The 122,783-nt window shown below is 41.7% G+C and overlaps 6 protein-coding genes across 13 annotated transcripts in view; 1 reads left to right on the forward strand and 5 right to left on the reverse strand.

Annotated features, from left to right (window-relative positions):
* Window positions 1-1,213, reverse strand: part of LOC111229642 (rab11 family-interacting protein 1-like) — a 13,820-nt gene extending 12,607 nt beyond the window's left edge. Inside the window, exon 1 of the mRNA XM_022756061.1 lies at window positions 410-1,213. Within this exon, the coding sequence (XP_022611782.1) occupies window positions 410-759 (350 nt within the window). The 5' untranslated portion in view covers window positions 760-1,213. The remainder of the gene's footprint in view (window positions 1-409) is intronic.
* Window positions 1,214-2,949: 1,736 nt separating this feature from the next.
* Window positions 2,950-41,757, reverse strand: adgra2 (adhesion G protein-coupled receptor A2). 2 transcript variants are annotated; one of them, XM_022756487.1, is made up of 19 exons: window positions 40,733-41,757; window positions 23,470-23,541; window positions 12,242-12,313; window positions 10,698-10,769; window positions 10,526-10,597; window positions 9,830-9,993; window positions 9,230-9,443; window positions 8,859-9,023; window positions 8,582-8,780; window positions 8,321-8,470; window positions 8,047-8,208; window positions 7,505-7,705; window positions 7,164-7,353; window positions 6,785-6,993; window positions 6,564-6,691; window positions 6,352-6,475; window positions 6,118-6,266; window positions 5,292-5,381; window positions 2,950-5,136 (listed from the first exon to the last, which is right to left on the reverse strand). In XM_022756487.1, the coding sequence occupies exons 1-19, from the start codon at window positions 41,032-41,034 to the stop codon at window positions 3,717-3,719; spliced, it is 4,155 nt and encodes a 1,384-aa protein (XP_022612208.1). In that variant the 5' UTR covers window positions 41,035-41,757; the 3' UTR covers window positions 2,950-3,716. The 2 variants fall into 2 exon arrangements, with proteins under 2 accessions (XP_022612208.1, XP_022612216.1); XM_022756495.1 differs by lacking the exons at window positions 8,047-8,208; window positions 8,321-8,470.
* Window positions 41,758-46,002: 4,245 nt separating this feature from the next.
* LOC111228592 (PDZ and LIM domain protein 2-like) lies at window positions 46,003-81,475 on the reverse strand. Its single transcript, XM_022754575.1, has 10 exons — window positions 81,141-81,475; window positions 73,505-73,633; window positions 71,463-71,614; window positions 68,206-68,275; window positions 67,561-67,712; window positions 65,808-65,871; window positions 53,308-53,426; window positions 48,597-48,745; window positions 47,684-47,795; window positions 46,003-47,250 (listed from the first exon to the last, which is right to left on the reverse strand). The coding sequence occupies exons 2-10, from the start codon at window positions 73,595-73,597 to the stop codon at window positions 47,058-47,060; spliced, it is 1,104 nt and encodes a 367-aa protein (XP_022610296.1). The 5' UTR covers window positions 73,598-73,633; window positions 81,141-81,475; the 3' UTR covers window positions 46,003-47,057.
* A 1,162-nt stretch (window positions 81,476-82,637) lies between these two features.
* LOC111231492 (sorbin and SH3 domain-containing protein 2-like) lies at window positions 82,638-105,985 on the reverse strand. Of its 7 annotated transcripts, none has more exons than XM_022758619.1 (21): window positions 105,890-105,985; window positions 97,015-97,087; window positions 96,041-96,229; window positions 95,748-95,820; window positions 95,272-95,396; window positions 95,066-95,129; window positions 94,139-94,177; window positions 93,957-94,044; window positions 93,106-93,214; window positions 91,434-91,487; window positions 91,155-91,262; window positions 90,403-90,458; window positions 88,924-88,994; window positions 88,253-88,314; window positions 88,053-88,099; window positions 87,817-87,931; window positions 87,593-87,718; window positions 85,557-86,099; window positions 85,322-85,425; window positions 85,084-85,190; window positions 82,638-84,357 (listed from the first exon to the last, which is right to left on the reverse strand). In XM_022758619.1, exons 2-21 carry the CDS (start codon window positions 97,024-97,026, stop codon window positions 84,296-84,298), a joined length of 2,154 nt encoding a protein of 717 aa, XP_022614340.1. In that variant the 5' UTR covers window positions 97,027-97,087; window positions 105,890-105,985; the 3' UTR covers window positions 82,638-84,295. The 7 variants fall into 7 exon arrangements, with proteins under 7 accessions (XP_022614340.1, XP_022614330.1, XP_022614348.1 ...); XM_022758609.1 differs by lacking the exon at window positions 105,890-105,985 and adding an exon at window positions 105,200-105,284; XM_022758627.1 differs by lacking the exon at window positions 105,890-105,985 and adding an exon at window positions 102,304-102,379 and having other exon boundaries at window positions 88,253-88,311.
* Window positions 105,986-113,853: 7,868 nt separating this feature from the next.
* On the reverse strand, window positions 113,854-116,591 carry neurl3 (neuralized E3 ubiquitin protein ligase 3). The gene is made up of 4 exons (XM_022756698.1): window positions 116,490-116,591; window positions 114,857-115,369; window positions 114,625-114,762; window positions 113,854-114,486 (listed from the first exon to the last, which is right to left on the reverse strand). Exons 1-4 carry the CDS (start codon window positions 116,518-116,520, stop codon window positions 114,326-114,328), a joined length of 843 nt encoding a protein of 280 aa, XP_022612419.1. The 5' UTR covers window positions 116,521-116,591; the 3' UTR covers window positions 113,854-114,325.
* Window positions 116,592-119,589: 2,998 nt separating this feature from the next.
* On the forward strand, window positions 119,590-121,261 carry nkx6-3 (NK6 homeobox 3). Its single transcript, XM_022758937.1, has 3 exons — window positions 119,590-120,004; window positions 120,503-120,672; window positions 121,031-121,261. Exons 1-3 carry the CDS (start codon window positions 119,590-119,592, stop codon window positions 121,259-121,261), a joined length of 816 nt encoding a protein of 271 aa, XP_022614658.1.
* Window positions 121,262-122,783: the final 1,522 nt, after the last annotated feature.

The raw sequence follows: 122,783 nt of genomic DNA on the forward strand, positions 1-122,783 counted from the left end.
GTTTAGCTTCAACCACTCAGGGGAATATGGAAACAAGTTTTTACAGAAAAGGCAGTTCTGTCTATCTTGGCTCAAAATAATTTAGGGAAATAAATCTAATCTTGTTTGACTAGCTATTCATTGAAAGATTACAGTTTACCCAAAACTGTTAAGTTTTGTGATGTAATCCACATTACACTAAGCCTTTGAACTAAGACTGAAGTTATGTGGATGGACTATAGTGTCATTGTGCAAGGGTGCTGAGACTTGGGGTGATGCTGTGTTGTAATTTAGTTGGAATAAAGGTTTAAAGGGAACTAAAAGAGGAAACAGTCACTCTGCCTCAACTAATGGAAACCTTTGTAAGCCTTAACTACAGCAAATAACCCCAAACCAAAGTGACACAGTGGAACAAGCAGTTGTCACTTACTCTGTCTTTTTGCGAGACTTGTTGTCATGAAGATCCAGTAAGTTTACCACAGCTTGACCCAAAAACTTGTCGAGCCCCACTTGGGCACGGTGCATTACTATGACATACAGTGTACAGCGCTCAGTGTTTCCCGGGTGGAAAAGTGGCAGGTCAAACGAAGCCTCTTCTTTCCACACTGGAGCGACACATTTCTCTGCCACAGAGGTAGAAAACTTGTCTTTGGCCACCTGGATGATGGCATAGGCATCGTTGGTGCCATTTTTGCCCTTGACACGCAGGTTCCGAGCCTGATGCACCGTTACCTGTACACTCGTAGGGAACCACTGCTGGCTCTGGTCGGCCAGAGACATGGCGAAACTCGGTTAAGATGTACCAAAACTTAATGCGGTTCGTCTTATAAGAATAGCTTACAACGTCTCACTGTCGGTTAACCTTTTCCTGAGCTTTGTTTTTCACCTTCGGCGTCCTCTGCGGCTGTAGGTTTAGGTTACCTAGCTTGACTTCAGTTCAGGAAGCTCAGGTTGATGTCGTAATACTTCTCCCTCTTCGTAACGCTATATCTAAGCTTCTAATAACACCCTAGTTGAGTTAACAACAACTTACAACAACAACGCTAGCACTAGCTTGTGTAATCCAACCAGTACAGTACTGCTGTGTGACTAATTCCCATAAGAGGCTTCCATAAAAACAGTTCTCTTGCTTTGCCTCCGCTAAGTTGAACATTTCACTTCCCTGATGTTACGAGTTTCCACCCATACCCTACATAGCGCCACCTGATTGGCTAATATTTCTGTCCGTTTTTTAAAGTGCATCAGTGATTGGACAGTGGAGGAGGAGGGCGTTGAGACATCGCGGACCGTTAACAAGCAATACAAGCCACTGATCAGGAATCAGATTAGCCTCACTAAAGTCATAGAAGACTTAAATAGGGTAACAACATTAACACTGAACTGAGTCCAGTGATGCTAATTTAACTCTAAAGGATAGAAGATGTCCAGACAAATTATTTTTCTCACTTTATTTCGGCTTTACAACCTGCAAGTTGAGATTTTTTGAAAATATATCACTGAATTAAAGAGGGAATTCAAAAATATCTTGAAGAGTGTAACTGCAGGAAATTTTTTATTGTAATTGGCTAATGAGGTAGAGATATGCAAATCTAAAAAGCTCCTTTTCTTAATAAGAGACATGTTTTGACTCACCAAAACCGATGATAGTGTTGTTTGTTTGTGGAAGCTCAGGGAACAGTATGTTCACAAAACTAAATGTTGTTAAACTAAGTCATCCAAAGCAAAACAGGGTGAAATTTAATTCTTTTATCTCTCAGTTAGTATCTTGTACTTGATCTGTTCATCAGGCCTTCATCAAGATATTTAAGAGAAAACTGATTTCAGGCAATGTCCCTTTAATGGTTGATCTTTACTGGAGTGTAAAACGGAGAACAAAATGTTTCCTATCACCACATTCTCATGGGTTTGGTAGGCTTGTGTAATATCCAAAGAGTACATGCCACAGACTAAATGTTTCATTTAGGGAAGCTGGAACATTTTGAAGAATTTAACATTCAGTTATAAATAATTGGAAATGCATATGATTGAAAAAAACAACTGGTAGGTGCTCCATTCTTCAGCAAAATAGCAGGCATTTTGTGACACATTAGGAAAAAAACAATTAAATATTAATTATTATGATTTTTCAAAAAGTGTCTTATAATGTTTAAAAATGAATGTTTTTTTCTTGTATACATTGTACAACTTGGAAATTATGATACAGAAGCAAAGTCAAGATTAGACTTATTAGACCTAACTCTGCCATGGCCATAAAAGGCAGTGTGCAGAGATGACAGTATCCATACCAGATGCATTACGCACTTGAGCATGATGACATTACTGAATCACAAGATTCAAGACAGGACTATCATAATATTTATATTTGTTGTACATGAGAAGTTCAATATGAGTCACAGTCATATGGAATAAATGATAACTGTCATGTTTTACATCCTGAATGAATCCTGCTTGGAGCTGATCAAAAAGATCATACTGCATACAATATGCACAACAGACTGAGCATATTAAAACACCAAACCGTAATAACATACAGTATGCCATTCTCTGGATCTCATGAACACTTCCCCTCAAAAAGCAATGACAATGACAGGCATAGTAGAAACATTATTTCCTGTTAATGCAATTTCCTGAATTGCAAGTATATCAAACTGACTTTAAAATGTCTCCTCAAATGTGAATTCAGTGCAGCAGTGATGGTTTTTTGGCCTGGCCCCTGATAGGCCTATGTAACATGAATTTTGTGATACGGTTTACTGTAAAGTCAACATGGGGTGGATAAGTCTTTCATTGCAAAACCTGTGAGATTTGACTGACTCATAAGTGGAACACATTTCAAATCCCTGACAATGACAATCTGAGTTTCATTTCCCTCCAGGAGGGGGCAGTCATTCAAACATTAGACCAGAAAAAGTCTTCTGTTGGAAGTGGAAATCAGAAGTGACTGAGTATGAGAAAAACAATTATTTTTTCCCCTGATTTTTATTCTTTCTGAATTTATTAGATAGGGGGAGATCTGTCAGTGCTGATGGGAGTACAGAGAAATAAAAAAGAAACATTTTCATCATATATTCAAAAGTCTCGCATAGCTTTTTTTTTTAATTCACTCAGAGATTCTGTACAGCCACACTCATAATTATTCACCTACTGTATCTACACAAACACACACACATAGACACACACTGACACACACTCACACACACACAGACTCATAAACACTTGCACGCACACTCACACACACAAACAGAGCATACAAGTGCATACATGAGCACACGCAAACAATTACTTGAAGCAAACATAAGGGTGAAAGGTTGTCCACTGATTAAATGCATGTAGCTGTACTTTGGAAATGGATCATCTTGCATTCCATTTCATGCTATAGTTGATATGCATAGAAAAATCAAAACTAAAACAGTAAAGCTTTCATTAGACATCCAAAATCAACATCATATGCCAATTTCAGGGATATCTTGTACAATTTTTTGTGAAATGGATAAAATAAATGAGTATTTTATGTTTGAAAATGACAATAAAAAACCCAGCCTTATTATTTTTTCACCATTTCACAGCAAATTCTTACAATGCTACAGAGGCAAGAGTACCAGTTTAAGGTCCTGGATGCCTTCGTGATTTTATATCTTAAATTATATAATTATTATAATCAAGAGACCATTAAAACATAACCCAATCATTTTAGAGTCCATTAAGGTCATGCATAGAAGTTCACATATAAGTATGGGTTACACTGTGGTTTCACTTTTCCACAAACCACTCTTCATTCCAGCGGAGCTCTGGGATTGGTCTGTGCCGCTCATATCTTGCTCCAGCTCTAGCACTGAGTTTTTCAAGGTGCCGTTTGGGGCAGCGGCCCCTGGCACAGTGGTAGTGACACTGTTCAAAGGGTAGGAGGAGCGCTTTGTTTCTCGCTCTGCAGCAGCAGCCAGTTTCAAATTGTCTCTGCTGGCACATCGTCTCTGAGCACCGTGCATGGCAGCTCTGCTGGCCATAGAAGGCAGCAGGGGGAAGGGTTTGCGGCTCCCACTGCTGCCTCCATCACTTCCCTCTGAGGGGCTGGTGGCCACCGACTCCCCCACCCGCTTCCCATTTGTCAGTGGGCTGGCCTGGTTCTCTGAGAGGCTGTGGTGGATGCTGCCGTTCTCACTCGTGGCCTGTTTGTAAACCCCATGTGAAGAACTGAGGTTCTCTAAACCTGGTGGCCCTAAAGCTCCAAGGCTGCCCCCACCTCCAGCTGTCCTTAGAGCTTTGAGGCGATAGTGACCTCTGCCCTCACCCCGATGGTGATACTGGCTGCTCCCCTGTTTAGTTCTGCTACTCACTTTCCTTCTCTGGGGATGCACTGGGGCGGCAGAGTTAATGGTGGGCAGAATATTGTTTGTAGGTTTGGTGATGTTGTCAGTGCTGGTGCTAGTGTTGTTGCCTGCAGGGGGCCGTGAAGTGTTGTTTGGATTGTCTTGTGCCACCTGCAACAGGTTGGTGAGCTTGCAGGGCCCGGGGCCCACGCTGCTGATTCCACTTGGTGTGGATGATGACCTGGCTGATGAGGAGTTATGAGAGTCACCGGGTGGATGGCAGTTGATGAAAAGTTGGGATCCCTGCTCAGAGGTCTGCACTCCACTCCCGGTAGTGCAGGTGTGTGTGTAAGTAGACATGGGTTGGGAACGGCGGTAGCCTGGGCAACATGCCAGCCAAGAGGCCTGCACATCCAGACGTCTGAAGCAGTGGTGTACCACCAGAAACACCCCTAAAACTGTGGCAGACATCCCATAGAGACAACTGAACAATAAGCTAGTGTGCCCTGTCAGCCACATTGCCATGGCTCCACAACACCACAGAACCACAAACAGGAAGTGGGTGGCCACCAGCACCAAGTACTGTGTCTTCAGCGAGTACTGGTCCTCTGGAGCCACAACAGGGTTTATAGGTCCCACTGCTGAGTCTGTGGAGAGCAGGCTGGTGCTTCCTGCCAGCGCAGGCTGGCTCTCAGGCACAGTAGAGGACAGGGTGGTTCCTGTGCATTCTTTGGCCACACGGTGCCTCAGGCGAAACACAGTGCACAGGAAATAGATCCAGGTCACCATGACAGCTAGGCCAGCAGGGACAAAGAAAGACCCTAGACTGGGGCGCCACACCAGCCAGCAGCTGCAAGAGGCACATAAGACGTCAGGAGGGTCAGTGCAAAACAAGGACATCTCTGTGTATTAAACATGTCAAAGAGAATTATTCACTTCAGCCCCAAACAAAATAACACAAAGTCAATGGATAAATGGCTCAAGGATAAAGAGAGAAGTACTTACTAAGGACTGTTGTCTCCGTAGTTGTTGACATTGACAGCTGCGGTGATCCCACAAATGATAAGAGGGACTCCACCAGCTATCAAATAGAACCTTGGATGACAGAGAAAAACGTATCAAACAGAAGTTCCCAGCTGCAGTTTTAGAAATAAAGAGCAGTTCTTGTTTGTGCCACAGGATGCTGTATGACCTTTGGCTGCTATGATGTTTTTAAAGTGCTCATGTCGGTGTCATTTTGCTTTCTGTGTTTTTATGTCTCTCTGTCTATAATCCGAACAGAGCTGTGTGATCCTTCACTCCCTTCGTGGGCAGAGTGTCACAAAGGTCAGTATAAGCTGTGATTTATTTTAGCCTGATCCCATGTGGCTGAGTGGGCAACAAAGGGGTGTCTGGAGGGTCAGTGAGGTCAGGGGCACAGTGTATGATCGCAGCTTCAGGGTCACAGGGGCAGGGGGGAGGAATAGAAAGGACTACTTGGAAAGACAGTGAAAAGACCCTGAATCACTCTGCTCAGATTTATGGTGACCCCCCCCCCCCTCTGCTTCTGTTGGTATGTTGGTTTCATACATATCTCCCCTCTCCTGTGTTCATCTAGACTTATGGCTTTTCTGTGTCTTACAGCAATTCTCTCCTATGTCCCTCCAAGGTTTCCTTTAAAACAGAGGGACTTTGGTTGTTGGGCACAATGACCGTCTTTGATGGTGCACAGTTTGGGTGGCCAATGCGTAAGATCTCCCACATCAGTCTACAGCATAAACCGTATTGACAGCAAACAACAATCTCATGGTACAGGAAGTGGGTGAAGGGGAGTTGTGGCTTGCTCCCTGACCTGAGCATAGGTCGCTGAGTGGGCGGAGCCGGAGACTCTCCCTCCAGTTGCCGCGGCAGTCTCCATACAGCCTCTTTGTAGATGACCCTGGCGCTGACTCCGATCCACAGCAGGGTCGAGAGCGATGAGTAGTGCAGGGCAATGCCCACCTGTCACGTATTGCAGTCAGATCAGACATCAAGCTTACATGCCAATAATCAATATGAGGAGACTGTGTGTAAATTCAGGACTTACTGCTTGACAAACAACCGGGTAGCTGGTCAAGCTTATGCCTCCTGCGTAGATGGCTGTTGTCATGGCGATGTGGAAGCAGGTATTCAGTAATGTGTGCCAGCTTTTTCTTGATATGTGAATAGAACTGTAGGGACACAAAGTTAAATAATGAGGAGATGACAGTAATAACAAATAGCAGCGAGAGGTCTGTTAATGCACATACACTACAGTACCTGTGATGTAGTATGTGTGTGATGATGATGGTGAAGAGGCAAAACAGGAGTACTGCAGTGCAGGCATAGACCACAGGGTGGAGTACCCTCACAGAGATGGGTGTGGAGTTGGGGAAATCGGGCACCTCCTATGAAAATAATCACATGCAGTTCAAATGAAAGTTTCATTCAACCTGGCTCCATGAATGATGAATTACTGTAAATACTCAAGACCGTCTCACCTGCAGCACAGCGTAGTTGCTAAGCAGGGAGCAGCGCATTGTGGAGGTGCTGCTGTCACTGTGGACCAGCTGACAGCCCTCCTGGCTCCAGCCTCCCTGCTTCTCCAGTCCCTTCAGGCTCCACTGGGCTGCCACAGCATCAGTGCCAGGGGACAAGTGGCGCAGCGACACCCAGATGGGCTCCGAGTGGTTCCACATGCTGCAACCGTCTGTCACAGAAAGGGATGACATTACCAATACAAAACTGCACTAATGAATAAGTTTAATGTGCACTCAATTTAAAAATTGGTCATGGATACTTTCATATTGTTAGGTAAATCAGTTTTTGATCCATGATGCAACAGTGGATTTCATTAAATAGGCTGAGAAGCTTCCTTACCTAGGCCTACAAAGATGACAGGAGTGTTGACACTACGTCTGCGCGAGTGTTCCCCAGTGTTACTTGAGTTTCCAGACAGAGGAAAAAAGCTGCCAGTTCGGAAAGCTACAAACTGCAGCTTACAGTCTGCAGTAGCATCAGGAGGAAATAGAGTGGGTGGGATAGTCACAGATGCCAGGGCTACTGAATTCTGGAGAAGAAAATACAAGACACATGCAAATCATGTATCTAATGTTGAAATCCACCATTAAACCTTGATAACTGTGAATGCAGGTATAATAGGATACTAATGGCACAGTATATACTAATACAGGCAGAAGAGGCGGGTGCTCAGGCCTCACCTTTAGGAGAAAATTGTTGAGGGATGTATTATGGGAGCCAGTGCTGCAGCGGAAACGAAGCTGTTGTTCATGGGCAGACTCTGCCATTTCCATACCCAGGGTGCCCGCTGAGACCTCACGGCGCTGATACGCAGTGCATGTTATGCCAGTGAAGTGGGCCGGACGAATTAGGTGGGCCTCCATCACAATGTTCCTGGACACCTGTACACATAAAAAGTGAATATAAATGGTTAAGGATTATTTCCATATCTTGTCATTTGTTCATTTCAGACTTCCAGGGCGTCTAAAATTCAAATAAATGTATAGAATTTACATTTGGCTTTTTAAGACAAAACTTACAATATTCACATTTGCACCTTGGTTGCAATTTTATGCACAACTCATGCACATTTCATAAATCACACATACATGTATTTCCTGTTGTCACAATGAACTGTAAATATGTTCAGTGTGAGTCTCTAAGAGTTCGACTTGCACTATTAAAAAAGCATATGGTGAGATGAAAAAAAAACAAACTGATAACTGCAGTTGACAGTCTCTACCATGGAGAAGTCCTGAGCATGACTGTGTAGCTGAGGCCAGGCCAGTGTCTCTAGAGAGTAGACTATGGAGCTGCAGGCTCTCTTCTCTCTCTGTGCAAGAGCAAGGATCTGGTCATCCACCTGCATCAGGTTACTGCCCATCTCGACCAACACCTCTGACAACTAAAACAAACACGCACAGAGAGTTTACAGTAAAAGGATAGCGATGTCAGGAGAAAACATGACACACACATATCTTGACTTAATTCTAAATATGCAATTAAATCTTTTTTACCTCTCGTAGCTGTTTGACATATTCCATAAACTTCTCCATCATTTGCGCCACATACAGCACATCTACTGAGTCAGTGAAGCCCGCAGCCTCCAGGGTGTATGTTCGCACCTGATGTGCCACAGTGACAGCATTGGACGCATTGATGGGCCTCTGTAAAGCACAGAGCAAACACATGGCGAGGACATAAGGTTTGATGTCATGAGACTAAATCCACATTGTGTTTACTGAACATGAACTGTGTACTGTGACAGCAACACTGACCAGAATGAAGGTATGCAGGACACGGGTGATGCCATTGGTGTAGTGACAGTTGGAGTAGTCACCTTCCTGCCACTTTCCAGAACGATCACAGTAACGAGAGGCTTTTTTCTGCTCCATACCCCCCTCCACAGAGAGGGAGGGGTAACGCAGCTGTAGGCAGTATTGATGGGAGGTGATGCCTGCCAGGGTTCTTGGCCACCTGGGGATCAAAACCAGAGAATAATGAGAATCCTGAATCCATAAGTATGTGATAATAAATAATGTAACTGTAACTGACCTGAACTCCCCACGGTTGTTGACAACTTTATCCTCTGGACAGAAGGAGGCACTGTTCTCCAGCACCACTATTTCAACACTGAGAGATGTATTGCCCCGCCCAGTAGAAACCACACACTCCCACTCTCCGCTGGCCTCCACATGCACGTTGAATAGAATAAGCTCACTGGATAAAGATGATACAGACAGCTCATTATAACACACATTACCACCATATCATCACAGGTGTGTTTTAAGTAGTAAAAATTCTTCTTTATTCAATCTATACTTCATACAAAGGTTATTTGAATCCCGACTGAACGACAGCATCATCAGAGGACATTAGGGCGGAATAGACTACTCAGAGTGTCTGAATAGCTCTAGTTACCACACCTGGTGATGAAGGTGCAGTCATGCAGCACACTGTTCTCCAGCTGGACACCCATCTCTGGGTCAGAGGTCACCAGCTGACCGTTGTGACGCCAGTGCAAGGTGGTGATCTTGTCCACCAGGGCAGCAGTGCAGTGGAAGGGCAGCCGATCACCTTTAAAGACCACCTGACGTTGGGACGGCAGCAACGACAGGGTGTGCGGCTCCAGAGGACCATCTGAGCACCATGGCAGGAAAAGACACAGATGTGGCCGTTACACATCACTCTGAATTATTCCTGCTGCTCTCTCCTTACTCAACCTCAGCTAAATGTTTCCACTGAAGCTATTACGAGTCTGCCGCTCTACAGCAGATTGGATGCAGACAGCAGCAATTCATAAATGAAACACACAGGATTAGTTGTCAACACAGCTCACTGATACTTTTAGAAATATGTCCCTGCTGAGCTGGTGGATTAGATCTCTTTCAACCCTTTTGGTCGACTAATTCTTGAAATTACTGAGATGATCTTGAGTGCTGTTTTGAGCGAACTGTCATTGTCATTCACAAGCTAGTGCTCTCCGAAATAAAGCATGAACTGCCTCATTCTAGCCAGGATCTCACCACAGCTCAGCTGGTTTTCCCTTAGCCCATGCAGGGGCTTTCCCCTAAGGCTTCTCGGGTAGGCACACAGGGTTTCAGCCCCCAACCGGGCGGAACTGCTGCGAAAGAAGCCTGGGACCCAACGCAACCCGCAGTCACACGACAGGTGGTCTGAGTTGAAGTTCCTAGAGAGAGAAGTCAGATACAGTGTTAGCACTAGTTGCTTCTTATAGAAAAAGACACTTGAAGCGTTGGTGCATATTTGTTAAGTGACACACAGAGTTGAATTACAGCCACCGCAACAATATATCTGTTACATATTACAGATTTATTTTTTTCACTCTGAACTGAAGCAACCGTTTTATGCAAAGACAGGCAGAACTTTACATAAAAAACAAGCAAAAGTATTTTCAGACTTGTTTGTAGATTTATCTTCTGATTTATGATGATTAAGTTGAAATATGTTTTTCATCTACAAATAATAAGTAGATGAAAATATCCAAATTCAAATAAATACATGTCAAATAAATCCTCATATTTATATATTTTCTACAGGCTTGAAGGGATTGTAAAACAGTTAGCAAACCCTAGGCATAATAAATATTAACTGAAATGTTAAATGTTATCTCTGTCTGGAATATTTATTGTTTTATTCAGATATGGAATGGCATGCTATGAGAAGGATCTTTTAGAGGGTAGACAGAGTCTACTACTCACACCAGCTTGAGGGACGGCAGCTCCTGAAACACTCCTGGATCCATGGTCGATATGATGTTGCCAGAGAGGTTCCTGGAAGAGCACAAATTATGTACGAGCAAGTTAACTCGATAGCGTCCCAATAATACAGAAAATCCATTACTTTTATGGAATCATTTCATCTGTCTCTTACAGCTTTGTGAGATTGGTCAGACCCTGGAACATGTCTGCAGTCAGGCAGCCAATGCGGTTGTTGGATAGGTCGCTAAAAGTGTGAAAAGACAAAGGAATGTCTTGGTTATTTTCAAATTAAGAGGACTTGTCTGAGCCGCAGATTGTGATATCTTGACTCTTTCACTGGTCATGTTTTTTTTGTGATATAAGATCAAATACTATACATCAAACATACAAGTAAGACTGTGTAGGACCTCCTTCACACTCTCGTTTGTAATAATGTAATGTAAATGAATAATGATAAAGGACTTTCTTTGGTTCTAGTACCTGTATAATATATTCTACTGTAGTCTGCTCCTTTATTAGAAAGTTCAAAAGCTAAATAAGCATGCCAACAGTTCCTGCCACTTTCCCTTATCACAACTCCATGGGACCCCAGTAAAAGTTTATCACCAATGGGGTAAAAGCAGGGCCCCTGTTCTGCTGTCCACCCCTGAGTGTGATGTATAGCCACAGCCAGAGAGGGATCTGCTCTGTTGCACCTCTGACACTACCCAGCAGAGAGCTGTCCAGAGCATGTGTTTATCTCCCCCTGTTTGTTTTGAGAAGCCCCAGACTTTGCAGGGAAAACACAAGTAGGGGGAGGAGGGAAGGGGAGTCACGCGGTGCAGCACAGACGACCAACTCCGACCCACGCTGCAACCAGGCCTTGGTATCCAAAAACACAAAGATTGAGCAGCAAGCGGCTGCAAACAGTCACCCTGTCACATCCAGTGCGAGTGAGGAGCCTGTGCGTGGGCTAGTGATGGGAAATTAAGGCTATTTGAACGGAGTCGGATCTTACGGCTACGTTCCTTTCTGAGAGCCGTTCATCATTCTTTTTTCTTTTTGGCTGGACCGCAACAGGGGTGCCGGTCATATAAATGTCCCTGTCCCTGACAGACTGACTGAGTGATAAAGTTGCACTACAGGTCAGCCAAGTGTTAAGAGTTCCCACAATGGCTGTTGGTCTTTCAAAATAAATCAGTGCAAACAGAGCAGCTCTTTCCAATTTTTTTGCACTCTGAATGGAATATACCTGTAACAAATTGACCAATTTCACACACCCACACACAGTCCAGCCATATACTAGGTTTTTACTTAGTCTTTGTTTTATAGGGAGTGAGGGTTACTAGGATTATCTGCCAAATAATTACTAGGTACAGTGAAATTTGGGCACAATGATAAAACAAACTGCTCTCACCAAATACAACTTGATTCCCTTTGGGGGAGGATCAGCAGAAACACTTCAGTAGAGGAGGCCTTTATGGTCAAACTAACACCAGGAGCTCAATATAACACATGATATCTGCCATGAGCTTCCAAAACAGTAAACTCATCTCTTTTAACAACTACTGTCAATCTGGTGAACAATCATCCAAAAAAAGAATCCTACAGACTGTATCATCCGTCTCATTCCAAACAATTGGATTCAAAATTTCCGTGCCTGTGTTTATGATTTCTGTTAATATGTTTGCTGCTCTGAAACCGAGTGGAATGTGAGTCATGTTAATGTCTACTTACAGTTTCCGAAGCTCAGACAGGCCTTGGAAGGCTCCAGGCATGATGGTGCTGATTAAGTTGTGTTTGAGGTCCCTGGGGAGACAGAGAAAATATTAGGTCAGTGAGAGAATGCATGTAGGGATGATGTAGAGGAATATCTTCAAGGAATATGTTGGGATTTGCTTTCTTGCAGAGAGTTAGGTCAGAACATCGATACTACTCTTGTGACCGTGTGGTAAATATGTGCCTGGGGCCAATTAGCTTAGCTTAGCATAAAGACTGGAAGCAGGAGAAACAGCTAGCCAGGTTCTGTCCAAAGGTAACAACAACAACCACCACCTGCCAGCACCAGTAAAATTAACTAATTAACACGTTATATCTTGTTTGCTTAATCTATACAAAAATCAAGTTGGTTTTGTTTACTTCTTGGCCAGTAGGAGCTCTCCAGCAGCTAGCGAAGTTTCCAGGAAGTTACTGCTCAGAGCAGAGAAATAATTTAGAATATATCCTCCAGTAAATTGGTGGATTATCATTTTCATACTTTGATTTTTGTACAGAGTAAACAAATGGGAGAGAGCTTTAGAGGTGCTGGTCGGTACATTTTGTTACCTCAGGAAAGAGACAGGCTAGCCGTTTTCCGTTGCTTCTTTAAGCTAAGCTAAGCTAACTGGCTGCTGGCTGTAGCTTCATACTTAACAGACAGGGGGGTGGAGACACATTTCCCAAAACTGGTCCATCCAGTGGGCTATGGAGGGGTATTTCTACACACAGATAGGAAATCTTATCTCATCAGCCACTTGGGCTTGAGGCTAGCAAGATGGAAATACTTGACCAAATTAAATATTGGTGGAAATCTAAAACTGCATGCAAGGGGTTCTGTCATTCCTCTGATTGTTTCACAATGACTTTTTCCACAATAAACTTGGCCATTGCAAACCATAAATATGAATTCCTTTGAAGATCTAGTTTCATATACTATCTGCTGCACTTTTCTAAACTCTCTTTCCATGTGTTACTATTCAGCCAGATGCCCCCTCTCCATCACCAAACCTGCATTAGATTTTGAATCCACTAGCCTACATTTTTTAGAGGCCAGGTGGGAATAGTGAGGTTGAAGCAGGTCAGGAGACGGATGGTTATCGGCAGGACATGGACAATGCAAGCTGGAATGTGATCCATGTTTCTACAGCATGAAAAATGCATGCTCCCACCGGACCAATCACAGAGGAGGATTTCCTTACAGGAGTGCACAAGCATCAATGCAGAGGCTGCATTTTTATCTATTTCACTTCCAACCGACATGCCACTGTGGTAGGCAAGACCTCGGGGGACTTTCTAGTCCTTTTTTCCACAAAGATTATCTGTCATCGCAGTTCTCGACCACGCTGCCTCACACCATGAACAACCTCAGGCATCTCTTAACCATTTTCTTGTCTGCTTTCCAAGAGATGAGCTATTTTGATCAAACTAGGGCAGGAAAATTGTTTTAGAAAATGGCTTCCAGTAGAAAATTAGACCATGCGGTACGGCTGGGAGAGAGTCCGAGATCAGGGGTTTTGCTGTTGGTCCAAGCTCTCGCCAAGCCATTGCTCATATCTGGATTATAGACAAGAGACAGGTTATAATGATGGAGCAAAATCTATCTGGCCTTGGACCAAAGGGCTGAGGTCTGTCTGTTGTGTTTGTCTCAAAGCAGACAGCCTTGGACAGCTCAGGCCAACTCTTTGAATGCATGCCAGCTTGTCAGACAGAACATTTTGCAACAACTTCACAGCTTTTCAAAAAGGTGGGGATATGTCCACCTCTATGATTGTGACCAAGAACGTAGCCAAAAAAATCTCAATACAGTTTTAGCTTCACGTCAAATCAAAATATAGTGTGTTTGAAAAAAGAACCGGAGTGTGTGCGTGCGCGGCCTTGTGGTGTGGATCTGTCACAATCTATGTGGTAATCATTGTGTGCCTATGTGTCCCGCCTTGGATGTACATGTATTTCTGTGTATCAGTAGCTGATGTGTTGACCAGGGTGGGTGGGGGGAGAACAATACTGCTGTTTCCAGTCTGTGTGTCCCGGGGTTCATTAGTGCAGCGATAAAACACAAGGCACTGCCCACTATTTCCTCTCTCTGATGACCGTCTCTCCCTCCCTGTCTGCCCCTTTCACACACATATACTAGCCACATTATCTGTGTAACAATGACCTCAATGTATATGCACTCAAATGTCATTTCGTATGTGGATTAAGATAAATACTAGAACTAAAAAAGAGCCCAGTCTTAGTCTCAAATCTTATATCTTTCAACTGAGATGTGCTTTTTGTATTGGAATACAGGATGTCTACAGGGATGTCCTGTCTCCAAATGCTACTCATTCCACCATGAAAAAAAAGAGTCGACATTAACAACATGACAAAGAATACTGAAGCTGAAATGTTTCAACCCTCTGGCTGATTTTAAACTTTTTAAATATGATTTTTGGGGCATTTTATGAAGACCTGACAAGAAAGCAACAAATGTTCCTCACAAACTTGGGGACGTAAAACCTTTAATAATAGAGCAATTTGGAGATGTTTGTGATGGTGTTTGTGTTGGTTTGTCATCTTCTCATGTACTCAGGTCTTTTGGAAAAGAGATCTCAATCTCAATCTCAACGAAAATACCTAATTAAACAGTAAAAAACATTATTACAAATAAAGGGGATCTAATCATTAAAATGACTGGAAATACATAATTCATCATAGAAACAATACCTAAATCAAACAAACAGAACTTACACACACAAACATACAGACACACAAACACACACATGCTGATTTTGCTGTCTTAGAGGACATTGCACTGAGTTACATTGTTTACTTGGAGACTTACTGTTACATCAATAACTCATACATGCATGAACCTGCGCCACACACACACACACACACACACACACACACACACACACACACACACACACACACACACACACACACACACACACATTCACACACACAGAGGTTTTACAACAATAAATTATGCCCTGGGAGCCACATAGTGACATTGGCGGCATGGTGTTCATTAAGTGTCTTAAACTGTCTGAAGGTGAGCCATTTGCTCATTGAACTATAAGACCAGTCTTCAACTAACAATACACCCCAAACAGCTGCATTTCCTACCCCGCTTGAAAGGCTACAGTGCTGCGTGTATCAGCAGTCCACTACTTCTGATACACTCTCTTATCACCAAGCTGAGGAATTTGAAGGAGCTCACCAGAGTCGACAGGATTTGGAGCCCTAGCCAACTGCTCAGCCCTACCGTAACCCAAATGTCAGCGCTCATTCTCCACCATAATCCGGGGTAAATCTCAGCTGTGGCCTCTTGCCACTCTTCCACACTCTCAGGTTTATTTCCAACTTAATCTCAAACCTGCAGTACAGCGCATACTGCAGCTCCAGCAGGCCTCATACTCAGGCGATGATTTGTCTGTGTGCCCTCTGGAGTAGACAGACAACAGCCTCCCAGCTCGGTGGCCTTGACACTGATGACAACAGCTGTCACCAAGCAAGAGGATAATAGCAGAGACAAGAAATACTTCAAAGCCTCACGCTTGCTGAGCATGAAAGTATCATTGTTTGGAAGGTTAGAAGTTAAAACTTGTAGTGATTACTTTTTTCATGATCTTCCACAGTAGCAGGATTGGCCGAGTGGTGGTGACACAGTATTATTATGACTATGGCCTTCCTCTTTGAGTTATGCTTTGTAACCTTGGGAGTGCATTGCTTTATCCCCTTCACCACATGTGGCCTGTGTGATTGGGTTGTGACAGACTCAAGCTCACTCCCGGCCCAAAAGAGGCCATTGTCTGCTGCCACTGGGCCTAACACCAGCGGCTGCCATTAAGAATGTCTTTTTTTCCCCCACAAACTCCTCCTGATCAATGGGGCTGGTCCTCTGCCATTCTGAAGAGTCATTTCTCTGTGGGTATATGGGATGAGCACCTGGGCCCCATGCAGACTGGAGAGGAGCGACGTGCTTGTAGGGCAGCGAGAGGGTAATAATGAAGACATGGTCTGTAAAGCGCTCCAGACGTGGAGTGCTCCATTATCAGGAGCACAGCGGCAGGGACTGGAGTGCTCCACTGACATTGTTTAGGCCCTGGCCCCGGAGGGAGCTGGGAAAGTGACTGAAGCCAGGGAATAGCCACTCATTATCACTAGACTGGAATCAAGAATTTCCCGTCCCTGGAATTTTTTAATGGAATGACATGAATGACAGAGCTAATTTCTATACTTTAATTGCATGTGGTATCTCCATGCAGATCAATATGAGCAAATGCCTCAGGACAGAAACAAATGTGGAATAAAGGTATGTTGGAAAAAAAAACAGGGGGGGGGGGTTAACTAGCACCTTGGCTCCTGGCAGAGGTCAGTGGAGACCATTTTTGTGCCGCGTGTCATTTCCTGTCTGGTTGGCGTCTCTCGTTGAGGCCCTTGCTCATTTATTTTTACAGTTTCCTTTTTCTCCTTTTTTTTACTAGTTAGCTTTCCCCTGTAGGGAGGGGCAGGTGGGTTAGGGGATTCAGTACTGAGCAAAATTGTCCCTGTGTATGGCCCCGCAGACCCCACCTCCCTACTCCTCAACACACTTGCTCACAATGGGGGCTCTGTAACACAGGCCCCAAACGTACTCCTGCCTTCCCCCCAAAACAGGAAACCAGGATATGCCGAGCTCTTGTTTTTCTACTAATTTCCTGCTTTGCTGCCCCTTCCCCAGATTATTTTCTTTATTTTTTTCTGGTTCCTCTCAGATTGGATATACCTAATCAGCTTTTTGTCTACGTTCATCTGGAGACCAATTGTTCTGGTGAAGCTAAAAGAGCAAAAATAGATGTATGCGTATATCTGTATTATATTCATCAAACTGCTATCATTTGAATTAAAATGAAAACTTCACTCTTTAATATACTCCACCCCACCCATGGGACACTTGGTAGCACTACTTTAAGTGTGTTTCGGTCTGTACCAACTCAGTCTACACACAAACTCGACAAATTATACATGGTTTGAGAGCTCTGCGTCTCCTGATTCTATCTGTGCAAAGCATTTTAGCTGGTGACACAGAATGGGTTCAGACTCGTGGCTATGGCTCCAAAGTGTTTTCCACACAAAACATACTACAGGCCCTAAATTCCCTTTTATGCCAAAAAAAAAGTTCTAACATGTTTGAGCCTCTTTAACTTTGGTTTGGTATTTTTTTACACTTATGACCTTTTGGTTGGAAAGTGACCTTTCAAAGGAAACCAGGGTTATGATCAGGAGGGTAGAGGAACAGTAACCTCTTTATTTTGGGTGTAGTATTTTCAGGCTCATGCAGAAAAATGGCAGATAAGATATAAGGGTTAAGATATTTCCTTCAGACCTGGATTCTCATTACTGACAGTCACATAAACTGTGGATCCAACTGCACGGCCGTTAGCAGGATGTACAGAAATAGCAATATACACTTTTATTTCAAGTGTAAAATTTCATAGGTTGATTATATGTTTCTATAGTCTGCAGCAAGAGGAGCAGGGGATTATTCTGCCAAGGAAAACTCTGGAACCACGGACTGTTATTGACTTCAGGCTTTTGGAGCAGTTGAGAGAAGGGGCCGGTGCCCGCTTTGGAAGCTCTGTTGATTTTCATGAGATGTACTAACACGCACAGTGAGTCATATACAATCAATTTCAGTCTATGGTTTTAATGCAACATACAGTAGATTATAATAATAAGTTGTTGATCAGATTTATGATCATGCAAGGTCAAAGTTTCTGAGGATCAGAAGTGATATTAACAATAGGCTGTAAAATGCATTTCTTTCTTCAGTTTTCCCGCCTCACTGATCTTAAAAAAAATGACGGAAAAAAAAATGACGGAATAACATAAATGTTATTCTTGCATACAATTGAGTCATTTGAGCTGAAAGACCGTAATAATAACATAGTCTCGAAGAATAAACTTTATGACTGGGAAGGAAACAGGAACAAACACTTTTCATTCAGATTATCAATGAAAGGACAGACTCGTGTACACGAGAGAATTTTCAGCCAGTAGGTGGACCACAGCTTGTAGAGAGTGAGAAGGGGGAGGAACAGCGAGAGACCCTGTGAGCTGAGAGAGGGGAGATGCAAAAATAAAGCAGAAAAGGAACACAAACGGAAGTGGGGGGAAGTAAGTCCAGAGAAAGCTCAAGTTCCTCTGGAGGAAAATGCCATTGAAACCATATCAAGTTTGCAGAATGAGTGTGCGAGAGAGTTACTGGCGTATAAAGCGTACGATTTGGTAATGGGCTTATGAGGGGGCTCGCTCGCTGTTTCAATAAACCCCCAGAGCCATGACTGAGCTAGGCTTGCAATACAAACACACCCCGTTCCTTCGGTTTATCTGAAAGACACATCTGGAGTCTATCAACTCCAGCAGCACCCCCCCTTTCTGTTTCCACTCTCCAGCACGCTTAACCCCTTCCTCACCCGCTCCACCCCTTAATGTCATGCACTCTCATTAGGTGACCGTTTCTTAACCGGGGGCCATTCAGTGGCGTGTGCGGGAATACATACTAACCCAAACGTTCATTTTTTCTGTGAGGGAGAAATGAGACTCCCATGTGCGACCTCCACAGCTGGCCTTAGCTCTCCTCAGAGTGGTGGGCTGGTACAATCTGAACCTTGTCTGGTCTAGACAGAAGGGCTCCTTGCCATGTCCGCACTTTCTCCACTGTTTTTATATGCTATAGTGTTGCCCACCTCTGCTTTGTTCCCACTCATCAAGGTAATTTGCTTAGCCTGTGTGGAAATAATGTTAATCTCCCGCTAAAGAAAACAACTTCAGATTTATATAAGACAAACTGCAGGAGTGTGCTTTCCTCCTTCTCTCCCTCCCTCTCCCTCCTTCTTCCTCTCTTTCCCTCTCTCTCCAGCCACCATACCATCTTTAGCCATCTCGGCTCCACTTCCCCTGTGTCAGATGGTAAAGTTGTTTAAGTTGGACTACATCCTAACCCCAGCTGCTCAGAATGGCAGAGGCGATTTCAAGGTTGGTTTCAGAGAGGCTTAGGAAAAGACTGAGTGGCCTGTCTCCCCTTTTGTAAAACAGATACTATCAATTCAAAAAGTAATATATTGGCCTAAGCATCCTTAACCATAATGTGATAATAGTGTGCATATTTTCCATCATGCAGACATTTTTCTAAACATATCTGCACATTCTCATGCCCTGTGTGACTTATTGGTCACAGGTTTCTATGCAAACTTCCCTTAATTCTTGTTGCTCTACAAGCATAAATCACAAGCAACTCCTTATTTCCTGCTCTTGAATAAAGTTGAATGAAGTCAACAGGACAAGTTTAGAAATCTCGCATGATATTTCCTGTGCATGCTCTTCTGTAGCACAGCAAGAGTAAAATTACCAGTAGCTTTACTGTGTAGGGATCATTTCAGACTCTCTTGTTGACAAAGTCTATCATGCTGCCAACACCTTGAGCCTCTAACCAGTCTTAACCACAAGCCTCACTCCTGCCTTTCAGACCTGTCCACTGCAAGCGCCCTGCTGCTCCCTCATCCATCATCATCACTGCCCTCTGCTCTCCCTCTCTCCCCGTAGGGTGAACAGACCTGGTAATGAGGGCCCCTTGTGCCCTGCTTGCCTGTCCTGTGTCCCATGGTGCAGTGGGGCCCAGTTGGACAAGAGCCAGACTGCCTCGGCCCTCTTTGCTCATTATTCTCATTACCTCGCCTCAAATCAGCGCAGGACAGGCTGCTGGGATCTGTCCACAACTCATAAAGGTCCCGGCTCGTTAGTGGGGCTGCCAGCGTCAGCTCCCATCAGAAAGGGTGTGCACAGAGGTGGAGGTGCTCAAATAGGTACACGAGTACAGTATCAAAGCCCTGATGGTGCCTTCGAATGTGACTTATTTTGCATATAGCAAGCTCCGCCACAGAAGAAAGGTATGATTCAACTGGTCCCAAAAGCTGGAAAGAAACAAGGTATTCCACGATCCAAATGTAGCTGTTGGATGGTAAGCCTATTTAAAAGAGCTACAAAAACACAGTAGTCCAGTAAGAGGGCAAAAACAAACAAGGCTAAATTGCTCCTCTGCACTTGGGTGGTTTGGCAGGTTATGAAGGCAATAGTGGCTTTGAGGAGGTTTGTCCCAATGAAAGGGCTAACTGTGTAGATTGCTGCACTGTCTGGCCCAGGCCTGGAGGAGGGTGGCCTGCCTTGGAGCTGTATTCACCCACTAACAACAGCAGATCAGACTGCATTCAACTCTGAATAGATGTCTGGTGTGAGTGTGTGGGTGTGGGTGTGCGTCTGCTGAGAAGGTTACCAGACCCATTTGAAATGACTGGACAAGAAGCGAGGGTGCCCATACTAGGAAACACACTCAAGAGTTACAGTACGCACTGAAGTCACAACAGAGATGGACTGAAAGCAAGAGAGAGAGAGAGAGAGAGAGAGAGAGAGGGAGAGAGAGAGTGTGTGTGTGTGTGCAGTCAGGGGAGCAGACTGTGTTTATCCTTGTCTCGTAGGGGAAGAGATGCAGTGTAATTCCCTGATGTGTGTTTACTCAGCCCTAGTGGGCTGGCCTTTGATTACAGCACTGACCACATAATATGAGTAACTGTTCACTACTGCTCCAAATGACAAGCACATGTAGACAACATACTGGAAACAATGAGAAGACCTGAAGAGCGAACGCAGGCTAAAGGAGACAAAAACAAAACTGAGATCTCAGTGTGAAGAGGGAAAAAGGCAGAAACAAAGACTCACATCCAAAACCTTTACTGTAAACTCACATCTGATTTCATCCTTTCAAACCCTTCCATCACAGCAATAGTGAATTTCAATGTGGCATTTTTCACATCAGACAGCAATTTTCCCATGAGCTCAGATGTAATTATAAGCTGTGCAGGGCTCAATTAAAGGTTGAAGACGTCAGAGTGAGTGAGCAGACCTCCACTGCTGTGTGTCAGAGAGCCAGCGTCGAGGTTGAGGCAGAGGAGTGAAATGAGGCCTGCATGATTTACGTTATGTCCTCTCCTTACACCAGACGCCCACATCTCCTTCTCTGGAGCATAAGTATGTGTGTGTTGTGTGTATGTGTGTGTGCGTGTGTGTTAGTTTGTTTGCCTGTTCTGTGTCTTTCTCCCAGGTCTTTTAGTTATGAGCCTCCAGGAAAGCTCCACCCTGTTGCCCACTGCTAGTTTTATCACTGCTGCAGGTACAAGGGCAAGTTAGTGGGTAAGCTCAGGTTACCTGACCTACCGACCCTACGGCGCTACAGGGAGTCTTGTCCGCACTTACAAAAACAAGCAACATCAGCTCATTTTACATCAAACACATCAAGCTACAGATCTACTTCGGCTTTTCTTTACTCACTTATTCTTCCAAGTAGTATTAGTCATAGGATCTCAGTGTAGTTTCTTCCTGTCAACAGCTTTATCAGCGTCTTCAGTGCAAGACGGTTGGGGTGGGATCTGAGAACTTGGCCTTGAAACTATTCACCCATGGCATTCACATGCCAGACATAAAAACAGCAGTTTCAGCAAATCTGGCTTTTGTTCTTGACTGGCATGTCTGGTTTGAGCTGCAGTAGGTAGGGTAGGTACTAACAAGGTAACAACTGCTGCAAATTACCATATTTTTCTTTCTTTCAACATTTTTGAGAAGCCTGTTAGCTTCATGGGTGGCAGCTCTGAGTGGCATGTGGAACTAATATCCCTTCAACATACCCCCCCCCCCGCCACCTCTGACATAATAAGAATGTCTGCCAGACTACAGTATCCAGACAGAAGCTGCTCCATATGTGTTGTTAGCTACCAGGATGCTATAAACCTTTACTAGGATGCTCTGTAAAACAGCACACCTTGCATTGGAAATTCGTGCCTAGGAAACACAAATTAGATGTACTAGATCCAAGGAGCCAGAAGGGGCAGGGTGTGGCAGGTAAACACCAGTCCTGACCGTGATGACTGTATAGTCAACCAAAAACAAATCATAGCATACTGCATCCTTAACCTTCTGTGCACTATGCTAGTTGTCTAGATCATCTCCTGCTAATCTAACAAATGTCACTAAGCTGCTAGAGTCTCCTTGTTTGGACTCACCTGAATCTTCTAACACTATTAGGCACAGCCCATTCTGAGCTAAATATTAATATCAGCGTACTAGCATGCTCACAATGACTAATGTGCAGATGTCATACGATCTCGGTGTAGTGTCTTCCTGTCAACAGTTTTATCAGCGTCTTCAGTGCAAGACGCATGTTCATCACCACAGTATTAGCTAATATAATAATAATTATATATATATATATATATACATATATATATATATACATATATATATATATAAAACATTAGCCAATTAACAGTTGCCATGAACCAAAAAACTGAACAAATTAGAATTTTGCCCCGATAATGGCACAAGATGAAGAGGCTACTAAAGTTACTAAAATTCATCCTGATTGTAATTCATCCCCTGGGAACCATGAATGTATGTACCTACTGTCCATCCAATAATTGTCAAGACATTTCACTAAAAACTCCAAATTTCAGCCTCATGGTGGCGCTTGAAGAAAAGTCAGGGGATCACCAAAGACATTAGGGCTCATCATTTCCTGGCAATCCACCCAATAGTTGTTGAGATATTTGAGTGTGGACCAAAGTGATGGACAAACCAACCAACAAACAGCGCGACAGAGCCATGCAGCGAGAATGGCTAAAAAGGAGATACTCTGTTCCCACTATGCTTCCTTTCCTGTTTGTCACCAGGGTGCTGTGCAGTCATAACTCCCAAGACTTTAACTCGTCTATCAACTGTCTCACACCCCATTGAGAGAGATTACACTGCTACTAAGGAGGGCCAGACCGTCTGTGAGCCGCAAGAGAAGCTGCCAACACGCACCTCCTCCCAGAGATCTACGTTATCTTGTCCTTTGGAGTGGGGCTTACCTGATAATGAAGCACTGAAGTGTAATTATGTGAACTTTTCAACATAACTCTGTGATAGCCAGTCTGAGTGTATCATCCTCCCTGCTGGAACAAAGCCCATGATTGGATAGAAGCGCACAGAGCTGCTCAGATCTCACTGATACCCTGTCTGTTTCTCTACCAAGGCCCTGAGGCACGCTAAAACAACAGCTCCCAGATGCATCACATGAACAATAAACATGACACTGTAGGATCTGTCGAAGTGCAAAAATAATAAAGGATAATAAGAGATGGGCTACTCACAGCTTTTCCAAAGTGTAAAGTCCATAGAAGGATCCATTTTTCAGAACTCGAATTTTGTTGTGGCTCAGTATCCTGCAAAAAGGAAGACCCATAGTATTGTTAAAAATATCCCACTGAGAATAGAAGAAGTGAAACATATTTTATAATGCTTTACGCAAATATGCAAAGTTATAATCATGGACATCACTCTTAAGGGAGAATTCAGGTTTAAACAAACACAAAGAGAAGGGGTCATACGGGGAGGATGAGAGCCAAGGTGAAATGTCCACTCGGCGCTGCAGTCGCACGAGAGATTAGCAAAAACAAGCAAGAGCAAAAACTTTATCCAAAGATGTTTCCAATTAATGCTCAAGATGGAATAGGACATCAAGATTAAGAGGGAAGCTGTAATCTTGATAATCATTTTGCATACATTGTTACATCAAAAGGATGTCGTTCCACATCAAACGAATGGCGGCACAGACCATGTTAATTAGCCCTTTCCCTACTGGCGAATCACTTGGCTTGGACAGAGGGTTCCAGGACACACTGGATGTGAGGTTGAGATCGCTTTGTCTGACAGGGGATTATGGGAAATGGATAGTTACAATAATCACTCTGCTCTGAGGGACTTGCCATTGTCAGTCAGTGAGGACAGACTTTTGCATCGACTTTTATCCACCATACAAGGAATATGGGGGTGAAATACAGAATACACTTGTTCACTTTCTTGCCAAGAGCTAGATGAGAAGATTGATACCATGCTCATGTCTGTGCAGTAAGTATGAAGCTAGAGCCAGCAGCCAGTTAGCTTAGCTTAGTATAAAGATTGTAAGCAGGAGGAAGTGTCCACACGTCAAAAAAAAAAAAATCACATGACATAAAAAAGACCACTCCTACTGATGTATGAATGACTTTTTCACTTATGCCTTTTCACAACCGTCCAAGCCTCACTGTACCCATGGAGACATGTTTGGAAAATAGCACATACACCTGTGTTTGACGCATGTGGATGGTTGTTATGACCCTCCCCAGTGTCCTACAAAATACATTTATACTGTATACCAATTCACTTTGCCAAATAACCTTTAGAGGAAACAAAACTGCTGTGCGGATTACATTCACTGCCGACATTTTTTCCAGTTCAGGAAGTGTGATGTTCTTATAGTGCACAAAAGTTATGGAGCAGGTCAGGGTGGATGGTTGTGCCTACAAAGCACAAAACGTTGACAGAGGAGGCCTGGGTTTGTTCTGTGTTGTTAGGTGTGGGCCACTAATCCACTTGGGAAAGGTTAGGAAAAGTCTTTTGCTTATATTGAAAAGCCCAATGCATCCTCACGCTTCAACTCAGTGTTGACTTTTTCAATATTACACCAAGACCAAGATCTTCTTTTATATTGCAAATTTGTTGTATACGAACATAATTTTCCGGACACAGGATTCGGTCTTCATACAATAATGTCTCCGGCCCTGCGGATGCACAGACCTGCCCAGGTCTGCTCAGCAGGAGCTCAGGGTACAGCAGGGGCCCTGTTGCTGGCGACAGCTCGCCATCATTAACACACCCTCCAGTTTCACATCATCTTCGCCCCGACCACATGGTGCTTAATGGGCTGTTTGCGACATTAAGTGTGTTCCTTAATCGAGAGAGTGGAGCTGTGTGTGCGCCTTTAAAAGTGGGAGCTGACTGTGAACAGTCTGTGAGATTTACAGATTCAGCAGCAGCAGTCAGCCCCCCTGTTTCCTGCCACATCAATAAAAACACTGCCTTCAGCTCTGCGCCTTCCAACTCAGTTAATGGCCAGATTTAATCATCCAGTCTTGGTATACAGGGACAAACTGGCCTGACTTCTTCACTTCAGTAACTGTACGGACAGCCACAACATCAGGACGAGCCAAAGACAGGAAAGTTGGTTGTCCATCCAAGAAGCAAACAAAAGGAAAGGCAACATGGAAAATAATTCATCTTCTGCTCCAGTTATCCTGGACACCTCAGTCAATATCTTCCTGCAATTATTTACTAAAATTAGAAAACCAGAGAATTGTATTTTTAAACTGGGCAGCAATCAAGAAAAGAGAACTGCTCCACTGATAATGACTATAATACCAAAAACCAAGGCCTCTCTGACTGCTTTACTTTTTTTAGCATTTACACCAAAATCATCTCTATTTTAAGTTGTGTCGTGAAAGTGTGCTATCAGTGTAATTACTTTCCCAAAATTCACATTAATTCCCAAAGTTAACGCCTCCGTAATTAACGTCATCTCAGATCACAGCCTTAATTCTAACTGGAAAAAAAAATATACAAACATGTCATGTTCACAAATCCACACAGACTTGTTGAAATAAATCAAAGTTATTAAGTCAAGACATTTATAGAGAAGATGTTAGACAAAAGCTGTCCTCTCGTGGTGTAGCCTGAGTTTGAACCTGTGACTCTTGGACCTTAGGGTCTCTCACTCGACTTTGGGCACAGTATCTCTTCTATAACTGGATGCAGGCCCCAGATGAAAGCTACAGAAGATCCGGAACTGCCTGAATAATTCAATACAGATAGGAGAGGAGAAAGTCACATCTGGCAAAGAAACAAGCCATTTAATTCAACACAGACAGTTTAGATACAGATAGTTCCTTTTTGACTAAGCTTATTATGCAGAAAAAATCTATTAGTCTGAGGCCTGTGTACATTTGGTTTTGGTGTTGTTTGAATGTGCTTACGCGTGCATGTCCTCAAACCTTTAAGAACTATACAACATATGACCTTTCATGTAATTACAGTATGATTTACAAAGTTTGCTCCTCAAAAACTATACAGATGTGTTTATCTGTGCGTTGTGTTCATGTACATTTGGAGAAAAAAAAATGAAATTCACATGTTGCATTCTATCACAATAATCCTCATTTGTCTCAGGTTAAGACATTTCAACACATAATATTTCAATTATCTTGCTACTCCATACACTGGGACTTGAAAGCTGACTTTCATAAATAAACAAAGACCACAAAATGAGCTAACTGAAACCCTCCCACAAACAACAAAAGGCGCACATTTCCAGGAACGCAGGGGAGTTGCAGAGGCTGGACACTACTGTATAATCCCCAAAGCCTGATGTTTGGAGCACAGTTGTAGAGAAGGACATTGTTCTTTCATAAACAATGCAGAGAGTACAACTCTGAGAAAGAGAGCGAGGCAGAACTCTGTAAACAGACAGAAATAGTCTGCGTTCCCATCAGGCTAAACAGGAAACCCAGCCAATTAGCTGTTTATTCAGAACCCGGTTTCAGAGGTCAGGGGTTGGAGAGAGAGCACTTCCTGGACAGCCTTCAGACAGACAGAGCAGTGTCCGGAGGCAGGTGACAGCTGAGGCATATGAGAGTGCATCACTTCATCACTGCTGTATACAAAGGTTAACAGAGCTTTACAAGCACAGAAGATGAGTAGCTTCTTAATCATAGAAGTCCACACTACCAGGAGGCCTAACTTCTGCTCAGTGCTGTTTCTATACTGACGCTTTACTGTACACGAGTGGCTTGTTTCTTCTCCACATCAGCGACAGATCAGATGGCAGATTGAGTTAATCTGCTTTCAAGAGCAATAAGCTGTATTGTACATGGCACGACAGTGTGTTAACTCAGTCCAGAGCATGGATGGTATCTCAGAGCTGCATTTAGTATCGCTCATTCACTTAACTCTTTCAGACCACAAAGGCCTCTGAGAAATCAGACAGGCTAATTGAATCCATCTAATCAATGTAAGAAAAAAAACCAGGGCCACATGTTAGGCTCCAGGATCCCATTTAACCATTTCATCTAATTCATTTACATGAAGATCAAAAAACGGGGGGGGGTCATAAGGAGCCAGGTCAAACAGAAGCACAGACGCCAGTTTACGTTGTGCAGTGTGCTCATATGTAGCAGAGGGGTTAAACAGGGTCAGACACAAAATGCACATGGACTGTATATACCACCACTTCACTCCATGTTCTACTATGTTTTCCACTGCTAAGTCTGAATTGAAAATGAATACATATGAATCAATTTTTTCACTTAACCAACATTAATTATAAAAGCTTACTGAGTGTGTTATTGACCAGTGACAAAACTGAACCTCTCATCAACATCTATGACTAAAAATTATCCTGCGCACATGGAAAATTTTGCTGTGTCTTTTTGTTTTTTGGTTTATAATATTTTGTGCAAACAATTCCATCATTAATCACTTGGGCCCAAACCTGCCTCAAATAGCTCAAATAAGCAAATATTTCAAAAGCATTTTTGTACTATTTATGGCCCACACTTTCCATAAATTATTGACTTTAGCTGATTTTGTTGAATTCTGGTCTCTGTTGAAAGGGTATGAATAGGAGAGAAACAAATAACGATTAAAAACCTTAAAAAATACCCAAGCCAGCAGTAACCTTGAGAAAATTGCAGGTAATCTGGTAAATGAGTCTGGATAGAAAATTTGATATCTTAAGAACTTTTGTGGTACAAAATTGCAGTGTTTTACCACAAAAATTCAAACAAGGGAATAATGTGCTCTTTTTAATATGACATACTGTACATTTAAAGTGAATAAAAAATCCCTCACATTCCCTTAACCCAGATGTTGGCAGAGCTCTAGCCAAACAAATGTACCGTTGACAAAGTAAACTTGTGGATTCATTATTGTAAAATAAAAAGTGTGGCTGCTGCTATCAATCCTTTCTGTTTCAGCATCAAGTGCCATAGCGCAGTGTTAGCTCAGGGTTTCCTTGGTGCGTGATGGAGTGTAGAAAAGTAAAAGCCATACAAAGAGTCTTGTCTAGTAAACCACAGCAGCTCCTCCCTGCACCGTGCCACTCACTTTGTTGGTTTGCTCAATTTGCTTCCTAAACCCACAAAGCCTTTGAGGGCCACACAGGGGCATGACAGCACGTCGCAAATCGTATTTGCTCACTGATTTACTTCCGCTTTTCCCTTCCCTTCTTCTGTAAGGCTGTCTCACTGTTACATACCCCCTCAGGTCTGGGGGAAGGCCCGATGTGTGTGTGTGTGTGTGCACGTGTGTGTGTGGGTACCTGTGTGTACTGTAAACTGAAACTGTCTGTCAAATGCTTTTCCTACAGCTGCTTTTGGTTTTGGGTCATTGTCAAACAATCATTTTCACTGAGGAATCATCTCTGTGGCGGAGCTGGGACGGTCGGCTGTGTGGCGCACAGCACCGACACAGGGAGCAGCAGCTGAACAGAGGCCTTTCAGCTTTCCAGATCACAACCTGGTGCAGAGGGACAGAGAGGGAAAACACATCCTTCTATCTCCTGTCCTAACCGCAGCTAGAATGCCATAAACCCAAACACAACAGGATGTCCTGTGTGCAGTCAGTTACCGCTGAAAGTTTGGTGTCAATATATTTGCACCCTTCATTCTGTCTCTGTGCTAGACACACTTAAAGCTTCTGTTTTTTTTTTTATAAGTGGGAAGCATATACAGGAAATTCTCCATCCTGGTTTGGCATTTAGTCCAGAACATGAATGAGATGCATTCGAGTAAAAAATGCTGATTTCAATTGGCCTCTGTTGCCTTCCAAATATTTAGGCATGCTGGACTCAGACAGTGAGCTCTATGTAGTTGAAAGCCTCTACAGTAAATCACCTTTGCAAGCAGAAAAAGGGGTCTTAAGGAGGGGTTTATATTTAATAAGAATTCATCTGCAGACTAAGCTCCTCACTCCCATTACCTGTATACAATCTCTGAATAATAGTAATGTTTCATTTAGAATACTGAGTATTTCTGCAGCATCACCCCTGAAAACACCTCAAGCTGCTGCAGTGTGCCTGGATGCTGAAACAGCACTTACATCAGACTCCCCACCTCCTGTCTCACCCCGAGCGTTGTTGTAGCACTGCGAGGCCAACAGAGACAGAGAGGCGCAGGTTCAGTGTAATAAAGAGAGTCAAAACAATCCAACAGGCCACTGTGTAAACATCATTTAACTTTGGATAGGTCTTTTACCCTCGAGGACCACACGCGAGGTGAAAGACAAGAACCTTTGAAAGAGATTGGTAACGTGCCATAAATCCAGTCCTAATTCGGAGACCAATGGGAGCCAGATAATGAGAGTGATTTTCAATGAGAAACTCAGAGCTTCATTATTGAATTAAGCCTGGTTTAATTAGCATGCTGACTTGATAATGCACACGCTGGTCTGTGTCACAGCAGTGCTTAAGTTCATATAAATAAAAAAAATAATAATTTAGCCTTGAGGGAATTTTCCTTAGAGGTAATTAAATTTTGCTGAGAGAAATACGATTATCCACTTTTACACTAACAGCACAGCGTAGTGTGAGCACTTCAATCTGTGTATGTTACAGCTGAGAACTTTCTATACAAGATCATCCGTGTTTTTTTTGTTTTTTTTTACTGCATTTTCCCTCTTTACTTTCCATCTAAGTAGTTTTTGCTTGCCAGAGTTGCTTTTCAAGTATATTGGCAGTTCACAGAGGAAAACTAAGTGGACATGGCAGTGTTTCTTTTCATATATACACATCCCACACAGCATTCAGAGTAATGAGAAAAGACGTAGTGGATCTACAAAATATTGTGGTCAAACCAAAAGATGGATTAAAAAACTATATTACTTTGTTTGGCTGTTACCAGGTTTTCTGAGGCCGCTTTTCTCCATCCACATGCCGAGTCTAATAGATCAAAAGCTGTTATTGAATGACGCTACATTGCAGTTTAACCAGATTGAAAAAGAGTCGACCTAAATCAAAGAGTCAGTTATGAGCTCAGGCTACATCAGAGAGAAGGGATAATATCATCATACCTGTGTTATACAAGTTGATGGCTGGTGTTTGTTGCATCAGGGAAGCTCAGATATCGAGAGGTAAGTTCTCAGGCCGACCCATGTCTGATGATAAACTGGCTTCAAAATGAACACATTTATGTATCCTGAAATAGTATACGTGACAGATCAACTGTGTGCAAGATAAACTCCTTGAGAAGGTTTCAATGATGAAGACACTTGTGTGCATTTACACGCACGCATACAGTAGAATACACACAACCACTTGCTGAGCTGGGGCTCCCGTGGCGACAAACTTGCGGCAGTAATTGGTGTGGACCTTCATTAGTGGCCGAGAATTCTGGGTCATGACATGTCACATGATGTGTGTATTTGTGCGTGCGTGCATGTGTGTGTGTGTGTGTGTGTGTGTGTCACTGGTACATACAGCTGGTATGGTGCATACCCTCTATTGCAAGTTTTCACAATCACTACAGAAACACATTCTGCTCATTAAGGTACATTATTCACCTGTTTTCTCACAAACAGCCCTTCAGACTCATAACAGCTTAAACACAGATGTTACTAATAACATTACTGGTTCTATTAAAGTGTCTCAGTACGTCATGACAGTATGAGAGTGAGGCAGCATGCACATTACCAGGATTGTGAAACTGAAGCAGCTAAAAGGACTTCAGCCTGCACATGCACAACAGATTTCCAAGTGAGGACAAAAAACATTAAGATGCAAATTAAACACTAAAAATAAAAGCAATTATGAATTGTGATAAATTAAATTTTTAAGTAGTAAAATTACACTGTATTATCAGTTTCCTCAACTTTTCTGCTCTGCTACTAATAACTGCCTGTCTCTTGATAAAAATTGATGGACTGTGTAATCACCAAGGACAACAATGGAAATAAGTCAAAGACTGAATCATTTTTGTTTGTTTATTATGTTGTCAATAAGCCAAAACCAAACAGTAGATTTGCACACTTCCAGAATTATAAAATGAATATGGCAAGTTGTTAAATGTGAAAAGATTGTCTGAGAGTGTCCTGGTTCATTCTAGTAATTTTTCACTTATTTCAGAGTTGTTTCTGTTATTGTCAGCTTCTGTATGTCATCCAAGGGCAAGAAGTAATCTGTAGTTTCATTTAGATGGAAGATAACATGTTTTGAATAAAGTGTTTAATTCTGTCTCTGATGTCTGAGGTTTGGCCAGCCTTAGAGTGGCTTTTTTTTGTGTTTATAGCTTTGGTAAAGTAAATTGTCATTTCAGGAAATGTGTATGTGGGCTGTGGAAAAAAAAAAAAAAAACTGTAAAAATTTCATATTTGTCAGTCTGCGTCACACAACCCCAATATAATGAGTACGGTGCACATGGTTTGATTATAGCTGGATCGTAGATTTATAGATTTGCTACTGTGCTGGCTGTGCGTGGCACAATCTTAATCTAGAGAGAATTATAATTATTATCATTCATTTTATGGTATGAAAATGATCCAGTTGAGTGAGATTTACAGCGACTGTTAGCTCATTCATGATTGTTGACAGCTGACAATATTTGTGTTGGGTTTACAAAAATCCTGCATCAGCTGAACCCAACCCTATAGTCTCTCATGGCTCCCTCCTGCTAACAGACAGAAACAAGAAGAGGGAGGTTGAGGGAGGACAAATGAAAGAGAGCATAAGCAGAGAGATCTCTCAGACTGGGAGGTGGCTGTGTCATCTTTGTTACAATAAGTACTTTATAAGAGGCCTCCAGACTGTTCAGCGGCTGGGTCCGTCCAAATAGCTTAACCCTTTCGTTGTAAAAAAAAGACAGAGAGCCACCTAAGCCAGCGGTCCCAGGAGCCCCTTGCACCCTGAGCTTGTCACGGCACTGAATCGAACAGAGAGACTAAATGCCCTTGAGCACAACAGGCACTTTAGCAGCAAATGCATGTCAAGATGTGAATGTGCCCATTGTGCCTGACCCACCAGAGGGCTCGGAGCAGCAACCGGGGAACGCTGCCAAGCTACAAGCCCCATTTACCGCCTGTCATGGAAAGGAGCATCCATGTAATTGCATGCAAAATATTTTTCGTGAAATCATTTTGCGACCCCTGATTGAGTAATTCCATCATCAAACAGGGAGAGGAGGGCGAGAGAGGCCACGTGAAGGAGTGGAACAGATTCTTCTCATACATGTTAAAGAGACAAAATATGAGTTAGATGATTTATAGTATGTAGAGAATCTTGCAGTACTTAGCTTTATTATCATACTTTCCTGCCTTGAGGCTAGATATGGGGAGTGTGCTCCTGCATTTGATATGTGCAACCACTTATTATAGAGTATACTGCATTGTGCTTGGGTTACCAGGCTGGGAGTAAGGCTTTGTGGTTTTGTGGTTTGTGGCTATGTGTGTGTGTGTGTGTGTGTGTGTGTGTGCAGATTTAGATGCACAAGTGTGTGACCTATCAGATTTATTTATACGGAAAGTGTGTATGTTTAACTCAGTGTGTGCATGTGTGTGTGTGTTTGTGCATAAGTGGTCCAAAAGCTACTAGTCTAAAATTAAAATCTGGGTTTTTGAAATGTCTCTAATTAGAGAGGGGAGGACTAAAACCTATTTTGAGAGCTGTGGCCACGCACGCCCTTCCCATATGTGTGTGCACAGGCAAACAGACTCACACACAAACACAATACACACTTTAGAGAGGAAGGTCCCCCACTTGGAGTTAGTCTTATTAGACAATTCATCCAGTTTTGCTAACAGGAACCGTCCATGAAGTGTGTTTCTTGTGCCGTCTACACACAATTTACTGGAGCTGGACAACCAGTGAACTTTTAAGACAAACAAGTAGCTGCTATGAATATTAACAGCCAGGGAGCACAAGTTGAAATACCACCGCCTTACTGTAAAGTCGCAATAAATTATTGCAATATTTAGAGTCAAAGACAAGTCAAGACAAACCAAACTGGAACGTTTATGGCTGCAGAGCAGGAACACAATAGTCAGTTTAATCACTGTCTAAAGTGTTTTTACACTTTTAATGAGGCAATTTAGTGAATTTAGCCTTTTGAGACAGTGAGTGGAATGTGGTGTATGCCTGGCTAACATTGTCTCATTGTTCTGTCTCATAACCAGCCTCTGTTTTCTGCTCCTGAGCAAAGAGTGCTGGTAAATCAGGCTGCTTTTACAAAGAGTTGACTAAAATGTTTCTGCTCCAGATACTCTCACGGTAGCTTTAGAAGCATCTGTGAGAAGGTTGTGTTTTTGTCTTGTAGTTTGTTTTTTCCTCTCTGTGTGACTGCAGCATTTTGAGAATCAGAGTCATGTCGCTCCAATCTTAATTACTACACATCTACCAGTCCAGTGACATCAGGATTCACTTAGCAATTATTTAACAATCAGAAGCCATGTGTTATAAAAATATGGTTGACCAACATGCTTTCCAAACAATACAACAAACAATTCCAAACATACAGAAATGTAATATATGACATATATGTCCCTATATAAGAGTGATGTACACATATATGTGGCCTATAAGGGGATATATACATATATATATATATATATATATATCCTTTGGATATATGAGGATATATATGTGATATAACATATATGAAATACGCATTATAAAATTTGTATATGTGCATATATTAAAAATATCTATATAATAGATTTTTATATGGTATAATATGTTGAGACCATATCTGTAATGAATTATATTTGCTTTATATACACAGGTTTATCAAAATGACATACATATAAAATTTATATATATGTAAGAGCATATATATTTTTATCATTAATTTCTCATTCATTTTAAAGACATCTATCTTCCTATATTGGGAAAGTGGTCTCAGATTTTTGGACCCTACTGTTTATAATATAAACATACAGTAAACTAACAGGCTTTGCATAACATATATCTACAATACAAGCATACACACATAAACATTTGTATGGGCTAGACATAAATTTCAATATATGAAATAGTTCCAATTTCTAAAAGGTTTTACATATAATTTTTTACATATGTGCTTTTTTATTTTTTAGATGTATATATATATATGTCATACATGGACATTCAATAAATGTACATATATTAAATTTGCGTATGGGATTGTTTGCTGTATCTTTAAACATCTGCTGAATCCATCACCAAAGATTTTAATAAAAGCTTATGGCTTTATTTCACAACTGGCTCTGTCCCTTTGACTGGGGCTGTGAGACAAAGGGAGCAATGGATAAAAAAAACTGTAGTGACAGATTTTTAATATCTTGTGGTTCACATTAACAGCATACTCTATAAACTAAGTACTAAAATTTGATATGTGAGTACCTTTGCATTAGAGAGAAAAAGTCTGAGATTCATTTATTTGTCCCTGCATGACCTATGATCCTCATATATCTAGACTTAAAGGTATAGCTTTGGGAAAGTTTGGGAAATTCAATGTTTTGCTGAGAGGTAGGTTGGAAGGTTGATACCACTCTCATTTCTATCTGTAAAGTACAAAGATACAAGCAGCAAACTTTAAGATTAGCACAAAGACTGGAAACAGGGGGAGACAGCTAGCCTGTCTCTGCCCAAAGATAAAACTACATCTATCAGCACCTCTAAATTTCACTTATTAACATGTTACATCTGTTATTCTAACAAGTACACTGACCAAAATGTAAAAGCTAAGTTAAGCTAACTGTCTCCTGGCTCATGTGTCATTTTAACTGACAGATTTAGAGTATTGATCTTCTCATCCAACTCTTGGCCAAAAAGCAAATAAAGCATATTTCAAATCAAGTGTCAAACTATATCCAACAGAGAGCCAAAGTGAAACCAAAGCTCCTGGGTTCTGTTCCAAATACCAGAGTTTCTCATTCAAAATCCCATTTACTATTGAAACATAACCTTACTCAACATTATGTTCTGTAGCTCACTCCACATGTCTCAAAGGATGGTATACTATCTTATATCATTGTTTACTCAATATGTCTCTTTTTAGCTGCATTTAATAAACACCATTTCCCATAAGCCCTAGACCATCACAGGTTAAACATCACGACTAGGGTCTAGGTTCTCATAATCACAGCTTTCAAGGACAGTGTAGACATTTTAAGACAGCAGATACTAAATTGGAAAAATACGTATGTAAAACTACTTTCAGTACCCGATCACAGCAGCCTCCAGAGTTCCTGCTGGTAAATTTTCATGGGAGTTATAGTTTTTTGTATGTTGACAGATTAATTGTTTAATTGCTGAAAGAAATGTTGCATTATATTTCAATAGTTGGACCAAGATCCAAAGTAATATCAAAAGAGGACTGGTAATTCGTCATCAGTACAGTTTGCCTGTTGAGCTTAGATCAGTCTGCTCAGCATCCTCGTTTAAATGATTAGACATCCTATCATTCATACTAATAGATACAGTATATGTATTATCGTAGATGAATACTGGAGTAAATCTGTTTAACCAAGAGTCATCAAACAGTAACTTAAAATTTACAATTTAAGAACTCAGATTACATGAGTCAGTTGTAGCGTAAGCATATCAGAAAAACCAACAGACAGCACACAAACTGAAGCCACAGGCGTTCCCACTATAGACACCAATTATCTCCATCTGTATCCATGTGTTGTCGACCCAGAGCAGGAACTTTGGGGGTTGCTGTGGTCAGACACAGGGAGAGGGGAAGTTAGCACTGGCAAAGAAAAGCCAAAGTCAAGCATTTTTGGAGTAAGATAAGAAGAGAGCGGCGTGAAAAGAAAAACTAAAATAACAAAAAGCCACTTGGGGATATGAGATTACTATGACAACACATCTCTATGTTTTGCCAAGTTTTGAAATATCGCAGCCTTTTAATCAACAAACACAACGAGGTGATAAGTGAAATGCACATTCATCGTTCAAACAGGCGGGGAGCTAGAGTATAGCACAGTGAGCATGTGCAGATGTCCCGCTCTGATCATGTTACTTTGACCGGCGAGGGCACAATAAAATCCGAGGCTTGTGTGGCATTGGCAGGTGCTGCGGCTGAGTGTGAAGCCCGGAGTATCCAGTGTCAGGCCTTTGTTTGCTGTTTTGATTTATTGCTGACCATTGCCCCACCTAACATGTGCGGAGGAGAGCCCACTCCCCCTCCTCTCAACACCTTTCCCCACATAAATAAACCCTATCGCTGCAGGAATGCCTGGGGTCCTGTGCTCACCCAGCTATTGGAATTCTCCCTGCTGATAAGATGACTGTTTGGGACGTTTCATCGACACACTCCCGTCTCAGCACATACTGATTCACAGACCCAACATAAACCACCAAAACATCTGCTGGCCCTTCGGTATTTATCCACACATGGGCCACAAGTGAGAGACCGACGATGTGACTCAGAAGATAAAATGGTGATTAAAGGCAAACGCAGATTCATACTGTAGCCAGGCGATGATACTGTTGAGGTGAGTTGGCCTTGAGTAAACAGAGACACAGAAGAGTCTTCAGATGCAGTAAATGATAACAGACTGATGGTTGGCTAAATGGACCTAAAAATGAATCAGAGAAACCAGACAAATGTTGGGTTATGTCTAAAAACAAGGCTGTCCTTTACATCAGATGCTGCTGTTAAATAAGTACATTCAACCTCCAAACCTTTCCAGTGGCAGACTGGTTAAACTTTGCTGGGTCGCACTCACTCGTCTGGTAACTATAAAGCCACAGCCAGGAGCCGGTTAGCTTAGCTTAGTATAAAGACTGAAAAGTGGGGGAAACAGGGGGCCTGGCTCTGTCTGAAGGTAACAAATCTGTTTAACAGCACCTCCAGAAGTCATGAATTAAATATTCAGGAGATGTAATGTGCTAACTAGTGAGCTTTAGAGGAACTGGCTGGCTTTTATCAGTTTAGGACAGAGTTGGCTAACTGTTTCCCCCTGTTTTCCAGTCTTTATGCTAAGCTAAGTTAATTGGCTGCTAGCTGCAGCTTCAGCGCTAGTGAGCAGACATGAATGTGGTATCAAACTTCTCATCTGACTATAAGGAAGAAAGCGAATAGTTGTATTAACTTTAAACAGCAAGCTAATACTAAGATCAGGCCTTTATTCAACAACATCAACACCCCTCCCCAGTATAAACTGGAACTTTTACAACTGTTCATTTACAAAGAAATACCCTTACTCATAAAAATATTACCGCCTTAGTTGGAATATTTTTATCTTAACCCCCAACTACCAGCCAGCAACATACTGGGCTCAAGTGCAAACATGCAGGGAGCAACTGTCTTGCAGCTGTCTTAGGTGAAGGGGTGAGGGGGCATCAGGCCAAAGTCGGGCCTGCTGACCCTGCACCCTGAGCATGTGTGCCCACTCATTCAGGCTGGCACCCACTGAGCCAAAGCCATCAGTCACTGACAACGATGACAACAAAATACGCCAAGGGAGGAGTATGGTTTTGACTTGGGTAAAAACCACAAGCAATGAAGCACCAGCACATTCACACATACACTGCCACTGTACTTTCTCTTCATTTGTCTGTTATCCATTAAAACATTAAAACAGGCACAGCTGCCGCCACACAGTGCTGAGGAAGGAGTTATTGCTCTGTGTGTTTAAAGGCTATAGCCTGAATGTGCATGATATGTATCCATCCACAGGCACAGATTTTTTTAATAACCAAAATAAGTTCCTCTTTCACACTCTTTCAAAAGACTAATAATAACAGAGACATGGAGCAATGCTTTGGAAGTGAAGCTATGTTGCTACACTGAGGAGCCTTGCCTCCTCCTCCTCCTCCCTCTCACCCCAGTGTCGAAGATCTGTTAGTCAGGGGCAGGGGAGTTTTCAGTCTCCAGGGGCACATCCCTCTGAACCGCCTGCCAAGCTTCTCCTCTCCCTCCTCCATCCTCACTCTTGCTCTGCTCTCCTTTTTTTTTTTTTTTTTGTTCCCCTCTCGGTTCCCTCTTCCCACTTCTTCTACTCCTCGTGTTCAGCTTTCTCCTTCACTTCAGCCGCTTTTCAACTTCCGTCATTTCTTCCTACTTTCTCCTCAACAACGGCGCTTTTCTTTTTCGCACTCTTATCTATTTTCCCCTCTCTACCCTTCCGCTCCTCTTCCTCTCCTAGTGATCCAGCTCCTTTGCAGCCGTGCATAATTAGGCCTAAACACAAGCCTGCACAGGCTCACATCTGGAAGGAGTTTGGACATGGCAGTTTCCTACCAAGACGACTAAATATTTAGGTTGAGAGTTACTGCGTGTGGATGAACTCATGATAGAGGGGATGGGAAGGGGAGAGAAATGGGGAGCTGGAGATAAAGAAAAAGAGGGAAAGTGGGACAGATGACTGGAAGAAAGCTGAGGCTAGCATAATGAATCATGAAACCAGTGGTTAGTGTGAGCGCGTGATAGCAATGGTGTATACGCTGACACACAGCAATGTAATCAAAGTGCAGCAGAGGCATTAAGAAACCAAAGAAGGAGGTGAGAATATTGGGGCGAATGGTTGCCCCTTTATGGCTGGCAGGAACAACAAACAGCCAACTAATAGTTTTAATAAACAAATCCCCATTGGGATTTCCCATGAGGCTGAGGGGCCTCAGCTGGAATGTTCACAGGGGCCAGCTGTTGTGCATTACACGTAGTGCTCGGCCCCGGAAGCTCTGGGCCTGGTGTCCTCCAGCCTTGCTCAGCATGGAGGAGAGCATTCCTCCAGACTGCCCCAGGAGAGAGGGCAGCGGTGCTGGCTGTCAGGCCGTTCGATTGTGGGGAGGGACCAAGGTGCTGAAGGCCTCGGAGAAAGCTCCCCTGCTGCACCTGGGATACTGTCTGCAGTCTCTGAGCAGACTGAGGAATGTCAGGAATAACACGAGTATCAACACAACTTCTCACATTCCACATCTGGAGCTAATGTCGTGAGCAACGATGGGAGCACGGGCGCTTGAGGAACCCACAAAATCTTCAGGAAAATGAACTTTCCAGACACCAGAGTTCTCGGGACAAGGTAAAGAAAATGGCGGATTACGGGGTGGAATTGTTTGCTCCCCGTTCAGAGCCTCATAAAAGTGTCACAGAATGCTAAACATCTGTACAAAAACAACTCAACCAAAATTAGTAGGTGCGGGGATGGATGATTATCTTCAATCACCTCGACCACTGCCACCCAAACCATTTTTTCCTCTGGTTTTCTAGCAATGTGTTCCCCAGATGTTTATCCTGCCTTTATTAAGCAACCAACATAAGGCCCTATAAATGGACTGTTGGCTGGCTTTATCTCTCCTGGGGCATAAATCCCCTTATTTTACCTCGTATGTTTGCTGCAATGAGGCAGTTGAACATGTTTTTTTTTTTGTTTTTTTTACTGTGCCCATATGCAGCTAGCATTTTTCCCACTAGGTCAGAGTACAGACAGAGTAACATACTGTGGGAATGAGCAATGTCTTCAGAAAGTCTGAGCAGCTGTGAAGAAAAATGCTGCATTACAATTGAGCAAAAACACCCAGAAATGTATCACTGATACATTGGTAGCGCATCCATCATGGAAGATAGTGTATTTTGGCCCATGATGTGGCTCTTTCAAGTTTTGTCCATAGAGACCTCACAAATAATTGCTTCTTAATTAAAAAATATCAAACTGAACAGGCCCAAAATCATTGCTGAATCAGATCATTGCTGTTTAGTTCTCACCAAATGGTGTTTTCCTCACCAGAAGGTGATTGTGAGACAGGATGTTGAAATATTAAAAGTAGGCGCCAGCCCAACAGTAAAGCACTGAGTCTGACATAAAATACTCAAGATGTGTTCCTGTTTATAGCAGTTTTGCAAGGCCAAGTCAGCTGGACCATGTGCACAGGGTGGTGGTGGTGGTGGTGTTGGAGGAAGAAAGAGTGGGCTGAACTCTGAGAGCCTGACTGGGTCAGAGTCAAATTTAAAGTGACAGAGTTGTGTCAAAGAGGCTGGGCCATGATGATGGCTACAGTCAGTCTGCCCTCTCTCTGATCTTCCTAATGCTTTACAGAGAGGCGACTGCTCAGCCCACCACTACAGAGTTAAACTAGATCAAGATGTAAACTTCTGACCTAACAAGCCTTATTACTGCAACAAGTCCCCAATACAGTTAAAACTAAGGTCATGGGGTCAGAGTTGTAGGGGTGTGGACCTGATCAGAATACTGAACTCTTGTGTGAAGCTATTGGGTTTCTCATACTATGTATTTTTTATGTGAATTACATCATTATAAATGGACAATTACCAATTAAAACCTATATGACATGGGAACACAGTGGATCCTCAGCTAATTACAAATCACATTGGTTGTAACTGTGGCAACAGCTGTGTCAGCTTATAGTGGAGCATGAGTGGTTAATACATTTTCTTTCAAATATCTTTTGAAGGTTATTAAGGGAAAACTCAAGTGACATACATGACACCATATTTAAGGTCACCATGTGATCTCCACAGGAACAGGCTACAGTAGGCCGCATTAGGATGATCATAGCCTAGTGATAAGTCATTAGTTGAGAGGTTACAGTAAACTTGTCAGACTCACAGAGTGACTGTCCTGTTAGGGAGTAGGCCGGGATCCGGAGGTTCACTCAGCTCCTCCTTGCTGCAGCTGACCCTTCTGCCCAATGCCTGGACGCCGTGCGTTTTGGCCCGCTCGTCCGTGCAGCTGCAGCCGCTGGTGGAGGCGAGCAGCCCGGGACAAGCCTGTGAGAGCCTCGGCTCGGAGGCGGACAGCAGGAGCAGCATCAGTACCAGACGCCCCGGCAGCAGAGGGATGCCAACGCCGGGCGCAAACATTGTCCTTCGGCTGGATCTCACCTCAGCTGCACCCCCGCCTCCAGTCATCCCATATCTCCACCATGAAGCTCTCAGAGGGTGCGAGGGAGCGCGAGAAGAAACAGAATTATCTTTCAAGTTTTGAATGAATAGCAGGCCTGAACTCGAAGAGTCTCCACTCAGTAATGAAAACACATTATCCGGTCATTCCAAAAATATTCAGCACCGTTGATTTTCCAAGTGTCTCATTATGTCATGGCAGCCCGGGCGCACAACTCCCGTTGGTCCAAATAGTTAATTAATCCAAAGGATGTGTGAGTCCATCCAAACGTCTTCAACACCTTCAGACAGGCTCAGTACTCTGTCTGTAGGGGTCGGTGGTCGTATTAAAGACCTCAGAAGAGATTTACATCACTTTTAGGGATGCCTGGGAATGTCCAGATTACCGTTATCTCGCCCTCTAAAAATTAATCCAGGGGTTGATGGAATTCACTGACCGGTCACAGTCAGAGCCACACTGTCATTTTTTTTTTATATAAGTAAAGAAAAAAAGTATATTCTCAATCTTTTGTCAGTTGTCTCGCTGCTTTTAAAAGTTTTCCTCAGTGTTTCCCCGGATCCCGGAGGTCTCTGTAGACTGGATCTCAAACGCAATTTTTAGGCTAATGAAACAGGAGGGGAAAAAAAAATAACTACAGGCTATTAATTCGGTCAAAAAGTGAGCTGGTCTTGATCGGCTCCTGTGTAATTCCGAAAATCTAGCGGTTTTGCCTGCTTGCCTCTGTCACACTCAAACTCACTCCGTTACAACCCCAAGTGCGCCCATTCCTGTCTCCGTCTGCGCTCTGGTCCCCGCGGTCCTAGCGCATCCAGCCCAGGCACACAGAGAGCAGCTTTCACGTGTGACTCAACGGTTTCACCCACCTGAAACTTACTGCACACACCTACATCAAACGTCATCACACAGTCCAGTGATCAACTCAACTCAACGTGTTTTTTTTTGTTTTGTTTTTTTTTTCTAAATCATTTGATTTTCTTTTTGTGTTTGATTTATATTGGTTTTGTAAGGTCAGCTGATCATCATATCCCTGGCCTATATAGAAAAGTTAATGATAGCCCAAATTCTGTAAGTACAACCTATTTATATATGATTGCTGACAGTTTTTTTATTTTTTTTAAGTCATCACATTGCAGGTGAAATGAACTAAGAAACAAGATCAAAACCCTATAATGTCATAAAAGGACAAACATTAATGAATAAGATAACAGTAATAACTGCGGTGAGAGAGAAGAGCCTATTTGATGAAATGATGGGAGAGTTTATGGCATATAAATTCGCTGGGTGCCATATTGCTGTTGTTTTGCTGCTTTTTGATTTGAATTGGCTGTTTCCATCCACGTTGTAGAAGACAGGAAGGTCTTGATTTCAATGAGCGCCTGCATCGGGAGAGCAAACTGAAGTTATGAATGAGTGCTGAAGGCCTCTTGTGTATTGTGTGTTTCAGCAGATCAAAGGCTTTTCATTCAATCAGCGGGAAGGAGAGGAAGTAAAGACTTTTATAGATACACTTCAGTAAATTCTGTATTGTTACAGCAGAGAGAGTTATGGCAGTTCACAAGAGTTTGATCTTGAAAATGTATTGAGACTGAGCTCTCATATTGTAGATGATAACTTTATGATATGAGTAAATTATCATATTATTTTCATGTCCACTTGGAGGCCATGGGCAACAGTGAGCTACCCACAAAACTACTGCAATAAATAGGTTATTTAATATAGGTTTTCATGTGGTGATGGCCATTTTTGCTGAGGGGCTGATGCAAATTAGTTCTTGTAGTTTTAACAAGTCAAACGAACCTGCTGAAAATTCAGAAATCCTGCAGCCCAATTCAAAGCCAAGTGAAAGTGACGTTTTGCTCTTCACAGAACATATGTTGTTGGTGTTGACAGAGCAGATAACAGATCAGCTGCATGTTGATATTTGCAGAGGCCAAATCTTTTGATTTAGAGAAACTCTGAACGAAAAATATCCTATTCCAAAAGTTTAATCTGCTGTTGAAAGAATAATATTTCTTAAAACATGACATCCCCCCCCTGAAAGAATCACACACAATCCAAAAAACACAGAGGATCATAAACTTCCTCAAGGTCTCCTTTTCACATTTTTGCCTGTGTGTATGGAAAGTTCCCAAAATACAGTAATGGATTTCTGTTTTAAAAATACTTTTTGATATACGAGAGGCCCAGGGAGGATAGAGACCGTGGCGACTCAAATCTGGAGAATATTTCAAAATATGAGAAGGTGAAGCAGGAAAGCTTTTGAAAAGGGACTTTATGCAATTGGGCTTGACATGTATTCACTGACATATCCAAACTGCAGGCACCTCAGTCATGCGAACAGTATAATGGTGCACTGTGCTCTGACCCACACAGTGGACCCCGGGTTTGTTATTCCTGTATATGATACTGTACACTGGAGCGGGCTCAGAGAGCCAGCATGATTATTGAAAGAAAGCACAAGGAGTAGATGGGCGCCTGCTCAGCAACGAAACAGAGGACTGTTTATCCAAGCTGTTAAATAAGGCTTCAAGTACAACACCCCCCTCCAACTCCACAAGGCCCAAATCTCTCTCATCTGGAGAGCACAGTTTCCATTTAAAATGTCACGTTCCAAACTGCACATTACATCAAATTGTACTTAATGGCATCCAGACAAACTTTAATGTCGTTCCAACATTTTCTCTCTATGCTCCCCACAGCCCCCTCGCTCCTTATAGCCGAGCAAGCAATCTCTCCTTCTCCCTGTTCCACATCTGGACTCCATTCCAGGTGGGGTATTGAGAAAGGGAAAAACGTCGGGATGGAAAGGTGGAACGCGGAGAAGCTTGGAGGCTCAAGAAGTTAAGACTGAGATAATGTCTTCGGGGAGATTTTGGTGGAAGTTACGCAAGCTTTCGTGATGTATGACAGACGATGTGAGAGACGACAGACAATACGTGAGATGGCTGTTTGCTGACTCCTCTTGGGCATTTTCCTGTTGTCCTCACAAAATCGCACGCTAGATCAGAAATATGTTAAAAACAATGGGGTTTTCAGCACAGAGATGTGAAGCAGACCGAGCGAGTGCTGAGACTGAGGCATAGCTCAGGCTCGTGTTTCTGCCAGTGGATAAACAAAAGAAAACTTCCAGCAGGGATGCAAACATCAGGCCCTCTCTCAGGCCCTCATCTGTGGCTGAGTATTTCTTGAGGAGCCCATGACATCTAGTGGTGTGATCAGTAGCACGCAGAGGGCCCACGCTCGCTGTAGCCTACCGCTCTGTCAGTCCTGCAGTTCTGTGCTTTTCCTGGTTGCATGGTTTTAATTAAGGGTTTATGGGGGACATTAAACCCACTCCTTCCACAATTAATGGGGTTATCGAATCATAATGTGGTGCCGTATTTCTCAACTCTAAATACCTTTGTTGATCATTAGGAATTACTGTCAGTAGCAGTAGTGGTAGAATCCAGTATAAATATTGCAAATTTGTTTTTATGATCTCGTTTGTTCATTCTTGTATTTATATTCATACTTAATATTTAGCAATTCCTATTTAAGGCAGCACTCAATAGTCTAATAACTGAAAAAAAATAATGTATGTAATCTGAACTTCCCAATCATAACTTTAATTTACTGTATGTGTTTTGTTAGCTTTAGGTTTATGTAAAACTCAATCCTAATATCACATTTCTCCACAGTGGTAACTAAATTAGATTTTATATCTAAAGCATGTATGTATCGCTCTGCAAAGACTCTATGGAGATACAAGACGAAGTCGTGATTCATGTGTAATCTAAGTCTAGCTGTAGCAGTGGTGGTTCCACTTTTGCTCCCTCATTTTCCATCCCTCCAGAAGTTCACAGTTGAAACTGTCGTGATGCTGCCCTCTTCTGGTTTTCGAAGTGAATTACTTGAATAATCAAAGAGCGACAGAGCAGTTGCACACCCTAAGGCGCTGTTGGCTACTTTCAGCTTTACAGCTCACAAGGTATAACTCACCTTGCTAATTTGCTGCAAAGTCTGTTAGATGTGGGTAACACCCTACATGTCAAACCTGTCTTCTTTGAACAGTGATGTGACCACTTCCCATCGTTTTGTAATGCTGTGAACTCCATGCAGCAGTGTCCCAGTGATAAATAAGCTCTTGTGAACGATGAACTCATTTCAATCCAAGCTAAAAAAAAAGGGGGTCTGTGTAGTTTGTTTAATACAGATCTCACAGTTCTTGTACTATAGGTAAATGTATGGTGAAACGGAGGTCGTCAGTTTACCTCTCTACAAGTGATGCCAAATCAAACATCAATAGGACAGTGGAAATAGATATGAAATATGTCTCCAAACATTAGCTACTAAAAATGATTCATTTTTGTGCCCATTTTTATCCCAAATGGAAAAACCTGATTTTTTTTATATGGATTTCAGATTGAAACACTTGGGTGAAATAAGACAGACGGTTAATGATTTAGTGAGATTATATATATATATATATACACATACACACACACACACACACACCTATATATATAGCTCTATATAGTAAATAGGCCATCGACAGGGCAGACATTTTCACAAGTTACAGTTGGTTTAATTATTTAGTAATTTACATGCCGCCTTATTGAGACACTACTGGAATGGAGTCATCATTAATGTCATTACTTACACCTGGGCTTTACTGTTAAATCTCAGCTGTGTCTAAAAAGATCTATTAAAAAACCTTGTGTTTTTATTACATAAAGAATCATTACAAACAAGAAACTATTGTTTGTATATTACCTGTGTTATTTATGTTATTTAATATGTGCCATACCTCTATGGTGAAGAGACAAAAACAACCTCATTTGATGCCTGTCAGGTGGTAATAATGTGAAGTGTAATGTGAAATTGCAGGACAGACAGACAGACGTCACAAAGAAGTCATGAAACAGTGTTGATGCGGGAAGATATTTTCGCTCTATACAGTATTCTTCATTGTTCCAACACAATCATAATCACTGAAGAAGCGTCAGGTTGTGCGATTTTATTTTTAAGTGCCACATGAAATGAAGACATTATAGTGTGTCTCTGAGTACTGCTGTAATTGGACAAGTGTAGTATCATCATCATCATCATCATCATCATCATTAATTCTTTTCACACCAAATGTCCTGTGCATACATTATGCATTTTAAATGGTTTATATTATAGAATACAGTTCATCACAAAAACATCAAAAATATTGTATATTGAATGAATCTATAGTCCCTCATAAGCATCAAAACAGCCAAACACATCAGCAAATATGTTTTTTTTTCATTATTTTTACTCATTAACTCTGCTTACAAAAGAAATACGGAAAAGCTCAAGGGTTTTTGGCCAAACTGTAGCGTAAATTTCACAAACTCCTTTGTGTCTTTAATAACCTGGACCCCCCTTCCCTTCTCTCACTCTCTCTTCACTCATGCACACACACAGTCACGCACAGATGCAGGGAAGGCATGCAGAAGCCAACACACTTCTGCATGTGAAAGCATGCACCTATACACACCCACACACACCTACACAGAGCAGTGTCTGTGTACAGTACTTTTTTTTTTCTTTTTTTTTCTTTTTTTTTTAAATGGCATGAAGTGTAGGTGAGATTTTGGTCCCTTTGTGTCAGCAGGAGATTCAAATGATTATCCAGATCCTCAGAGTCAGAGAGCCAGTCCTGCTGAGTTTGTCTTAAGCGTTGTTGTTATGTAAATCTGGCTTTAGTACAACGTAATGTGGCTTGAGTCCATGGCAGCTGTGCATCATTAGAGCTAAGATTAACCTAAAGAGACTGTGGAGGCGGGGCCTTGTGAAAAACAAAGCCCCTATTCTGATACAATTACAAGAAAGGCAAGAAAGTGAATCATAATATTGCAAAGTATAGTTAAATGTGATCAGAAAAGGACATCCTCTGCCATATCAGTGACCAGTGTCCACCTCCATGCCCCATCCCAAGGTCTGTAACTGAGTCAGATGAGGTGGATCTTGAGGCAGACAAGCAGCCCTCTATATCCCGAGCAGAAACAGATGTGGAGTGGCAGACTCATTGGCGTGGGGACACGGTGGCTTGGGGGGAACTACCTGGGCCTTGGTACCTCTGTTTGGCGTGCTTCTCACAGTACATCACATCTCCAACCCAAAAGTGACCTCTCATCCTCAGGTTAAGACCGCAATCTGTGCATGTGTAGCACTCTGGGTGGCGGAAGCGGTCGTCCGTGATGCGCACGGCCTGTGTGCTGTGGCAAGATGAACACAGTCAGAGACCAGTCTATCTGACAACAGTGTACAATTTCCAATGCAAATCAACTTGAGCGCTGCAGATGAGCACAGACAAAACATCAGTTTAATTTGTATCTTATAGAAAAAAAGTGACAAGCTGGTACCACGGTAATAACATTAGCATGTTCATGTCATAGTCATCGGAAGTTAGACTTCTTTTATTTTCTTGTTTATTGTAAACAAATGCACTGCCAGTGTGGTGATAACTTATCTGTAACATGATACTTAAGATGAGGAAAATTCGAACATTGGATCTGATTTAGAAGGAAGTGAAACTGTCCCACTTGCAGATTTGTTTTTACTTGTTTTACTTCAGGGAAAATTATCATTGTAATTATTAACACGCCTATGTCATGCCAGTGAGGGTGTAACAGCAGGTGACAGACTTACACAATGCTGGTGCCACACTTCTCACAGGTGTGATGTTTGCTGACTCCTCCCACTGATGTGGTTGGTTTAGGGACACTGGGCGAGAGTTTCCCTGGAAACCGCAGTGCTGCCTCTGTTTGTCACACACGCAGACACACACATACATGAAGAGAGCAGCTCACAAGGATGTTCTGACAGGCTTGTGTCTCCCTGTTTGTCACATCAACACACTGTTTGTCTTCACTGCCCTCTGTCAGTGGAGCTTGTTTGTGTTCCCAAACCAGTCATCACTATCTCATCACCCACGGGACACGGTTCATGAAATAGGTTTCCACACATTGCTCATTATCACGTCATGAAAGAATGTTATTACTATCTGGATTTATTTGCTCTGACATTTATCAAAGCGAAGGGGGAAAAGGAGAACAGATGCATTCCATGATGTGCTGCTCACATTATGAACTGCACACTGGAGGGCTGCTCTCTCCAACCAGCACAGGTGATGACCATATGGAAGTCACTATTCATTAACTCACACTTGTTCTGCATGATGCACATTTGACAGATGATTTCAAGATGGAGATGCAGCCAGCAAACAACTGCAGGAGATGATGTAAATCATGTTGCATTTGGCCTGATGGACAGACCCTGAAAGCAATCCCCAATATGAATCTGTAGCGTGCATGAGGTCTGTTGCTTTTGCTCCTCCATGTAATTTTTTCATGTTCCAACCATTTTCCTGCTTATTCTGTTATAAGGTTGTACATTTTAATTAGGAACACACTGAACACATTTAACAGCATCCATTTTACGCCGAAAAAAAAGTTTGATTAAAATTATTTAGGATGCGTTTGTGCATATGCATACACTGATGTAAGACTGTGGCAGATTCTCTATTTTCAATTCTGAACATGGGTTGCAGAGTGCTTCTAACCTTTCTCATCAGCCTCCAGGACCTCTTGGAGCATTTTAAAGGTGTTGGACTGACGAGGTGCCGTGCGGGACTCCTTATTCTCCTGGATCATCTTGTACACCTCTGAGTCCCTGTCGAACCTTTGCATGGCAAAGTCAGAGCTCGAACTGCTGTAGAAAGAAGAAAATATTGCATTCAGCAAAACCGTAGTGCAGGTCAAACTCTTTGTGACGTGTTCAGTTGTAAATGTACGTTTATGAAAGACTTGTGAGTCTGGTTTAACTGAATGCAGAGGAAATGAACCAAGGGGCAGCAGCTGGCTTTGAGACTTTGACCTCCAAGTATGAAGTCTAGATTGCACACCACAGGCAAGAGGCCAAACAGAGTCCGCACATCACATGCTCGTCAGGATCGTCCGACTGTCCCCTTAAAAAAAAAAGGGGCTGTTCCAACTCAGAAAACAGCCCCAAGGTTAAAACAAAGAGCACATAAGGGCTAACAGTGGAAGCTATATAGCATGCGTCTTTTCTTACACGCAATAATAGTGATTAAATCTTTTCAGCAACGACTATTGTGTTAGTTAGGAAGTCCTCTACCTGACAAAAGGCCTGATAAAAAAAAATAATAGACATGAGCTTTATATCTTGAACTAATAGTCTATGAAACAGCCAAGAAACAACATGAAAACTACTTCTAACTTTGCATCTCAATGCACAGGAGGGGGCAGGAGGGGAGAGGAAGCTTTCACCTCAGGGTAGTAGATGCTGTCAGCTCATTAAGCAATTAGCAAACAGAACAGTGGCTCACTTTACAAGCAAATTCTTTACCCCTGGTGTGGTGGAAAAGCGGTTACGTTTTACTGCTTCTTCCATACTTAATGTGTGGATGAATACCAATCCCGTCCTGCTGAAGAAACACATGCATTCGAACCCGGACTTCCAGATGTATTAGTAAGATAGAAGAAACACAAAGACACAAAGTATGTTCTCTGGAGGGAGCTGCTGAGTGTTTGCTGTCAGTAGGAACCAGTTGGCCAGGTACACAAGCCGGGCAAGGTGTGGTTTGATGCCTTCCACCTGTAGCCAACTTGTCAGCCAGAGTCAGTCAACTTAACCTGACTGAGTGTCCCAGCTGTTGTCACATACAACAGATCTGCCCACACCTGTGCTGTGAAGAATCTGCTCGGAGACAATGACCTCATCTTCACCAATGTCAACTGCTTGCTTCAGTGATTTAACATACATACACATACATACATACTGGTCCAAAGTTTTACAACACCCCAATTTTTCCAGTTTTATTGCAATGTCAGCGGTTCAAATCCAGTGAATAACCTTGAATGGTACAAAAGGTAATTAATAAACTGCCCAAGGTAAAAAAAAAAAAAAAAAAGTACTGAGCAACTGAAAACTGAAAAATCTAGGAAAAACGGTTTTCCTGCAGCAAGATAATGACCCAACACATTAGAAAAAAAGAATTATCTGTCCATCACATGATGGAAGAACAGCACAGACTTAAACCCCATGGAGCTGGTTTGGGATGAACTGGACAGACAATGAAAGCAAAGTAACCTACAAGTGCAACATATTTGTGGGAACTTCTGCAACAGCATTGGGACAAACTTTGTGAACAATGTTTCATTTCCTTTGTATAAAAAATGTAACAGGTGTATTTGTCAAAAATTTAGATTAACAAGGATATTCCATGATTCCTGGTTTTTAAAATCTTCAATTTATCAAATTTTCTATACTTTAATTTCAGAAACACTTGAAAAATTGAATTATTTAAATTTAAATAACAGCTGAGACTTTTGACCAGCAGTGTAGATGTAAACCATGAGGCTTTGAATTTGGTTGCATTGTTGTCAAACATATAACTCCGGCATACTGAAGCAAAACAGTGATTATGGGGTCAATATGGAGTGCATAAGCTTTAGTTTGGGCAAATAGTGTAGGATTTAAAAATGCTTTTTATACACAATTACCGAGTTTACTGGAATGATAAGTAATTTGCCAAATTAACATAAACTTGGATAAAGTTGGGTCACATATTTGGTGTCAAATCCTTTGTAGTCTACAGTATTTATGAACCGCAGCCATCAGCAAATACTTGGCTTCTTCCCTGGCGGTGCTCTGCCAGTTCTGTACTTCAGCAACCCTCACTTCTTTTTTCAGGGTTTTTCCTTCAGTCTGTGAAACACATGCTTAGTTGGACTAAGGTCAGGTGATGGACTCGGCCAGCCAAAACATTAACTGTTTGGCCAGATAACCCCCCCGTTTTCTTTGGTTTTATGTCAGGATCACTGTCCTGCTGCATTGTCCTAAAACTGGGGATGAAAAGTCCTGCATTTGAGTCTCTGTTAAAGCTGACAGCTTAAGTGAGAACTTTCACCATGTTTTGATCATTTTATATGAATTCCAATGTGCAACTTGACTCATTGATGAGTTCCCTCATCATTTCCTAATGAATAACCATGACAGAAACAGGAAATGGTAAACAGACAAAACAAATATGCGATTGAAACAAATGCTCAGACCCTGTCCTCTGCATCACTGAACATGCTTCAAATTGAAAACAGACCTCTAAAGCACACCCTCCAAGTTCTCCTCATGCTCAGCTCCACCCTCAGCAATCCATTTCCCCTTTTTGCTTTGCTCCCCATCCCAGCTGACATGCAATCTCAAAAAAATTGGGAAGTCTAAGTCAAATGGGAGGAAAACAAAAAAACAAAATGATGATCACAGACAGCGACATGTATCTGAACAAGCAGTCGAGTGGGCAGATTCACAGTGATAGCTCACAGATTTCACAAAGTATCAGGGAACTTCAGACTAGTTTGTCATCTGGGAATTGTCCTTTAAAATGTTCACATCTACAGAATGTCTGCATCTGAGACAAATGTGAAGCCGGTTTCCATACCCAGCCTTGGCAAAAGGGAGCTATGATAATGATCTAGTCATAGCATTGACTCAAAATGTGTGTAGCCAAAACACATATAAGATCACAAGGCTAAATTCTTTCCACATTTCTGATCCGGCTTCAGATGCAGTACAACATCTAAACCAAAATTAGAACATCTTGACAAAAGAGATCAAAAAGACAAAAGCCAAAAGACTCACCTCAAAAGGAAAGAGAGAACAAAGAGACGGAGCTCAACTACTCCACACTGTAACAGTCCTATTATTTCTCACACTGCTAGAGCAACTCAGAACATACAAGAGAGAAAAAAAGAAAAAAAAAAAAAACAATACTAGCGCACACACACACACATCCCCCCCCCCACACACACACACAGACACACACACACAGATGCCAAACACACACCTCTATCTAAACCAGACTAGACAGAAAAACAAGAGTCTGACTGAAAGGTGTGCCCCTGGGCTGAAACTCATTGGCCACGCGACACAAAGGGGTGGGTAAATGGGTGTCACTTAGTCTGTGATTGGCTGTAAAGGAGCAGAGAGAGGCTTGCTGTGCAGGCTGGGGGCTCCAGACTGGGGTCCAATCAGGGGGAGAGGCGAAATCAGACTTTTTTGGCAATGTGGGGTGTTTGGATATGACTGCAGTTGCTGACACGTCATATCATTAGCCGTGGTTACCCAGGAGGGAACTGGGGCCAAGTCAACCACCCTGCACTGAGGAAACACAGGCACCAGGCTCTCCAGCAGAGAGAGTGGACACAAAGGATTATGTGAGAGAGACTAAAAAGATTTTCATTTCTGCTGAAACAAAAAACACCGGTGAGCAAGCCTGCCACCTGCACACTGTGAAATGAGTCAAATTACAGCTACATCACCTCATCAGAATGGGCGAAGCAGGAAAAAGCAAACTGAAGTGCAGGTGGTGGACACAATGTAGTGTTTCCCAAAGGCTGAAAATTCATATGTAGTCGTCAACTCAGAGTGCAGCTGCAAACAGCTGTAAGGACCAAGAGTCAGCTGCAACACAGCAGTGACTTCACAAGCTGACTAACAGACTTTTCAGTCCATTTACACTTTCAATTCCCTTTCCACAGAGACCTGTTAAAGGGGGAAACAATAATGACAAATATACAAAGGAATGTTTATAGCAGCAGGATTCTGGCCTCTCAGATAAAATCTCAAATATGGAAAATACAGCAATATTATAACCACTGACACAAGCTTATACAACCCAATATAATAGCCCGGCAACAGAGTTTGTCAAGCTCATGTTGACCATTTTATGTTCAAATACCGTCAAAGCAACAATATTGAGGTGTAAGGTGTATTACTATATCATCATTTGTCACTTTCATTACAACAAAATCATGGATTTCAAACATTACTATACACAAACATCAATACCGTTGTCTTAAACTCAAATTTGTACAACCTGAAAACATGAAAACGTTTGTCATTTTTCTTGCAAGTATGAAAAGACTACAAGCTTCTTGGGACTAGGTCATGTTGATTTCTTAGGCTTGAATTTATGGGTGTAACCACTACTGGCCCATAGATGGTGTGGAGTGACTGACTGTACATTATACACACTCTTGTAAGATACAACACCAAACTATGTGGAAGCTTTAGGCTGTGTTGTACACTCAAGTCTCTGAAGAGGAAATAGATTTTTGGCACGTTATGATTGGTAGGTATAAGGTATAATTTTGGATTGTTCAATATCATTTGATTAGCTATTGAATAAACAAGTAGTAATTATAAAAGTAAACTCGAGTAAAACTGGTGGTTGTGATGCGACTGCTGTTTACCTGCGTCGGGGAGACATGGGTACATCCCGATCGATGGGACTCTGGGGCGAGTAGCGTCCTGGTGGGGTAGGGGTTCTGCTGGACACAGAGTTATTTCTGTAGTCTGAAGGGGAGAACTCCTGTGGAGGAAGAGAAAAGTCACAACAAAAGCAAGAGAGAGTGAGTAATGTGAAAGTCAAACTTCTTGCAGCAGCTGAAACCAAGTTTGCACTTCAAAGCTGAGGAATCTATTGAGACTATTGACTTGTCCAAGTGCTTAGACCATGATGCAATGTTACAGTAAGAGAGTCACAAAAAGAACTATGTTGAGTACAGAGGCAGGAATTCACCAGCAGTGTTTCTGGACCACTGCTCCACCAAACAGCGTACTGGCGCTGAACAAAAGTAGTGTCCCTATTTCAGGAAGCTCTAAATCTGAGGAGACTGTGCTGTATGACAACCTGGAAGTCTGACACACCATCATGTAGGATATATTCAGTCAAGATCAAAAACAGAGAGATTTATCTGTAGCTTAAATGAGCCCCAGATGGAGAAAGACCACATGCAGAACACTGGAGCTCGTTCCTTCTACTTCATCATCATCATCACATTTGACTGAAACCTGGAGAAGTTCTTTCAGTTTCAAGTACAGAGCAAACAATACAATTTGTCTTTGTTTGTATTTGGTGCCCTGCGCTCTCAAATAGTTTCTATTGCATGACTCAGTTTGAGATCAGTTTCAACAATCACAGCGACCTCCATCAACATTTTTTATCTTGATTACCATTTATAATCAGAGTGGTACTTCAGCTCCTCAGCTGATGGATGATAGATTATGTGGCAACAGATGTTTGGCACCAGCAGCAGTTTTGTTTTGATGGGAAAGACAGAGGCAGCATGTACTTCAATGGATTCCAGCTGCAGTGCAAATCTCACAATTATTCATGGTCATTATAAACAGTGTCCCTCGTCATGGAATGAGAAAAGACATTCCACACGGTGAGAACCTAATCCAGCAAAACTGAACACTTACTGTACCAACAGTGTAATTCAGGAAGTCTGAACAATTAAGTGAACAATATTTGACTTTTGACAGAAGAGGGCGCTGCATACCTACAGTACACAAGAGGCTGTAAACTAAGTTCTCAGCACATGTGCCAATGACATTTTTTATTGCAGTTGCTCTGAGAAGCCAAATAAATACAGGAGCACATGGTTAATACATTAAGTGCAAAGGTTGATTAATGTAACTTTTATTATGTAATAAGAGAGCTTGAGTGAGCCACTAGTTAAACTGACTTCAGGTATATGTGCACACTAAACACTTGGCACACCTGGACCAAGTCTGCAAAGCACATAACTCAACCCAGACACTTTTACTGTCAGGAATCCCAACAAACAAACTGTTTTTATCCACAACACTGTCTGGCATCTAACCATGTCCACCTGCAACACTGACCACTCACTGATCACAGAGAGCATACTGCTGCAATATTCCAACTAACAAAATGACTTGGTTTAAAAAAAAAAAAAAAAAAAAAAAAAAAGAAAAAGAAAAAGAAAAAGAAAAAGAAAAAAGGAACAAGTCTCAAAACAGTTTCACAACTTCCGGTTTGCTGGGGTAACAAAGCTATTACTTTATTTTAGGTCTGTGCAGAGTCCAGGAAAACTCTGAGTGCAAACAGCCCACACACAACTCCAGAGTGCAGCTTTCACACTAAAGCTCACTGAGTTTTTCTCCCTCATCCGTCACCAGCTGGCATCAGTGTTACACAGGCTTCATCCAAGGGAGAAATGTCTCCACCCGACGCTTTCAACCGGCACAAGATTGAGACTCGAGCTGGAGTTGATGCTGGAGCTCGATGCTGACACAGTGGCACTGATGGAGTCAAAGATTTGTGCGCCCAATGCCAGCACCCGCTTCCAATTCAGCAACTCTTTGAACAATGTCTCTGTTCTCAATTGAGTCCAATTTTCCTCTTCTTTCTCCTTAGTGAGTGGGCAGATTAGCGGTGCGTGCCAGGAGGCCTTTACCAGAAACGATTGTTGGGACGTCTCCCTGTGATTCCTCCCAGGATAAACTGAGCACAATAACTGCAGGCTCATAAGATCACATGTTCCATATCATCAGAATACAAGAATAGAGACATCCATGTCCTCTCCTGCTGTGAACCAATCTCAAGGGCATATACACAATAGAGATGCATGCTTTAGGGATTCCTTCAGAAAGACCTAGTGAAGCAACACAGTATGTGCATATGAATCCACACTAATGCAAACCAAACCTATGTTATATAAGTGTCTGGCTACTGAGCGTGGATCTTCAGGCTCTCCAACAGCAGGAGAATTCACGGATAAAATCACAAGTCTAATCTACGAGACTCCAGAGGAATGCAATGAAGTAAAGAAAAACAAAAGGAAGGAGAGAGAAAAAACAAGCGCTCCTCTGTGACAGGGAGAATGCAGCTGTGATTGAGCTTGACCTTAGAAAGTTAAAAAAAACTTGAGCAGTTATTCCATCAACATCATCCATTCTGCACTATCCGATGCCAGAATTTCATAGCAGTAACCATGGCACGGCTGGCAACGGCCTTAAACTGCACTATCCAAAACATCTTTGTTCTAAAATCATCACTGGTCCATTGTAAGCCATCAAACCATTACACACGGTTGATCTCAGAGCTGCAATGTTTTTGGTAAACTGCACCATGGCAGTGCCAACAATGGCCCTATGTCTCATGCACCATCAAAGTTAGGGAGGGGTACAGGCAAGCTGGGGAAAGCCTATTATTTTGTCTTGGATGGGAGCATGGTTCAGAGATGGGAGAGACCACTGGAGAAAATCATCAGCCAATTCTTCCTGGTTCCTGTGGCTGGCCAAAGGAGGAAGCTCTGATTAAAGCTGCATTGAACTGTAATCAGGAGTTCATCAGTGTTTCCGCTATGTACATTTTGCAGGAGCGGCCACTGCCAGAATTTTAGCTTTAGATAGCTTTCCATACTATCCCACTGCACTTGCATAAGCCAGCAAAAAAGGATGGAAAGATACACAGGTTCACTAAGCTCCAGTGTTAATAATAATTAACAAAGCAGTGGAGAAATCATCAGCTGCGGCTTCTCATCTTAGCCGGTACTGAGCGTCGCTTTCAGTCATTAAAATGACAAACTGGTGGTCTATATCAGCCTCCACTAATTAATGTTAATCCAATTAATAACTTGACGTCAGGCCTAAAATAACTTGGCTGTTGTTGTTGTCTCCTCTGCACAACACTGTTAATGCTTGTAAAAGATGTGAGGGAAGAAGTGAGGGAAGAAGTTTGTACAGAGTGAGATGTCGTCTTCTCAGTAATTTAAGTTTATAGACTATATTTTTGAACCATGATCTTCTGTATTTGTTCAGTATCAACATCGTGATGACTGTCATAATTACATAATTGTTAAATACATCCAGACAGCAATAATCAAAAATGTAATGTACTTTTTGTATTCAAATAAATAAATAAATTTTGCTTGTTAATGTCTCCGACCCTTTATTCAGGAAAAACACCTTATTTGATCAATTTCCATTGCACCCCTAAAGTTATTTATGCACTGAATTTTTGAACAAAAAAAAAGTGAGTGTAGATCCCTGGAAATGTAGATTTCCAGGGCTTTGGGATACCCATGGCCCACTGCTTAAACAAATCCTAGAGGAAACACTGTTCATAGTCAACATACCCTGGATGATTAGGGCAAGTCGCTGTTATGTTGTGCTGGCCTTGAGCTACATATGCAATAACGTATCTAACCTAAGTCTGCCACTTACAGTTTCAAGCTCTGCCTTTTTAAGAAGGCCCACAAAACCTATTTTCACATTCAGCTTCTTAGTATGGACAATGAGGTCCTACACAAAAACACTATTTTAAGTTAGAGCAGTTTTGGGTATTTCATATAAGAAATTTCTGTATTTATCAGTTGCAAAAAGGTGATGTCACCTATTTCTGTGCAGAAACCTGAGGTCCGAGAACTGAGCAACATCTGAATCAAAACACGATGACCATTGAAGGGTTCTTTGTTAATTTTGCATGGCTTCTGTCAACCAAATCTTTAAATAGGTAATACATAAGGACTAATTATTTTTATTATTGAGTGATTTAATATTATAGAGATATAAGTATTTCATGTTTTCAGGGGCTTTAGTTTTGAAATCTTTCTTTCTGCTGGATGTGTCCTTGTGCAGCAGTACAACATCTGCAGCAAAGACAACAGACTAGTTGCAGAAGGTTGTGCTGAAGCCTGCTTTTTATTTGAATCATCCATCCATTTTGTAAACCCGCTTCATCCCTTGCAGAGGCGAGGGGGGCTGGAGCCTATCCCAGCATGCATTGGGCGAGAGACAGAGTATACCCTTGTGTGTCAGTAAAATGCGACAGTAGCAGGAATAAGCTGGGCTTGAATATGTGAAAATACAAAAACAAAATGTGTCACTTCTCGTGTGCTGTCCTATTCTGAACACACGATTGGCATCGCCAGCCAAGACAGGTGCAACCCGACAAGCCTTGGCAAGCCACATTTCTCAAAGCAGTATATGAAGAGAGAGTCCTACCACAATAATTGTGCCAACCCTTAATGGCACCTACCAAACAAACAGTTTACATCAATGATTTATCAATTTAAAAAGATTAAGGATATCAACTTTACCCCCCCCCCCTCCCCTTGTTACACTTAAAGTCACATAAAAGATCTTTTAGAAGAACAAATAGGCTACACTTAATCTGACATGATCAGATTGATTCAAGTGAATGAATGACTAAGCTACTGGCTTATGCTCAAGAAAAGACTTGGTACAGGAGGGGGGGTGGGGGGGGGTGGAGAACGAACAGTCAAAACATGCAAGAGAATCACTCAAACACCAACAAGCCTCCTATGATTTGCTTCTTCAAGACACAAACAAACAAACAAACAGGAAATGGCAAACTGAAGTGAGGGCAGCTGTTTCAGATCAAGGCCCATGAGAGACGTTGGGGACAGTGCCAGTGGAGGAGCCTTCAGTCTGGCTCCATGCAAGCCACTCTGCATCATCATCATTACCACCCAGCAGCTTCAATTACAGGGCATGGGCCAGCAGCACACAAGAGCGATGCTTAGAGGAGCTTTTATTTTTGGGAAGCTTGGTACCGCTGTAAGAAAGTGCTATAACTGCTTATTCACCGTCTCCACCACAGACATGACTGCTAAACTAAAATGAGGCAGGGGACAGCAGACATCCTGGGCTGGGTAATAATCAGAGCTGTGTACACTGTTTCCTATCCAGCCGTGTGCATTGGTGGAGGTCCTGAGCAAAGACCTGAGGCTGACGGTAACCTACTCGTTATCCACTGTCACTGATGGACCCTGGCTTGTAATTATGTCTGAGCGATGCCTCATTATTGTGTCCACATTCTGTAACAAATAAACACAATCTATGACTGAACACAGGGGATCATTTTATATTAAAATTCATGTCATTAACATTCTTTACCTTTTTTATTGCCTCATATCCTACTGCAGCTGCTTTCTGGAGGGTCTCAGACTAAAGTGCTGATTGGAATATAGACCGTGCTTCAAGTAGTGAGCCCCAATTTTACACATGCATTTTCAAAAACAGCGTTTAATACACAAAAGCTACATCTAGTTTTCTAACCTAAGGCATAGTTAGTTTACCTTTTTCAAAACAGGGATGTACAACTGTTCATATACCGGACCCAGTTCATCCTGGAGTAAGCTTTAGCAGGCAAGCTCAGTCTTCTCAATCCTTTATAATGCTCTCTACATATAAATTCTTGGCACAGGCTTACATAGTGCAGCATTCAATAACATGGAATGAAGTGACAGATCTTTGTGATGCGAGTGCTAATACCCCCCCCCCCTCCTCCTCCTTCATTCACCACGGCCACACACCATCAGACTGCTACAGATATAAACCATATGTAGAAGATTAGAGGCCAAATGAACAGCAGAAAGATGAGGACAACAGGATGACGATGAGCCTACAGTAAGTACCTCTGTGCACTGTTTCCACTGTGAGCTATAACAGATCAACATTTGCTTTTTTTAAACTTTCAGCCTGTGGGACTTTTTCCAGTCTTACTTCAAAATAAGTGCCAAAGAGTTTACAGGTATATGCTCCAAGACATGTTTGAAAACAAGAACATCAAGTAACAGTTATTATGTACTGCAGCTTTAATTTAACATCCATGATTCCTGAAGCTCAGCACATGATAAATGTGGATAAACCTGAATGTGTGAATTGTGGAGGAAGTAATGGCACAGTGAATACTTTCAGACCCTGAGAGAAGCCAAAGCCGTCTCATGTGATCAAAGTGTAGGTGGTCTGGGGGAGGCACTCACCTACACTGCCACCAAAAGTCAGACACACAATGAAGAATGAATACGAGTCTGAGCGTTTATTTATTCACGAAGGGTGCTACAAGCAACACATTTTTCATCCCTATTAAATTCCCCACAAGGCTCTGACTCAAGCAGCATATCAAGCTCATCAGACATCTGGAGTTCATTATGGTGGGACTAAAATCGCTGGACTTCATGAAACTTTTAATTTATGGTCGCTTGAATGCCTCTTTTCGTATGCAAAAAAAAAAAAAAAGACAACAACAACAATCAAAGAAGCTGAATTAAAGCCATCATAAAGCCTTCATAAAAAGGCTCTAATAGTTCATGAGTCCAACATATCACAACTGCAATAATTAGACACAAACCATCTGGTATGTCTTACTCTCTGGTTTCACACAGAGGTATAGTAACTGTACTGAACAACATAGTACTATGACTTATAATGCAATACAATATGATGGAGTATAGCTTAATTCTCATATTTCAACAGGAATTTCCGCTAACAGCCAAAACATAAATCGAAAATGTCAGCAAGACATCATTTATGGTGTCTGAGTGTAGCAGAATTATTCTTCAGTGTTAACTGCAGATGCCATTTTACCAGCTTAACAATTATGATTTATGACCAAAAATATGCAGCCATAGTAACCATTACCCTAAAACGTAGGTGTTGTCCTGTGTAAAACTGGGGGAATATATGCTGACATGTCTGTTTTTGTTGGCGTGAATACACTGAGGCGCAGTTATACAGGTCGTTGCCTTGACAACAACTTTTGGAATGTTGACATACTGCTCAACCACCTTCGTAAACATCACCAAATAGTAAAAAGGCCATCTCTCCCAGCCAACATTTCCCCATAAACTCACACGGCCAAATGTCCTCATGAGTGCGCCCGGGGGCCTGGAAAGCATGGGGAATCAAAAGTGCCCCAGTTTGCTTTTCCACTCCAGGGGAAAGAAAAACAGGCGCGCTGATCAATCAGTGGGGATGAGGAGAGGCATGCTGCCCGCGTAGGGGCCACAATGGTCCCCAAGCTTAACGGCTACGAGTCCACGTGAAGAGGCCTCACGCTGTCCAGTCACAGAGCTCACTGTGCAGAGAAGAAGAAAACATCCCTCCACCGTGGCCACAGCCAGCATCGCTCCCCTGACACTGGCTTGGCTTAGAACAGCAGCGGCCTGCCAAACCAAACAGCAGCCCCACTCATGTCAATCCTGAAATAGTACATCATTCCAAGCCATCGTCGTCAAGGAAAAGATATGCATATCTGTATTTAGTGCTGGAGGAGAAGCCACGACAGGTGAGGTACATTTTACCTCTTCAAATTTTCCATCTTGACGATCAAGACTTTCTCACTCTTCACCCAACAATGCACGCAATATGAAGTTTCACATTTTGAGTCCATTTAAGAATTAAAAAAAAAACATAAACTTAGTTCTATTCCTTCAAGTCAACTCTCCATTTCTGTTCCAAAGCAATGACCGCAGCTTTGCACTCCAGTCCACCACAACCTCCAGAATAGAGCAGGACAAAGCCAACTGCTGGCGGGTAGGCTGGCCTGCTGAGAGGAGAATGGGTGACAGACAAATGTATGGGATAGAGGATGTACAGATACTTACCATGTCCTGTCTGGATAAAGAGTTTAGTGACACATGTCATACTGCCAAGGCCACTCCACCCAATTTAGCACATAGAGGAAGAGTTTGGTCTGCACAGACCAAAAAACTGAGTGTCACCCTACAAAGCTGCCTATCCTAGACTAGAGGGAATATTTATAAAGCTGCCTTCCTAACCCAGCACAGGATCAGGCAGCCCGCTAAGGCAACCCTCAGGAACCTCAAAGTGCAGCAACTGCGAACCCAGACATGGAGCCTGGTCCTAATGGCCCAGTGACGGGTCATGTCTCGTGAAAAGCAGTTTGGTTTTGGCCCTGCTCATCGCAACAGAGATCCTGTTGTGGTCACTTCTTGATGATATAAACAGATGCTCTGAATCATGATGGTGCCCGGGCCAGTCCAGATACAATCTCATGCTTGGCTTTCAGGAATCTAGGATAACTTTGCTCATTTTACTAAATCCCATGAAAATAGCTGGCCACATCATGGCATGACAAAACAAAACTGCAGGGTACAATCTTACACATAATAAAGTCCACCAATGCCACTTTGGAATCATAGATGGAAACAGCTTTACTTATTTATTCCTACCAGGGTTTCCAATGTATTTCAGTAGCGATGCATTTTAACTCTCTGCAGTTGCTGGAAGGTTGGGACTGTTGCTTCAGCAGAGTGGATGGTTTCTGCCACACAAACTTGAACCCAAATCTTCCGATTAAAAATCAATGCAGGAAAATGGGGAAATATTTTTGCAGTCAAGTAATAGCAGGTAATAAATGTTGGATGCACTAACAAACAAAAATCATCAATCACCATAGGAGCTCGAAAAGCTCCTTCCAGTATGTAGTATACACATGTAAAAATGTGTAGAAAAGGCCAATTGCATTCAAGTCAAGGGCTTTTGCCTATGAAAGTCATTACATGCATTGTCCATTTTAAACCCACAATTCTTTGTATATTATCCCACATGTGTTCTTAGGCATGCAGTTAAGACTCCATGATGAGGCACAAAGGACATTGCTGTGTTTTTCAGCAGAGTGGTGTGATGGCCTAAGTACAGTTTGGGAATGTCAGCAGCCACCCCCCCCTTCACCACCTCTTCCAGCTCCCATCACACAACGACAAGCGTTGTGACGTGAGGGAAAACTCAGCACCAGCCTTCCACAGCCTCTGCAATCACAGCCACTATTGTACAGGGGCTTTTTCTCAGGATATCCAACACCCTGGAAAATGGGGGATCCTGTTGCGCATCCCACTCTCCTCACTAAGGGAGCCAAAACAGGGGTGGAAAAGCCTTTTAGGAGCTTTTCAGAGAGGCTGATCACCTGATAGAGCAGCACTCTGCACCTCTCAGGCAGGACAGAGGCCCTTGTCATGGAGGCTCCACATCTCAGCGCTCACTGGGCTGCTGTGTTCCTGCCAGCCCCAGCAGCATAATACACAGTGTGCCCATGGCACGCCTCTCCCTAGCCATTTCCCCACTGAGCGCTCTGAAAGAACTGCACTCACTAATCACAGCGCTGTGGCAGGAGGCTCGTCACCACTTTAAAACCAGGGTAGACATCCCTTGGAGGAAGGGGTCAGCCAAAACCCCAAATTCTCATCCACTAGGCTGCATGATGGTAAACACCAGGGCTGACAGGCAAAGACGGCAGAGCAAGCAATCCAGATCAGCTTTTAGACCAGAAAAAGGAAGAAAGGGTGGACAAAGCATGGATTAAAATTATGAAAATGCTGCCACCGCAAAGCCTAATTTATTAATATTATTAAGATACTGATTGAACAGTTAAAAATAGTGGGGAAAAGCCAAGTTGATACTGTGAATGGAGAGAGAGAAGGAATGTAATGTCTACCAGAGGATATGAATTCCAACATAAGAAAAATGAGAGAAAAGGGTGAATTAAAAAAAATTGTTGGGAGAACGGGAGAACAGGCGACTCCATAAATACCACAAACATGTGAGGCCGTCCGGGATGGACGGCCATGACAGGAGCAAGTTCATTCCTAGAGGCTCACTGATGGAGCTTTCAGCCACAACATAGCTCCTAATGTGTTTTTGGTTGGCCAATACGGAAGTTTGCCCCACCATGGCTTGCTGGCCGCAGCCTCACCATAACTCCACGGTGGCTTTTTGAATGTGGTTTTGGATTGATGAAAAAAAAAAAAAAAAAAAAAAAAAAAGAAAAAAATCCAGCATCTTTATTTCACAGAGGCTTGCAGTGCATTCAGGGAGAAACAATACAATGATAAACCTGCAATGTAATATCAGTAAGCCAAATTCCGCATTTGTAATTGAACTATTGTAGATCATTACACCATTTAGTCAAAGGGCTGGATGTGAAAAAACCAATGGAGTTTAAACAATGCTCCAGCAATTTGGCACTGTGCTTTCATTTAAAGTTCGAGGACTCACAAGAGACAAACCTGAAGCAGCAGAGGGAAGATAACCTGACTTTTGGCTGAATCCTACATTTCCCATAATGCAAAAGCAGCTTTCATTAAACTGTGCCTGGCTGGTAAACGCTCTCAGGACCAACTCAAAATAACCTTGATGACATAATCAAGGTTATTTTCTCAGACTTTAAAAGGCTTCCTACAGAGCCACAGAACACATTAAAAAAGGTATTCGCCGAGACAACTGGTCTTTCTAAAAATCAGTGGAGTAACTCTTTAACAGCTTCAAAACTCAGTGGTGAAATTCATTAAGTGGAATTTCGAATGGTTTATTTATAATTGCTTTCCAGCCAAGAGGGACCCGAGGCACAGACAAGCCAATTCACTTCCAAGTGTAAGGACTTGACACTAAACAGCTCTATCATCTCCAGCGTCTGTCGGAGGCGTCAGTCGGCCGAGTGAACATCACATATCACACTCATGTCAACTGAATCTGCCAAAATAGCGGGCAGGTCAGAGAGCCGATTCCTCTCTGCACACACAGACGTCCTGCAAACCTCAACTGCTCTGAAACTACTTGAAAGGAGACAACATCTCATGAGAGTCACATTGAATTAGTTATTAGAAGGGTCTCTGTCTTACATTGCTAAAGACTACATTTTGCTGGGACCATATTTCATGACTGACAGATGTATTTTATTTCCATAAAGACTAGCCAAAACTGTTCAATAAAAAGTAATAACATTCTCAGAAGACCCACTTGGACCCCAGTTACATCATGGCAAGACTGGCTCATCTTTCTCCCAGTGTGAAAAAGATCAAAAACCTCTCTGACGCAAGCCACCACTCTCAGAGACTGGACATGGCTGTGAGTGACAGTGCATCTGAATCCCATTTAACATATAAACAACACAAAGAATCCCAAACACGAAGAGAAACTTTAAAAATGGGCCTTCTCAGCAAGTGGCCTCTTAGAAGGGACACTTGGATGTTTTCAAGTTCAAACCTCTGCATATTTGTCTAACTTTATGTAATGTCCAGAGTTATAAAAATGGCTGGAATTCCTTGTGTCGTTACAAAAGGTCTTGTATGTTTTTTCCTGCTCTGTCATCTCACATGTTCGGTCTTCAGTGGGACCCGTGCTTGAGACTAAGCATGTAGGCATAGCTCAAATAGCTCATGATGAACTTTCCCACAGCATTTTCTCTGTTTAACTCACTGAAGTTTTTCCAGACGCCCGAGCCCCCCCCTCTTGGTTTTGGTGCTGGAATGGTAAATAAGTACAGCATAGTTTAGCTGCAGTCTTATGATAACCTCAAGTCTGTATTTTACCACTCTCCATATTTTATTGCTTGCTGAGACTAATGAGTCTCCATTCAGACAACTAAAAAGGTTAAGGCCATTGTTTTAAAAGGAAAGCAATCATTTTTTTCTGGGAGCAGGCTCTGAATGCAACAGGTCAAGACTGTTGTTCATCTTAATGTCAGATATTTTCAAAGACTGACCTTTTTAGTTTAAGCACTCCCTTCTATAAAAATGTCAAAGCCTCTCCATATCCTGATTCTACTGTGAAGTCTGCATACAGCACACCCAAGTCCACAAACCCTTAGTAGGGCATCTTCTGTGGCATCAGAGCAACAATTCAAGAGGAAAGGCTAAGAATTCAGATGTTATTCTTACAGCTGAGGGCAGTGCAGTTAAAATAAATACATCTCACAGAGAGGTAGAGACAGGACAAAAACCTTCAACTGTACTGTCTGAGTGAACTCCAGCCTAAAACTGCAGCTAAATTTGAATGGAAGATTGACTTTGTGAGGACATGTGCACAAATTTGTCCAGTATACTGCACTTATACCTCAAAAACTATGTGCTCCATGGACCCAGACAATAATCCTGATTCCTATACATCATGACACAATTTTCTCTGGTTAGTGGGGAGAGTAATTTCATGCTCATTCAGAATTGTCCCCATCTAATTAAAGACATTATATAGCTGGAGTTCAGCTGCTTTTCCATTGCAGGGTGGACACTTATTGACCGACCAAATCATAGGAAACTTTGGACTGAAATCTCAGACAGCTAAACCTGCGTCAAAAGCTGTAGTTAGAAAGAAACAAGAAGTTTTAACTGAAACCAACCTGTGACAGTGGTCTTGACAGTCTGTTACTCTTGTCCTCTGGAGACCACGAGCGCATCTGGACACTATAATGTAAAGAAAACAGACACTCAATGATTCATGTATAAGTATGTTACTTATGTGCAACTGTGTGTATAAGGCTATTGTGGCTATTGTGGTCAATGCTGCAAATAAAGCCCACTGTTTGATCTCAATATTGGATTTTCAGATGATGTGATGTAAAACTGATACAGAAGAATTGATGTATGATATAAAAATACATATAATGTACAGGGTTTGATCCATATCACCCACCTCTAGAAGATTCATTCATAAAAATCATAAGTATTCATACTTTGTCACATACTCTAGTCCCAAATAGGGAATACTGCCAAGACCCAAGCTGATGTCACAGTAAGCCTGTTTAGTTAGAATACACAATAGTTTAATAGTTAATTTTAATAAAATGGAAATAAATAGGGCTGAACTATATGCACAAAAAAAGTCATATTGCAATTATTTTGGCAGATATTGTGATATGATTAAAAATTTCAGTTGGAATGGTCTTTTTAGCGTTTGATTTTCACAGAAAAAAATATAAACTTGATGATGTTATTTTTTTTGCATCTTGCACCAAACAACCATGTTTGTTTACATCTGGACAACATGATTTGTAGGCCAGGGCATCTCTGTAGCACCACAATGCTTCATTTATGGTATGTTGTATAGCATGTTACCGTTATCAAATCTGCAATTTGGATATTGCACTTGGCCATATTGTGATTTTGATAACATATCAATTAATTTTGCAGCCCTACAAATAAATAATTCCTAAACTTATTGCTGTAATATTATATGATGACATAGAGATGTAAGTGTTTACGATGAAAAACTGTTTTAATATAATTACAATTCATCTTAAAACTAAGAACAAAATCACATAAGTGCAGGGCCAGAAAACTTCATCTGTCCAGACATGGGAGAAAATCTGGATTTGAACTCTGACCAACTAACAGTTGCCCAGGAGAGTCAACAAATGTCCATGCATAGAGAAAGCATGGTGAACGTTCCACATTCTGCCTTTTGTTAAAGTGAATGCAAACGGTGGAATGTGATATCCTGTGCATATCCTTTGTTACTACAGTACAATCCCATGGCTCCACTTTCTGTCTGTTATTCCCATACCTATTGACTCTGAGCCTGTTGTGGAGTCAAGAGAGCACTTGTTGCAGCCTTTTGTCCAGATGTAAGCCTGTTTAAGCAGTGAATGAACGAGTTTCTGAAAAAAACAAAACTGTCCATCTGAAATGTCGAGCTCAACTATGTCTTAAGACTTTATCTTAGACTATGTTCATGCTGGAGGATTCAGTTTTAATCTTATCTTTCAGGCTGGTTCTTCAAACCTGCAATTTACAAGTAACCAGACTGGACGCGTGTGACTTCAGACAGTCTAATCCTTTGCTTTCATTACAACATTGGTAAACACAGTAATAATGTAGGAATGGACATGCTGGCCGAGAGTTCAGCATCTGTCCAACACCAACGGCCACAGACAAGCTTATAGTTCTACTTTTTTTTTTTCAAAATTTTTTCTTTAATATAATTTCTGAACTTTGAAAGTTTTACTGATGTTACATGATATCTGCCCAAAACTCTTAAAACAAACTTAAACAGTAATGTCTGATTTCTATCAGATATACAATTAAATCAAATTTGATGCTTCAACATGGTGATGATTTACACTGATGTCAAAAACAGCAGGTTAAGGGAGCTACCTCTTGTTGATGGTGGGAGTCAGCCTCTCCCTCTTCCCGTCAGGGCTGGCAGGAGGATCTGGAGAATAAGGTCCAGGGGACAGGGATGCAGGGCTGGAGATGGTGTACTCTCTGTAGTTCTGGTTCTCATCTCGACTCACTATTACCGCCTCCTGCAAAACATCACATCAGAGGAATGTTACTGCATTAGTACCTATTGAATGTAACTTGATCCTACTGAAAGGCTTAAGAGAGAGGCATAATGGACACCTGTGAGAATGTCGACAGACAGACGGACAAATAATGTATCGTGTCTACTGACTTTGTAAGTCAGTATCACCATATACTGAAGGTGGTTCTTTGGAAATCATCTCAATAAAAAACAGGAACAAGCACTAAATTACTACAATGTCTTGTATTGCTTCCATCCTGAGAACAGTAAAATGAAAAAATATGTATAAAACAGATGTGTGCAGTAGTAGAAATGAAGCAGAATACCCTGTGTAGTCAAAACACAATATCCAAATATAGCAGGCACTTGTGAGCAATGTTGTGGAGCAAAAAGAGATGGAGAATACTGTTCTGGACATCAATTTACCATATGATGTTGGATAATCAAAACAAACTGTAGATAGATTAAAGCTCCTGTGGAGCTGCAGCACTGACCTGGAAGCGTCCGGTGAGCTGTTCAGGGGTGCTGATGCCGTTGGTCTGTCCACGACTGGAAGGTTCAGGTCTTGAGAGACAGAAAACCATAGAAATCAAATGACTGTCAACACTGCTAATATTGGACTACCCAAAGTTTCATTTTCCATCTATGTAGCCAGTGGGATAAAGTCTGATCCCATTACTGCTGAATTTCAAAAACAGAATAAAAACACAAACTCATCTAAGGCTGTAAGAAAGTTCATGTTAAATAAATAAGCAAGGTCTTTAAACTTGGTCTAAATGACATTTACACACAAGCTGATGAACTCAAAGTATGCAATATCATGTTCAAGAAAGTGCAAGTAAAATGCTGAGTGAAGGAAAAATAATCATAGTTATTAGTCTAAATTAACTTTATTTGAAAGACAGGCTAGTGAAAATAAAAACATCATTTTTTTGACATCTCTTTTGCCAGTGTTCTGGCAAGCATCCATCATTATGTTTCCATGAATCTTAGAGATCAGTGCTAAAGAAGAGTACTGCAGGCTCTGAAATTACTCCCCTGATGGATCTTGTCTGTCCAACTAGTCACTTTTGCTTTACTTAAATAGGAAACACATTCTGTAAGCAGTTCCATCATTGAATTTGGAGGGGAAAATATGGGCAATATAAGAGCCAATACAAACACACAGTGCCCCCCTGGCTGCAGGGCCAGAGGCTGACTGGCTCTTGGTTGAGCCCGGGGTAATGAGGCACACAGAAAGGCCTGGATGCCTGTGGTAAATCACCCAGAAACACACCTCTCGTGGCCTGGGCTCCACATACTGTGTGCAGGAGAGAGATGGCAAGAAGACAGAAACTGATACAGGAGCCCTAAGACATTTCTTCCTCTAGGAGAGATATTATTACTTTTATTATAGATATGTGGCAGGCCTGAAAAACTCATTGCTTTGAATCAGGAACTGCACAGCTGAAAAATGCTCACCTTGTATTTTAAACTTTCACTTCCTGCCATGTACATCAGAACACAGAGACAGAGACAGTGTCTTAAGTCTTTAGACAAGGAAACAGCGATCAGATCAGTGTCTAGTCTGCACCCAATGACCTGTGGTTACAGGTTTCCTTTACAGAAGAATTTCTGGTCAAAATGCTGAATGGCTTTATACCACAGAGATGTGAAACCGACTTAAATAAGCACTTGAAACCCTTAGCTGATATTAGCTGTTCACAGCTGTCATGGAGGGGACCTGACTTCTCACACTCACTTGCCTGAGGCAGATTCTTTAAACGTGTGCACTGTAAAAAATACCTCTACCTTCTGAGAACTGAAATATTGAGACACTTAATACTGACCTGAGTTCAAAGAATTCAAATCCTCGGGAGGCAAAATGTACAAACTATGTGTCAACCTGTGACCAGTATTTAGGATGAGGCAAGCCACTGCTTTAAAAAGGAGTGGGCATTTTTTGATACTAATACTAGTGTGATACCTAAATTGCAAAAGTGATACTTTTTTTTTTTTTCTCTCCATACTTTACTTTTAGAAACAATCACATTTTCCTACAAGTTCCTGCATTTCAGTTAACAAAGATGGTCACTTGCTGTGCAAACTTAAAAAAACAAAAACAAAAAAACCCCCGGAACTTTCTGATCGATAAATAAACAAAACTACAAAACTTGAACCCAACTTTTAGTGCGTTACAGTTTTTTGATCAGTACCAGTTCCTGTATTTTTTTAGAAATTTTAAAGCCCTATAAGGCACAATTGTGATTTTGGGCTGTATGGACAAAATTTACTTTATCATTTACCCGACTTTCTGAGGTCTTTGTACCTAGTCCTGCTGCTTTACCAATCAAGCATAGCTCAGAGTACTGCAGTCAGGTCTGTATGGCATTTGTCATTGTAGCAACAGCACTTTCACATCAAGTGTTCTGAATCTTTGGTGATCAAATGTGATAATGCTACCTGCTGGATGGACACACACATAAAGCAGTACATGCATGCATATAACAACATCTCAGTATCAAAAAGAAAAATCTGTATTGTAGCAGTATATCTGTGTGGTAAAGCTATACCCAGAGTGACAAATGCTTTGGTCAACCTGACATCATTCACAAGGCTGCAAACAAAGCCCATCTAATAAGCTTCCAGGGTCAATCACAAGACAGTGAAGGAGTGGTTGTTTTGTCATGAAAAATATCTTCAGTCAGCAAAGTCTGCTACGACCATGTTACAAGATGCACCAACAATAAACTGCTGCCTCTGTATAAAGCTGTAGACACGCCTAAAAACAACACTTTTCTATTCTAAGGATGGGCTGATGCCAGCTTCTTCCAGTGGGCAACACCATCTGTGTGATGACGGTCAGTACCCACATCACTGCCGGTTTGATGAGGATAAAATGCCAACCAGATGTGAAGCTGGAAAAAGGGAGTGATCTCAACTAAATAAGAACAAATCAAACATTACAGTTTGTGCTACTCAGTTTACAGACCTCACGAGAGTTTGTTTGAACACAATTCAAATAGGTAATATGCTTGATGAGCAGCGTTAAAACAGGAGCCTGTGAGGTGCGCAAGAGTCTGAGTGCTGAAAATCACAGACAGTTAACAGAGTGGGATTAAAGACATGGCAGAGATACACAGTGGCATTATTCAGGGAAGGCAAGGAGCAATGGTGTTTTTTCTGGCTTGGTGGGAGACATGAGGTCAGCAGGGAAAAATTCACTCACATGTACGTAGGACATCCAAGGAGGAAGTATGTGAAAGCATATGTGCGTGAGAGGGTGTGTGTGCATGATTGTGAGTGTGTGCGTCTGTGTGCAATAAGAAAAGGAGTGACGAGGAGCAACGGTGACAAGAAATAAGAATTTAGGGAGGACCTTTAATCAAAATGCCAGCCAAGAGTAGTCCTGACTCAGAGGAAAAGCTTTGTAGTGGCCAACTCCCTGTCATCCAAACAAGGTCTTGGCAAATCTCAAAACAGGGTTTATTAAGAAGGCCCAGGGAAGGGAACAGTGTGGCTCTCATACATGCTGGCATTTCCCCTGATTACAATCACTTGTTTTGTTTGTACAGTGCTTGTATGATAAAGTTAAATCATTGTAGAGAAAGACAGAAGCTGGGGAGACTGTGGTCTTGGCGAAAACACAGAAAATTAGGGACATTTAAGTTATTCATATGGTGAGCTATGCTGCAGAAGGTTACATGGCAATGTATTATATATATATATATATATTATGAGATCTGCATATGAGATCTGCATCCCAGCGTACCTCTCCACCACGAGCTGCAGATGGGTCTTGGAGTTCTTGATCTTGTTCTGAGCCTCCACGTTCAGCATGTCTGTCGTGTTTTCCCCATTGATCTCCAAGATAATGTCACCAGGTTGTAGGGCTGCCTGCTCTGCCTTGCTGCCCCCGTTGACCTGTTGAACAGAAGAATGAGCTCCAGGTTGTGCTCTGAAAATAACAATTTATGGATGCTATCCATCTGGCAAGTAAAGGCAGCTTTGTATCTTATGGCTGTGTGGACAATTTGTCAGTGACTTAAACAAATGAGTAAATGAGAAAAGGTGTCGACGAGTTGACGAACTGTCTCCCTCCACAACTCATAAAACTCATAGTAAATACCAACAGACGCCACAACGTTTCACACACACATGGAACGAGGCAGTGCCGGTCAACAGTGGACAGATTCATGACACCCTTGGGGAGAAGTCATTAGTGTGACACTACTTGATGGTTTGACTGGGCCTGACCTTTGCAACCAGCCTCACCGCATGTCAAAGCCAATGCTATACCACCACATCAGAGTGAATTCCACACTAATGGGTCGAAACATAACGTCCAAGCCACCAGTCTCAGCTTGGTTCCTGTGTCTCAGGCTTATACACCCGAACACACAGGCTTATTATAACAAAAGCCAAAATGAGGAGGTTGGTGCTGCAACTGCTTAAACTTTAGTATGACAATTGCCACAAACAGTGCTTGCTTCCCATTTAAAAACAGAGGGGCAATAAAGCAAAGAATGCAAAACAAAATAAATAGAGAGCCAGTCATTGAGGATGAAAGTCTCTTTGCTGCATCTCGGGAGGAAAAATGGATGCAAAGAGAGTGCCAGTCAAGAGGCTATTTGTAAGTTAAGCCAAGCAAGAGGGCAGAGGTACCATGTTTGTGGGCTCACTCGAGAGGCAATTAAGCGCTGCTGTGGTGACCCACTATAGTGCGTGCCTTTTCTGATCAGGACACGCCTGGTTTCACATAAACTAAGAGCAGTTGGGGGTTCTTTCTTTTCCAGGGTCTGTGCCCAGGAGAAACAGGGGCAAGCTATCTTTCAGGCCAACAGGAATAAAAGAGGGCATCAATGTCGCCTCCATGCCAAGCAACAACCACTTCAGATGGTGCAACCCTATTGCTGCTTAACTGTGGAGATAAGCCATCTCTCAAACTGAGCTTTGCAAACCAATTTCAGTGATGAAGTTTCTCTCTCAGCAGGAAAACACTTCACAGAACCTGTTTGATATTCGAGACAAGCAAACATGCTGGTGTTGTTTACCAGACAGCAGTAACAAAATCAGAGTTAAAACCCATTATTCATGAGAAGACCTGTTTTTCTAGCATATGTTGTCAAGAGGGGGCAAACAATAAATGCCTTTGAAGGAGCTTGAAACTCAAGCCGATTGGAGCATTGGTGCCCTGCCACGTCTTTGCCATAATTTATCCTTTATGGTCTGAGGAGCTACTGGGGAGGACCCACTGGAAAAATCCAGACTGAGGTGATAATATAGGACCAGGATGTGGAGTGGGCAGAACTGGGTGTCTCTGGCATGCAGGAGTTAGCAACAGAGCAACAGACTTCCTAGTAGTGTTTACTGCATGCTTACAGTGGTAATATTTCCGCTTCTTCTAATACATCTCGCTCGCTTTTTTTTTTTTTTTTTTTAAAAACAGTGAATAGGAAAATATGCACAGTAAAAACAACTTGCACGTGCTAAAGTACAAATTTAATGACGCACGTGGTAGTATATGCACTCTGGGACCAGGATCCCCCTCACCTCCCACCGCAACTTCCACTGTAACTGTAATCAGTGGTTTCCTTCTAATGTAATCCACTTCCATTCTATTCTAACGGCTTCAGTAGTCAAGGAAATAGGTACGAAGCAGCCACGGACAAAAACAAAGACAAGAAAAGAGTCGTAGTGAAGAGGAAGTTGACTTTGCATGACATGCCATTACAGACTGTTCTGACAAAAACAGAGGATATGGTTTGAAAAGGTGTGACGAGGTTCAGCAACAGGGCAGCTGCTGGCGAGTACCTTTGATACAGTTATGGCCTTCTTAAAGTCCCTTCCTCCAAATATTCTGAAGCCCCATGGAGAAGGACCGATCAGGTTCACTGTCAGCGCCATTGAGTGATCCGGTCAGCGCAGTCACTTGTCAAAATCCTGAGAAAAAAAAAAAAAAGAAAAAAGAAGAAGAGAGCGTGAACATAATATATATAGTGTGAGTGATATGTGGGACCTAAACATGTGTATGGCTGAATGTTTTCATCAGAGTCACGTGTTTCTGCTGGCCAGGCTTCACATTAGATCAACAGGTGAAGACTGAACATTTGCATAAGCCACCTTTCATCTCCCGCAACACTTCGCTTCCACTAGCCTAAGTCCCCTTGACATGGATTGTGTAACCACATCAAATAGGAATGGGAGGAATCTGAAACCAAAGACACATGACTAACATTGCTAAAGTGCCTGCAAAGCCAAAGAGTTTCATTAAATCCAAATGCTCTTTCAAGACAAAGAAAAGAAACCCAAACAAAAAGTCGTGCAAGCACAGTATACAAGGAGCTCGGCATTTCATTGTGTTCAACTGTGACCACTGAGTATAATATATGTGTATACAATATATAGTGGTGTAGTATGATTTATGTAGTACGGTGGCCCTTTAAGTCCAGTTTATGAGAATGGGCTACATAAATAAACTTGTCTAGCAGTTCTGTTGATGTGTTTTGTAAATCTGTAGTTCCCTAATGGATATTTTATATTTGTATGGTGAACATTTGCATGGAAATGTACAGATTCTGCCTTCCAAAAAGTCTGTTGTGAATTTCTAAAATCAAATCATTGGAGACGCCAATGTATACTGAAACCATGTGAGGAGTTTAGATTTTTCTAATCCTCTCACAGACTGACTTTTCGGAATGGCATTAATGCAATACTAAGGAAGAACAAATCCCACTGTAACATCCACGGGTTAGTCATTGTTTTCATTTTTCCATATGGGACAAATAACTTCATCTGAACAATATTTTGGGGTTTACAGTCAGCACTGATTATCATGTTGTATGACATTATTTTTTTTATCCATTACAGATCTATACAGCTACATGACAGGCTAGACCAGTAACAGATCCTCCAGATGTTGATCTTTAATTACTGGTGAGAATGGAGCTTTTTTCAAATATTACGTAATTACAATTGGTGTTGACAGTGTGATGTATGCTACTGTCTGTGGTATGTAGATTTCTCCAGAAGTATCTTTGTTGACCTGGCAATGATTATTGGGTATCCAGTTCCATGTCACTTGAAATTAACTGCTTCATGATAAAAGTACCCACATCGTTTGAGGTTGTTTTTGGGTATTTCTACGTACAATTCACTCAGTGTCAAAAGTTAGTTATCAGGTTATACTTTGAACAGGGTATACTTACATGAACAGCATGACTAGATGATAATGTCCCTATCAGCAAGGTGCTAAAGGGTAATCAGATGGGTTATAAAATGTGACACTGACGTTGGCAATAAGTGAATGCCTTTAATATATTCACAACAACACTTTAAATGTTTTGGAGGGACGGTGTCTAAAGCGATATTTGCCATCACTGTCATTTAACATCCAGCCCCAAATAATCTAAACTACCTGTTACATAATTAACATTTACACTTTATCTTCTAAAATATTAGTGGGCCAAAGCCAGAGCACACAAAGTAATGAAATATATAGGTTAAAATTAATGAAATATTTATGCTGACTTAAGGATAACCTGTGATTCTGTTGCCAGGTTACTCGGACTCCACTCAAAGCTGTAGGATGTTTGTCTGTTGTGTGACTGCATGTGGAGACACAGAGCTCTGTGGCAGACAGTGATGATGGGATGAACGCTTACAGGTTCATAAACACATCAACACCAGCACACTGCAAACACACACAGAGCCACTGTGTCTGTGACTGAAATGCATCTTACTAAGAAACTGTGCTTAAATTTTAGCTGACGACATTAGCGTAACAAGTAATATATAGGTGCACTGGTAGACAATGACATAAGTGAATTAAGTATAGAGTGCATCTCTCAAAAAACAAAAAATGTCTACACCCAAACAGTCCTCCATCACCTGTTGCTTAACTCGCAACACAAAGCGTGGTATTGCATCAACCTCTGAAAGTGAATGCAGAACTCACACCTCAGTTACTTTTACTTTCTACACAAGACACAATGGATTTGTTTTTCAGATCAAAAACTGCACATTAATGGTTTTTATTTTGTACTTAACTGTAATCACTGCTTTTTATCTTTATCATCATTATCAGTAGTATGGGGCGTTGACCCTTCATACAAACCTGAGTTCAGAGCAAAGCACAGAGCAGATCAGTATACAGTGTCTTTACTTGCACCTATCATCTGGTCATGGGTTAAATGTCTTAAGATGACAACACAAAGTACAATATACTTCATGTTGATCAAAAGCAATTCACAAACTGTGATAGAGACTGTGGCCAACCATGTGTATGCAAATGACAATCTTACTTAATGACTCTATAAATAAAATAATAAAAGCCTGTCAATGATTACAGATATTGCATAATATAATTAATTTCTGATAATATGAAGAGCAAGCAAGACGAATCACAGAGCCAAGGAAAGTGGATCTAGGACATCAGCCACGCTACTCCCCTAAATCCCTCCAAACACTGGCCCATTTCATTGTTTGCACATTCCAGAAGTGTTTGGGACAAGCGACGCAGACCCAGTTACTCATTAACAGTCTGGGCCAATTAGCAGGGTTACTGGGCTCACCATCATTAGGGTCTCTTAATTGCTGTGGCCTCCAGAGTTAAGTGCAGTTGTGATAATGACAGGGAGCAGCTGCCCCAAAGTTTCCCAGCCTCTGGGGGTGTCAATTACTTGCATGAGGCTCTGCAGCTTCTCCTATAGAGTACCATTATCAACCAAGCACCCTGCTAATTCTCTGTGTAAACGTCCCCTGTTCACATCATAAAAAGGTGGTTTTGTTGGATAATGTCAAAGTGAAAGGATGGTGAAAGTATGCGGCCGAGCTAACAAACAGCGGAGAAGAAAAACAACACAGTGGTGAAGAGGATAAGTGGCACACTCATGGGCTGTGCTTAATTGGCCAGTGATGAGGTTTTAGGAATGCACTGCACTGCTGCTCACATAGAACAAAGTGCTGAACAGAGTTTGATGAAACCTCTCTATCACACAAAAGTACTGCTGGGCAGCTGCCAATATACATAAAAGGTGAATTCTGTTCTGGTGACATCTCGCTGCTTTTGCTGGCAGGCCAATTTGGCAGCATGATTCAACCCACCCAACACAATGAGAAGAATTCCAGTCATGAAGTCATTTCTGTGGCTCGCAGTTCAGCATCAGTCGCACAGCAGGACGTCAGCGTGAGGAGAATGGAAACAGGTACTGTAACTGTAGTGAAAAACTCTCACTTCCGACCACCACAATGGACAGGTTTATGGCTGCATACCTACAAACGGTGAGGTGTCAAGTCTGACAGAAAGAAAGAGGCAGCATTCAAAATGTCTTAGACAGGTTTATTCATTGGTTCATACACTCAGTTGCCAGTTTATTAGGTACACCTAGCTGAAGTGAATGGAGTCCAATAACAGCACTGCAATAAATCCTACATCCTGCATTCGGGATTGTGGATTCTTCTTTAAAGTCATTTTGGAGGCAACAGAAGGCTGCGCTGTTGAAGTGTTTTACGAGGAGGTGTTTCTACTATTTTGTAGTGCTGAGACAATTAATTGATTAGTCAGTCACTAGAAAAATAATCACTACTTAGGTGATTGATTAACAGCTACAGTAATTTTTCAAGCAAAAATTCCAAACGTTCCATGACATCATGTGACTTTTCAAAGAAAGTTTGTCCAGACTCCCACCCAAGCTGAACACATGTCAGTGTGAACGCAGCCTTAGACAAAAAACTAAATATCATCAACTTTGGATTCAGGAAACTGTGATGCAAGTCTTTCACAATTTTCTGACATTTTATCAACCAATCAAGAAAATATTCAGCTGATTAATCAATGCTGAAAAGAATCATTAGATGCAGCCCCTAGATTTATCCACCCCATTTTATTAGTGAGGTAATAAAAGTACATCTCAATTAGTATTTACATGCGATTGTCCCTCCAACCAGGTCAGCAGAGGACAGCTGAGTTCTAAAAACCAATAAGTTTCTCCACCACTGAACTGGATCAGAATATTACCCTGTCTTAAAGGGCTGATAATATTTTATCACTCTGTTGGCACTGGCACATGATGGATTAAATTGAATGTCCAACAAATCACAAATAAACTATAGACCCAAAATCTCAGTGCTGTTATTGTGAATATAAAGCACAGATTGAGTTGGAGGGATTGATGAGATATTCAAAAGGTAAACCAGAGATGAGCTCAGACCTCACTTGGCTCAGACTGTATTTCAGTTTCCACAGGGACATTCTCGCTCTCTGGGGGAAGTTCAAGCCTGTCATATATACACGCTATATGTTAAAGGCCTTTTGGCTCTTGTCACATCTGAGAGATTGGCCCTACAGGCAAAATGAGATAGTGGAGGTATGAGCGGGAAAAACAGGCCCTTCATAACATTGGATTCAATACAAAGTGGTCCAACACGCAGAGAGCCTCAAGGGTTTCATTTACAAAGGATTCTTAATTATACAGTCTGTATAATTATGTTAATATATTTATTAAGAGGCAACACTGTCAAACTGTTTTTCTGTTAATAATCTGAGAGTAACTGCAAACTGTATTACTGGTTAATGTCATTCATCTCTGAATACACATCAGACACATGCTGCCAGCATTAGTGTAACTCCCCGGTGGTCAGGGACAGTAGACCTGAGTGTCATTAGGCCAAGGAACGCACGCACGCGCGCACGCACACGCACACACACACACACACACACACACACACAAACACACCTAACTGATGTAAGCATATTTACTGTCATATATTTATGGGTAGTTTGGGCAGTGAGTGAAACCTGCTCACACAAGTCTGAAACTGTGTGTGCAATTTACTGGCGTGCGGCAAAAAGTGATGATTCATCACTGATGACTCGTTAACCACAGCATAGTTATGGCAGTAGTCATAATGATAGCTCTTATCTTATATTGACAAAATGTTTTTGATGCAAAGAATGTTAATGAACCATTTACCATCATTATATTTGACAGCCAAACCTGGCCACCTGCATCAACTCTTTACCTCTTCCCCCAATCAGCAGAGTGCTTCCCTGAGACGGGTTTATTTTCTCCTTGAACTCTGGGCCAAAATCCACTGGATCGAAATGAACAGGCTCTCTAACATGCTAATACTGAAAGAATGGCTGATGAACATAGCAGACACAATGCATTCAACTGAAAGCTCTGGCTGAGCTTTGATGCGAAGGAACACTCAGATGAACAACTGTGGCTGCAGGGGAATATTCCTGGTATGAATCACACTTGTCAAAGCTCACGGTGGTGGCCACATGCCAGTGTGAACTTTCCACAGTCCGCCTAAGTGATGGAGTCTGCTGTTGACTCTACCCTGTATGACACACACAGTACGCCGACTGGTCGGGACTTACCTGGACACACACACCCACTTAATAAAAAAACGGAGAAGAATGCACCAGCTAGCCTCTCCCTGGACTGAGCAAAGAGAAATCACATTCTGTGCATTCCCCATAATCACACCCATTTGGTCAGATATAACTGCAGTCACTAGGGAGATGAGAACATATCAAACAATAACATATGATGTCAAAAAAGGGTGTTGGTTGATGAGTTTCTGTATCGTCATATATGGCTGCTATAGCTAATGATCATTAGCTGAGGCATACCTGTAATTTTTGTGGGTCACTCCCTTTTCTGTGAAACTTATTCAGGGTACATGATCCTGTACAGTTAGATGCTCTAACATAATCTTACCTACTATAGTATAAAAAGACAATTTCTATAATTATCTATCATCTCCGTCTGAAATCCCCTTATCAATTTGCTGCTAGAGTGGACTGGTTTGTGTCCACTGTGAAGCATGTTTGTAACAAGACAAGGACACAGTGGTACTGGCTCCACTTATCTCCCTGTGCATCATCATCTGGAGATCATGTTACGGCTATTCACACTGAACAGACTCCACACTCTGCTGCTCAGCAATCAGGACAGTTCACCACATCCTCTGCGTGCACCATTAGGCGCTCTTCACAAAAAGTCACACACCAAGCACCACTTTGTTCATTTAGATGGATGCTCTCAAAATACACAGCTGCAATGAAATGTTTCATTAGGAAACTGACGCATGGTGAGAAACGGCTGTTTGGGGACATCCTCTCTCTGTCACACAAGCTGATGTTTCCATAAAATTGGTGTAATGTTTAAGAAATGACAGTCAAAACCATCCTGCAAAGCCTCCGCTCAGCTAAAACCGAAAACCACACTTTTGTGAGGCGGGAGCCAAAAAAAAAATCCCTTTCATCATTCACTTAACAGATTATACTGACTTCCTGCATAACTGTGCACATGTTCATATCACAGAGCAACACTGCCTGTTATAGGCCCTGAACTGCCTAGAAAACACAGTGAAAAATTTAGCAAAACTCAGAAACGAAGACTAAAATGTTCTTTTGCTTCAACCTCAGTGCAATTGTAAAAACAAACATTTTTCCGAGTTAGAAGGTAACAAGCTGGCCATTTCCCTGTTTTCTCAAAAAGCCACTGCTTTGCTCCAAAATTACAGTGGTGTGTTTTTGGTTCCTGGATGGCTTTATCCTGTCTGAGCAATAAGCAACAACACAGTGTTTTTTCTCTCTCTCTTTCTCTCTCTCTCTCCCTCACAAAAAAAAGCAAAACCATCGGGAAACCAACACAATTTAAAGTGAGAGAAGAGTAGGTAGAGTATGAAAGGCAGTCGGGCACAATAACAATGGAGAAGTTACACAAACAGCAGGCAGTGGGGGTTTGGGAACATGAGGTTTCACTGGGAGTGTTTTGGATTACACATGAGACACCTCCAGTAGTTACCCACCTGCTGAGCTCACAAACCAGGTCTGTTTATTTCTTAACACTTGATTAAGTGTACTGGAAGAACAGCCATGTCTAGACATTTTAAAAAGGAACCATAGAGTAAGAGTTACAGCACTTGAGAGCTGGCTTGAACTTGAACTAAAGTGGGCCTGCTAAATAAGAGTCATTACCCTCAACAGGCCAAGTGGAGGAGAGGAAAGATAACTGGATAATGTGACATAAATACTGGCTTAAAGTTTCCTGAGGCTGCACCTGGTCCAGGCCCTCCACAAATCACTCTGACTGCTTAATGTGCAAAACTAACCGTCCCTGCTCTCCTGAACACAGATGCATTTACAGAGAGGAGGGTCTACAGTAGGTGCTGGGGAAACCTGCACTCTGTGTGGGCTTTAGTTTTTCTAGTCAATTAGACTGACTTTCAATTGCAGCTTAAATCATGCATCATTGGCCAAAACAGTCCATACAGTATTTGGACACATGAACCGCGCAAATACTCGTCATCAATCATAATTTAGCAAAGCTTCATATACATAATAAATCACACTAGCTGCCAGAAAAACAACATAAAACAGAAGTTACAAAAACTATGACGTTGAGACACTTTTAACAACTGTGTGCTCACTTACCAAGGTGAGTGTAGTGTGATTTCAGGCGCCTTCTCCACCTGTTAAATCTTTATGCGGTCCTCGACAAAACCCTGAACACACACCAAGGAAACAACAGGTCCCAGTTCACCTCAGCCTGAATCAAGACCGCCTCCAAAATGCGGACAAAACGAACCACAGAGCAGCTTTAGGATATTTCCCCGTAAATACAGGAGCACTGCTGCTGTGATGAAGCGCTAGTAGTCCCTTGTCTCTGTTGCTTCAGATGTTAAGGTGGCACGCACGAACGCCACCTGTGGCTGCGCGCGCAGTGTATCACTGGGGTGAGTTCGCTATGCCATGTGCTGTTGCCAAAATAAAGGTTTAGACTCAGACACCAAACCGGGGCGTGTCGCATCAGAGGGGAGGGGAAGAGGTTGCCGCGGTGATAATTGAGCCATTTATCCAAAATCACACTATGGCTGCGTTTTGTGTCCGCGCGCCACCTGCTGATGAGGCGGAGCAGAGCAGGACGTGCGCATCTAGTTATTGGCCTTCACTGGCTACACAGGTGTAAATGGTTACGCTGATCAGATGGTTGGACTTGATAACTGGTTCATGTCAAATAAAGATACAGTTTTATGCAAAGGTTGGGGCAAATCATACACATTGTTGATTTTGTTGATTTTTAAAGGGAAAAGAAGTAAAATCAGTGCCTGCCTTAAAAATAAACCTTTTGTCGAATATCAATGCACTTATCTTTTACTTCATGATCAAAAGATACTCTGTAATTGTGCCATATACAAAAGTGTTGGTCCTTTTACTTCTACACTCAGAACTTCATTAACCCTTTAGGCCTTAACTGACTCGTTAGGACTTGTAAGGCAAGCCAAGAATTGCCGTTGGTAATTTTCCACTGATCACATTTCCAGAGTTTGATAAATTCTCTGACTCTTCAAAACTTGTGGTAACACTCAACAACCATGGTCTCCTCTGAGCAACTGACTGTGGGTCAGAAAATTAAACAGACTGATTCCTACAAATGGAGGGTTTCAAATAGATATCAAAGCACTTCTTGAATTTTTTATTGTTCAAAATGTCATTAAGAAATGGTATTTAATGGGGGCTGTGGAAATCAAGTCAAGATCTGGAAGACCAACAAAATTTTTAAATGTCCATCAGTTGTACATCCCTTATGTTTAGCTGACACAGTGGTGGCTGTTCCACTGTGAGTCATTGATGCACAAAAATAATAAGCCAGAGACATTTTGGAAACAAGTGCTCTGGACAGACAAAGTTAAAATTGAGATCTTTGACCATAATCAACAAAGGAGTGCTTGGAGAAGAAATTAACTGCATTTGATGAAAAGAACACCTTGCTAACTGTTAAGCATGGGGTTGGAAATATTATTTCCACCACCATACACCCCCATTATTATTATATAGTATTGCACAGATAGTGGGAAGAATGCATGCAAAAATTCTGGATGAAAATATCAAGCAGTCAGTCAAGAAAGTTGAAACTGAAAATGGCTGGCTTCTCTCAAAGTTACATTTATTGTATTTTGTGTAAACGTATTTTAATTTCATTTTGGTTGCCACTTTTATGTTATGGGATATGTGTATGTTTTATAAGATTCAAATACTAATACCTGAATGAAATGGAAAGTTACATTTAATGGTCATCCTGTTAGTCAGCTTCACACTTTAAGTGTTGTTGAATTAAGACAGAAAAAAACACAAGAACACAAACTCCTTTTGGTCTCACTCTGTAATGTCTAATTGTTTTTAAAAAAGTGCGTACCACACATATGAGATACATTGTTTTATAAGCAAATATATATTATACTTTCAATTTGATAAAAGGTTACAGTCTGTACAATCATATCCTGTGTCTGCTAAATATGATTCATTTTTACAGTGAAATCATGAATATATCATATTAAAATAGCAAAATGACTTCATGATGAGGATTTCTAATTAGAATTAGACACATCCCACTCATCAAAGGCGGCGCTGGCACAAACATAAGTGATTTTCTGAATACTGTTTTCAGAGTGAGAAGATTAACTCCCAAAGCATAGCTAACACTGTAAAACAGCAGTAGCAAACATGGCAGAAATGAAGTGAGCTTGGATTGTTCAGTGGAGAATTAAAAAAGAAATGTTATGAAATGTTAGATTTGGCACATATGCATTACTTCAAACTTTCATTCAACCATTTGCTGTGAAGGCATTGCCTGGATTTAACTTAGAGCTATTCAACACAGATGATCTTGTACAACTTACAGAGGTTTGACATTTCATTTCAACAACATAATCTTCCTCTTTACTTTCACATTCCACTCCATGGCTTATGATGGACATGTCATCCAAAAAAAGCCAAACATTCTATAATGAACAACTTGCTTAAGAAACCATTACATGAACTAATTATATTTTCTCTTCTGCAAAAGCCTTGTAGAAGGCTTTAAACCCATCTCGAACATGTCTGAGCCCTTTCTGTGCTTTACTTTAACCACATCTACAGATGTTCATGTTTTTTCCGCAAACTTGCCCAGGGTGTTTTCAGAGATCTGAAAGGAAATCTGGGGGAGATATTTGAAGGAAAAAAAAAAAATTAATAATCCAACATAATGCTAGAAAAAATTGCCATCCTCATTCAAAATTCTCAGCAGTGGTTTGTGATGGCACTGTGGTGACAAAATGCTGAATGCAGCATCATACTGTATCAGGACCTCAGAGGGAACAGTGCTGTTCAGTTGGAAGGAATGCAAATTTCCTGCAGCTGCAAATAGTTGTGGAACAAAAAAGACCATTCTTCGCATCTGACACAGTATCATCAGCATTCATCCTTTCCTCTCAAGTGGTGTGTGTGAAAACACTCTCCAAGACTCAGTGCAACACACACACACACACACACACACACACACACACACACACACACACACACACACACACACACATGCACACACTCATGCAGGGAAGTGAGAAACCACACAACTGTCCCTGCCTTCACCTCTGTTCGGAGAAACAGAGTGAATATGCAGGTCTGACTAAACCAGATTTGGGAGTGTGGTGGGAAATGGGATGAAGAAATGCTGGGGTGACAAAGCAGGATCTGTTGGAGTGAGCTAGAGTGATTAAGTTGGGCTCTTATGAGTCCAGATGGATGTGGGCAAGCAGGAAGTGAGGAAGTCAAACTGGTGCCACATAATTTCCGGGAAAAGTCCCAAAAGCACGAGTCCGTTCTGACGTACCTACAGAGATCAGAGAACAAGCTGTGATCACACAACACAAACAGTAAACAACTACATTAAGGCATGTAAAGGGAATGCCAATTACATCTGCAATGTTTCATGATGTCCACCAGAGGGCGAGCTGACACTGTAAAATGTTTTGATATAAATACTTTACTACCTCAGAAATTTTCATTCAATGTTTGTTTTGGGGTTTTTTTGGGTTTTTTTTTTTACAATTTTTAATACATTTTATTAAATAATTTTGTTTTTTAAACAAACCTTTCTATATAAACCTGCTTTATTGTCCCTAATTACTACCTCATTGGTATACACTTAACAGAAGTAACAAATTAACCTGAATAAAATAACAAAAAACATAACCATCTCCAATATGAGACTCAAGGGTTTGCTGAATAATTTGATGAGTGTAAAAATAATGCGAATCATGGCTTTCAACACCACCTAATCTTAATACAGATAAAGGGAGATGTTGGAGTGACATACTCCGCCACATCGTCATCATAAAAACCCCAAATGAGAGAATATCTTTTAGAAGATTGATGTTTTATTCCTCCAGTAGAGGCATTGAAGCTGTTTTGGAGGCTCATGGTGGCCCACAATTACAACACTTTTTCTTAATGTCCCACTTCACTACACTGTTTCCAAAGGAAATATAATGAGGGAGTAACAAACCCTGGGAATAAAATTGTTTGTTATTTTAAAATAAATATCTTTATTCCTTACCTACAAACCAGCCATCATCACATTTCTCCATCACTTGTACAATGTCTCCTTCTCTGAGTTCCAACTCATCTGAATTCTGCGGTTTGTAGTTGTAAACAGCTTTATATCTAAAATTGAGAACACAGAAAAATAGACCAACAAATGGTCTGAGCCACAAATTCACCCAAGCTTCAACACTTGGTCTGCATTGCAACAATGTGAACAAATAAATACATTCAAATCTCATCTCAAGACGTACGGCTGATGTTGCACCGCTGTTGAACCAGGCTTGTTTGGGACTTGTGTTCGCCTCAGGGAGTGGACATGTGCATTAGGTGGAGTAGCCTGGCTTGGTATTGCACCCTAAAAAAATAGAAACTTCATGTCAGGCATTATAAAATAAGGAGTGTTGAGTCACATTTCTGTCAACTCTAACAGTAACACCATGGGTGAGGACATGCAGTGACTTTCTCAGGGAGGCAGTGAGAGCAGACCTGTGACGGGTCAGTGTATCTGGGAGTGTTCGCTGTGGTAGCTCCTGCTCTGTGTGCAGACGCTGACGACTGAGTGGAAGGTGAAACAGCTCTAGCTGTGGAGCTCTGGTTAGCTGAGTGTGTCCCAGCCCAGTGGCTGTTCTGGTTGGTGGGTGAAGCAGCTTTGGAGGTGCTGTGGGGCCACTGATTGGCCATTTCTTTGGGTACAGGTGTCTGGGTGGGGGAGCGTGACTGTGAAGCTGGGCCGCCATAAGGTACGGGTGAAGACGGCTTCAGGGGGGAGTGCTCAGGTTTGGGGCTGAGGGAAGTGGGGGTGAATGGTGAACGCGGACAGGGAGAGTGGAGTGGACGTCCTGGACTCTGAGGTCCGGGGGAGACGGGAGACATGGGGCCTGGTGAGTAGTCGTCCGTAGAGTATTTGGTGCGAGGCATCTTGTTGACCTGGACATAATTGACAGGGAAGATGCCGCTCCGGCTGGTCCCCGAGATCCTCCCCTCCAACCACTTATCGTCAACACGCCTGGTTACATTGATCACCTCACCCTGAGGAAAAAATAAAACACAATTTAAAGTAGATATTACACAAAAAATATCATCTACAATAACAATGAAATACTGATGTCGGTTTAACATACACACATCAAATGGCTGCATCATCTTAAACTGCAAACCTCTCGAAAAGGAGCTTTTCACTTTGACTGAAGTGGCAGTGGTGTAATGACTTCATCACTCAGATTTAATATAAGTGCTCTCCTGATATAAATTCCCTATTTTGAAAAGAATTTTTAATGGGTTTTATTATTAATTATCATTGAGAGTTACATGAGAAGATCCACTCCACATTCTGTCTGTACTTAAATATGAAGCTACAGCTAGCAGTCAGTTAGCTTAGCTTAGCACAAAGATTGGAAAGAGTAACCTCCTTGAGTCTTCTCATCACCACAAGGTTGCCAGCAATGAAACAATAACAATATAATATGTTAATAAGTGAGCTTTAAAGGTGCTGGTAGGCTGATTTTGTTACTCTTGGACAAAGCTTGGCATTAGGCCTACAATTCTCGGTCCAAACAGGCACATGACAAAAGGAAAAAAAAAAATCTTAAAGAAATAGAGGGGCATTTTAGGAAATGTGTATATTTGTTTCTTTAACAAGAGTAAGACAAGAAGATAGAGATTATTAATACCATTTTCATGTCACTAAACTAAAAATGAAGCCAGGTCCAGCAGCTGCTTAGCTTAGCTCAGCTTAGTTTAGCTCAGCTTAGCTTGGCTGAACATAAACAGAGGAAAAAATGAAACAGCTAGCCAGAATCCACGTACCAGCACCTCTGAGGTTCACTAATTCACAAGTTCTCATTATCAAGCCTGTCATTTCTTTAATCTATTCAAAAGAGAATTATTCCCTCATGGCTGTATCCCTCCACGAACCAGTCAAATTGAAGTTTACATCAATATCTGTCCACACATTGGGGGACTTACATGTATTTTTATTTATAACATAGAAATATATAAAAGTGATTTAACTTGACTGTCTTTGTTGTTGTTGTTCTGTTGTATGTCTACTGTATTAATATGTAAGTTCATTGAGAGAAACAAAAAAACAATCAAATTCCTTGCATGTGTTCCCATGGTTGGTCAACAAATCTGATTCTGATACTTGCAAACACAAAGACACAGTAGACAATGTTTGAAATATGGATATTGCTGCAAAGAAGCTACAAATTCTAAATATGGTCATAATCTTCCCTGAGTCATGGCCTTAATAATGCAGATCATTATGATGTCTTAGCAGAGTTGACCTTTGACCTTTTGGATTTTACCCTTCACAGAGACAGGCTAGTTGTTCCCCCCTGATTCCAGTCTTTGTGCTAAAACAAGCTAACCAGCTAATCGACAGCGCCTCAATGACGAGGCAAAGCATCTTCATCTCTGCTGCAGCTTCAATTTTTAGCTCAGGCTGATTCTATGCACAACGATCCTCTCTTGTGCAGCAATGAGTTGAGCGACACATTAACATGAACCGTGTTATTACTCACCTTACGAAAAGAAAGTTCGACAGGTAAATCACCGTTGAAGTTGTACAGAGCCACAGCTTCCCCATAATCCAAGACCTGTAGCGTGGGAGACTTTATAGGTGTCGGCTTCTCTGTAGGCGCCAGAATCTATTAACGACAAAGGAAATCATTTATAGTCACATAGTCTTAGACAATTAGCACATGACAGAGAAAAAGCATCAAATGAGAGGCTTGAAGAAATTCACCTCAACATAAGATGTGGGGAAAATGCCAGCTCTTCCGTGATGTTCTCCTTCAAACCAGTTGGCGTCTACCTGCCTGTGGATGTAAACAATGTCGCCTTTCTGCAGTGGGAGCTCCCTGAAGAAAGGAACAAGAGAATCTTTAAATCCGATATGACTGTAATTTAACATTTTCTTTCAGAAATGTAAATGAGTATGCAAGAAAGGAAATGGCTTATTTATTACATCAGCTAACTCACTTGGGTGACTGAGCCTGGAAATTGAACTTGACTCGTGCTGCTTTCATCTGGAAAAAGAAAGAGTTTTGTTCAGATGCCATAATCATATGAATTATTCTGAATCTATTCAGATCACAAAAACAAAATGCCACAACTTAAAATCACCACTTATCAAAATGGATTTCTGACCGATCCTTTTAGATAACAAGAAAGAAACATACCTTTTTCTCCTCTTTCTTGGGTGGGAGCTCCATGATTTCATTTGCAGGGGAGAGACGTTCTACTGTGAAACAAAGTGAAAGCACAATGGTGTGAGAGGAGTCTAAAACATGCACACTTTGTTCAGCAAATGTTGTTTTTGAATGTGTTGCTATGAAAAGGCAATCACAGCCTTAACAGCTGCAGAACATAAGTTCAAAAAGAAGCTTGTATTTCCAGGAAAAACAATTGGATAAATCTAATCTTTAATCAGGTCTTCCGAGTTCCACTTCCTATTGTTATGGGCTTCCTCCCCACCCATCTACAGCACCTTCTGTTTCTATAGGAAAAAAAACGACACAAGCTTTCCATGCTCACATCAGCCTCATCTAAAATGCCAGAGCAGAAGACGACAGAGGCAATGGAAGGGAATCATGAGACCATCAGAATACATTAGATTACTAAAAGCTTTCATCAAATATATGCAGCGTGATTAAATGATGGCGTGCTATTGAAAGTGCACGTGTCTTTTGTTGTGTCATTGGGTTCAAGAAACTTATCGACAGTGCTGATAGTAGGCTATAAACTACTATGGTTCTTATCAAAATCATTACCAAAGCCATGGCAGAGTTGGTGGGAAAATCACAGTATGCCTGCGCCTTGGGAAGAAAAAGGTTAGAAACTCCATGTTTACCATATGTGGGAACGGAAGCCAGTGATGTGCCAGCTGAGCGATGGACAGGCTGCTTTGATGCTGTAGAATTGCTGAAAAAGTGAAGAAAATATGATCTTTTTATACTGTCACTCCCAATAAGGGGGAATGGTTTCTAACGACATCAAAGGACAGACACACACACACACAAACACACACATACAGTGGACACAGTGTGTGTATATCTGTTTGTATGGCATTTTCCTGCAGATTTACTGTGCAGTGCATCTGTTTGCAGCTGCTGGTTTCTGGACAGAGGTGAGACAAATAATCACACAGCTAAAAAGCACATGCAGATGATACTGTGTGACTCATCCTTGAATCTAAAATGTGGTTTAGTTATGAAGTTTAGAGCTTAAATTATCTTTAAAGCCGTGAAACTCCGTTCATGATCTCAATCATGAGTTTAGTGGTTTCTGGGTTAAGAATTAATCCAAAACCCAAATCTTCCTGCCTGACTTCCTCCAAACTCATTTGCATATTTCCAGACAATGTTGTGCTGTATTCTAGGGTTTGCAGCTGGATATCCAGAGATAAACAATGTGTGAGTAACAGGAAACTGCTAAAATAAACTAAAATAAATTAGACTGTTTCTTGCTGCTGTAAGTTTTAATTGCATGTGTCCTTAGCAACAAACTCTTTAAAAAAAAAAAAAAAAAAGGCCCTGATCCCATCTAAGAAGAAAAGGTCAAAACCCATGAGCTCAACTTAGCAAACAACAGCGAGAACCCACCAAGAATGCATCACACACATGGTGAGAAATGTGGAATGCTGTCTGGTGTTTGAAGTAGCAAATACTGTACTTGAGCTTGTTAAAGTTCACCAGTTTCCAAACAGAGTGTCGAGGGCAGAGAGTCATCTGATCAACTAACAGGTACCCTGCAAAGTGTTATTACTCGGTCCAATCACAGTGCTCGGTTGCTTAAAACTGCAGAGAGCAATGGGCGGTTATATTCCCAGTTCATGAAGCAATATCACAGTAGATGAGGAGGCGGGGGTGTTGTGCTCAGTGGAGGTCTGTTATGTGGTAGCTGACCCTGGCTTTTCTGTTAACCTGCCCTGCATGTCTCTCTTTAATAACTGCTAAATGTCTCCATCCACTTTGTACAAAACATTATTTAAAAGCAAAAAGTTCATAGTCAGTACTGAGAGCCCTGAATCTAATTTATACTGCCTTATTGGTATGTGTAAGAAAATCTGTACACTTTGAGAACAATGCTACATTTAAGTGAAATCTAAGTTTGTTTGTTTTATCATTGATCACTGTCATGTTATCTATTACACTATAATGCAGGAGAAAGCCCTTTTAGTCAGTCTCCTAGTGGAATCTATTGTAAAAACCTGCATCTTGAATCATAAAAATGTGGTTAAAAAGTCAGTATAAATGTCATTATAAGCTGCTGAATATCATTTAGAGTAATCATATTCCATATCGCCTTCTTAAATACTTCTGTCACTGACCTGTAGTTTGCGGTTCCAGTCTTTGGAGCAGTTACTGGATCCCTGCCACTGGCCTCCTGCAAGCAGAGTGAGCATTAAACACAGTCTTCTGTATCTCACAGCTTGGAGGAAATCTCACAACAACTCAGACAAAGTCGAGGTGCTGACCACTCCCAAAGGAGCAAAAACTCCCCTGGGTCCTATCCTCCCCGGCCTACAAACAGCACCACTCATGATCTGTCTGGGCTGACTGTGATTTCAGTCAGATTACAGCCTATGAAGCTGATTTAATCACACCAGAATCAGGAATAGCATGAGAATCAACAACATTTTTTGGCAGGGTTTCATCCAAGTCGCTCTCTCAGACAAGCACTGTGGGATTGCAAAGGGAAGTTCTGAAGGATATTATCAAAAAAATATGATTTAAAGAAAACTTTTTAGAATTTAAAAGTTCTTCATTTTTTGGCAGCCAGAGCTACATTTGCTGAGGTGGGTGCGGGGAACTGGCAGGCAGGTGATTAACATAGCAGATCAATCCGAGTGCAAGGCAGGCAGGTGATTTCAAGGCTGTCATCCAGGTCACAGAGGAAAACAAAAAAAACAAAACATACTTGGTCAAAGCTAGCAAGCAGAGGGATCTCACTGAGGCTCACAGCCTTCACACGAGTGTGTGTGTGTGTGGGGGGGGGGCTAAGGGTGAGGGTGGGATTCTGCTAGATTGGATGGGGAGGAGGGATGCTGCAGCAGAGAGAGTCAGGAGGGGGCCTCAGTACCTCACCCCGGCCTCGACGCTGCCTCTTCTGGGAAAGTCTCCTCTCCAGGCCCTGGATCTCCGAGTCCAGCTCAGCCTCAAATCGACTCAGCTCAGAGACCAGACTGGCCTGAGCCCGAGCAGTGATGGAGTTGGAAGGGCAAAATTAAAACAACAACACACAGTCGGATTTTTGGGACCTAATGGTGTCCCATTTCATAGTGGTTCAAAAAGAATAAAATCTAAAGTGGTAAAGTGAATGCAGAAAGTCAGAAATTAAAGTTGTGTCAAAGGTGCTCACCTCAACTGAAGGTGACTTTGGTTTCTCCGGCTGTTTCCTCGGGGATAGATAAGTCTAAGAACAGAAAAAATATTGTTATTCAACTTGTTACTGAACTAAACTAAACTGATCATGTTCATGAACTTTTGCAACCCAAGGCTGGATTACCAACCAGGCACAGCGGGTAGTTGTCCTGGGGCCACAGAACTCCAGGAACCCATATGTACTGATTATATATAATTCAAATGAATTAAGGAATTTTCACCAATATCAGCTACTTTCTATTGGGCCTTATTTAAAGTTGCACCTCAGGCTCTATAGAGGGTCACAAGTGCTTACTTATGATCCGCTCTCATGGTCCATATTAATAAATATTAATACATAAAGTTGTGTTTCTTATGATATTTTGGTCTGGGGAAATAATGATGCTGCTATGATGTGTAATAGGGCCCACAACTAATTTTTGTGCTGTGGTCCCCTCACAGTTTAATCCATTCTGCAACCATTTCAGCAACAATTCCCTTCAGAAAAAATGTGTGAACAACAGTTAAGAAGGATTTAGACACAGGCTGGATGTCAAGATGCCAACAGCAGTATAAGGAAACATCAATAGTTTAGAGAGCTTGATTTAACTAGCCAGCCAATACTGCTTTCAGCCTCTCTTTACAAAAACTGAACATGACTGCAAGCAGCTGATTCTACCAAGCATTACTTTAAAAGGCTGTGCTGGCGAGAACCACAGAGCCACTGCTCAATTTTCTGATTTTTCTTTTTTTGCAAAACCTTGGCTGAATGTGTTTCTCTGAACGCCAAGAACTTCCTCTCAGTTGGAAGTCATACTCACTACAATCACAGACTATAATGTCACTGTGAAACAGCACAACACCTGATATGGTCTGTACACTGGTTTTCTAAACGTTGTCGAGGGGATAGAACATTGGACACTGTCATAGAGAGGAAATGAATTAAGTCTCCATGCTGTGAGCCATTATACACCACAAGAGGTTAACACCATAATACGGATCACAAGACACCTCGGCTCCCGTGGGGGAGTGGAAACAAAGATTCCTTTTCTTCACAAGCGCAGACACAAGGCACAATATGCACCAGATCTGGGACAATGTTGCAAGAGCCATTCAAAACACTGTAGGGACGCCGCTCTGGAACTCACCAGGGGTGTTTAAACACACAGACACATACAAACAGCTGCACACTCAATTACAGCAGGACAATGAATTACAACCCAAGCGTTAAATAAATAATGTATGAGTCAAAGTGTCAACTTCAGCAGCTTGAAAATCAAACTTTCACTAAAATACCTGATAGAAACACTAATGAAAATACTTAGATCATGTCTTTTCTTGCCTGAAAAAGCTTAATGAATGAAAGAATAAAGGGAGGAGTGAGCACCTGTGGTGGTGAGCACACTCACAAGTTACTAGACACCTTGCGTGAGGAGATGAAATACGATGACTTAGACTATAATCCTTAAAGAAAAGGTGCCCATCCTCAAACCTGTTCTCGAGCTGCACACTGGGAGAGCACAAGGACTACACAAAGAATCCCTGTGATTAGAGCCAGCAACAATGCAGAACAAATCTACATAATCATGCAGAAGCATTTTTTTTCTTCTGCTGGAATCAGAGTGATACCAGATCTTATTTTTAAGCCATGACTGTGTGTGAGGTCGTACCTGGCTGTGGCTCTCTGAAGTGGTGCTCTTCCCGGGCTCAAAGTCGTATATGCTCTTCGGTTGAGGGTGCTGCTTTCCTGGGTCTGACAGCTTATCTACATCCTCCGTCCTGAAACATAACACCACAATACACACACACACACACACACACACACACACCATGGACAGCAACTTAATCACGGCTTCATTGTGAGTGCCTGTAGAAACAAATCCAAACTTGTCTCTCCCACACGTTTTCCCTCCACTGCTCTTGGCCTGAGTTTTGGTTGGTATTCAGTTAAAGACGTCACCTGCAGATGTTATCTGATGTGAAGAATAAATGCATATTGGTGCATATTCTACTATGAGCAGGTGAAAGAAATTCAGAGTGTCATTATCTGGAGGTACTGAGCGGTTACCAGCAGGTATGGCAGGAAGTTAACCGGGTAAAGCCAGACTGACTGTTTTCTACCTGTTTACAGTCTTTGTGCTAAGCTAAGCTAACCAGCTGCTGGTTGTAGCTACACATTTATCAATCTTCTCATCTACTATATTTCTTGGCAAAAAAGCAAATAAGCATATTTCTCAAACTGTCTGTAGCTTTAAGTTTGACTCCTGTCTCTGGGATGTCTTGTGTCACATTATGGGCCTCTAGGTTTCATTTTCTTACCACAGTTAAAAAAAGATGCAGCTCAGATTGATTCCAGACTTTAACAAACTGCCCAAAGGTGTGAAAGTAAGGGATTCTCGCTGACTGTATGTGCCATGTGATGCACTGGCAATTTGCCTGTCTCCCTTTCCAGTGCATGCTGGGATATGCTCAGCCAACCTCGTGACCCTGAAGCAGTTAAATCAAATTAATGTAAACTCACCAGTCTGGTAGCGCTCCATACGGTGTCAGTCTGAAGGGATCCTTGTCTCTGTCATTACTTTCTTCTGTGTTGGCAGATAACTGGAGCCCTACACAGTTGATCAGAGTAGGTCAGTCTTAACTATAAATTAATTATGTAACTATGGACGGGACAACAATGTAGACTTTGGTTGATTCACTTACGTTCGGCTGACCACCGCTCTGAATCCTCCAGCTCAGTTTCTGCTTAAAAAAAAAAAAGTACAACAGAGACACTTTTTTTAGACATATAAAAGTGGAGTACTTTAATTAGATAAATCAATCAAAATATCATATTCATACGTTTCTGTTTCATAATTGAATACTTCCTTACAATATGGCTGGATTTGTCGCATATTGTGACCATACTCACTCTTATAATACAAGTGCAGGAAGGAATATTTTAGATCCTTTACTTACGTCAAAGTAGCAAATACAGACTGTTGTATATTATCTGTATGTTATATATAATATGTATTGCTGAAATATTTAAGTGTAAGCAGCCTTCTGATGTTGTAGTTTGTCAATGTGAAGCCACTTTGAACTACCTTAGACTATTTTAGAGGAAAAAAGTTTCCCACAGCAATCCTGTCCTCAGATCAACAGTAGCGTCTCAATAAGTTGTATGTGCCCATGATAAGTGCAGCAGTGCTTCTCAGCACTTAGAAATCTAAAATTGTTTAAGAAGGCAAATCACAGAGGCAGAGAGTTGAAAACATTTCTCTTTAACAGAGCTGATCCAGAGTAATCCACTAAAACCACTTCTGTGCTGCGATGGTGCCATAAACCATACAAATAACAGGGAATGTGTCTCTATTACGCAACACGTAATAGAGACAAATGGAGAGCTAGATGTGGGAGGGGCTGAGATAAGAAGCGGGATTATTGTCAGAGCTAATAAAACGAAATGACGTAAGACTTAGGGCTCTTTCATCATGTCTCATTCTGCCTCTGCAATAATCTGTTTGTTGGATCACCTCAGTAGTACCTGACACTGACAGAGAGGAATTCACTCTGGACATGTGTGTGTGAGAAGAGGAGGAGGAGGAGGAGGAGGAGGAGAAAGAAGAGGAGGAGGAGGAACGTCTTTACCCTCTGGCTTCTTGTGAATCTGTCTGAACATGCTCTTGTACCAGTCTCTGGGCTTGTTCACACTCTGGTATAGGAAGAGAGGGGAGGTGCACAAAGTAAACAAACCTGGCGAATAAGGCTTTGAGAAATGCAACACATTGGATATGGCAAAAAAAAAGAATTAATCAAGCTTATGTGTGATTAGGCAGTGCTTTTTTTTGTCTTACAGATCTGGAGGCAATGGGCATCCCAGTTTCATCCACTGGACCGATTCCAGAGAATTTGATGAGCCTCTCCTCCCTGGTGGGAGTCCAGCTTCGTGGTAAAGTGGCAGAGCCATTGGACAGTCCACCTAAGTCACAACAATGTAATTTTAGTAATTATGTTGTTCCATTTTATTATCGATTTCAGTTGATTTCAGGTAAAGTAGCCAACCGTTAATCGGAATTTAGACTCTTCAACATCACATCTAACCCGGAAGTCCAAGCTATTTTGTATGTTGTCCACAGAACATGTAGCCTTTTCAAGCTATTGTTTCCATCCAAACATTCACATAAAAACATTAAATGCAATACTACACTCCTATGATGCTCAATGTCCTCTCACTCTTAAATACAATAAAATAATCCTAAATATTTATAGCCTGAAAACATATTTTTAGTTGTCCAGCACTGCTGTGATGCACGGATTTAAAAATTCTTACCGTATGATTGTGAGGGGCCGTAGTACGATCCAAAGCTGAGAGCTGTCGGGCCACTTCCATTCACCTCTGAAACCTTGAGAAAGGCAGAATGATGTAATAATTTCGATAATATCTCAGTGTAATGTAACTGACAGCTACAATAATGATGATTTCAAAACATAACATGTGCTTGGCTGGATGTATAGTATGTGATGCTTAATATTTCCACAGGGAGGAGCACTTGTTTGCTGAATTCCATGTGCTCACCCTCAGCATTGTTATTAACACAGCCTCCATGACATTTATGTGCATACCTTGAACTCTCCAGATGGCAGCTTTGAAGAGTGAAAAGGACTCAGAGGAGGAGTAGGGAGTCCAGGGGAGATGACCACCTCATGGATCATCTCTGGAGACGTTAGTATCTTCTGCCCTGAATAAACTCCAGGCTCCCCGGAAAAGATAATCCGGGAGCCATGTGGATTGCCAACCACTTCTGCAAGTTGCTAAACATAGAGGAAATGAGAAATATGGATGAACAAAAACAATGCGTGAACTTTGCTCCTGTCATGTCCTCCTGCTGGCCCTGAGTAAACACCGCTCTCTATTGGGAGGTCATGTGAACTTGTTAGCAGCCCAGCTATTCTCCAGAGAATAACTGAGCTCTGTGGGGGAGCCTCTGATGAAAAGGCCCCTAATTTATTTAAAGCGGGACCAGTGGGAAGTGTTGTTCCACCCTCTTCATCATCTCTCTTGCCACAACTGCAGAAAGGCCTCATTCAAGGTGCAGAGTGGGGGCACTGAAACAGGAGAGGACCATTATGGGCCCATTAACTTCCTATTCACCAGGCCTCCCTATTCTCCAGCCAGAGGGCGGAGCTGAGGCCAGTGAGATTGGGAAAGGGTCGTTGATGTCAACCTCAAAGACCAGCAGGGTTAGCAGTAGTCTTGTGGTCTCCATAGTGATCTTTTTACCCCACCTCCCGCTCATGATGACCAGTCTAGTTCTTCTATTGGAACGCTGTGTATTGCAATCAGGTGCTTTGACCACTCTGTGTGGTTGCCGGGGGTCATGGGGGTCATGGGAAAGCCCCCCCGTGTCTCTCATCTACAGTGGCTAACGCTAGAACTGTTATCTGTACCAAAGGCGTGTTGCTGTGACACTGGCCTGGACTGACTTGTGTGACACTCATGAGTGTTCCTCCTGGAGTTAAATGTGCTCATTCAAGACAATGGCATTCGTTCAACAGTTGAAAATGTTGATATTTAGCATAAGTAAAAACAGCTTTACCTGAGACTGCATGTGATCTGTTTTGGTCCTTGTGTGACGGATGTCAAATTCTTTTGCCCAGCATCAAAGGTTTCTGCAAAGACATACAAAATGCAAAAATTTTAATATGAAATTACACTTTTTTCTTTTTCATTGAAATATTTATAATGACAGAGTAACATTAGACTGAGAGTAATATTTTATGTGTGTTTTGGTCAAGTTTTTGTGTGTTGGCTTCTATTTGATAAAAGACTCTCAGTTTATTGCTCTGCTTTGAGGATAAATTGTTGGAGATATCCCAGGGAAATTTTAGGTTACCCACCATCAGAAGCATTAAAGCCCCTGAAACCTTTGTTTTAACTCTAACTTTGAGTGTGTCTATATGAAATCAAATATTTATGACTAAATCAACAAAAAGTTGCGATAACTAAAACTGTTCTAACTCAGGCAGAAAACTGAATGTAATTCAGGACTGTTTTGCTCCAACTACAGCTGACTGAGAAAATGTAGATATTTTAAGTTGGAGATATCAAATGTGAGAAGAACTGAAAGATCTGAAGATTGTATCTCTTCGGTTTTTATTCAGTATCTTGTCCCTTTTAACCCTTCGATTCATTAGCTGTGTGGGGTTCCACAAAGCCACTCTGTAATAAATCACATTTTACTTCCAGGCAGACCTGACAGCTGTTCCATTATCCCATCCCACTACTATTCCAAAGAGGGAAAGTTAGCGTCACCCGCTTTTTCCCTGTTACTGTGGAAAAAACCACCCAAAACAATGAGTGTGACTCACATGACTGCCTCATTCTTCCCACTCACACAGTGTTGTACTAAGCTGGACTTGAGGGGTCTGGATGACGGAGGAGGTCAGCTACTGAAGGTGGAGACCAGCTCCTAATCGATTGCACCTCAGAAAAACAGATCAGGCCTGCTGTTTCAACATCAAAGGCATGAGGAGAATGAGGGGGAGGCCGTTTCCGCTCCTCTATGAAACAGGCACCTCTAAACTACAGTGGCTGAATGAGCCATAATAACAGAGTAGGCCAAGAAACCAAGACCCGCATACAGCCCTACATCCCTGCAACCCTGGCCTCTGCAGAAGCAAGTTGTTAAGTGATTCTCAGTCTTGTGCAGTCGGACAGAAGAAGAAATCATCAGACACAGTAACTGTTGAAGCAAACATTAGCTTTAATATAAGGATTAGGCTATTATTTATGTTCTGGTGCAAACTATGACTTTGTAGCTTGGCAAGAAAGTAATAACCAAGAGTGGGCCATACAGACTGAGAGCTGCCCAACGCACTGGTCCCAAGTCACTGATGAGTTTTCCATGTGGCATTTGCAGCTGAGCAGTGGAGTGTATAATCACTGTGGTGAAGACCTTAAGCTATACACACTCAGTGTCTCTGTGCGCAAGGTTAGGAGACAGCACAGAGCCCATATAGTGATAGAAGCAATGTTCCAGTTTCCAGACAACGATGTCACTTGATTCTGAGTCATCATCTCCCAGTAAACACTGTTACATAACAGGAGAAATATGGGAACTGGAGGATTGTGTCTACAACAATACCATTACAACTCAGGCATGACAAATGACCTATCATCGCCTAAAGCAGCCACAGACAGCTGATTATCCATCTAACAATAGGCAACACTGCAAACAAGCAGCATTTACAAATAATGGTGTTTGCTGTTTTCACTCCAGATCTCCCCTGAGCAGGCTGCCGCTCAGCGTAAAGGCCCCAATCACACTGATGAACAAATGACTGGGTGAGGGATTCATTAGCATTTTTGAGAAGTACTATTTCCAGACATGCCTGTTTGATTCAAGAAACAAAACATTGTTTTTTCACTTCTACATTGCTGCCATTCAAGCATCAACAACATTTCACAATGGGTGTGGTTACATGAAGAATATGAACACATTTATGAATAAGATGTAGAATTAAAGGGACACTCGCACTGATTTTCTGTTGCACTTCCATAAAGTTCATAAAGAGATTGAAGCAGCAGTGGCTGAGATAACCTGACTTAATCTCTAATATGGGACAAACTCCAAAAACACAGAATCCTACATTTCCCATAACTCAATAGCATATTTCATTATACCCTCCCTGCCTCCTAAATGTCTTTCAAACTCAACACATACAGTTTATAACACATTATTATTTCTGTGTAGGACTGAATCCCCATGTAAATAAACTGATAAAAGTCTTTCATTATATTTTTAGAGCTGGAACTCCCTCCACTCAGAGGCCTAAAAGCTGAAACCCCCTTCGTCATCGACGTAGCATCCGGATGAGTAAGCTCATGTCATAACAGTGTCTCTGTGTCTCATTTCTCTGGGGAGCAAAAATCCAACAGAGAAATACCCCAGCACATTCCCTCATCCAGAGCAGCAAACACAATCCTGCCTAATAAGGAAAAATCAGTGTTGATATCTAGCAAGAAAATCCCTGTCCAGAAGTCTGGCTCTCCCTGGGTTTGCTCTGAACGCCCAGTGCATTCTTACGTAATTACTGAGATTCAACAGCGGAGGAAGCTATAAGCTTTCACATGGAGACTAGGTCTTAGAATTGGAGCACCTTGATGCTATCACTATCACAAAGAAACTAAAAAGTATTTACAAGTCAAACCCCTGCTAGGTGAGAGGTCCATTATCACCGCTGGATCAGTTATGTGATGGAAGGAAAACAGAGCCATAAAAGGCCCATGTGCATCTCAGATGAAGATGAGATGATGTCCTGCTTCAGACAAGCCTTCACAACACCAGCTGTTTAGACATCCAGCTCATTGAAATCACATTGTTTCTTATGTAGCATCTTACTCTTGCTTTACATTTAGTTCAGCGCAGGGTAACCGATGACTTGCAAAATGAGAATCAAGGGATTTTGGTGTGGAAATCTTTGCCTCTGTTCCCAGGAAAGTCATCCGGTCTCTTGAAGCACTTGACCAGATGTTAAACTCTGTAAATGAATCCTAGGAACAGAAGTCTGTACAGCTGAATCAGCTATATAAAATTAAACATTTGTGCTGTGACATTGTTCTAAAAATGAAAGTTACTTTCAGCATGAGGATTTCTTTTCTTCTCCTTTTTTTTTTATCTGAAAGGAGTGGATGAGGAACCGGACAATTATTTGAAGTTGTTGAGCCAGAGCAGACCTACTCAGCGGCTACAAGGTCGTTGAACTTCACCACACCCCTGTGATTCCTGAGAATCACAATGGGAGGTTTCAACAGCTGGGAACAGCCGCGCAAGAGAAATGTAATAGTAACACTTTTGCAAAAAAAGACTTAAAAATGTGTGGATACAGTTGACAATACAGTCGCCATATAGTTGTCATTCAGCACTACAGCAGGATCAACTTAAATACAGAGCACTTGCTATGAGGTCAACATCTTTCAACACTCATTAGTCATCACATTTGTCTTTCTTCCATAGAAGGATGAGACTAGGTCTTTCTGAGAAGACCCTGACCTATGATGACCTCCTTCTCCACCACATGCAGAGCTTCTCACATTGTTCTCGCTAAGAACAAGGCTGTCAAGGTGACCACGCATACCCTAATGAATAACTGTCACAGCGTTGACACATATAACCTCTGAGATCTGTTGGTCAGGAAACGAATGATTTGTGGTCAGAGGGAGAATCGATAAATAAATCCATAAATCATCTGTGCAAAGAAGTGTTGGTATAATGAGCAGGGACAATGGTCTTTAAATAAAACAAATAAAAGTGTCACTTATGAATTGATCTCCATTCATTAGCACAAGTGTTATCCTCTGCTTCCATGTGTAGAGTGGTGAGTGGAAATGCGGAGTTAATCATTGACTTCATAAGGTGGGAACTGCTGCACACAGTCCAATGAACGGATCAAAGTCATTTACATGAATGAAAGCAGGCAAAAATATTAGCTCAATATTTGCTTAAGGTGGTCATTTTGTTTGGCTGACCATTGACCTGCATTACATATGAGATTAAACACTCTTAGACAATCTTGGAAAAGTATAAACAGACTCTGATCTTTTAATGAAGCAGTTAGTTCCTCGATGTTAACAACGTGACGGACAGAAGGGTAAAGTCTTATCACCCGTTTGCACGAACACAAAGTTACTGCTGGTCAACAAGTTACATAACAAGGTAAAAAAAAAAAAAAAGCAGAAGAAAATTTGCCTTAAAATGTGATGAAAGGTAATTACAAGCACTTTTGGTGAATAAATAAAACGGGCATTTATTTCTAAACACATTCAGTGAGTCATTCTGCAGTTATGTGAAAGATGTTAGAGGTCCTGTGAGGTTGATAGCACAACCACACTTGCCCTTCTGCAGCAGATGTGCAGATGCAGCCCATACAAGGTCCTGGAGCTGCAAGTTTATGATATGCAGTTATTGGGGGATACACACATTTATCAGGAGAGAAGTATTTCACCTCCTTGTATGGTGCTTCTCCTGTCTGAACAACAGGAGGAGTCAGACTGTGTGCTTCTTGTCAATGGAGAGGCAATGTGTTCCCAGGAAGAGCTGCACGGCAGTAAATCACAGCCTCTTTCTCTCTGAGAAGCAACACTGAACTGAAGTACTGTGCTGTACTGTTTATCAGATTTGCTCTTAAAACAAACAGATATTAATCATTCAAGATACTTCCTTATTCATGTGGGTGTGTAAAAGTAAAACCTGTCAGACAAAGCATGAGAAAATACACACTTGAAACACAGTAACTGGTGAAAAATGTCACAAATCCTCATGCCTGTCATTCTGCATCTTCAAAGCTGAGTGCAGCCTGTGGATATGAGCGCTGGCAGCTAGACCCCTCAGTAATATCACAAAGGGAATCAGGGCTGGCTGTGGAAATCACCCTGACAGTAAGGGGAGCCTCCGGTGATGCCTGGACAGTCCCGGGGCCATTAGACTTGATATCTGCAATAAGGGCTGGCATGTTGGGAAACACTGCCCACAGTGCCCTCTCTCCGTGCTCCAGCTGTAACTCACAGCTGCTCTCCCACAGGTCCGTCTCTACACCAAAACCCCACAGATCACATGGGTCAACTTGTTTTCAGGTGTATTGCAAAAGCATGCCCTCTTTTTTCTTTAAAGACACTGCGCTCCTGACTTAGTCTGCAGCACTAATCCTGTGGAGCAGCGTGTAAGCCCTGAGCAGTCAGCATCAACCTGGGAGGTGACAGGTTACTCAGACCTTAACAAAAACACTATTGCAAAACAGCCGACCACATAAGCTTCTATACAATCACAATGTTTACGATCACTCCCTCTGACTTAAACCTGTGTTCCCATGGGAAAGAGTGCACTCACCTTCAAATTGGCACCACAGCACCTCTCTCTCTGCCCTGCATGTAAACCACGCTGCCGACCTGCCCTGCTCCCTCTCCCTCTCACTCATGAAACTAGCCAGGACACACAAACTCTCTCTCTCTCTCTCTCTCTCTCTCTCTCTCTCTCTCCCCCTCTCTCTCTCCCAGCCCTCGCTCTGCCTGCCTCCGTGCAGAGGACTTCCCGGTTGACAGGCATCGCCATAGCAACCAACTTCAGCCCCCGTTCAAAAGCCACCCTGCTCTTGGCTTGTCGGCCCGGGGCACCTCCTTCAGTGAGGCCTATTGTTGCGATACGGTGATATTTCACAGCACAGGGTTAACCAAAGGGGAATTCAAATAGTTCATCACCTTCACCTCCTAGACACTGACCAGTGACTGCATGGCACCCCCTCCTAACTTTATCTCTGCCATGCCTCCCTCTCCTTTTGTGTGTGTGTGTGTGTGTGTGTGTGTGTGTGTGTGTGTGTGTGTGTGTGTGTGTGTGTGTGTGCAAAGGCCAGGTCTCTGCCTAGCTGAAGGCATAAAGGGAGAATAGGAGCTCTTTCTGTTCCAGTGGCCTTGGAAGCATTTCAGAGTCATTACTCCGCAACATACAGTCAACCACTGACAGCACAAAGTCCTGCTGACTTTCTCCCATGATAACACACACACACACACACACACACACACACACACACACACACACACACACACACACACACACACACACACACACACACACACACACACACACTCACACATGCACACCAGCAACACTGTTGGCTGAAGGAAATAACAAGCGACTCAAACATGTTTAACACTTTTAACAGCAAATTATTCAAAGTAGGAGATGCAGTATGTGCACTGATAAGTCAGTCAAATTCCGGTAGGATGGTTGGTCAAAGCGCAGAGCCAAAAACTTTCAAGAAGGAATTAAGCACATTCTCAAATCCCAACTGTTGCTCTCGCATAAAGAACTTGCCCAAATAAAACCAGGATTTCCAGTTTGTCTGCGCTTCTTGCCAATGAAGGCAAACACTGCAAAACCTGAAATCTAACCTGCTGACAGACTTGTTTTGGCACCGAGTGTGCAGCAGGTAGACTCTGTTACAAGGTCCACTTTGCAGGTGAGTGATTCAGTCACCTGCTAACGAATGCAATCGGCTTATGCATTTAGGGTTCTAGCAATAAACTAAAGACAGGGCAAAGAATAACATGTAACAGGGTCTAGTCAGTGGTTTATCCATTTGTTTAAAAGTGTGTGCGTGAGTGCGTTTGTGTGTGTATGTGCGTCCGATCCAACTTGAAATTGAAGGACTCAGCTCTTTTTAATAATTCAGTGGTCTGGCTTGGTGGAGCAGGGCAGATATCCATTTACTGCGCCTGTTCTTTTCACAGGATTGTTTTTGCCAAACGGTTGAGCCTGGAACCTGGAGGGCAGGCCGGGCAGTGCAGGCTTCAGGAGGAGGCTCCCTTCGTAATCTGTGTCCTGCTGGAGCAGACTTTCACCCCGCTGTGACCACATCTGACACCCTGTCACTCTGCAGCGAAATGAGGTAATCACGCAAGAGGCGATTGCAGCTTTGGCCTGGGACTCGACACCTCTCCCACACTGGATCCTTGTTCACTTTGTCTTTTCACTGAACAAACACAGGGCTTCACCCCTTCCCATTCTAACACAGAGAAACACAGTGAGGACAGGAGGGAAGAGGCATGGTGTTTTTACCTCAGTGCTGCTGAGATGGATGGATTCCAGCTCAGCTTTACGATGCTGTAAAGGCCAACCACTGTCCTTTCACACTGAGTGGTATGTTACTACAGAAGCTCATTAAAAAGCCTGAGAGCCACAGATTCCAGCGAGTGACATAAATATGTTATGTAATATAAAACTATATCACTTAATGACTATAGCCCTGGGCTTATAAAAAAAAAAAAAACACCAAAAAAACCAGCAGCTCTCTCAAGAGACAGCAAGTCTCAAGCAAGAGTAAAACTCACTAGATAAAACTCATCAAATAGGAAGATCTGAGGAGATATGAGTCAACAAGTTGAAATAACAAACATCACCACAGAGGACCAGATAAGATGCACTGGACGTCATACAATACTGGCATGTGTCACTTCTACCACAGGTTGAGCTCTGAGGTCGGGTTCGTGGAATGTCTCTGAGAATAAACACAAAAGCATCAGGGTTTATTTTAGCGGTAAACAACATTTTTTTCTGAGCTGTGCACATCCCAGGACTCTGATTTACACTGTTGGCCGACGAGGACAAACATCGTTGGTAAACTCTTAAATCCTCATGGGATCTGCTGCTCTTAGGATGCTTCTGCTGAGACGTTTGGTTTGAGTTAAAATTAAAAAAAAAAAAGATTAATGAGTACATTTATAACAGGAAAATATTCACACACTGAAATGTTTCAGACCAAAACAACAACTGAAGCCACAAGAGGAATCTTTGGGAGAGATATGATGATAACCATCCTCTGAACCACACAATAAAAGATATGGCATCTACTGGATGGAAGTACAGTCCTCCTCATATCTGCCCTTTTACATAAACCTGCTCAACTGTTGCTCAACAACATTCTGAGAAGAAAGAAACTGCCACCACTATGACAGATCAAAGATAAACAGCCCCAACATGCTTGTCACAGTGGTTTCTAGTGAGAAAAAAATCCAGTGATGAAGCATAGCAACAACAACATGATGCTGAAATCTGTGTCCCAAATAAAAATGTAACTCAAAGCTACCAGATCAAAACTAGAAAGTCAGTCAAATGACAAACACAGAGGCTGGGAAAACTTCTTTTAAACTCTAAATCTGTATTTTCTTGTGAGACAAACCCTCGCTCTAGTCATGGTTTGAAGTGGCAGCACAAGTCGTACAGTACTTACAGGGCTGAGCTGAGCAGTGAGGTCTCCTCAGTGCAGAGGGAGAGAGGAAGTGAATGAAAAAGAAGGAGGGAACCACTGCTGCTCTTCTTTCTCTCTCCCTCTCTCTCCCTCCCTTTTTCTCTTTCTAAGGCCAACAGAGTGTCTTTTATCTTTGCTGAATGATTCAGCGTGGGTCCGAATGTTTGACTGAGTGTTCGTAGGCGTGTGTGCGGAGATGTGTGTCTTAATGTTTGTATGTCTGTGTGTGAGCACGCACTGTGGAGCTCATCGGGGAGCAGGCACTCAGTAATAGTTTCCATCCACAGCTGGAAACAATAGAGATTCCCAAACAGGCCCAGGCTCGGTGGCACCGCCCTCTAGTGTTTTAAAGCAATGGAAAAGGAGGAGATTTCCTTAGCCATGTCAATAACTAGGCCTGAGTGACACGCATATTATAATAGCACTGTCTAGTCACTGTCTTAGGTCTTTAGATAGTGTGTCTGTCACATTCATATCAAGTACAAGAGAGTCATTTCTATGAGATCCAGATGACTCAGTTGTCTTGCTCACCTGTCACCTGTAAATCCAGGACAGAATATTTCTCTACTTTCATACACACACACACATACACACACACATGAACACTCGAGAGTCTCAGAGAAGTCTCAGTATTTCCATGTTTAGTTCCAGCACCAGGCCCGACTTACTCACCCTACGTTAGAAAACCCCTGCAGCAGAGCCAAAAGGAGAAGTGCTACTGCTTTCCTTTTATAAATCCAGTGTCATCATGGACCCCCGAGAGGTTCATCCGCCAGTTCCCACTCCCATGTTTCCGTGTCCTGAGATATGAGTCTGCAGACGCATTCCTGCAGCCCGAGTCCAGACGCAGCTTTCTCAGCTCTGCCATCCAAGATAAATATTTAACAGGTTGGCTGCCTGCGAGATCAGAAACCAAAGGTCACAGCTCTCTCTTTTTCTCTGGAGTCCATCTTCACCTTGGACCCAGGAGATTTCACCCAACGGCTCCATGGTGACATCTTGAATTACTTTTAGATGAGAAACATGCAGCTAACAGATGCTGAAAGACATAGTTTGAATCATATTTTGCCTTCACTGATCTAAAAATGTATTTGTATTTGTAATTTTGTTTTGTGCGAAATTAGAAACTACTCTCTAGAACAAACTAGCATTTCTGAAAACCAGTGAACAAGATGCACTTTGCCAAAGTATTCTCTTCTTTCACAGACTTTGTTTTGTAATGGACATTGACATGATAAGCAGGACCACACTGCCTCTCAGTGGCTCTAAAAGAGAACTGTGTATAGTTTGTATTTTTGCGGATGCACAGACAGATGTCGCCAGAATCTCAAACATGCCACAGTCAGTCTTTAGAAATAGTGTCCAAGCACAAAATCTCATAAAACAGTTGGCAAATCAAATGAGGTTGATACAGACATTATCAACACATTTCATAATAAATATTACAATATTTACATATAGCAGTGCCAGGCATTGCTCTAGTAGGCAGAGAGCATAAATATTCAAGAAAGGAAATATATCATTTTATCAAAATAGATTAAATTATAAATGCATAACACCGTTGCCAATAATACACTTGAAAGCAAAGTGAAATTGGAGCATGTCTGTCTGTAAATCACGGACCACGCATGTGTGACCTCGCTGACACAGCAGCACACAAGAACACACAAACACACAGTTATATGACTGGAATGTATACACTGTACTTCATGAGGGTTATAAAGAAGAAAAACAACAATTGTTTTCCGGCAATGAATTCCTTCTTCACGGTCCAATCATATAGATCACATCTGCAAACCAATCAGCATGTGAAAGTCAAAACAACTGTAAGTTATAAAATGGTGTCACCTCAGTTTAAAGTGCAAAACAGTAAGTTGCTCTGGTCATGATGCTAGGGTTTCCGTGGCCACACAAGAGATGTGTTTGCTGCTTTCATGAAAGGCTTCTTTAACTTCAGCGCATTCAGCTCCACACTGAAGCAGCTGTCAACATCAAGTGAGAGGAGCGTCAGAGAGAAATCATATCATTTTGTCATATATTCAGATTATTATTGGGCTTAGGTTTCACATGTGAAATGTCAAGCTAGGGGCGTCGTGTGGCGTAGTGGTCTAAGCAGGCGCCCCATGTGTAGAGGCTACAGTCCTCCCTGCAGTTGGCCTCGGCTCGAGTCCTGCATCATCATTCCCCCTCTCTCTGCCTCCCCATTTCCTGTCTCTCTACTGTACTATCGAATAAAGGCATAAAAAAAGCCCAAAAAATACACTTAAAAAAAAAAAGAAATGTCAAGCTAATAAATGAGAGGGAAAAAAGCTTCTTCGATATACAGAAATGAACCTTGTCACCCAAAGGTGAAGTAAATAGAGCGTGCTCCCTCATAGATCTCTATCATGGCCCACAAAGGGCGGCGGAGGTCAAAACCTGTTATTAGTTCGATCTGTTTTTGTTTGTGACGTAGTGTAAACTCCTTGAATGCATGTTCTGGATATGCAAACCACAAGACTGACCTACTACAGAAGAGACAAGGCCTGTGTTCACATTTGGGTATTTCCTTTTCAGTCAGGAAGGTGAAATCTGCACAGTGTGTCAAACAGGAGGAGAGATCCAACATGTATGTTCTAAAACCCACATGTAGCAGACAAGCAAACATCTGGTAACATGTGGAAATCTTTCACTTTTGCAAAGAAAAGTAAGTGAAGAAGTGACAAAAAGCTTTTAATACTAATTTTTTGCACCATTAGCCACATTTGTTTTTCAAGGTCAAACTACAAACAAGTGCCTTTATAATGGTTTATCTTAAACAGATTAATGATTTTCTCTGCAGCCATGATAACATTTATTGAAAACAAGTCATAATGAAACTAGCTGGTGTTGTACTTTCACATTTGAAGAGTGCTGTGAAAACACTGCAACATTACTGTTGCAAATATAACAAAATATGTAAAGACTGTATTCATGTTAATATCAAATAATATAAAACTTCATTTTCAGACAAACTTTAATTTTACAAAATAAAGATTGATTAATGATTTACAACATTAATGAGGGAACATTTTAATGGACATATGACTGCTGCAAAGACTTGCAATTGTAAAGAAATCATAATGAAACCTAGCTGGTGTTGGACTTTCACATTTGCAGAGTGCTGTGAAAACACTGCAACATTACTGTCGCAAATATAGGAAAATATGTAAAGACTGAGCCGAACCTCCCCAACCACTGGGCTACACAAGAACACATTAATATCATCATAGTGCATTGTTTATCATAACATTCAGATTTACTATAGCTTAGGCCGCCCCAGAGACTCACCTGCCCCCAACTGATGGAGCTCTGATCTCATGTCGACACAGTGGGCAGGTTCCAAACTCCTGCAGGACTTTGGGGCTGCAGTGGTCACACAAACACCGGTGGCCACAAGGCAGAGTGATTCCTGCCTTTCTTCCCATGCACACCACACAGTATTCATCTACGATCAGAAGAGAGGAATCTTAATTACCAGACTGATAACTTCGACACAAACACGACGACACTCTCCTCCTCTGTGGTTCAAACTGTTTCAGAACACTGAAATCAGAGGGAATTTGTTTGGGAGGACTCTTTCTTACCTGCTGAGATGTTCTTGTCAAGACAGATGTTGGAGAGATCAGAGATCAAGTTGTTAAGGTTGTGTAATATCTATGAGGTGAAGCGTTCAGGTGCAGGACAGGATCTTCTAGTGCACATCAGCCTTTTTTTCTCTGAGCCTGCAGCAAAGGAATAAGAGAGGTTTTAATCATTTCATTTTTTTTTAACAGTCATTTGAACAAGCATCGGTGTTGTCAGTGCATGTGAACTGCCCTGCAAACAATATACCAACAAGAAAAAACAGGCTGTAACGTAAACAATGCATCATAGTATATATGAGATCAAAACTCGCCCAGGAGGAAAATGGAGCATGTCTGTGTGTGTGTTATCAGAGCACAGTGGCTGACTGAAGTCCACTCCCGTCAGTAGTTTGTGCCTCGTGCAGTTGTTGCTTTCAGTATATACCACCATATGAATTATTTTCTCTTTGATATTTAATGCTGAGAGTTGACATTGATCGTGATGCTAGGGTTTCCGTGGCCACACAAGGGATGTGTTTGCTGCTTTCATGAAAGGCTTCTTTAACTTCAGCGCATTCAGCTCCACACTGAAGCAGCTGTCAACATCAAGTGAGAGAGCGTCAGAGAGAAGTCATATCATTTTGTCATATATTCAGATTATTATTGGGCTTAGGTTCACATGTGAAAAAAGCTTCTTCGACATACAGGAAATGAACTGTGGACCCAATGGTGAAGTAAATAGAACGTGCTCCCTCATAGATCTCTATCATGTCCACAGCAGGCGGCGGAGGTCACTTTTGCAAAGAAAAAGTAAGTGAAGAAGTGACAAAAAGCTTTTAATACTAATTTTTTGCACCATTAGTTACATTTGGTTTTCCAAAAGGTCAAGCTACAAACACGTGCCTTTATAATGGTTTATCTTAAACAGATTAATGATTTGCTCTGCAGCCATGATAACATGCAATGTAAACAAGTCATAATGAAACTAGCTGGTGTTGTACTTTCACATTTGAAGAGTGCTGTGAAAACACTGCAACATTACTGTCACAAATATAACAAAATATGTAAAGATTGTATTCATGTTAATATGATAATCAAATAATATAAAACTTCATTTTCAGACAAACTTTAATTTTACAAAATAAAGATTGATTAATGATTTACAACATTAATGAGGGAACATTTTAATGGACATATGACTGCTGCAAAGACTTGCAATTGTAAAGAAATCATAATGAAACCTAGCTGGTGTTGGACTTTCACATTTGCAGAGTGCTGTGAAAACACTGCAACATTACTGTCGCAAATATAGGAAAATATGTAAAGACTGAGCCGAACCTCCCCAACCACTGGGCTACACAAGAACACATTAATATCATCATAGTGCATTGTTTATCATAACATTCAGATTTACTATAGCTTAGGCTGCCCCAGAGACTCACCTGCCCCCAACTGATGGAGCTCTGATCTCATGTCGACACAGTGGGCAGGTTCCAAACTCCTGCAGGACTTTGGGGCTGCAGTGGTCACACAAACACAGGTGGCCACAAGGCAGAGTGATTTCTGCCTTTCTTCCCATGCACACCACACAGTATTCATCTACGATCAGAAGAGAGGAATCTTAATTACCAGACTGATAACTTCAACACAAACACGACGACACTCTCCTCCTCTGTGGTTAAACATGTTCAGAACACTGAAATCAGAGGGAATTTGTTTGGGAGGACTCTTTCTTACCTGCTGAGATGTTCTTGTCAAGACAGATGTTGGAGAGATCAGAGATCAAGTTGTTGAGGTTGTGAATATCTATGAGGCGAGGCGTTCAGGTGCAGGACAGGATCTTCTAGTGCACATCAGCCCTTTTTTCTCTGAGCCTGCAGCAAAGAATAAGAGAGGTTTTAAATCATTTCATCTTTTTTTAACAGTCATTTGAACAAGCATCGGTGTTGTCAGTGCATGTGAACTGCCCTGCAAACAAATAAATACCAACAAGAAAAACAGGCTGTAACGTAAACAATGCATCATAGTTATATGTGTTGGGTCTGAGCTCTACCTCATGAGCTGGACACCAAATATGTTGGATTTCGGTTATCTATCAATTTATTGGCTATCATAAATTAAGGAAATATTAATATTAAAAATATTAATAGTAAATAATAACTTTAAAATTAATTAAAGTTCACGGGGCACCAGCCTAAACTAATAGGCAAAATAGCCAATATGGTTTTAGTCTCAATTTATTACCATTAATCTGAAACTCTGATTAACCATTAGCTTACTAACTATAACCAAATCACCATATCAACAGTAAGTTAAAGTTGAAGGATTGGAATTCTACCAAGTAGAGGTTGGCAATTTTCACGCTTGTGCAACATTAAACACACCAGTAGTTATACTTAAAGACATTTATTTACAATAGAGCAGAGTAAAAACACAATGTCTAATCTAGTATATACAGGTGTGTGCATGTGTGTATGTAGGTGTATGTGTGCGTGTCTGTGGGGACACAGACAAAGGCAAGATGGCCGATTCAAAGTGATCACTGTGACCACATGACCTGAACAAAGAAGACTACACAAGATGGCGGTAAACAAAGAAACTACTCAAAATGGCCGCTGAGACCACCTGGTGTGTGTGAGGGAAGGTGTGAGTTTCTTTGTTAGCCTAGGTCATGTAATCTAAAGGTACCAGGTTAGAGGGAGGAGGTTAGCTTCATGCAGGTTCTAGAACTGAGACGTACTAATATGTGTGTGAACATACGAGTACCCGATTAACTGTATTACTGACCACAACCTAAGCAAACATTACACCAACCAGACATCAATCAACAAGTACATTAACAAAGTTAAGACTTCTGCTGCTTAGCTATGCTGTGCTGTGCTGGGAAAGGTTAGGCCCAGTCAGTTAACGTTACCCAGTCCTTGGAACAAACAAAGAGGTCCTTTCCAGTGTTGTTGTAAAGTACAGTGAGTTGAGAGGCTTCCTGGTGGAGTAAAGTCCTGTCTGGCTGTGTTGCTTTGCTGTTATCTCCTTTGTTCTCCTCAAAGAGTTAGCTGTTCCACGCTAACTCTGCTATGACTCCTGTTGCTTGGAAAATCAGCTGGCTTAGTGTCGAAGCTGCTGATTCTGAAGAGAACTTGGTTTACTCTCAGTTAATCCGAAGCAGGTCGATGCAGTTGAGGAGAAGAGTGTTTGCAGGCTGCTGTGAGCAGGCCGGCGAGAGAGCTGGTTTCTCAGGTAGCAGGGCTGACCTGGGCTGGGGCCTTGTTGCCCTTTGAAGAGCCGAGAGGAGAGAGCAGGAGCTGCTCTCCAGAGCAAGCCGAGAAGAGAAGAGAGAAAGAAGAGGGCCAGAGATCTGGTTTTGTTTGGTGACATCCTTGGGGGTCACATGTCACACGCTGACCCACACTGGCTGGCCAGTAAGGTCCGTGGGGGGAAGAGTCGTCCCCAGGTGTGAACGGTGAGGAACTGTGGAGTGTGAGTTCCTTTGTCCAGTGGAGCAAAGAAACATCTGGTCTCTTGAATGATGAGTCCCAACATATGAGATCAAAACTCGCCCAGGAGGAAAATGGAGCATGTCTGTATGTCGATGTTTATCATGGCCCACAGTGGCTGACTGAAGTCCACTCCCGTTAGTAGTTTGTGCCTCGTGCAGTTGTTGCTTTCAGTATATACCACCATATGAATTATTTTCTCTTTGATATTTAATGCTGAGAGTTGACATTGATCGTGATGCTAGGGTTTCCGTGGCCACACAAGGGATGTGTTTGCTGCTTTCATGAAAGGCTTCTTTAACTTCAGCGCATTCAGCTCCACACTGAAGCAGCTGTCAACATCAAGTGAGAGGAGCGTCAGAGAGAAATCATATCATTTTGTCATATATTCAGATTATTATTGGGCTTAGGTTTCACATGTGAAAAAAGCTTCTTCGACATACAGGAAATGAACCCTGTGACCCAATGGTGAAGTAAATAGAACGTGCTCCCTCATAGATCTCTATCATGTCCCACAGCAGGCGGCGGAGGTCACTTTTGCAAAGAAAAGTAAGTGAAGAAGTGACAAAAAGCTTTTAATACTAATTTTTTGCACCATTAGTTACATTTGGTTTTCAAGGTCAAGCTACAAACACGTGCCTTTATAATGGTTTATCTTAAACAGATTAATGATTTGCTCTGCAGCCATGATAACATGCAATGTAAACAAGTCATAATGAAACTAGCTGGTGTTGTACTTTCACATTTGAAGAGTGCTGTGAAAACACTGCAACATTACTGTCGCAAATATAACAAAATATGTAAAGACTGTATTCATGTTAATATGATAATCAAATAATATAAAACTTTTTTTTCAGACAAACTTTAATTTTACAAAATAAAGATTGATTAATGATTTACAACATTAATGAGGGAACATTTTAATGGACATATGACTGCTGCAAAGACTTGCAATTGTAAAGAAATCATAATGAAACCTAGCTGGTGTTGGACTTTCACATTTGCAGAGTGCTGTGAAAACATGTAAAGACTGAGTTCATGTTAAATTATCAGATGAGAGTCTCTTTGATGAGTGACTAACTGCCATTTCAAGCTTTGGTAACCAGCACATGAGCAAGGATCAGCATCTGCAAGTTTAGACTCATCTGAGGTCTATCTGCAGTATATAGGTCATCGCTTCTGATTGCAGAGATTCGTGATTTCTGTCACGTACTGCTATTGTATTTATTTTCAAAATTACAAATCAACAAGTTTGCATTTCCAAAATCCACTGAATAACATGCTCTTATTTTGGGCTTTTATTATTTACCTTGTAAAAAGCAGAAAACAAAACAGTCTCTACTCAAACGTGGAACAAGTGACTAAGTGGAACTTGAATGAAGTCTCATTTAATAAGTGATGTTAAGGGATGGGTATCAACTTTATAAGCTAATGGACACAGAAGTTTTAAGAATTTGTATCATACACACATTTCACAATGAATATCATAACAATACATTCAACTAGTATAAGAATAATAGAAAGAGAAAGAGACTAACGTGATGTCATAAGAATTTATTCTTTTAAACATTTTCATGATCAAATAATATAAAAGCTTAATTTTCAAACTTTACAAAAATAAAGATTGATTTAAGATTTACAATCAAGGGAAAATATTATAACTATATTACATAGATACATTGTCCGCACCAACATGTTTTACACTTATTTAACAAACAAAATAAATGTGCAGTTTCTTCATTTTTCAAGTCTTTTTTCACCATTTCTTTTCCATGATCAGATATAAATACTCCAGTGTCTTCACACAAACATCTCAGTACAGCATTCACATATTATGGAAGAGAGAGCTGGACACATGTCACAAAGCTCCTGGCTTGGCTTCGGCAAGGGTCACTGTGGCCACACCCCAAAAACCGCCCCAACCACTGGGCTACACAAGGACACATTAATAGGTCCCGCTCATGATGCATTGTTTATTGCAGTCACTCAGCAACTTCCTGTTGTCTTGGAGTTTAGGCCGCCCCAGATACTCATCTGCCCTTCACTGATGGAGCTCTGATCTCATGTCGACACAGTGGGCAGGTTCCAAACTCCTGCAGGACTTTGGGGCTGCAGTGGTCACACAAACACAGGTGGCCACAAGGCAGAGTGATTTCTGCCTTTCTTCCCATGCACACCACACAGTATTCATCTACGATCAGAAGAGAGGAATCTTAATTACCAGACTGATAACTTCGACACAAACACGACGACACTCTCCTCCTCTGTGGTTAAACATGTTCAGAACACTGAAATCAGAGGGAATTTGTTTGGGAGGACTCTTTCTTACCTGCTGAGATGTTCTTGTCAAGACAGATGTTGGAGAGATCAGAGATCAAGTTGTTGAGGTTGTGAATATCCGGCGAGGTGAGGCGTTCAGGTGCAGGACAGGATCTTCTAGTGCACATCAGCCCTTTTTTCTCTGAGCCTGCAGCAAAGAATAAGAGAGGTTTTAAATCATTTCTTCTTTTTTTAACAGTCATCCAAACAAATGCACCATGGTTATATGATGGTAAACTGACCCAGGAGGAAAATGGAACATGTCTGTCCGTAGATGTCTATCATTGCCCACAGTGGCAGACTGAGGTCCACTCCTGTTAGTAGTTTGCGCTTCGGGCAGTTGTTGCTTTGGACATATATGGTGCCACCACTTGAAACCCAGAACTCCAGCTCTGAACCGGTTTGGCAGTAGGATTCAGGCACAGCAGCAGCCCAGTGCCCAGGGTTGTTAGTGAGGTTTGGGATGGCCAAGCAGGGCAGAGGTAGAGATCTGGCTGAGGGCGGCACATTGGTGAAGCCCACACGCAGAGCTCCATGCCACATATACATAGCTTTCTCCACCCTGAGACGAATCATCTCGTGGATCGTCACTGGGCGGCTGCTGAACACCACACCGTTTCTGAACGTGCCCTCTTTCCTCACTGCAAGTTGACACCCCTGGCTCAGGCGCACCTTGTCTCCCACAGCATGACTGTGGAAGGTGAGAGGGCCGAGGCAGAGCAGGTTGCACCTGTGTGGCGTCTCTGATTCAACAGCTACAAGACAGCAAAACCAAAACTGTGAATCTTGATGTGCAAGCCATATTTTCATACAGTGAATTCTGTTCCAGTCCAATCTTTTAGATTATATCTGCACAACAACAACGTGCATGTGCAACCGGCAATCAAACAAGAAAACACTGCACTGTAGTAAACAATAGACTGTTCTGCAAATTTGAGCAGAAATTGTGCATCATTTGAGACCATAGGAGGTGAATGCGTAGACTCTTTTCCTCTTTAAATTTTCTTCTTTATGTTTAATACTATTAATGAAAATTGTGAAATGAATTACCACCAGCGAACTCACAAATACCTAATCCAGTAAACACAAGCTCTTGTAAATAAGTGACATACATGGTCAAATTATGAATATATATATTTTATTTATTTTGACCATATACAACTTAATCACTTGCAATAAATTTAATGTTGAAGATTGCACAACTATAAAATTGTAAACATGTAATATTGAAATAATTCAGATTAATAATTAAAGTGACCACTGTATCTTGAAGCACTTGTAGCTGATCCAGAGAGCAATTCTCTCGGTGTGACTCATACACATCTGCAGCAGTATAGTAAACCTGCTACCGTATGAAAAGCCTCTTACTCATCTCAGCACATTTCCAGTAAACCACAACTTATAGTTTCTGCTTCTCTTCTATCATGTGACACTTTACAGTGAAGCTCATAAATCATGCCCCCCCCACCCCCAGCCCCATGCAGATATTCTTCCTCATTTGCTAATCATCTGTTTTACAGTATTGATAATAACAACTTGCTTCTGTTTTGTATCTTAATAATGACCATAACTGACACAGTGACACAGCTTTTACACAGACTACATCTAAAGAAAAATAATGGTACTAATACTAATACACCATAACCATCAAATTATTAGTTTTGTTGCTTAAAATTAAAAAGGTAAAAAATGCTTTAGAAAGTAAATTTATCTATTTAGTTGATTAATAAAATCAAAATTTTTATTCCAGTTTTTGGCGACAAGTCAACATGACAAATTTTGATTGACAACATATCTTAATGATATTCAAAGCGATATGTTAAGTGACATATCAAGTTCTCTGCAAAGATTAAAAACCAAAGAAAGATGTCTCACCAGAGTTCCCATTGTGTCTGTCCTTCACCATCTTGACTGTAAGTTCCCTTGCGTCTTGAGAGAAGATGTGTTCACTTCTGTACCTTGCTTCAATTGTCTTGAAGTGGGAGTGTTAGCTAGCTTTAAGACATGGTGCATGTGTGACTTCAAAACACAAACATTCCCTTCATCACGTGGAGAGTGGAAAGGGACGGCCTGAGGGAGGAACCAAACTTTGGAAATTTTCCTGAAGTTGAAAGCAGGCAGGCGGTGCCAACCTTTTTTTTTAATTTCCTGGTGAGGAGTTTCCAATTTATCTGAAATGGTATCTTTTCAAATCAAGGACATTTAGACATTTACAGGAAACTGTAAACACAAAACCATAAAACCAGCAGTAAAACATGAGTCCTGCTCTCATGCAGACTAATAATCACTGATTATCTGTCAGTGTCTTGTCAGTGTTTATTACGCTGAAGGTCACACAGACACGTTTATGTTTATTCCTGTGCACAAAATTGAACTGATTCAACAAATATACATCACTTAGAGTATATTTGAGGCAATGATGTACTGTAAAAGAAATGCACACAACTTAAATCTAATTGTAATTTTTCTTCATGTGGTGGTGCTTATATTTGATGTTGCAGATAGTAAGCCTGTATGTAACCTTTACAGTGTATGTACTGTAACTAGCTTACATGTATCAGTTTACTGTACTTGCTTGTGTTAACTATAAAATCAGATGCATTTTCTCCCTCTATGTTGAGATACCAAATACTGACACTTTGCGCAAAGTGACCAGATTTGGTTGTTTTCCTTCTCTGCTGAAGTGCCTCTTTGTGAATATAGCAAATATTTGCCATTTTATCAAAGCCTCAGTACAATATGCTCCTTAAAAAATGCAATGCAATATGGCTTGATTTTACTGAAACACTGGGAAAGTCACCTGATTTACTATATGATGGAAAATGCCTAATCAAAATATTGGATATCACTTCACCAAACGGTTCTGTGGATTGGAAGGAAATTGAGTGATGAATCATGCAAACGTCCATTCTTTAAAATGTACTGTGTAAATAATGAATCATGAAACAAGAATGTAAAACAGCTTTGTCTCCCTCTACAGGAAACAGAAAGTCATGTCTTTAGTCCCCACTGGTCGGCAGCCAGGATCATGTGACAGGATGGGCCATAAATGGAAATCCAAAACAAGATCATCACTCTTGGAAAGTTACTGACAAACACATGATTTTTCCCAAGAAATTTCCACCATTCCCATGACAGACACTGCTGGCCACACTTGTCATACCTATGTGCAATATATCGGCAGTGTATGTGTGTTTTTACAGGTGTTACAACCAAATGGGAATGGTGTTTTGTTTTGTTTTTTTATGCATGTAATGGACAAAAAAATACATTTATGCTGTTTTTACTCTTTTCATAAAAAAATGAAATATTCTGTATACATCCTGTAGTTAAAATATGTCAGTTTGTAAATTAGAAAAAGTGCAGTACACAAGAAAATCTCTTTCATTTTCACACCAGTTCAGGGCCTAAAAATAAACCATAAAACATTACCAACTGCAAAACTGAAAGTATTCATGTGAGGTATAATAAGACATCTTAATAAGTTCATGTGTTAGTGTGACAAAGTAAAGTGGAATTAGGTGCAGTAAAACCACAACTTCTCCTGCCAAGATATATTCAATATTTGAATAAATGCAAATATATAGTAAGATTTTAAGTATTTGCCTGATATCAACCTGTTTAACCAACTGTGTTGTCTGGGCAACACATGCTACAAATGTTTGCAAGGTTGAAATCCAATAGCAATTATGCACTGTAACAACTATATGTGTTACTTGAATATTATTCTCGCATATTAATTATGATAATTTATTTCCTCAATCAGTATAGTTTAATATAGACTTTTACAGATTTTTTTAAATCTCAAATAGTTGAATGAAACTGTTGTTTCGTCTGAATACGTTCATATTTTCTAAAACCAAAACCTACCGTGGTTTAGTATGAGACATTTATGACAGTCATATCATAATCAAAGAGGAAAGGAGTGGTTTATTGCCATGTTGAACCCGTGAGCTATAACCGGATGAATGAAGATCAGAGGATCCGTAAACAAGGTGGAAAACTACATTCATTTTACTCTCTGCTGCCCTTTATATCATCAAGGTTCAGAGTGGGTTTGATTGAGGACGGTGCTTTGACTGAAGACCGTTACCACAATGTCTGGAATGCATGGAACAGGAGGAGAAAAGTAACCACTGACAAATAAAATCCTCATACTTCAAATGGGTTTCATACGATTTATCCATGAACTGAATCATATATACAATCTTTTAACTGGTGCATAAATGCAGATTTTGTTTGGGTTGGATTGTGGTTATGTTATATGCAATAAAACAATAGAATTTTTTGTTTCAAATCTCCATGTCATCAGTATTAAACCAGAAACGGAGCAACTCTCCTCCTCCTCTGTGTACTCCAGCTGCCTCAGCTCCACCACACTTGGTCAGACATGGCAGGCCATCAAAAAATCAACTTGTTCCCACTCCACCTGTTCAAAACACTATTAATCTGCTGCCTTCCAATAAAAGGCTTGGCTCTCAGCGATGAGCCAATAGAACGGCATTAAAGCAGTGAGACCCAGGCCAATCCCAGGCTGCATTCTAATGTGGCCTATCTTTATCAAGGTGCCACTCCATTTCCAGATACTGCTTATTTATGATTTCTGAGGAGAGAGCCGGCAGGAGGCATATGTCTTTAGGAGCACACTAACATCTGTGTCTGGAGGGCTCAACCAAAACTTCAGCTATGGAGCTATCACACACCACACTGTGGCTGAGAAGAGGTGAAGGGCGAGAGTGAAGCGTTTATCTGCTGCTACACCGTTTTCTGATGTGGTAGCAACTTTGGCAAACACCAGGGACTTTGTTAAAATTGCCACTAGTGCTCTTAATTATTTGAATATCTGGGGTGTGATCCCAGATCCAGACATCACCTGTGGGTGAGAGAACTTCTCGTGGGCCCATCAGAGGTCTTTTCTTGTCTGGATCTTACTGGATGTGTTACTGAGACCTGGAGGCAGAGTTACAAACTTCCCATGGATCCAAACATCCAGGGGTCTTTCCTGTTCAACAACAGCCTCAACCAGTTCTCCTCGGACCTCAAGGCACCGGTGTGCCAGTACTCGGTGCCCAACTCTTTCTACAAGCTCAACCCGGGCCTGAACAGCCATCTGCAGGCAGGGACGCCTCACGGCATCAGCGACATCCTGAGTCGCTCCATGGTCGGGGTGGGCTCCACGGGCACCACCACCCTGCTGTCAGGGTACTCAACCATGGGGGGGTTCGGCCCCTCCGTCACCAGCACGTCCATGTACTATAACCGAGACTACAACTCCTCGCTGAGTGGCTTCTCCAAGCCGGGTGGCGAGTGCCCCACTAAGGCTCGCAGTGTGAGCTGCTGGGCTGAGAGCGGCTGTGACTGGAGAGGAGGGAGGCAGCAGTGCACCAACAGTGAGTCTGAACACTGCAGCCTGGGCTCAGCATCCAGCCCATCATTACATTACAACTCCCCTCCATCTGTCTGTGAGGACTCACCTCTTGATTTGACCTGTGTTTTCCATTGTTCTGAAACACTGACAATACTTATATTGTATAAGATGTTAGATCAGTGTTTTATTGAAAATGTAATATCTAAGGTTTGATTGGTCATTTCAAGCATGCAGTCAAACATCTATCAAATGTTATTTTTTAGGTAATATGTAGTTGCTATGTTTATCATGCTGCATAAAACTGTGTTTATTAATGTAAATATTACACTACATGATATACAACCCTAATAAACCATAATATTCAATTGATTCAGTCCAACACTCAGGGTATGAGCAGCAAATACAGTTTCTGACTAGAGAATAAACATGACACAGAATGTCTAAATTAAAAACTGTGACACCTTTTTTTGTTTAAACAAATGTCTATGTCTGTAATGTTTTCTGCTTTGATATTGTCTAGGTAGCGGTCCTCTTGGAGAGATGTCCGGAAGGAAAAAACACACCAGACCAACATTTAGTGGACATCAGATATTTGCTCTGGAGAAAACATTCGAGCAGACCAAATACTTGGCCGGGCCTGAGAGAGCGAGACTGGCTTATTCTCTGGGAATGACTGAATCACAAGTTAAGGTAAAGTTTAAAGCACATTCATATACCGGCTTTTAAAATGATTCTTCCTCATGAGATGACTTTTTAACACATGGCTTCTTCTTTAGTTTCATTTCTCTATGTTTTTGCTGTACCTTTTGGTTTTATGTGCACCTGAATATCTTGTTAGTCTTGGTCTGAAAGGTGCTACAAAAATTACGTTTATTTACTCAATTATCTACAATAGAAAAAGCTCAAACTTCTGGATCAGTGAAATTGCCACATAAGGAAGTCAACAGCAGGACACTCACCTCATTCAGAAATGGGGTCAAGGATGTTAATTACTTGTTATGTCTGCTATGAGTCACAGACAGCAAAAACAAAATCTTGTTGTGTTCAGGTGTGGTTTCAGAATCGACGTACCAAGTGGAGGAAGAAAAGCGCCTCAGAGCCGAGCTCCACGCAGGCCAGCCACGCGGGGCAGGGCGGCGAGGCCTCGGAGAACGAGGTGGAGGACGAGGAGTACAACAAGCCTCTGGACCCGGACTCTGACGACGACAAGATCCGATTGCTGCTACGCAAACACCGCAGGGCTTTCTCTGTCCTGCGCCTCGGGCCGCACCAAGTCTGAAAACACCACGTGCGAATTACACGGCCACACAGACACACGCGCGCGCGCACACAGACACACACGCACGCACGCACGCACACGCGCACACACACACACACGCTTCTCAGCAGACCTGCATGATTAAATGAAAATATTTAGTTTTTGAATACAACGTTTAATCAAGCAGTTACGCATGTTCAGCAAAGGTCATCTGTGCTCCTCCGAAGAAAGAGCAGCAAGAGGGTTCAGCGACAAAGAGGCTGAAAAAATGAAGCTAAAAAAAAAGTTGTTTACTTTTGTAAGTTACTGTAAGAAATGATCTTTGGCCTGTGTGATGTTACACTGATATATGGGGGGATTGTGTCATACACTTCATTTTGTAAAAACACAGGAAAAGTACATGAAAAAATTGCATGATGCTATTGGTAATACTGATAAATAAATAAAAAGAGAGTAACCTGACACTCTTTTTGAACAGCTGAAGTTGTTTGTGATTATTTGAATTTCAAAATGAAACTGAAAAATAAAATAACTTAATGAACCTTCCTTAATTCGCCAGTAAACATAATGCGCTCACAGCTATTAAATGTGGCAAATATCATTAGCTCTACGATCAGATATTCAGAAAATTCGTTTAAAAATAAAAAACAATGAAAAATCTGTATGTAGAGTAATTTTAGGACCACTATTTCTGGGGAATTTGCTTTTAAATTATATGATTTCACACTCTTGGTGCAGACTCTAAATGAGACTTCTGCTATAATGCATAATGTGCTGATTAAAGGCAGGGATACACTTTTATTTACATTAAATCAGTGCTGAGTAGATAATTAGATAATGAAACATTTACAGGGAACAGCCTCGGCTCCTTGTTATTATCTAGTATAATATAGTATTCTGCTGCATGCTGAAACTCAATGTTGACTTGAAGCTGGTTAAAATAAAGTTAAATGTTTTCATTATTTTACCTCTGAAACTGTGAAAATGTTAAGGTGGACAAAGTAAAAAAAACACCTGATTGTGGATTATTTATCAAAATTGGTGGTTAATTTCTTACTTTTAAATACAAACAGAAACATTATTTGGCTGCATTTGCTCAAATTCTGTCGCTGTATTTGCTGCCAAGTGACAGTTAAAATGAAACAGCAAGCAAAAATGAACAAAAGCTGAAGAGAAATGCAATGGTCAAAGGTCGAATCTTGCGTGATTTACCAGTGTGGTATGGCTTAATTGAAGACAATGACCCCCACAACCCACTCCAACATAAAATCAATAGCAGCAGAGCAGCTCATTCACCATTTAGGCTCCGTGAGTTCAGACTCCATCTGGTTCAGGCAGCTGACATCGGGCCAGATGAGTCTGTCAAAGGAGAAACCGAGGAATGCTGCTGAGACACTCACGTCGAAGGCAACAAAATATGCTTGTGTGTACCAACAATGTATTGTATTCTGTCATTAAGTAACTGTTGCTCAAGTCCATGTTGGAGCTATGATAGCAAAAATTTAAAAGTGATCCTGCATTATAAAATCTGTGATATATGAAT

This window comes from Seriola dumerili, unplaced genomic scaffold (genome assembly GCF_002260705.1).
Source record: "Seriola dumerili isolate Sdu_G_001 unplaced genomic scaffold, Sdu_1.0 BDQW01000017.1, whole genome shotgun sequence".
In the NCBI taxonomy this organism is placed as follows: Eukaryota; Metazoa; Chordata; class Actinopteri; order Carangiformes; family Carangidae; genus Seriola; species Seriola dumerili.

Bases quoted from the DNA above. Each gene is read 5' to 3' on its own strand.
- adgra2 (XM_022756487.1), bottom strand. From the start codon at position 41,034: ATGACTGGAGGCGGGGGTGCAGCTGAGGTGAGATCCAGCCGAAGGACA. The intron at 8,781-8,858 runs GTCAGTTACAGT...TTTGATCCCCAG, and splicing joins AACAACCGTGGGGAGTTCAG to GTGGCCAAGAACCCTGGCAG. The intron at 6,994-7,163 runs GTAAGGAAGCTT...TTTCTGTGACAG, and splicing joins TGTCATCTTTGTAGGCCTAG to ACGGTTGCAGCATGTGGAAC.
- LOC111228592 (XM_022754575.1), bottom strand. From the start codon at position 73,597: ATGGCGCTGACAGTGAACCTGATCGGTCCTTCTCCATGGGGCTTCAGA. The intron at 71,615-73,504 runs GTACTCGCCAGC...TCTGTTCAACAG, and splicing joins AGGCCATAACTGTATCAAAG to GTCAACGGGGGCAGCAAGGC. The intron at 68,276-71,462 runs GTACGCTGGGAT...CTGTCTCTCAAG, and splicing joins CTGCAGCTCGTGGTGGAGAG to ACCTGAACCTTCCAGTCGTG.
- LOC111231492 (XM_022758619.1), bottom strand. The intron at 87,932-88,052 runs GTGAGTTAGCTG...TCCTTTCTTCAG, and splicing joins TTCCAGGCTCAGTCACCCAA to GGAGCTCCCACTGCAGAAAG. The intron at 84,358-85,083 runs GTAAGGAATAAA...TGATCTCTGTAG, and splicing joins TGATGATGGCTGGTTTGTAG to GTACGTCAGAACGGACTCGT.
- neurl3 (XM_022756698.1), bottom strand. From the start codon at position 116,520: ATGGTGAAGGACAGACACAATGGGAACTCTG. The intron at 114,763-114,856 runs GTCAGTTTACCA...TCTTTGCTGCAG, and splicing joins ATGTTCCATTTTCCTCCTGG to GCTCAGAGAAAAAAGGGCTG. The intron at 114,487-114,624 runs GTAAGAAAGAGT...TTCTGATCGTAG, and splicing joins TGACAAGAACATCTCAGCAG to ATGAATACTGTGTGGTGTGC.
- nkx6-3 (XM_022758937.1), top strand. From the start codon at position 119,590: ATGGATCCAAACATCCAGGGGTCTTTCCTGTTCAACAACAGCCTCAAC. The intron at 120,005-120,502 runs GTGAGTCTGAAC...GATATTGTCTAG, and splicing joins GAGGCAGCAGTGCACCAACA to GTAGCGGTCCTCTTGGAGAG. The intron at 120,673-121,030 runs GTAAAGTTTAAA...TGTTGTGTTCAG, and splicing joins TGACTGAATCACAAGTTAAG to GTGTGGTTTCAGAATCGACG.